At 43.2% G+C, this 122,433-nt stretch overlaps 12 protein-coding genes and 1 non-coding gene across 21 annotated transcripts; 5 read left to right on the forward strand and 8 right to left on the reverse strand.

Annotated features, from left to right (window-relative positions):
- Nucleotides 1–1,164: 1,164 nt before the first annotated feature.
- Nucleotides 1,165–14,726, reverse strand: gpr139 (G protein-coupled receptor 139). The gene is made up of 2 exons (XM_053851998.1): nucleotides 14,342–14,726; nucleotides 1,165–5,425 (listed from the first exon to the last, which is right to left on the reverse strand). Exons 1-2 carry the CDS (start codon nucleotides 14,481–14,483, stop codon nucleotides 4,446–4,448), a joined length of 1,122 nt encoding a protein of 373 aa, XP_053707973.1. The 5' UTR covers nucleotides 14,484–14,726; the 3' UTR covers nucleotides 1,165–4,445.
- Nucleotides 14,727–20,506: 5,780 nt separating this feature from the next.
- Nucleotides 20,507–20,580, forward strand: trnai-aau (transfer RNA isoleucine (anticodon AAU)). The gene has a single exon. It is a non-coding gene; the product is annotated as a tRNA-Ile (tRNA).
- Nucleotides 20,581–20,842: 262 nt separating this feature from the next.
- On the forward strand, nucleotides 20,843–24,057 carry proza (protein Z, vitamin K-dependent plasma glycoprotein a). Its single transcript, XM_053851911.1, has 9 exons — nucleotides 20,843–20,985; nucleotides 21,419–21,542; nucleotides 21,758–21,897; nucleotides 22,221–22,245; nucleotides 22,311–22,424; nucleotides 22,487–22,618; nucleotides 22,678–22,787; nucleotides 22,854–22,971; nucleotides 23,136–24,057. The coding sequence occupies exons 2-9, from the start codon at nucleotides 21,470–21,472 to the stop codon at nucleotides 23,645–23,647; spliced, it is 1,224 nt and encodes a 407-aa protein (XP_053707886.1). The 5' UTR covers nucleotides 20,843–20,985; nucleotides 21,419–21,469; the 3' UTR covers nucleotides 23,648–24,057.
- Nucleotides 24,058–30,734: 6,677 nt separating this feature from the next.
- Nucleotides 30,735–58,290, reverse strand: iqck (IQ motif containing K). Of its 5 annotated transcripts, XM_053851702.1 has the most exons (13): nucleotides 58,238–58,290; nucleotides 58,038–58,133; nucleotides 57,877–57,913; nucleotides 57,102–57,173; nucleotides 56,938–57,038; nucleotides 56,633–56,741; nucleotides 56,461–56,558; nucleotides 56,185–56,237; nucleotides 56,027–56,104; nucleotides 55,869–55,953; nucleotides 50,677–50,788; nucleotides 46,970–47,223; nucleotides 30,735–31,817 (listed from the first exon to the last, which is right to left on the reverse strand). In XM_053851702.1, exons 3-12 carry the CDS (start codon nucleotides 57,905–57,907, stop codon nucleotides 46,970–46,972), a joined length of 993 nt encoding a protein of 330 aa, XP_053707677.1. In that variant the 5' UTR covers nucleotides 57,908–57,913; nucleotides 58,038–58,133; nucleotides 58,238–58,290; the 3' UTR covers nucleotides 30,735–31,817. The 5 variants fall into 5 exon arrangements, with proteins under 5 accessions (XP_053707677.1, XP_053707681.1, XP_053707679.1 ...); XM_053851706.1 differs by having other exon boundaries at nucleotides 56,938–57,036; nucleotides 58,038–58,277; XM_053851704.1 differs by having other exon boundaries at nucleotides 57,863–57,913; nucleotides 58,038–58,277.
- gprc5ba (G protein-coupled receptor, class C, group 5, member Ba) lies at nucleotides 31,651–45,100 on the forward strand. Of its 2 annotated transcripts, none has more exons than XM_053851699.1 (4): nucleotides 31,651–32,017; nucleotides 39,393–40,427; nucleotides 40,606–40,751; nucleotides 41,712–45,100. In XM_053851699.1, exons 2-4 carry the CDS (start codon nucleotides 39,395–39,397, stop codon nucleotides 41,754–41,756), a joined length of 1,224 nt encoding a protein of 407 aa, XP_053707674.1. In that variant the 5' UTR covers nucleotides 31,651–32,017; nucleotides 39,393–39,394; the 3' UTR covers nucleotides 41,757–45,100. The 2 variants fall into 2 exon arrangements, with proteins under 2 accessions (XP_053707674.1, XP_053707676.1); XM_053851701.1 differs by having other exon boundaries at nucleotides 40,606–40,727.
- An 812-nt stretch (nucleotides 58,291–59,102) lies between the features above and the next one.
- sun1b (Sad1 and UNC84 domain containing 1b) lies at nucleotides 59,103–74,142 on the reverse strand. 3 transcript variants are annotated; one of them, XM_053851696.1, is made up of 23 exons: nucleotides 71,973–72,225; nucleotides 69,702–69,799; nucleotides 65,738–65,923; nucleotides 65,394–65,632; nucleotides 64,581–64,823; nucleotides 64,362–64,496; nucleotides 64,125–64,256; nucleotides 63,860–63,943; nucleotides 63,118–63,228; nucleotides 62,897–63,028; nucleotides 62,732–62,825; nucleotides 62,572–62,630; nucleotides 62,262–62,458; nucleotides 61,902–62,174; nucleotides 61,731–61,823; nucleotides 61,390–61,481; nucleotides 61,080–61,224; nucleotides 60,690–60,998; nucleotides 60,506–60,590; nucleotides 60,327–60,442; nucleotides 60,056–60,223; nucleotides 59,888–59,980; nucleotides 59,103–59,819 (listed from the first exon to the last, which is right to left on the reverse strand). In XM_053851696.1, the coding sequence occupies exons 2-23, from the start codon at nucleotides 69,776–69,778 to the stop codon at nucleotides 59,706–59,708; spliced, it is 3,177 nt and encodes a 1,058-aa protein (XP_053707671.1). In that variant the 5' UTR covers nucleotides 69,779–69,799; nucleotides 71,973–72,225; the 3' UTR covers nucleotides 59,103–59,705. The 3 variants fall into 3 exon arrangements, with proteins under 3 accessions (XP_053707671.1, XP_053707673.1, XP_053707672.1); XM_053851698.1 differs by lacking the exons at nucleotides 69,702–69,799; nucleotides 71,973–72,225 and adding an exon at nucleotides 73,975–74,142; XM_053851697.1 differs by lacking the exon at nucleotides 63,118–63,228.
- A 1,671-nt stretch (nucleotides 74,143–75,813) lies between these two features.
- On the reverse strand, nucleotides 75,814–80,614 carry slc5a11 (solute carrier family 5 member 11). Its single transcript, XM_053851707.1, has 15 exons — nucleotides 80,211–80,614; nucleotides 79,715–79,786; nucleotides 79,376–79,480; nucleotides 79,197–79,256; nucleotides 79,017–79,121; nucleotides 78,488–78,593; nucleotides 78,337–78,417; nucleotides 78,069–78,274; nucleotides 77,876–78,011; nucleotides 77,701–77,808; nucleotides 77,483–77,633; nucleotides 77,246–77,414; nucleotides 76,967–77,182; nucleotides 76,747–76,900; nucleotides 75,814–76,666 (listed from the first exon to the last, which is right to left on the reverse strand). The coding sequence occupies exons 1-15, from the start codon at nucleotides 80,355–80,357 to the stop codon at nucleotides 76,443–76,445; spliced, it is 2,040 nt and encodes a 679-aa protein (XP_053707682.1). The 5' UTR covers nucleotides 80,358–80,614; the 3' UTR covers nucleotides 75,814–76,442.
- Nucleotides 80,615–80,804: 190 nt separating this feature from the next.
- grid2ipa (glutamate receptor, ionotropic, delta 2 (Grid2) interacting protein, a) lies at nucleotides 80,805–100,650 on the reverse strand. 2 transcript variants are annotated; one of them, XM_053851694.1, is made up of 23 exons: nucleotides 100,325–100,650; nucleotides 98,177–98,430; nucleotides 97,776–98,108; nucleotides 97,542–97,696; nucleotides 91,367–91,642; nucleotides 91,221–91,306; nucleotides 91,066–91,135; nucleotides 89,981–90,274; nucleotides 89,455–89,606; nucleotides 89,204–89,374; nucleotides 89,009–89,115; nucleotides 88,796–88,943; nucleotides 87,982–88,307; nucleotides 84,553–86,811; nucleotides 84,376–84,463; nucleotides 83,785–83,874; nucleotides 83,500–83,696; nucleotides 83,256–83,411; nucleotides 82,854–82,940; nucleotides 82,653–82,782; nucleotides 82,466–82,584; nucleotides 82,237–82,401; nucleotides 80,805–81,865 (listed from the first exon to the last, which is right to left on the reverse strand). In XM_053851694.1, exons 1-23 carry the CDS (start codon nucleotides 100,404–100,406, stop codon nucleotides 81,785–81,787), a joined length of 5,826 nt encoding a protein of 1,941 aa, XP_053707669.1. In that variant the 5' UTR covers nucleotides 100,407–100,650; the 3' UTR covers nucleotides 80,805–81,784. The 2 variants fall into 2 exon arrangements, with proteins under 2 accessions (XP_053707669.1, XP_053707670.1); XM_053851695.1 differs by lacking the exons at nucleotides 97,542–97,696; nucleotides 97,776–98,108; nucleotides 98,177–98,430; nucleotides 100,325–100,650 and adding an exon at nucleotides 96,265–96,470 and having other exon boundaries at nucleotides 80,813–81,865.
- Nucleotides 100,651–101,121: 471 nt separating this feature from the next.
- On the reverse strand, nucleotides 101,122–105,110 carry e4f1 (E4F transcription factor 1). Its single transcript, XM_053852577.1, has 14 exons — nucleotides 104,990–105,110; nucleotides 104,481–104,617; nucleotides 104,313–104,400; nucleotides 104,025–104,176; nucleotides 103,771–103,891; nucleotides 103,548–103,700; nucleotides 103,205–103,380; nucleotides 102,925–103,137; nucleotides 102,757–102,862; nucleotides 102,345–102,559; nucleotides 102,072–102,270; nucleotides 101,838–102,007; nucleotides 101,730–101,768; nucleotides 101,122–101,665 (listed from the first exon to the last, which is right to left on the reverse strand). The coding sequence occupies exons 1-14, from the start codon at nucleotides 105,084–105,086 to the stop codon at nucleotides 101,318–101,320; spliced, it is 2,214 nt and encodes a 737-aa protein (XP_053708552.1). The 5' UTR covers nucleotides 105,087–105,110; the 3' UTR covers nucleotides 101,122–101,317.
- A 619-nt stretch (nucleotides 105,111–105,729) lies between these two features.
- Nucleotides 105,730–109,258, forward strand: narfl (nuclear prelamin A recognition factor-like). Its single transcript, XM_053852578.1, has 11 exons — nucleotides 105,730–105,815; nucleotides 106,193–106,288; nucleotides 106,368–106,511; nucleotides 106,573–106,702; nucleotides 106,792–106,926; nucleotides 107,001–107,119; nucleotides 107,713–107,842; nucleotides 108,140–108,212; nucleotides 108,297–108,434; nucleotides 108,544–108,701; nucleotides 108,765–109,258. Exons 1-11 carry the CDS (start codon nucleotides 105,750–105,752, stop codon nucleotides 109,004–109,006), a joined length of 1,431 nt encoding a protein of 476 aa, XP_053708553.1. The 5' UTR covers nucleotides 105,730–105,749; the 3' UTR covers nucleotides 109,007–109,258.
- A 7-nt stretch (nucleotides 109,259–109,265) lies between these two features.
- Nucleotides 109,266–112,295, reverse strand: LOC128751512 (hydroxyacylglutathione hydrolase-like protein). The gene is made up of 8 exons (XM_053852579.1): nucleotides 111,857–112,295; nucleotides 111,682–111,746; nucleotides 111,508–111,625; nucleotides 111,333–111,441; nucleotides 110,262–110,365; nucleotides 109,954–110,055; nucleotides 109,802–109,881; nucleotides 109,266–109,716 (listed from the first exon to the last, which is right to left on the reverse strand). The coding sequence occupies exons 1-8, from the start codon at nucleotides 111,959–111,961 to the stop codon at nucleotides 109,566–109,568; spliced, it is 834 nt and encodes a 277-aa protein (XP_053708554.1). The 5' UTR covers nucleotides 111,962–112,295; the 3' UTR covers nucleotides 109,266–109,565.
- Nucleotides 112,296–113,071: 776 nt separating this feature from the next.
- LOC128751150 (hydroxyacylglutathione hydrolase, mitochondrial-like) lies at nucleotides 113,072–115,985 on the reverse strand. Its single transcript, XM_053851991.1, has 9 exons — nucleotides 115,859–115,985; nucleotides 115,078–115,262; nucleotides 114,848–114,912; nucleotides 114,625–114,742; nucleotides 114,418–114,526; nucleotides 114,244–114,347; nucleotides 114,081–114,182; nucleotides 113,926–114,005; nucleotides 113,072–113,855 (listed from the first exon to the last, which is right to left on the reverse strand). Exons 1-9 carry the CDS (start codon nucleotides 115,923–115,925, stop codon nucleotides 113,756–113,758), a joined length of 930 nt encoding a protein of 309 aa, XP_053707966.1. The 5' UTR covers nucleotides 115,926–115,985; the 3' UTR covers nucleotides 113,072–113,755.
- Nucleotides 115,986–116,370: 385 nt separating this feature from the next.
- Nucleotides 116,371–117,238, forward strand: fahd1 (fumarylacetoacetate hydrolase domain containing 1). The gene has a single exon (XM_053852342.1). It carries the CDS (start codon nucleotides 116,429–116,431, stop codon nucleotides 117,086–117,088), a length of 660 nt encoding a protein of 219 aa, XP_053708317.1. The 5' UTR covers nucleotides 116,371–116,428; the 3' UTR covers nucleotides 117,089–117,238.
- Nucleotides 117,239–122,433: the final 5,195 nt, after the last annotated feature.

Raw genomic sequence — 122,433 nt, forward strand, 5'->3', positions numbered from 1 at the left:
TTTTGTGGTTTAAAAGTTGGCGAAGAACTAAATGCACAACAAAATAAATGTGCTCCATAATGCAAAGAGAGAAAGAGTAGTAGCAAAGAGAGAGAAGAGTGTTTTTCAGGGAAAGAATGCGAAGGATTTGTTTGGAAACTCAAAACTACAATAAAATAATGCAAAAGAGAAGTGATAAAATCGAAACAGTTATTTAAAGTAAGTAAATACATCAATAAATCATGATATATTTTGCCACTTTCTGGACACATTTGAAACAATTAGATTTTCTGCTGTTTGTTTCTGCAAATAGCCTGGAAAAATAACAAACGAGTGTCGGTAGCTACAGTTTTTCACAAATGAATAGGGGTTTTCTATAGGACTTTAAGCACAAGTGCGCTTTGGCCAAGGTTCCTTTGGTGGTGAGCCTCGGAATTTTTGGGTGCCATGGCAAAAAAAGGTTGAAAAACATTGTCTTAAAAAACGTCTTGCTCCGCCCACTTCCAGCAGCACTAGTGTCGCCGCAGATTCAAGAGGGTTCTCTTGCGTTGAGTGTGTAGTCTGAGGCCATGGTCTCTCCATGTGCCTCCTCTGAACCATGGATCTTGGGTGACTGAGGCCTTCTTCCGGCCTCGCCTTCATCATTTCCCTTTGCTCCAAATGGTGCTAACAATTTAAAGTCAATTCAATCTGTGGTTGTAGTTGCAGTAGCCAGAAGAAAAGTCAAGATGAAAAAGCAAAAATGCGGGACCACTTCCTGTCTCACACCCAAAGAAAACCTCCACTTTTTTAAAACCCAAAATAAGTATGTGAGATTCAACCAGGTTTTCTAAATCTTGGTACAAAAATTCCAAAAGAAAAATCACGGTTATGAAAATAACAGGAGGATTAAAAGCTAGTGTCCACGCTCATGAACATTTGAAGACATGTAATATGCACTATTGCTTGCCAGCTGGGAAAGAGCAAAACTGTGACAAAAAAATGGGAATTTCTCCTCACTGTCGAAGTTAAAGAAATTACTTTTTTTCTGAAGCACAAACAGAGGCTTCCGATGATGATCTCAGAAAGAAAAAGGAAAAAAAAGACAGCACTCGTCTCAGACCTGTGAGTTTTATTTGTTTCATCAAAAGCCAGCAGCGTTCTGCAGCACGACGATACACACTCTGCACAGAGTCAATACATTCAGTAGGACGAGGAAAGAAAGCTGCAAGCCTGGAGTCACCTCGGTACAGTCCAGAGTCACAGCTGTAAAACACTGCGACGCAGAGGTGCAAAAGACCGAGAGACGTTGTGATCCCCAAAATACCCAAACATTGATGCGAGAAGCGTGGGTTTGTACATTCATGGTAGTAATATAATACTGTGCTGTAATAATATCCATCATATATATATTTATATTCATCTGTAGATAGGCTTTGTACACAACTATTGCGAAACGCACTTTAAAGCTTTTTCTCAGCACACATGCACACACTCTGATTGACTCCCTTTAAATGTCTCAGTACAAAATATTGGCCTTTTCTTTTGCCTTCCTTTCGTCTGCTCTCACGTGGGAGATAAAGACCCACCTGCATGTGACAGTCGGCCCACCCACTCAATCATCCCTCCACTTGGTTTCCCAGCAGGTCTGCCTCAGTCTCCAGGGACTCGGTTGAGGAGGTCTGCTGGCCCAAATGTCACATTAACATGGCGGAAACACGTGAAATGAATGTCATGCGGTGATGGTTGCGCCGGTTCTCAGTTCATATTTGTAACCTGATCCACTCCAGTTGTCAATGCACGTCCACTGATGAGACTTGTTGACCTTTGACCTCCGTGCTCAAGGTGGACAACGTTATCAAAAGCGTGTATTATAGTCGGGAGATGCCTCGGGAAGCTTGAAGGTTATCAGCCGGAGGCTAAGAGGATCACTTGTGGAATTAACTCTCAGCAAGTGCAGTTGACATAAAGTGGGAAGAATGATGGATGAGAGAGCAACGCTGAGAGAGGCGAGGGGAAGCAGGTGGCCGTTTGAACTCCATCATCTGGTGGGGAACTTTGAAGAGAATCAATTCACAGAGAACAAAGGAAGCGGGGTTGAAATGGGAAATGGATTTTGAAAAAAAGGATAACAAGCCGAACCTGGGCGGCAATTTGGTGTTACCGTTGTTTCACATTCAAATCCTCAGTGCAGCTCAGATGAACGGAACACGCGGCTGCGTCTACAGGAATGTACCACGTGTGTCGAAACAAGGTTTCATGGCCCAACCCCAAACTTCTTGACCTTTTACTTTCAAAACATTTGTGATTCACCAAACGCGACTGCTGCTTTTGAACATGACGCGAGCTTTCAAGGCACGTTGTATGGAATGATTACACAAGATCAGGAGTCTCCTTCCATGTGGGCCACATGTTGCCCTTTGCCTGTCTTCATCTGGTCCCCATGAAGTCGTAGTGACACTATAAAATTCATGAATTTTCAAGAGCACTTTCCTAGCCACGGTTTATGAACATCTGTTCCAATTCCTTTTGTACCAATTCATTGAATACATCAATAGATCATGCTTTGTCAGAGCCCGAAATGCTACTGCCACCTGCTGTCTGAGTTGGTGTTCAATTCGTATGGATAAAAGAAATGTAGGGCAATAATAATAGGGATGGAAATGACGGTGTTGGTGGAAGTCTGTGCTCTCTTGAGTGTGTTTCTAGTTATGTTTATTCATGTATTTATACATCTTTTGGAAAAGTTCTCAAAATATTTCACCATCTTTTTTTGCGTTTTGTCTCTCTGTAGTTTAGAATGTGCCAGCTTGACCTAAAACAAAGCGGATGAAAGAAGAATGAATCGGCCTTGGCTGCAGAAACATGCCCCCAAATCATCTCAGTTCAACTCAGCGGAGTCAAGTCAAACTATTATACACGATACAGCATAAAGATGAGCACAATAGTCCAGACGGTCCGTCACACAACATCAAAGGCAAATACTCTCCCGTCGCACTGAAGGTCGCTTCCACCCAACTAATGTTTTACTGTGAATAAAACAGTTTCTTTTAAAGGAATAAAAGGTCAAGTCATCATGTGAAAACATATAATACACGAGCGGGTCTTCATAGAATCAATAGAGGGATGGAATAGTTTTAGGACGTGCGTCTACTGCGGCAATATTTTTGTTAATAAAAATGATTTTTTTTTTAAACTTAAAATGGCAACTGTGTTTTGATTTGCTGGAGAAGTGATTTAATATATCAGAGAAGCTATTTACCTGGGCGATATATGGAGCCATTCTGCCGGCTGACATTTTTGCCATGCCCCCCATAAATCAGCCGCGTGGAACCTCTGAACCCTTCGACCTGAATTTCAGCTGCAGATAGTTTTTGCTTTATTGTTTGCTGGTGTGAGATACAGGACTGACACTAAAGTATATGAAAGGTTTTAGTGGCCGACACGTGTTTGGAGGTCGTGACTTCTTCACGATGACAGACCGCACATCCATCAGATATAAAGCTCTCACTATGGCTCTTGATCAAACCCGGTTTTACTGTCCCAAATCCCCGGAAACGCACAGATGCCGCTGAAGTCTCAAGGTGTCCCCCAAGACACGCACATCGATGAACTCTCGGAAATTTGTGTTACTCAGCACCAACACAGTAGTGATGTGCGGGACTCTGCCACAAGACGTTGCTAGGTTACCATCAGGCGACTCTGTGGCCTTGAGTCCAAATTCAGAGGTTGGAAACAAAAGAAGACATTTACACTGAAGAATACTTTCATTATATTCATCAAGATAATGGCTACATCTCAAGGTCCATTAATAGCTAATGGAGGACTAACAAGGGACGGCAGAAATTTCCTCTGTCTAATACTGGAACGCGATTATGAGGTCGACGACACCTTGGCAGCCACACTGACTCAAAAGTATTTTTTGCAAAGCTACAGTAACAGTCAAGTCTAACGAAAACGTTTACAATATTTAACAATCAGCACGGATTCTGTCTTCGAGTGCCGACTTGTTTGTGACCTGCACTGTGCAGACCTGTTCTGAGTGTCTCTGCTAAAATCAATCAGTAGCGCTCGTGGGGCCGGCGAGCGGTGCGTACGTTGTAAAAAGGCCGTGCCTGAACGAATCACCCGTCATGGTGAGAGGTTTCACGCCGCAGGCTCGTACTCGACTCCTGCCAGAAACGACTCTCAGAGGATAAAGCGGTTCAGATTTCTCCACTCTCAGCGGCGTCACGAGGCCGAGGGCGACGATTGAAAAACCGACGTCACCAGATGGCGGATGCATGGATCCAGATCTACCTCGCTGCCTTGCTCATGAGCTGTCAGTCTTTACAATCTGAGTCTTACTGGTCGGTTAACTTTTTTTTTTTTTTTGCGTTGCTGTCATCTTGCTTCACGGCTAACTGCTTCAACCGAGCAAGTCGAGCCTCTTCAGGATGAACCTGGTTGGCAAGGAGACATACTCAAGGGGCGTCTGCTGGTGGTGCTCAGGACGATATGCATATAGGCTTTCCGTTTTTGTCGTACTGGTACACCAACATCTTGATGCAGTGAGAGTTGGCTGGTGAGATCCAAGGGCTGCTTGTGATGGAGAAATTGTGGCTGGCGTAGAATGGCGTCGGCTGCTTCCGGCAGTGGACCAGCGCGCGCAGGACGTTCGCCGCCATCCCCCTGAAACGCTTGCTGATGAAGCAGTAGAGAAAGAAATTGACCGCCGTGTTCAGCAAGGCCAACATGTTGGCCAGGTCGGTGAGCATGTGGAGGAGCCGGCCGGCACCTGGTGATGCCGGAGGCGAAGAGTAGAAGTGGTAGAGGATCATAAGGGTGCGTGGTGCCCACAGGACGGCGAATAAAGAGGTGATAGCAAGGAGGATAGCGGTGGTTTTGCCAGTGGAGTATCCTCGGAGTCGGAAGCAGTTACGGCGTCTGCGGAGCTTTCGGACGATGATGGCATTGAGGGAGAAGAAGACGGTGCAAGGGAGGAGGTAGACGGTTGCGCAATGAGCCCACACCAGGACGTGCTGGGCGACGGTTCTTTTGTTGCTCTCAGTCCCACCAGTTCTTCCAGCACCAGACAAACTGTGCCAAAGCTCAGGCCACCAATAATACGGAACCGCCGACAGCAAGCAACCAATATAAACGGCGAGTATCACCCGGCGCGTGCGTGCAGGGTAGGACACCGTGTGGTAACGCAGCGGGTGGCAAACCGCGATGTATCTGTCGATGGTGAGCGGAACGGTGATCCAGATCGACGTGTGGATGGAGGAGAACTCCAGGACCTGCACCGCGCTATTGATGGATGGAGGCAGAGGAGTGGCCAAGATGAAGTCTTCCAATATGAAGTCGACGAAAACGATGAGGAGCAGGACAAGAATGTCGGCAGCGGCTAAAGCCAGGAGATAGTTGTATGAAGACTTCTGACGGCGCAGCACCAGCTGGGACAGGATGACCACTGTCAGGATGTTGGCTGGGGGGTGGGGGGGTGTGAACAGATGAGAAGTGCGGGAAAGGAAAGAAAGCAAGGGAAGGAGACAGAGAAAAATTGTTAGTCGACTCAAAGTGGAAAAGTGTTTGTGAAACAGACGCAACAGACACGCATTCACCTTCCATCTGCTAATGTTAACCTTGAAATTGAAGGACATTCAGCGCTATGTGGAAATATTCTGCATCTATCCTTCAGCTGCAGCAGTAAATGAGTGTTTCATCGCATTGGATCAATTAATTTGAGACAGTAACATGCATATCATAAACAGCTTTGTTAAGACTTCCCTCCCCGGGCATCGGCACGCATTGTGTTATTCCGACAGCACCTGCCTCCCAAAACTGTTATCTCCAATAAATGGCGGAGCAACAAAGTGAGGAGCTCAACACGTGGCATCACCGCCAAGGCAATCTGCCGTGTTCATTACGGCCTGCCTCTCCAATACAAAGCACAAGGACGTGCCATTTTTGCTGGCCTTCCTTTTCTTTTTTCCTCCGCCGCCGATCAACGCGTTATCATTTACTGGCTGCTGCAGCGAGAGGCTGTCACCAGTCTGATTCCACTGACAAAGATGCCAGTAGGATTGATTTCCATAATACCTCGGAGACCTTGATGCACTTAGCAGCTATGTATATTCTTTTGAGTGTGTGCTTGTGTGTGTGTGTGCAGCACAAATGAGATCGCTGTTTGCCTCGTGTTGTTAATGTTTCTTCCAGTCAATGCTATTTATTGTCCTCGCAGTAATGAACAGGTAATAACAACAGAAAAAAACAATTTCATACCTCAAGTTTGAAAAGTCTAATATCTGTGTTCGCATGAGGCTCAAGGTTGTCTGCTCCTCCGGATCCATCAATATCCCATTAAGCCCAGAATTCCAACACAAATCTGCAACTGTAGTTGATCTACCGCCACATTAGGAGACAAACAATAGTTTCCAAAGCGTCAGGAGAGATTTCGGTCATAGGGAAACCTATCGATACCAATATATTCTCCTGCACATAGCAATTTCCAGAAAGTGTTGCATGCATACGCAGGATGAACCGCTGAAATGAGAGAAAAGCATCTGCAGTTCTGGAGTTGGAACCAATATAAACAACTGAATCAGCTCTTTAACTGTAGGATGACTTTAAGATGCACCTGAAGTATTGATGTATTAGCAAGCAGCCGAGGAAGAAGGTTTAAAATGGGCACCACCGACTTTCTTGTTTGTTTGCTACTACTGCGGCTCGCGTGTTGACCTGAATGTCACTTTCTATTTATTACCCCTTATGTGGCTCTCCTCCACGGTGACGGTACCGAGTCACTTTGACTAAAACGCAAAGGCTTTAAACAGCAATTGACACGTAGTTACACATAGAATGAATGGAGCGGCACCAAATGGCTTAGCTAACCCCATCCACCATCTTTTTTTTATGCGTTGCGCTGCCACGTAAGGTGGAACATGCTAACCTAATGCATCAACATGCAACGCTATCATCAGTATGAGACGGAAGTCAACTTTCCCATCATCAATATATCACACCATGGGAGTGAGGACATACAATTATATAGCTAAAATAAAGAATACTGTGGTGAAAGTCATTATGAAGAGGGTGTGTTGTTCTGTGGACACCACCCTGGCGTCAGTTCCAAGCATGTATGATGGGAGGAGACTGTGGAAGCACCTCCAATTCCACAAGAAGAACTGGAGGAAGCCTCTGAAAACCTCTTTGTTTCCAATGCTCAGACTAGACAACAACAGGTTATGCTGGATTTACAATTCGACTGAGCTTCGTCTGCATCTACTGAACCAACCAAGCCACTGAGAACCTCAGCTAAATTGAAGCCACTACTCAGACCAAAGTGGATCTCCTGCAGTAGTTACGTTAGAAATTGACATGCATCACATCAATATGCCGCGCTCGCCTTCCCCACACATGTCAATCCTGTACGGTGTGTGTGTGTGTGAAGCGTGCGCGCGGTAATAGATGAAGGATTGGATTAAGTTTGGCAGCTCAGAGTCTGGTAGACTGCACCTCACGGCTTGAGCGCGATTACAAATGACAAAGTCAGCTCAGGATAATGACTAAAGATGTCCTTGTCAAAGTGGAGCATGTTGAACACGCGCCATCCAGTACAGCCGAGTTTAATACACACTCACTTGCATGTGGTGAATCATTTTCGCCGGTATTAATGAGCGTAAATAACACGTCAAAAAGGTTTGCAAGACTTGACAAGAAAAGACACGGAAACTCCTGCCACAAGGCTTTCAGCTAATGAGGCCAAGTGGCCGGCACCTCTTTGACTTGCTCCCGCTACCTCCTGCCCCGTACGGACGCGGAATTCGGAGTGGAAACGGTGACTTGTTGGCTCACAGTGGCAGGCTATAATTTAGTTTGGGCATCCCGGCGAGACGCGGCCTTCTACCCACAACAAAAGAGATCCGTGGCGAGCGTGACATTTCCATTTAGCGGCGGTAGGCACGGCTAAAGCGCCCATTCAGCCCTGTTGACGCCTGCTTTTGATGTTGCCGGCGAGTCTTTCCCAGGTGTGGTCCAGCACACGCCGGGTGCCGAACAACACGCTGGGATGTTTACTGAGATGGGAAGACTCGTGCGGAGGAATAAAAAAAATGAAAAATAGAGAGCCAGGACTTTCAAATGTGGATATCTTGGGATTGTTTTTGGAGCTGCTGAGTCCAGAAGCGATTCTATTTTGAATTATCATCTAGATTTCTTTTGATACACTTTTACAGTTGTGTGTCTAACCAGCATCCTCCTTACAGCATTTTCCTTCTTCTTTAGGGCAAAAAGTACAGACCAGAACTAGTGATTTATGGCTTCACTACAACACAAACCATCTGTCCTCATGTTTTTGTGTACGCAACAGTGACTCTGTTTTCTAAAAAGACGCCGCTTGAGGTCAATAACGGGGCTGAGTCACCCCACCACAAAAGTGACACGCTCAGAAAGACGTCACTGTGTGGCTGCTTATCGAAGGTGACGAGGGCCCACCTTTAAAGTAGCTTCCTTGGGAGTCTCATATAACAGCGAAAAGAGAAATGATGATCCGCAGGAGGGGAAAAATGTCCCTCTTGTAAGGGAGGCGAAAATTGCAATTAGGGATTTTCTTGCGAGTCGCCGGAAATTGAGTTAGCGCTGTGATGGGTTATCAAGAGGTTAATAAGATCCGAGCTAGAACACGATATTGAAAAAGGAGGAATAAGGTGGTCTGAGGGAGGTCGGGGGGAGAGGGAAAAAAAAGAAAGAAAACACGGATGATTGAAAGGGAAAGGATGGAGGAGGGAATTAGACAAAATGAGGCATTAAAGAGCAGCGGTAGAGGGACGGAGTGAATATCAAAGCTGGCTTCAAAGGTCACACGCACTTTGTTCGTGATGACAACCGTTTGCCTTTTGTCTTCTCCAAGTGTCAGCACACACAAGAAAAGGCTGCACTTTATCTTCCTGGATGAAAAACCAGGAGCAGAAGCCTGATATACGACACATAAAGATGATCTTAAAATCATTTTCATTATTAGAGAACGTTGAGAAGGAATTGACTGTCTATATATATTCTTGTAGAGTTGGTGACTAAATATGGTTTACCTAGCTTTTTTCTTTCCACGTTTTGGTCCTTTTTTGTAGGTATGAAATCAATAACAAATAAAAACTGCACCCTTGGGAAAAGAGTAAGTCAAATAGGCACCAAATGGAAGGGTAATGACCCTTTTCGAGGGAGGCACCCTACTTCCAGCTGACAGTATCGATGCTGTTGCAGTGCTATGTTACCTTTGCTCACCTCTACTGCCACTTTTTATCACTGGCTCACAGGAGGAGGACTTTGGTGACTGTCCTTGCCGCCGTTTAATGTGTTAATGCTGTTAATGTTATACGGGTTAATAAACAATCATTATAAAATATGCCTGCCCTTGGACGTCCTCCAAACACTTTTTATGTGTAAAACCATGAAAGCTTATGTTGGATGCTAATGGGGGGAAATCTGTAGACTCAAGGCAACAGATTCTGGTTGTGATTTTTTTGTTAGTAGAGATGACAGATTTTTGTTTGTCAGTTGGTCAAAGAAAGTCATCTATTTCCGCAGCAGCACCACCGATTGATGAGCTCAAAGTTCCCCGGTTTTCTGGTTTATTCTTGCCTTCTGACTCCTCTGAACATTCAGGGAAGAGCACATTTTGTCTCCTTGCAGCACCTTATCTAACCGACCAGACTTAATATGATGGTATCAAGAACCCCCTCCCACGGCAACAGCACATTGATGTCACTCACTCGCCTGGATTGACAGATCAATCTTCCAAACTGAAAATCGATGAGTCCCATCTCTTTATTAGGTGGTGGTTGACACCTGGCCGACACGGTGACATGAACAGAGGGTTGTTAGAGCCGAACATCCCTGACCTTTCCCCTTCAATGAGCAAATACACAGGTGTGGAAGATGCCCTTCTGTGACGGCATCCATTGATTTTGTGGCAGTTCTTCCCGTAGGAAGTTGTTTGAAAAAAACATTTGATCTGGATTATTTCTGCAGCCATCTCCTTTGGTAGTCTGAACCCCACCAAACCCAGAGTGACTAGAGAATGATGTTGCTGGGAACCAAAACAGAGCTGCCCTGAAATATTCAAGTCCACTGTTCAATATGCGCCTTTCTGTACATGACCTGAATCCCATCCACCTTCCATCCCCACCCTCCACAGCCCTATGCCCTACCTGAAAGTACCACCCCATATTTCCTTACCCTCCCCAACATCACAACATCCCTCCCCATCTACTTCATGATCCTGATCACAACAATACCACATGGCAACTCATAGCACCCTCTTCTCCACTGGTATATCCTTTCCCCCATACCGATATCTTTTCCTTCTCTGCGCTACCTCAGCCCATTCCACACATACACACCTGTGATACCTTCTCATGCCATCACGACCCTATCCCATCATAACACCATCCTGACGACCTTGTCCTATCCAACTGTCGCAACCCTAAGCCATCATGAGGCCTACACTACCCCGTCGCCATACCTTATCCTATATCGCCCTATGTATCCCAAAACAGTAGGTACAAACTCTGCGTTAACTATAAGGCATAAAAGTTTTCCACAGCAGTTTGAAGTTCACCTGGTCCAGGATTATTACGAGAAAAGGTAAGGAGTGCTCTTGTTTGTCGGGAGTTCTGAGCTTGGACTGATTCTCCTGGTCCTTTGAAGATTTGAAGTGCCATGGCGATTTAAGTCATTTGCAAAGTCAGCAACTGCAAAATAACCAAGAAGTCAGCCTCTCATCCTCTACTCTATCCCACCCATCACCTCACAGCCCAACCTGTCTCATCCTCTCCCACCTGGCCTTCACCACAGCCTCTTCCTGCGGAGTGCAACTCCGGTTTGACTTCCCATTTCCTACCATCCTCATCATGCCTTGCCCTTTTCCACCGCCTTGTCTTGACCTTTCCTGTTTGACATGCCCTATTCTGTCCCACCCTGTCCTGCCCTGGGATCTGCTGTCTCATCGCTCTTGCTGTATGATCATGTTCTTTTTTCGACAGTCCTGTCCTCTCTCATTATATCCTCTCTTTTGTCCTCATCCCAGTGGACTGTCTCACATGAGCGCATCTATCTTCTCCTGCTCTAATCTTGCTGCACGATGAGCAGATAAGGAGTTAGATATTAATTAAGAAGGTAGTTATTTGTCTCGGCTGTCGACTCCAGCGTCTCAGACTTGCTACTTGACTGACTCGGTGGTTCATTATTGCTTGCTCTCCATTACCAATCTCTCTTCCAATGTCTCCTATAAATTCCTCCTGTTGATCCCCTTATTTGGGAGCACAGCCTTCAGTTGCTTATTTCCCCGGCTCAGACCGTGATCTTTCCCACCACTCGACTTCACAATTACCTTCCCACTCAACCTGCGATGCTCGTCTTTATTGGTGCTCTTTGCATGACCTGTATCTCTCTACACTGTAAAAAGGTCACGTCTGACACACACACACCCAGGGTTATGTTTGAGACCCTGTGGTTGCTGAAACAGAAGCCAGTCATCAAGGTAACAACCTTCGATCAATCGGGGTGTTAAATACGTGCGGGTCTGCAGGTCACACGCCGACTACTCACACACGCTCATGAAACATTCATGATTCAGCTCGAGTGGAGGGAGCTGTGTCATAATGAATGGATAAGTCTGAGCGGCTGCTGCAAACTATCACGGAGCTGCACTCAACTCCGACATTAATTCAGACAACTGGTGTACAATTGCCGAACAGGGTATTTATCCCATTTGAGCAGAAAGACGAGGCACAGAGGGAGCTGGGAACTCAAGTGAGTCAGCCCAAGATGAAACACCGGGCTCGACCCAAATGACTTTTAGAGGACGGAAAAAAACGCTCGCAGTGCTAGCTAGCAAAATGACGTTTCCACTTTACATTCCAGATCCGTGGCAATCAGGAACAGCTTACGTCCGTGATAACATCTCACTCCCAATCTTTATCCAAGAAACTGCTGCGGTGTAATAAGATTTTGCTCATCTCAGGTATTCAGGAGAACCAGCGGCGGTTTAATATATTCAAAGGGGAAATCTGCTCAGCCCTTAATCATGAAGTACTTTTACTTTGCGTTTCAATAAGAGGCTTTTTGTAGACTAGAAATCCTTGAAGCTCATTGCCAGAGTCGTTCAAATCCAAACTGTAATTCTTCAATAAGACCTCCAATTACAGCGGACCTTCACAGTCTGTGGCACAGGGGCCACAGCTGGCCCTAAAATAGGGGCCGTTTTTGGGGTGTGTTTTGACATTGAAACACTCCACCATTAATGAATGCTGTTTACAGACATACATGGGTCTATACTAAGTTTCAATTTTAAATTATTGATATGTATCTTTTATCGGGACTTTTTTTTTACATTGACCTTGTTTATGAATAAATCTGAACCTTCCTAATGACATCATAGTATGACTGAATAATATTTTTATTTTTAAAAGTTGATTTACACAATTCAAACACTCTTTATTTCAACTAACATTTTTAAAATATTACCTGTGTTTTTAAAAATCTTTGAATCTGAGATTTGATCTTATTTTTCCTCAACAAATAAACTATATTTTCCATGTCATTACTTTGCTTTTTTTTTAACTTTAACCTTTGACAACATTTTTTACCTTCTTTTCTTCCATCTTTCCATACACCACTCGAGCCGCAGCATGCAATATGCCACGTCTGGTTTCATCTTTATTCACAACAGCTGTTGCGTGGCAGTCGGTTAAATATAGACAAGGTGAAGTAACAAAGATCACAACACAACTGCAGCTTTTCAAAGCCCATTAACACAATATGCACATTATACATTAGAACAAAATATTTTTGGGGTAACATTTCCCAGTCCAAAAAGCTAATGGAGCTACAAAGCGAATCAATAAATAAAGGACAGCACAAAATTAAAGTCATTAAATTCATGTGTGTTTTTACCTGAGATATATGGAGGTCAGTCTTTTTTAATAACTACACTTCCATTATAGCTCCATGCTGAGTTTTGCATTATCCATTTACACGTTCCATCAGCGACAGACACATCAGCACAAACACTTTTATTGAACCATATAGCGGTCCAGCAGAGTACTTCATCAAAATAACTTGTCAACTGAAATCGCTGAAGACCGTGTTTGACCTGTCACAGTCAAGTACGACGCTGTTTCTAACTGCTCTTGTGTGTGGTTCTGAAAGTTGCTCGGGCGCAGAACTGCATCAGGAAACTTGTTAAACCTGACCCCTGGGACAGATGTGGATTTGTTGGCCTGAACACACCCAGACACATTTAGGAAGTAAAACCATGCACTGCTCCATCCCAGAATACAAATATAGCACTTCAAAATTCAGACTGCTGGTGCTGTGATGACAGATAGGAGCATCTGGAAACCAATTTCCTGGTGAACTATTTTAAGTGTCCTACATGTATTCAGTCATGGCAGGCACACACAGACACACACTGGTTTTCACCCAGCGTGAGATCGCAGCGCCTCTCATAGATCACGCAGCGGGACATGGGCAGTAAATGGCTCTGACAATGAGGGTGAATGGACTAATCAGTCAATGGTGCAACAAGGAAGCGCCATTTCTTCTCAGAGTCGAGTCATGTGACATCAACCTGTTCAAGGCTGAGGAGATTTCCTACTGAATACTTGAGCAATAAACATAATAATGATGTATTCTCATAACCCAAAATACTTTTTTTGATCGAGCATTCATGATGAGAAATTTATGAGATTTTTTCCCCAATTTTCAGCACATAAAGGAGCAGCCATGAGATGATTAAAAAAATTAAAATATGATATTTTTTCTTGCAAAGTTACGCTCTTAAAAATAAGATTATTGCTCATTAGAAATTCATATATTATTATAGATAAATTCCTAATTTTAAGATTTTTATTTATTTTTTTATGGCAAAATCCAAGGAAAATTATGAAAATATTGTATTCCAATTCAATAATTGTACTTTTTAATTAAAATAATGATTATTTATTTTCCAAATAGATCACAGTTAAACCTAAACATTGAATTCAGACCTCTAAAGTTCTATAATATCCTAGTCGCACCAACACTTTAAATTCATTTCATTCATTGAGTCAAGTTTTTGGTAAAATATATTGGTAACCAATACGTCAATACATATTCCATCGTTGTCATCAGTGTCATGCAACTGGACGCCATTTACTGCTATTTAGCGAAGTGCAAGACAGAAGTTATTGAAGCACATGCACATTATCATGCAGAGTGACAAGCACAAGGTCAGGATGACAAAGCAACAGTGTTTCTGCAAAGTGGCGTCTGCAGACACATGCACACGTTTTTCAATTGTGAAAATAGTGTTTGGACATGAGGGAGAGTTTTCTTTGCCGTAAAAAAAAAAAAAAAGTCGTACCTGGAAGGCCAAGACAGAGAAGGATGCTGTAGTAGATGACAGGCAGTGGTCCGAGGGGGCACCCTTGGGGTCCCCCGGGCTGCCCGGGACTCCAGCTGCTGTCGTTCGGAGAATAAACAGGAAAGATGTGACTGTGCTCCATGGCCTCGTCCTCTTCCTCAGCTGAGCTCAGTGTCAAAAAGCCTGGCCACAGGCGGTGGTAGCCTGTTTGAGAGAGAGGGTGCTCCGTCCTTGGGTGCCAATCACCATAAGTGTGTGTGTGTCTGCAAGAGTGAGTGAGAAGGACCCAGAAATGGAGATGAACGAGAGAGTGTGAGATGATATGTGTTAGTAGATGATGGAGAGGACGGAGCGGAGAGGTGAGAGTGAAGGTAGAAGTGGTGAGGGGAGGATGCTGCCTGAGTGTGTGAGCGAGTGCGAACAGCAGCGAGACAGGAGCGCAGTCGGAGGAGGAGGGGGGAGGAAGGTGGACGGGAGGAGGAGAGAGAGGAGGATGGCGAGGAGGAGAGTCCTCCATGGATGGCGAGAGAAGTCGGCTTTTGTCTAAGAACAGTGAAGACGCCGTTATAGTCGGAAAGGATTTATGAGAAATGAAAGGTCAGAGTTCGAATGAAGGGTCAGACGTCTGACCCTCTTTGGTGCCTCCTGCAGGTGCTCAAGTGCCTCTTGACCTGCAAGAGATTCACTCTGACCTTTGGCATGTTTGTGCAATGCTTAACTGGCAATGATCTGAACTCAAATCTGACAGTTCTAATCAGGTATTTCTTGACAAATATTCAGGTCGCCTAACTTAACTAGAAAGGACATGTCAAACTGAGGAGCTCTATGAAATCTATTTAAGCCTGTAAAGCCTTATGTTTGGGTGAAGACAATAGAACACACACCTATCGTTCTCATTTTGCAGCCTGGCTCTGTATGAGCTTCCTTTTCTTTGAATTTTTGATATTTATTTCCTCATTTTTCCACACTTTTTCCATCCAAAAGGGTCCTTTCCATCGACCCGCCCTGATTTGGTCAGGACTCGGGACTTGCGGAGTCTGAGCTGGAAACACAATCGATTAATTGCAACACCTTGAAGAGAGCAGACGCATTAAAGCAAGTGTGTAGGTGTGTGTGGGACTCACTCGTGTGGCAGCCTCCACTCATTTAGGATGCAGCGAGAAACCAGCGCACAAAGAAACTCTTAAAAACAAGGCTGGCGCATGTGTAAGGGGAAGTTGGAAACAAAATGGTTTGAGAGCAAACACGTCCCTTACAGTGAACTCTTCACTTGCTAGAGGGTGTCATTTCCTAAGAACTGTTCCACTGGAACACATTTCTGGAAGGTAGTTTTTGCTTCCTTTTATGCCTGAGCTGAAGTCTGTGTGGTGATAATGGGGCGCCTCTATGGGATTGAGGACTGAAGGTCAGGTAGCGACAAGTATTCTCCACGCAGAGCAGCAGGAGGGGTAATTCTGGTAATGTGATTCAGTGACTGTCCACCCAAGACCGGCATCCTTGGCACCGGACTCCCAAATCTCCGCGACAAATGGAATTTGATTCATGAGATGGACCTGCTGGATAATTGAACTGAAGCGTGCGGGACCCAAGAGATGGAGACACACGAGTGTGAAGGGCAAATGCTGGATTCTGGAGCGCAGAACAAGAGTGTGCCACCTGGAGGGCTGGGAAATGGTGGCGCACCCCTTCAGAATGCTAAGTATGGCGCCACTGAGCCAGCTCGTCTGTGTCGCGAGTTTCCCCCCGCGAAAAACACCAGGATATGAGGCAGGCACATGCGACGTGACGAATGGTTTCATAAGTGCAATGGTTATTATAAGGCCATTAGATGTGTACCTGGTGTACTTGAGGCATATGAAGGACTAATCGACCCCCAGCATTATGGACCCAAGAGACGGTGAAGAAGAACAGTGCTGCAGAAGAGAGGACTGGGATGCACAGGGTATCAAAGGTGGAATGACCAACTCAAGAGAGGGCGATGCATTTACATATTCAAGAGAAGAAAAAGCCTTTCAATCTGGCGGCAGTCAATAAAGAGTCATTCAGTTTTAGGGCACTACCCCCTGGAGACCCCTGCAGCACCTTTATTACTGGATCCATTTAGGCTCACTTGATTCCTGAGCTGATCTCTATCTGCATGCTCCATCAATAGTCTTGATTGATCCTTTAGCATTATATGTTTCTAAATAATTCAGGTCACATGACCACAAGGCTTTGAAATGATGTGGCTAACTGTAAGCAGCCATCTTTATGAAACTTTAAGCTGCTCACACAGGGAGCAGTCTCTATTCTCAAGGCTGTTGACAAGATGCTATCACTTACACGCTCGGCTTTATGAGAGCCGTGTAATTGCTTTATCTTTTGGGAAACATGGTGTAGGATCACGACCACAGAGATCGCAATTAACAGGAACATCGATTCACATGATGAACGTGTTGAAACTAATCCAGTTCGGGGCCATTTTTCGGTCTTCGATCCTCATTTGTCCGACTGAGATTGACACCGGAGACGTGGCTGTTTGAGGTGACAGTTGAGAGAGAGCTGTGTGTCTGCTCACTTCTGTGGCTCTTTAACCCAATCGGCTGGCTCTGTACCGGCCTGAGGAACCAGAGCCAAGGTGCCCTGCCGTCTGACTCAGCTAGTGATTCACAGGCAGGTGTATGTGACCGTGACAAGGACCCCGGGGGCTGGGGAGATAAGAGGTTCCGAGAGGCGGTTGGCGGGAGACAATAACTGGTGAGTCACCCAGCTGGTCCAAAGTGGGCTGGGAGATGAAGACGTCTTTAAATGAGCTCCTCAAACTGAGTGACCCATTTCTATTGAAAGGCAGAAAACAGACGGCGAAGAGCGAGCGGAGAAAGGAAGGTAAACCTTCCTCACATGCCTTTGATGTTTGGCTGCATGTGAGCAAATGAGCTGCGGGGGCCACACGAAGGGGGAGCACCGCGATTAAGCGTTAAATAAAATATGGCCCACTGACGTGAATTGATCGTGGAAAAATAGTGAGACTCGGAAAGGTGATTCTTCAAGAGAGGTGGCGCACCTCCCAAAGACCCCCACAGGGGTCGTGCTAGCCCGCACTCCACTCCTTATTACAACATCATCATTGGTCCTTGTCACACAAACTCATTTACACACTATCTTCTGGCACTGATAAGGGCCTGACTGTGTTGGATGTGGGTTGTTGTTCAGAGACTCAATATAGAACACACAAAGTGAGGCCACACTTTCAAGCCAAGCAGGGCAGCTGGTGTTTATGTGTTGCTGGTTATGTGTTGTTTTGTTACACTGCCACTTGACCTCATTACATCCTGTGGTGATGTATGCTATCAGGTCAGTCATTACCTGCGAGCTCAGGTCGGTGGTTAGAGACCAGTTTTGTCTCTTCGTGGATTTGGACCAATTAAAATTCCAAAGTGCTGAATCAGGATTCAGTTTTGGTCTGAACTATCATGCCTTCACGCAGGTTCATAATTTGTCGGGTAACAGGGTAAATGCACAAAGCAAACAATAGAAACGTTCTCTGTCATCACAACAAAAACATTGCAGAGCAATGGCGGGATGAACCTCCCTTTTTGCCTAGCGCTGTTTTGTCCCCACCACACACAAAACCTGTAAACCATTGCGATCCCCATTATCAGCAGTATAGAAAATTCTAACGCTCCTGAACGCAGCAGCCATACACAACCACGATACATAGATCAGTGCTTTGTTTTTCAGATTTATACTTCACCTTAATTCTCATAAAACTGCATCTCAATCTAAGGAGGGATGTAGTATTATTTTTTCTAAAAACTACAAAGATTAGCTTCAAATGTGTGATAAAAAAAACGTAGGTACACTTGTCCTAACTTATAAAATACCCTTTCAAATTGCTTCTTCAAAACGTACAAATATTTTGGAATATTTTGTTTAGTTTTGAATGAAATGTGTCCAAAAATAATCATAACAAGTTGTAGTCACTTATTTTCTGCCTGCTTTCTCTGTGGTACTTGCCAGTTTCCATGTGTCTGCTTCTGCTAATAAGCCCCAACAAGTCTGAGATGTTAACATCATTTTCCTTAATCTGTAAATCACATCCCTAATCCACCATGATGTAAAGGTGGTTGTAGCCCAAACGTACACATCACAAAGATCGCGTTTATCATTGCAGCAGAGGACAGGTTTGCGTCAAAACAGTTGACAAAGATCACCAATGCACACAACTCTCCAGCATGTAATGTTATGAAAGTGGCTTATAAAAAAATGTATATACAGTGGTACTTTGGTTTTTGAATGTCCCGGAATTCGAACAAATCGGAGTTCGAGCAAAAATTTCGCGATTTTTTTGCTTTGTATTTCGAATGAAAAACGCCCTCGAAAAAAGCCGGAAAAACCATAACGCGCGCAGACTCATTAGCGGACCTACGATGCGCTTTGTTATTGTGTATAACGCAGCCTCTGGATGCACAAGTGTCCCGTTAGCTACATTTGCTGACTGTTTTTTCTTCATACTGAGGTGTAAAACCTTTCCTGTCTCCGCACTGGACCGTGGTAGAGTGTCACAGGGGAGGTGCTCGCTCTCCACACCTCCGAGGCTGGAGCGCACACTCCAGGGTTTGATGTCCTGTTGTGGGCTGGAGCTGGGACAGGGATGAGGCGAGTCTGGGACAGAGCGTGACTTGGTTTATGACTTTGTCACAGCCAAACTGCACAGAAGCGCACATTCAGAGCTGGACACGCACCGGGCACCTCTTCACTTCTGGAGAGACGTCACTCACTCGGCAACCCCTCCCACATGCAGCGGCCACACACATAGAGGAACAGCACACCTGCGGCAGACACTCTACATTCACTCCTACAAAAGCTTATTTTAAGGCTTGGAATGCATCATTTCTTTTTCCATTCATTGTAATGGGAAAAATCGATTCAAATTTCGAACAAATCGCTTCTCAAACGGATTGTGGTCGAGAACCAAGGTACCACTATATATATATATATATATATATATATATATATATATATATATATATATATATATATATATATATAAAAGAATATTTGCCACAAGAAGCAATTAGAATTAACTTGGTATATTAGTGAAATGATGGACCCATACATACATTTCGACATCAAGGATGGCTGTTAGTTGAACCAAGGCGTGCTCATGCACACTCCTGTGTTTTGCTTGACAATTGATAGCAATAATTCCTGGGCTCTATCATCATAGCACCCTCATCAGCATCTTTATCCCTCTTAGCCGTGGCGTTGGTAAAACCACATGCTCACCAGGTGCCAAAACAAACGCAGCACAGAGATCCATCTACACAGCAGCCATGTTGGCGTTCTAATTACACAGAGACTAATCCTCGCAGGAGCCGTGAGAGACGCGTGATCACAGCACAAACAAGTGTGGCGGGGAAATCATTGGAACTACATCATGTAGAAGGTCCTGGGGATTCCAGGCCGTGTAATATCCATCAGACGGTTGTCAAGTATCAGGTGGCATTAATTATGGATGCCTTCTGTAGAGAGCGAGCTGTTTGTTTAGCGCGGCTGCAAAATTGGGCTCAGGATTGAAGAGGAATGGGTCAGCGAGGTGACACGTGAGCACCGCTCTCCAGGAATAATGAGAAGTGAGGGGAGAAACAGGAGCGAGATCGTGGAGGGAGAGACAATATGAGACTGACAGGTGCATTGAATAAAACATAACTCAGGGAAAGAGATGGATGGATGAGTGGGTGTCATTCCTGCTCCGTATTCAGCGACTCGCTCGCGTTATACCAACACAAGCGCGCAACAACTTTCAACACGGTCACTGGGGAAATTACCACAGTCATTTACACGTCCTCTCCGCAAGTACAGGCAGAAAACCCCTCAGCTGACTCTCCCTGGACCAGAAGCAGGGAGAGTCTTGTCCAGCCAGCGAGCCTGGACTGGACCCTCAGCGTTGTCTGCTCATACAGAACCACCGGAACATTGATGATGAGCTTCGGTGGATGAGAGATTGACTTGTGCAAACTTCCCTGTCAGACACTCACGAGTCTCTCACAGCAGACTTGCCCTTTAATTTGAGAATCATGGTCTCAGATATCCTCATATAATAATATCGATATGACACATGAATATTACACCCGTGAGCATCACGTAAGGTACATGAAGCATAACGCACTGTAGCGGTGCTGTGGCCGGTTAGCTCAGTTGGTTAGAGCGTGGTGCTAATAACGCCAAGGTCGCGGGTTCGACCCCCGTACTGGCCAGTTTCCTTTTCATTTTTCCGAATGCGATTTTCATGTATTTTCTCCGTACGTACAAAATGAACGTCATGTCCATAAAAAAAAACTAAATAAATCCAAACGTAATTGAGTTAATTAAACGTGTTGCCAAAGCTGACAAGTCTTTAAAACGTTTTTTTTTAAACCATTAAACTCACAAAAACAACAAGCAAAACCTTATTTGATTTTCCTCGGAAGAGTAATAGGACCAAATAAGCGCCATATGACGCTGCTCTGTTCTGATCTGCTGCCCCATATCGCCACCTCCTGGTTAGCACTCGCTATTGTCGGCAGACTGGGATGTGGTCATCAGCTGTTATTCGCCATCAGCGGCCCTAGTTGTGATCCAGAACCAGCAGTGACGCACGCGAGCTCGGTCGTCCGGTATTGGTAAGACCCAAGTAATAAACCGTCGTGTGAAACCGAGATTGAGAGAAACGGTGTTTCCTTTCTGCGTGGTGCGTTCATGAGCAGGCGTGTTTTGTTGTCCATCAGTGGAGAAGCTAATGCTACGCTACCAGTGGAACACATCTAGTTGCTCATATGTCTATATAAAGGATTCAAATGTGTTCACGTTGCGGGTACAGCTACAGGAGAGCTGCGTGTTTGCTGGGTGCTGACACACAAGATCGTTTAGCAGCCGCCCAGTACGAGCCTGCTACAATGACATCAGCACAACAATGGTTCAGTAATAACAGCATCATTACTACTCCTAGTTGAAGCAAAGTTAAATAAATGAATAGTAAATATCAACAAGAGGGGGGCTTAAAGAAAATGATCTTACAAAACGGTGAGATTTATTAATTTAAAAATCATATTTTAGGAGTGCGCATTGACATCTTGACCCAGACCCCGGCTACTCTCCGGAGTCACCATGACCTCCTCACCCTTGTATGCGGCTCTTCTGGGTCTCCTGCTGGTTGTGGACGCGCAGGAACCCCAGACAGGTGAGAGGTTTGGAATAAATGAAGCATGTCAAGATGGCTGCTTATTTTGATTCCTCAGACACTACCTGCATGGAAGCTCATAATGGAAGTGTCGTTTCTGTAACGGTTATTACTAACATGTTTGTCTGGTTATTTTTCTAACCTGTTGATTCTTAGTAAAGAGTGAGTTCAGCTTAACAGTGTGATGATGTTAGAGAATTTGTGTTTTCCTGCAGTGTTCTTGGATAAACAGCAAGCCAGTGCTGTGATTTCCCGCCATAAGAGGAGCGACTCCTCCAACCTGGAGAAAGTCTGCATGGAGAAGATATGCACCTATGAAGAGGCCAGAAAAGTCTTCCAGGACTCATATCGAACGGTTGGATCTGTCATTTCACTCTCTGCGAAAACACTTCTTTTAGCTACACATATTGACGTTCAATAGATTATCTTCCTAATATTCATATATATATATATGTAGATATATATAGATATATAAATAGATAGATATTCTATATTCTATCACAATTTAAATTGATGACTGTCCCTGAACATATTTTACTGCTTTTTAAAGTTTAAAATATTCGAAATCTAATATATATTTTTTAAAATTATTTAATTAAATGTCAACCAAGATTGTTAAAATATAAGTAAATGCATTGATAATTACAATAATTGACCTACTCGTTTATTGTCTTGCAGGACATCTTCTGGTCCGTCTATGTTGGTGAGTATCAATAACATATTTATTCATGTTTCCTGTTGGTCCGACTCATCATCTCGTCCTGTCAGATGGAGATCAGTGCTTAGACAAGCCGTGCAAAAACGGAGGCATGTGTTCTGACAGCGTGGGAGGCTACGACTGCATCTGCAAGTCAGGCTTCACCGGAATCCACTGTGAAAACGGTGAGACGCTTGTTCGGTTCAGGTGGATACTGTGGGAGCTGACGGCGTGATATCCTGCTCAGATACCACGTTGTGCACGCTGGAGAAGGACAAGGGCTGCACTCAGTTCTGTAAGCCGGGCTACACCAGCCCAGAGTGCTCGTGTGCGCACGGATGGAGGCTGACCAGCGACAGGATCACGTGTGCAGCGGCAGGTTGGTCATCTAAACATGATCCCGTCTTGAGGTGATTCTGATGACGGCGTTGTGTTCAGTGCCGTACCCTTGTGGGAAGGTGTACAGTCAATGGGACGAGAGAAAGACCACCAACGCAGCCAGTGGCTATCTGGGACTCCCCTGCAGGGGTACCGAGTGTCCCTGGCAGGTAACACGCCCTCTGATGTTTATCAAGGCTGCAGCGGTTCCTTACCTTCTGTGTTGTGCTCTGCAGGCCATGCTCAAAGATTACGGCTCAGAGGACTTCTGCAGCGGAGTCATCCTGAAGGAGAACCTGGTCTTGACTTCAGCTCAGTGCGCCAGCAAGTTCAAAACCTTCCAGGTGGTCGTCGGTGAGTAGAAGAGGCGCATAATACACAACAATAATATCTGAAAAAATATTGTTAAACTGTCAGTGTGACGGTCAAAAGGCACAGTATTCAGTATTAAAAGTAATGAAACTCTGGAAAAGTGTGCAGAACATATTGGAGTATTTAACTTTATTTTGTCTGAGCAGGTAAACGCAAGAGAACATTTGATGACGACGAGCAGACGATTAACGTGAAGAAGGTTACGCTCCACCCGCGATACGTGGAAGGACGTGCTGAGTACGACCTTGCTGTGGTGGAGCTCCAAGGTCGCATCACTTTCACGCGTGAGGTGGTCCCTGCTTGTCTGCCAGAGAAAGACTTCGCCGAGAACTTCCTGTTGAAGTCTGCCGCCTTGGTCACCGGCTGGAAAACTGGCGATGACTCGCCGCTGATGTTCAACCACCTGGAGTACGAGAGTCTGAGCCAGTGTTTGCAGACTCACCCTGAAATCATCACCAATAAAATGGGCTGCACCGGCGCTCGCGCGAACGCCGACTGCACCATGGGCAGCGGCAGCCCCCTGCTGGCCCTGCACAGGGGGGTGGTCTACCTCACCGGAGTGCTGAGCGAGCCGGCGGGACTCAGCTGCTCCAAAGGCTACGTGTTCCAGAAAGTGTCGCGAAATCTCGGCTGGATTCAGAAGTTCATGAAAAACTAGATGGAGTTGATTTTTTTTGGTCATTCAGTCAAGGATTCAAAATGTCAAAAACAATGACGTGTGTTCGGCGATATAAGTGATGCTTTCCAGGCAATAGGAACATCCTTGCATTGCTCCACAATACTCACATGTTATTAACATTTTAAAATCCTGAACTGAGTGTAGCCCCGACGCTTCCGGCTAGAGTATTGAACGTGTTACGCAATCCCTAATGCAATTCCCTTTTCGACCACCAGGTGTCTCTCTCGCGCCACTACACCGTCCTTATGTGACAGGCGCTGTGCAGTATTCCGCTCGTCTTTGTTTTAAGATGCTTAAGAACAACTTTATTGAACACTGTATGTATGTATGAATTTCTGTTTGTAACAGTAATCACCGTTTTTATGAATGTAATAAACCACCCAATGAACATGTGCATATGTGAGTGAATTTCACTTCCGCTTTTTAATTATAAAATTTAAAATCACACTTAAGATTAGATTAAAATCCAAAGGGGTTTTCTAAACAATCATACTAAAATATGAATTCGAGATTAACATTTTTAACTTCTACTTAAAGGAAATCAATGTTGGATGCTCATGAATAGAAACTGAAGGGGAAAAACGGCATGTGCCGCTGAAAACGACACAAAATAATGAAATAAAATAAGTAATCAGAAAACAAAAACTAAAAAAAAAAAAAAAAATCTGTATTTTGGAAACATGGAAAATTCTCTATTCTAGCTCTCTTTCTAGATGTGACCAGAAGTGAAAAGAGTCCAAAAATATTTGACTTCTTAGATTATAATTAAGACTCAAGAACTAGTAATATTTTAAAACCACTCAAAAAAGGTTGGCGAAAGCGTACAGCAGAGTGCCAAGAGAAGAGTTGTGGTATTGTATGAGGAAGTCTGGAGTGGCAGAGAAGTATGTTGGAGTGGTGCAGGACATGTATGCCAGGTGTAAGACAGTGGTGAGGTGTGCTGCAGGTGTGACAGAGGAGTTCAAGGCTCAGCTCTCACTTCCTCTTTGCGATGGTGATGGACAGGTTTACAGATGAGGTTAGACAAGAAGCCCCTTGAACGATGATGTTTGCTGATGACATTGTGATCTGTGGTGAGAGCAGGGAGCAAGTGGAAGATAAGCTAGAGAGGTGGAGATTTGCCTTAGAAAGGAGAGGAATGAAGGTTAGCCGCAGTAAGACGGAATACATGTGTGTGAATGAGAAGGAGCCAAGTGGACAGGTGAAGTTACAGAATGTAGAGATAAAGAAGGTGGGGGATTTTAAGTACTTAGGCTCAACTGTCCAGGGCCATGGAGAGTGTGAGAAAGAGGTGAAGAAGCGGGTGCAGGCAGAATGGAATCATTGGAGAAAAGTGTCAGGTGTGATGTGTGACTAAAGGGTGTCGGCAAGGATGAAAGGGAAGGTGTACAAAATGGTGTTCAGGCCAGCAATGTTGTATGGTTTGGAAACAGTGGCACTGAGGAAAAGAAAGGAGGCAGAGCTGGAGGTAGCAGAGATGAAGATGCTGTGCTTCTCTCTGGGAGTGAGCAGGATGGATTGGATCAGGAAGCAGTAGATCAGAGGGACAGCACATGTCAGGTGTTTAGGAGACAAAGTCAGAGAGGCTAGATGGAGATGGTTTGGACATGTACAGAGTAGGTAGGAAGATGTTGAGGTTGGAACTGCCAGACAGAAGGCGGAGAGGAAGGCCAAAGAGGAGATTGATGGAGGTGGTGAAGGAGGACATGAGGTTTGTAGGTTTGAGAGAAGAGGAAGCAGAGGACAGGGTGAGATGGAGGAAGATGATCCACTGTGGCCACTCCTGAAGGGAGAAGTCGAAAGAAAAAGAAGAAGAAGAAAGAAGACCAGAAGTGGGCGCCACCGCAAGGTGTAGAGGATTATGGGAGAGTGATGGTGAACATGGAGGCAAGTGAAGCAGTGTTTGGAGAATAAAGGAATTTTGAGAAACGAAGAAGATGTTGAGGTTGGAACTGCTAGGCAGAAGGTGGAGAGGAAGGCCAAAGAGGAGATTTATGGACGTGGTGAAGGAGAACATGGAGTTCTCTGGAGCCTCTGTTAATTTCATGACGTCATTTCACTTGTAAAACATTAAAAAGTTGCAGAAGCAGCTGCTCAGAATAACAATGTATTTAAATTAAACTTTGTGCCGTCTCATGCCTTTAAAGAGGCTCTTTGTCTGCTACAGAACATTTAGTCTGCCCCCACAGTCACATAGTCCCGACTCGTCTGGCAACTTTTTCCCACAGTAGCCCTCTCCCAGCCTCCCGGGAGGACCGGGCCAGGACCGTGACACGCAGCAGAGAAAAGGAGCGGCAGTATAATGGCCAAGAAAGTGCAGGAGGAGAGGAAAACACTGACCTGCCACTTTTGATCGGCGGCTTGAAAAGGACAGATCTGAAAGCCGGAGCCCACGTTGCCATGGCGCTCACCTAGGAGATGGCTCCTCGTCCACAAAAAATGGCTGCGCTCCTTTACTGAGGCCATCCAGCGGAGATTAGTGGAGCTCCTTCCTTTCTCAGATCCATTCGCATGCTCAGGCACACACACACTTGGCTTGATTATATCTCTTCAAATCAGAGCAAATAGAGGGAATCGATGAAACCAGCGAACAAGGAGATACAGAAGCTTAAAACGATGAAGAGGAGGACCAAGCTTCAGTGATGCGTATGGATTGATGCACCTCGAGTACATTAGCGAGGAACGAAAACAAAAATCGTTCAGCGAGAAGAGACGGGCGCTTAATGAAAATTACAAAATCCTTCTGGCATCGATCTCTGAAAGGATTAACCTTCTCAACCAGTACTTGCTTTGGCCTTCTCCTTTCATATAACAGTCTAAATCTTGGTCACAAACCCAGTCCTGACTCATTGGATCTTGATCAGGTCCTGTTTGGAAATGTCTTGTATCGAACCCTTTAACGTTTGTCTTGTGTTGGACCCACATAAGGGCTTTACCGAGGTCTCTGCAGAACCCTGATACACTAAAAGTCATACAGTCTTAAAGTCTTGGTCTGGAAACCCAATAAACTTCGTGCTTGCATTGATCTGATACCCATTAAATCTCATTCTCCACCGTAAATATGCTGATCAGTTTGAATTGTTTTGGTGGTTGGTGCCGCATCAAACCCGCGATTGGATAAATCAGCCCTGGAGAAAGTTTTACAACAATATGTGGACACATCTGGACCTCGTCCTATAAAATGACTAATCCTTTCCTCTCATCAAACCCAGAAACGAACCTCACGCTGTGACCTTTAATCCCCCCAACACTACGCCACTGTGTGAACACGTGCATCGACCGTACAGGCCTATGTGTGTCTTGTGAGTCTGGGGGCGACATCAAATGACAGACTTTGGGCAGGATTATCCGTCTGTGTGGTGTCTGAATCCAGGCAGGGGGTTAGCCCGGCGTCTGAGCAGCTAAAGTGCAGTGCGTAATGAGTGCGGGGCGATCTGTGCACGCTTGTGATAGTGCCTGATAATCCTCTTCAAAACCAAAACTCTACGTCCCCAATCTTCTCTTACGGCTGTCCTGGGGTCAGATTTAACTAAAGACACTCAAATGTGGCCCAAACAAAGCAGATCCTACTCGGCCGAGTTATTGTGCAAGACAGTGAGATTGGACCTCTGGAGGCCTGAACCAGGACCAAGTGACAGGGAAGGAGAATGACAAGCGCTGGAGTTTTACGTAACTTAGCTGCACAATGTTACCAAAATAGTTGTTTCAGACAGGCACGAGGGCAGAGAGGAGTACTGTCACAGGCACAGAGTTGAGTTTTTAAAGGCGCAGAGCATTAGCTAGCTGGAGTCTACAGTCTTCAGTATGGATTTTTGGACAATGAATGTCGAAGATGAAGGTACCAAGGGCAACCAATGACGCTCATGGATGAGATACATGAGTATATAAGGATCATCGAGCTAGGTTAAGGTGGGGGACTTTACTTATCAGCATCAGAATTTCAGCTCACATCGGCCATATATACTGATGGTGGTGGGTCTAACTTTGCCATCAAGCCTTTAGTTTGACACACGCCATTGAAAGATTCAGTCTAATTGTCACAGGCCGCCAATATATCCCTATTTTCCCAACGTGATTTGTCATAAAAGTCCACCAGTAAAGTGTTTGGTCTCTGGTAGTCACACTTTCTGAATCACGACATGACGTGAGCCAGACAAATGACAGCTATAACACACTTCCTGAATTAGACTTTCAAGTCTTCCGCTGATATCATCCTTATCACCCTTGACCAGAACCAGACCCCGTGGGCGGACTCGAAAAAGTCACTCTCGACAACAGAATCACGAGCGGAGATGAAGGAGGGAGGTAAATCCGGGCGCAGCCTTTATTCCACTGACCTCACTCTGACCTTTAAGGGTTAAATCCTGTTTAGAGCCATTGAGAAACAGGAGGAGCTGACAGAACAGCCACTGAATGAGAACAAGCCGGCCTCGGTCCATGTGGCCGGTTCTGAAGAGTTCAGATAAGAGTGTGCATGAGACACACACCCCTCTGGTCACCGGCGCACACTCTGACCTTCAGATACCATCCATCTTGGATGTATCATTAGATTTACCTGACGGGTTCACACTCTGCTGACCTTTTACATCCGTCTGCAGGGTCGTGGTCCAGAACTGAGCAGTCAAAGGTTCAGGACAGGTGACTCCTGGGTGATCCTGCTCATTGCTACCTCAGTGTGATCAGTAACTATGTGTTTATCATGGGACAGATGACTTATTACAAGACACCTCGCTCTTTCAGACTCCATCATTGTATATAAATATACCAACATGTCAGTTGTTTTAGCCATAAAGATTGAACAGGGCTGAAGACGTGTCGAGATTTATCAGCACAGATTAGCTTCTTTAATCTTGTTTGCCCTTCAGCGCTTGTAGCTGGCCTGGTTGGCCTAGCTAGAGGAAACATAGCACTTGTCTGTGTTATATTGGCAGAAGGTAATGGGACCCCAAGACGTATTGATCTTGGAACCATAAAAAAACTGTATAAAGGTGGTTGAGATACGCAATAAACTAGGCGAGGAATCTCCCAAAACATTTCCACTCTGAAAGACAGTATAGCTGACTGAAAAAAACACATACAAAGCAACATGCAAAACAAGTTCCCAACAGAAACAGATCAAGGTTTTTTTTCCCCAAAACCAAGGATACTAAGATGAGTTATGGCCACTGGTTTGATTTGTTCTACTGGCTTAACCCACTTTCTTCTTACTCCACTTTGAATGAGTGAACACGGATCAGCTGACCTGGAAACAGAACCTTTTTAACCCTGAGGGGATTCTTTACCACATAAATCTGTGACGTACAAAACACGAATGTTTTTTTCATGCTTTAATTGAGTACTTTTGAAACGCAGGCGCATATTTTTGTCACATTAAATATGACCAAATCAAACGCGCAAATTCCCACAAAGACTGAGCCCAACGTTGTGTAATCTGACTCGCATCGCCCAGTTATCAACATGAAAGCGTAGATTTAAAGGTGCAGTTTTTAAACTAGTTATTGCACTGCTTCTGTTTTACCTAAACTAGGCGTTAGCCATTATGATCTTGGGTCAGCCTGCTGTGGTGAAGAAGGAGCTGAGCCAAAAGACCTAACATCATCTTCTGTCAAAAGATTTAGCTGAAAATGAGTCTGCCCTACATGGTGCCAGGACTCTTTGAGATAGAGTCAAAAATTGCCAAGCTAGGATGTAACTTCTGACCCAAGACAAGAGTGTGGGCCTCTCTGATACTCCCCACAATCTTCCTTTAAGTATCATGTCACACAGAGAAACCTTCAACAAAGAATGACAATCGCAGCTATGATCAGGGGTAAATACGGAAACAGCTTCAATAACAGCTTCAAGAACCACCTCAAGACTCCATAAGATAACTGTGTCAGTACTGGGAGTCAAACCAGTAGTACATGCATAAAGAGTCTGTACTATCTTCAGTGTTGAAGGCCTCTTCAGGCTGCAGCTCTTTGTTCTGTCACTCAACAAGAAGGTTTAATGTTCACCATGACATCAATAAATCTTAAATTGCAGGTTTGATGGTCAACCAAGACGAAGTAAGGAACAACATCCTCCACCTGAATTGAAATGGGTGGTAGATTTGGAAAACTTAACTGTCTTCCTTCCACTTTTTGGACAGATGCATCCTGTCACAGTGAACACATCCTGTGATTTTGGAAGCTGAGCTGAGCAGAAACAGAGGCATCCTCCCTGCTGTGAGGTTTGTGATACTGGACAACAAGAAAGGAAACTGAGAGGAAGTGACAGAGAGACAATAGCAGGCTATAAAATTCAGACACCGGAGAACTAAAAATACTATAATCTCTGTTTTAAAAAATCCATAGGAGATGGTGAGTCAGAGCTTGTTGTTCCTGCAGAAGACACGTGTTGTTCTCATTAAAGCACAACAACTGTCCGGACAGGTCCAAAGTTAGCCTGCCGCCACACTGTAAGACTATATTAGTCAACAACTGAGTAGCACACATGATCACACTGATCCACAGAGTCACCCTCCATAAATATTCACTGGCAGCTCTGACCCGACACGTCGTCACAGATACGCCGAAGAAGAATGAGCAGTGGGCGTTAGCACAGCTTGAAAACAATCATAAACAAGAATCGTTTATTGTGTTGAATACAACGAAACTTCAAGAGGAGAAGACGTGGTGAAACATCAAAGGACGGGTATAGACGGGGTTAGCACACGGGGCTCACCGATGGTGTCAAGGTTGGGATGGATGGCTTCAGTTTTCAATCTGAATAATTTATAATCCAGAACCACAGAGGACATAAAATTTCCCACGCTGGCAGCCTTAATGCAAAATTAAGATTGGGAAATGTGGGCAGTGAAGGCAGCATGTGTAAGTAACTCTCCACAGTTAGATCGATGGGGATGCCATTTGCTGCTGGCAACCTTTCAACATCATAAACCAACACAGGAACAATCACGTTTAACGTCGACAAACTGAGCATGTATGCTAGTGAAATGAGCCAGGCATTAATCCCCCCTCGATCGCCCAGATTCTAACAGTGACCCCCGCCCCTCCCCCCTCCTCCCATGCTGTCACTCTCCCAGCCTGCACCTGTCAGATTAGCCTCACATCCTCAGCTGCCACTCCATATGATACGGCTGCTTACTGGGCCGACCCACTTGTCGTCTGACTTTGCCTTTATTTATGAGTCTGCCTGTGAAAGTAAAAGTTTGTTGTGTGTGGGAATACAAGAAGGAATTGAAAGTTACAGACCTTTCAAGAGTTGGCTTGTTTGGCTATAAAATTAATGTGGAAGCTGTGCTAGAACAGGAAGCAGAACAAATAAAAATGTCGAAAATGCTAAAATCTTATATAGAAAGAGGCTTATTTTAAACATGGAAATAATGTATTAATGCAGTCATTTACTTGTCCAACTTGTTTAAATTGACTGCTAGAGTTTTTAAGCAACTGGTGTATTAAAATAATGTATCAGGAAGGAGACGATTTAACCTTCAAAATAAGAAACTCCTGATGGCCATAATGTATTTAATTATTTAACTGTACATTTAATTCGTAGAAATCCGAAAATCCCTCAGACAACTAACATAGTAACAGAATAAATCGTTGTTATAAAACCAATGACATAAAAAGGAAGTAGTGTTTCAAAAACAAACTTAGTTTTAATGTTATGATTCGCGTCATGGTAACCGAATGCGTAAACATATGTATAAATCAGTAGTCAACGATGACAGTTTCAGATTAGATTATTATTTTGAAATCCTGAACAGGAAGTTAAAATTTTTAACTGTCACTTTCTTCACTTGAGAAGTCGCTTACAAACACAAAGCGACGAGTGTGACGTTTAATGACGGTGTGAATTACTGTTGCTCGGTGAATTGTCCTTAAAATAATTAATAGGGACGTTTTACTCCCGGGCACGATTAATTTGGGGGGCGATGGCGGGTGTGTGTGTGACGTAGAGGGAGAGGGGGGGATTATACACACGGTATGCGGAGCGCTCGTCTGTGATGCATTCAGGGACGAGCGGGCGTCAGACCTGGACCTCCGCTCCGCGCGGCAGCAGAACCAGCGGATCACATGATTTCGAGTCTTTTTGCGTTTGGTTTCTTTGACGACTCCACCGCGGCTGCTGCAGGGGGAAACGTTCAGCGATGCGGACCACAGACCTGAGGATTTAAGAGGAAATAAAAGCGCCATCAGCCCGCGGTTCATCTGTCAAGTGTGGACTGAACCAGCGGTGCGGATCCTGGACCCATCTGGGCTGACTCAGTCCATGTGGACAGCCCTCTCCTAAAATGTGACACTTCTCGAACCGCATCACCAGAAACAGCTCTGCATCGTCCTTGTTTTGTTTACATCGATTAAGGTAGGTGCTGAATCGCAGGTTTGATTTTAGGATGGGGGCAGGGAGAGGGGTGTCTTGTGTGTGTGTGTGTTTGCCCATTTCGATGATCAACCATTTTGGAATATCTGATCATGATTGATGGAGGTCGCTTACATCTCTGCTTTAGCTTTGAAAAGCAGTGGTCTGAGAAAAGGCTGGGGTGATGACACGTCTGCTCCATGTGGCCTTGACCGTTCATATCTCTTTAGGATGCTATAGATGTGTGTGTGTGTGTGTGTGTGTGTGTGTGTGTGTGTGTGTGTCCGTGAGTGTGTGTGCCACATTATTCTCACGGTGGCTGTGCCTCACCCCCACAATACATGGGGGGATAATTTTAGGGGGTGTCAATCACAGCTCCAGTCTGTAGCGTAGAGGTTAGATGTCATTCTTTATTTTTGGACACACACACACACAGCACCTTAGTAACAATGGTCTTACTGCAAACACACTCTTCTAGAACCCCCCGGGACCCTGCCGGCATTGTAAAAAAAGAGGGGGCGAAAAGAGGATTTTCTGAATGTGTGTGTTTGCATCGCTCCTTAGGTCAGCTAAAACCAGGGGCTCCCCCCCTTTTACTGGATCTGAACTGGACGTAGGTGACTTAAATACCCACTTGAGTCTAATTACAATGGAATGTATGGATCTGTCTTGGGTCGGTCAATACATGGAAGCAATGTGAGCCGCTGGACTGAGAGCGCAGTATTTGTGTTTCTCGCAGGACTATTTTGGTGTCCGGCCATTACACTATATTAAGCAGAGTGGAGCTGTTTATTGTCAGGATCCCCTTTCATGAGACGGTTAGTTTAGTTCCTCCTGGGAAAAAGAGGATGCCTCACTATCTCCTCGGGGCAGATGCCATATCGTTGTCTGGTTATTATGTGTGGCCGTTCTGCAAGGACAAGAAACAATTCAGAGTGTTTGTGCCAGAGCGTGATAAACGTGAGAGCCTGGTAGCAAGAACTGCACTGACACATGTTAAAGTTCACGATGACACCTACAGGTGATGCGCTGGAAGAGTTGCTAAAACATACTGTTTCTTCTTGTTGCTAAGTGTTGTGGATGTCATGCTGTTGAAAGCTAGTTATTAGCGAGTTAGCTTAATACGTGCATACACAACAACCTAAATCTAGTTTCCTGGAGGAAGAAAATGGAGAAATATTTCAGTTATTGTCTCGATTTAACCAATAGCGTCCGGCCACAACCACATTAGGGAGGGTCCGGTTTTCTCACAATTCTGTTACGCCCCAAATCCTGGTTTCACAATCCAGGGTTAGAGCTAAATGCTAGCTTACTTTATGTCTATTAACCAGCGTAAGCACTGACCGAATCAACACTTCGTTTTCGCTGGAAAACAGAAGAGGAAGAAGGGGCGGAGGAAATGACGTCGCACCCGTTTGCTAAACTATATGATTGGTCAATGACGGAACCGCTCATGCGATTTATCGGACTTCAACAAGTTGAGAGTAGAACGAAAATAGATTTCGCATCAACATGGGTGAAATCCCTGCCTACTGTTTATTAGCATTTTCACTGTCAAACTGTGTGAAAAGTTGAAATATTCATATATGAAACTGATGCTATGTCTTCACTCAAGTTTGGGAAGAGTCCTCAGAGTCTTTAAAATGGTAGTTTAGCTAGCAGAATTCACTCCTTAAGTTCTAACACAGCATGGCAGGGAGGTAAGTAATGGTTAAATACAGGCCCTCGGGGGAGTAAACACTACGGTCACGACACACACTTGATGATGTGACTCCACTGTGATCTTCAGGAACTGAAGTTTCAAGTACGAGACTTGTGCGTCATTGATCAATTGACGGTTGCTAGATGTCCTCCGTTTAAGTCAAGAAGCTCCATAGGAGCTCGGGGTGAATTCTAGTTAAGGTGTGTGGATATTTTGAAGCTTAAAGGAGATGCTCAATCATAAAATGAGGAGGAAGGTTGTATGGGGATAATAAACATTGGCACTGTTAATTGCCAAGTCAATTAGCATATGGTCGTGCTGTGAGCCCAGTCTTATGCTAATGAGGTCTAATGAGGATGGCCAGGGATGTCTGTAGACACAGCGTGGAATGCTTCCGCAGTGAGAGTCTAACTCATCTCAGGAGGGATTTTAGTCTGGCTTTCTCTTGTACAACAATCCAAATGGAAGTGCAGATGGCAGCATGGAACACTAGCTGTGGTATACATCAATGAGGGCAACTGTCACGCTAACCTGCGTATTGTACTGCGCCTTTAAAGTCATTGTGTTTATTCCAAAATAAGCAAGAAAGACAGCAAGGCTGACAAGAACCAGCTACATAACTCTTCAGAGCATGGAAGCCAATTATAGTCATCGCTGGAGGCAGGAGGTTCAGACAACAAAGATGATTCAAAGAAGGGAAACTAAGCTCGCAGACAGGCCGCAAGAGTTTTCGTACCAAATGATTGCGCGTGCACGGCCTGGCTGAAATGAACATAACTGTCATCAGCGGCCTTATGTAACTGATAGGAAAAAAAAGGTTGAGGAGTGTGGACTCACGCGGTGACCTGGGTCGCTGTTTTGACTCTGGATATTTACACCTATGCTCCAAGTTGTCTCAGAAAAAGACAGTCAGGAAACTAAAGCTGGTCGTTACACTGCAATAATCCTCGCAATTATCACCGTGGTAATTAGGCGGCATCTGGTTCTGTGCTGTTAATTACAAGAGCTTGTAATTGTACATTTGCCTATGCTGCCTGGAGCTGCTCCCAATGAGTGTTTTTTTGGGGGGGGACTAAGCTCAGTAGTCGCTGCACTACACAGGACGGTCTGCATGCTGCAAGTATGCAGCCTTTTTGTGAGTGAATGTTACATTCACATGCAAATTGAACGAGCATGCGGCTGCCAGCTTGTGTTTGTGAGAGTAACAGGAGCTATGTGCAGAATGCACAATAAGGCGAACCCCTTAATGCCAGAAGGCTGCTTGGCACCGAGGGAAGACGATGCCGGAGAAACAGCAGCCATGCAGCAGAACTGGCAGAGGCTAGATTCATCCCCCGTTACATAAGACACAATGAAGACATGGAGGTGGGGTGAGAAGAAGAAGGGGAATACAAGCTGAAATGAAGGAAGAAAGATCACGGTACGTTGGAGCGAGAGGTTGTAGCGAGGGTTGGCGCATCCTTAAAAAGTAGGAGAGAGGCACGACTGATATATGTGCTGACACTAGAATCCAAAAAACTATTTTGGATGAGGAAAGGATGCACTGAGCTGAAATGACAGTGAAAGTCCTGGATAGAGGGAGGCAGAAGAAAAGAGGAGATGCTCTGCTTGAGGCTGGGGTCTGTTAACCTCAAGCTTAAGACAATGTAGCGTTTTTCTAAGCAAAAACAAGTACTCTCCTGCCTGTCATGGCATAGACATTTTGAGCAACAAAGGGAACTCCTGAGAAGTTCCTCAAGATGTCATCATCTCTGCTGATGGTCAGAGGTTTGGAGCATCGTCTATTCTATGAATATGCAAACTACGATGCCAAGCTATACGCTAAAACAAAGTGATCCTTTGATGTCTCACCAAGTCTTTCTTCCCCAATGATTCTCACATCCTACTTACAAATGAAACTCTCAGCTGAAACCCCTTTGCTTGAGGCTAGGTCTTGTTGTGCAGATGAGGTTAGCATTCCATTGGTTTCCATGGTGTCAGGCATAGAAGCAATGATCCTCATTTATGCCACTTCACACTGATCTAGTGATGAGGGCAACAGAACCTCCACATCTGCCCTGGTTCCGTGAAGCCAAAGATCGACCCGCATCCTAAATAGGCTCTAAAATGTTAAATACTCATGAATGGTTTGGGAGTTTGCGCATCTAGTTAACATGCCTGAACCGCCACTAGCATTTCTCCTGCAGCTTTCAGTTCAGTGCTCAGCCAAGTCGCACTCGAAACGCCGCCGGAGCAACCATCTGTGCAAGACCCCGGGTGAGCAAGTGAAAGAGTGGTCACTAGTGTGCGCCAGTCTTCCTCCCTCTTGCTGTGTGCGTTTTGCGCATTCCGCGCTCGACTGTTTGCCTTTACAGTCTTGGTCATTAAAGAGCGACAAAGACGGCGGCGAAGACAAAAAAGACAAGAGCGACAGGGGAGGAGCTGTCCACTCAGCTTATTGTGGATGAGTGAGCTTGCTCTAGTGTCTCCCTGCGTGTGACGGTCTGTAACCATGGTTATCAGGGGAAGATAAGAAAACAACATCACATTGAGAGAAAATGTATCCATCCAGCGTGTCTCCCAAGTAAAAATGTCTTTTTGTCAGCAAGTGTGTTTTGGTGACTCATCCTTCTGTAAGCGCTACCACAGTCCTGTAATAACCAGCGGCTTTGAGCTGCTGCAACAAAAAGGGAAGGACATGCCGGAAACGACAGGAAGAAGGCTGGAATTATAGCAGGAAGCAGGGGAGCTAAGAGTTTGAGTAATGAGGAGGCATGGAGAGGAATTTTAGACGGTGCAGGTCTCCAAAGGATAGATGAAAGCGTTCTTAAGAAATGAATATGCACAAACCTCTCATCTATATGCATTAATTCAATTTTTGTCTTGCCTTTGGGGGCAACCAGGAATGTTAAAGTTGTAAACAACACATGGAGTCATGAAAAGTCTGAGATTAGCTATTATTAGTTGTGGCCATCAGATGAAGGTTGAATGTGACAGTTCTGTAATGTAATATAGGTAATGGCGTCTCTTAGAGCTGCTGACATGCTGGAAACGTTTGATAATGGATGCCCTTTCTTTTGGCCAGCGATGGTCTCACTCACAGAAAACTTTTGTGTCCCCTAAACAACACTACACCTTTAGCAACTGTGCTGCTGCTGCATCAACTGATAACAGGATGTGTCCAACTGAGTTAGCACCAGAATGACGCTGGATGATGAGGCACGGTGCCAAGACATAAACCCGACTGCAGGTGCTTATAAGCACCAAGTCCAAGCACCAAAAATGAGTAAAATGTTAAAATTTTTACTAAGCGTATGATCATAATCGAGGGAAGAAGAGGGCTGTGAGTTTCTCACGCTTCAGATAACCTCTTGAAATATCCACTCTCAATAAGATCAGAGAGTTAGCGCAAGGGAAGAATCTATGAATCTATAAGTGAATTTATTCTGATGGCAAGCATTTTTCTACTCCCAAAATATGAAAAAAAAGTTTTGCAAAAACTATGAGCACCATAATACAAAAGACTAAACGTATTGGTTCAAATATGAAGTACACAAGCCGTGCTGTTCACGGTTTAGACCCAGTTGATTTAGGGAGAGCATCTCTGGTGCAACTAAATGGTTTGAAAATCCAGTCAGCTCATTTCACTCGGGGGATATGCGGCTGTCTGGCCCACTTTACCAGTGCGCTGCAGGGACCGCGTCTGACCTGTGACTCTGGCCGATGTGTGCTTAAATCTAACCGACTTACTGGAAGAGACTGAACGCTGAGGACATCCAGCCTGCTTCCGATGGAATGTAAACATTGTGGCGGAGACTATTCGTAGTATTTTCTAAATCAGAACTACAGTGAAGTCCTGTGCGACAATTTTGGAGGACGAGGGGGGGAGGTTGTTTAAACGCATGAGCCAACTTGGAAAGACTTTACTGGAAGTAGAGTGTGGTTCAGAGACAGTTGACGGAAGACAGGCGTGAATTGTGCTCATTTCCGCAGAACCTTGGAGTATAAATTGATCATGTTTAAAAGTTTGTCAGGAAAAGCGACAGCACAGATCTTTCCTGCACGGACATCAATAACACAGAGGAATGTGTGCGTGTGTGTGTTAGTGTGCACCTGTCTGGTGTCGGAGATGAATAAAAGAAGAGCAGACACAGACAACATTGATTTTGCGCACTGAGTGCTGCTGTTCATTTATTCGGATGCTGTTGTTCGCAGGGACACTTCTCTGTGGGACTGTTTGTGCTGCAGGCTGTTGCGTGTTTGGCTTCTCTGTATAATTCATTGTCTGGCACTAAGATACCTCAAAGTAAGTCAAACTTTGGTCTCCAGGTTCCCGGTGGAAGGTGGTTAACTGCACAGATCATGGACATATGTTGACAGGTGTTCGTGGAAAAGTGGAAAGTCGCTATGACTTGGGTATAGACCCGACTGGAGTTTGTAAACAGGGATGATGTATGAATAGGTGTGCATACACTTTGCCAACGGAAGTGTGGCGGAGCTGTTTGTCAAGCTACGTGAGAGGACTACACATAAAGACTGCAAATTTTATGAGCAAAGACTCGGATGAAAAAACGGATCCAAACCCGGCAACATCTGTCAGGGTCATATCTGGATGCCGACCTATGGAGCTTTAGTCAGAAAGTGGGAATATAGTATGGGGAGGAATATAGAGGTGGGCAATTAAACGTCCTAAGGGGCCAGGTTATATACTGTGACCGTTGAGAGGTGGCGTCAAACCCAAAGAAAGCAGGGCACGAGAACATTGAAAATAAAAATCAAGTGATGACATTATGTGTGATTATGAAATTACACTTTAAAAATGCACATAAAATGTTGGTTTGTTGTTACGTTTCAAAATCTGCTTTTAATGCTGATGTATTTGAGGGGACAAGAAATACTCCTAAAATAGCCAACGGAAAAGACGGACAATAAAGAAAATTAATCAAAGTTATGTTTCATCATAATGAAAAAACACACAGAGTTTATATATATATATATATATATATATATACACACTACTATAAAACACAAGTTTTTACAGTCATATATATATACTCTGACTCCAGGGGGGCCACATAAATAGATTCAAAGGGCCACATTTGGCCTCCAGGCCGCACTTTGCCTGGGTCTGGTATAGGGTGTGGTCAGGTCTGGATTGTCAATAGCACTGATTTACACACATTTAGAAAAATGCTATCTACTGAGTAGATAAAGTCAAATCAACCGCTCTCACTTGGGCCACATCCATCATGTAAGCGCTTACACCACTTAAACCAGCCGTAACGCACTGCAACATTTTCAGAGACACCTCTGAGCGACACATACTTTGGGGATGTTCAGGAACACAGAGAAGACGGAGGTTCACTGTCACCCTTGGAGAGGTCCTGTTACAGTGTGAAAGGTTTTTTTTCCTTTTCTGAATGCTTAGTTTATTTTTATGGGGCTTTTTGTACGGGCTGCCATCATTCACCTTCAATGAACAGCCACCTTTGTTTCATCTGTGAAACTCAGCAGCAGCTGATTGTCTGCATTGTCTGCCTCTGGAGATTTAGGAGGTGGATGATTGACAGCCTGTCTTTGTTGCTTTGCAAACATTTATAATCTAATTACTGACTTAACTTATCCTTTCTCCCCCCACTTTTGTGTCTCTGTCTATCCCTCTCCGTCACCTCCCCCACCATCCTGGCGCCTGTACAGACATGGCACTTCTCCGGGTTCTTCTCCCACTGCTGCTGCTGAGTGTTTCCCACCTTGCTAGCAGTCAAGACCTTGACAGCTCAGAGGATCTCCCCAGAGGCTGCGGCTGGGGCATTGTGCGACCCTACACACTTCTCTGTGACCTGGACTCCATATGGGGGGTGGCTGTGGAGTCGGTGGCTGCTGGCGGAGCTCTGACCGCCATCTTACTGGCCTTAGTCCTCCTTTGCCGTTTACGCCACATAAGTGAGGGCGAAAAGCGCAGTGGAGTGGGACCCATCCTCCTGCTTCTCCTCGGGGTCCTGGGTCTCTTTGGTCTGAGCTTTGCATACCTGATTGAACAGGATGAGTCACTGTGTTTGATCCGCAGGGCCCTTTGGGGTCTGCTTTTTGCTGTCTGCTTCTCCTGTTTGCTGGTCCAGGGTGTTCGTTTGCGCAGAATCGGTCGGGAGCGCCGAAGCCCCGGGGGCTGCGCCCTGACGGGCCTGGCACTGGGTTTGAGCGCAGTGCAGGGCATTATTGCTGCTGAATGGCTTCTTCTCACTGTGCTCAGAGAGGGACGAGCTGCCTGTCAGTACCTTCCCCTGGACTTCTCACTAGCCTGCAGCTATGTGCTGGCCCTTCTACTAGCAGCCATGATTGCTGCCTCCCTGGCACTTTGTGGGAAGACAAGGCAATGGCGCTGCAATGCCATCTGGTTGCTGGTGGCCTGTGTCCTGTCACTGCTGCTTTGGGTGGCCTGGGTGGGCTTCTATCTCTATGGCAATGAATATTTGGGAAGGTCCCCTGACTGGAATGACCCAGCGTTGGCCATCGCTTTAGTCGCTCAGGGCTGGCTCTTGCTGATCTTCCACGCCATTCCAGAATCCCACATTTGCCTGAGACCCCCACCACAACCCACTGCCCCAGATTACTTTGACACTTCCCAGAACTCCACGCGGATGAGGGAGACAAGCTTTGATGAAGACATCCCACTGTCTCACAGGCAGTTTGTGGAGAACCAGGGTTATGGATACAACGACGAGAACACTGCAGGTGAGCGGCCATCCTTGACGAGACAACTTAATCTGAGGGTACTTTGCAGGGCAGAGTAATGGTAGAAATGTGCATGTCCAGAGAAAAACTGAGCAGGAAGTGTCCTTGTCTAGCGGAGAGAGAAATGGATGTGAGTCAGAGTGAGCAATTTCCAACTGCTCTACTTCTTCCTCGCCAGGCCTGAGGAGTGGTGGCGGTGCTGGGCAGCATAACAGCAGCGGGGGCGCCAGACCCAGCGCACCATTTCGCAGCAACGTCTACCAGCCCACTGAGATGACCATGATCCTGAACGGGGGAGCGGTGAGTACATCCTCCCAGTCACAGGTACACGCCGCTTACATGCCTCTCTCATCCGGCCGCCTCCACAAGACTGCATGCACATTTGTGCGTCCCACCTCTGCACATGAATGAGGAGGTGCGAGAGCACATGCGATAAAGCACATCTCTCAGTGGAATGTATTTTGTGAACATGCATGGAATGGTCTTTGGAAATTACAGTTTTTCATCTAACATATGTGAAGTCTACATGGACAGTAACATGCTTGTGAAACCAATCCAAAGAAAATGGTCATAATTGTTGGCTCGGGTAGTCCTGGTGTTACTACAATTCTACAAAATAGGAGATGGTACAACTAATAGATAAAGAACTAAGTAAAGGACAAGTGAGTCTTGAAAAAACAATGTCTAGCTTAAGTCTACCTTAAGAGGGGTAGGATTTTATCTTAAACTTGAGACGTCACATTATTGCTGTCCATGTAAACGTAGTCACTGATACGACGTCGCTATCTCTCACCGAGCGATGCGGCTAGCGACAGGACTTTCATTTTGCAAGATAAATGGGCACACTGGCTGGCACCGGTGATCCATTTCTATGCCATCATGTTGCAAATTGAGCCTCGCACACTGCTTGAAGAGAAAACGCTGAAGCTAACACTATGCGCTGGCACGCGTCGTGCACTACTCACATTTAGCTGACAAAGGGTGGTTCTGAATGTTTTTGTGTTCCTTTGCCTGCACACAGAAGGTGTTCGTATAATGGGCACAAGAAAGTGCTTTGCACAAAGTCATCAAATATGAAACAAAGAAATAAGGCCATTTAAAAACACCCGTTGAACAAAGTTTGGTAGCCGTCACCTCACAAAACAACACTAGTTATGTTTAACAACTGCAAATGTAAAGATAAAAAACATCCTATGGAGTGTTCACATTCATGAATATTGTGTTTAAACAGGCTATATTGGGTCAACACCAAACTAAACTATCCCCTTTTTACCTCCCCTGCAGGTTCCCTCAGCCCCGCCCACCTACACCGGGAGGCAGTTGTGGTGAGCAGAAAGTGGAGGAAATTCTATTGTACACAAGGATACAAAGGAGAAGGAAGCGAGGATGGGGAGGGAAGAGATCGGAATGAGGGTCCAGCCTGGTTGGAAAGAACTAAAACTCCGACACCAACGGGATCCTTCCCTTCTGTGTATAGACACTTATAACACTGACTACGTGCCAATCAACTACTGTACGAGTGTGTGTGTGTTTGAGAGAGAGAGAAGTGTTTGGAGGACAGAGCCAAAGTCTTCTTGGGAACAAAATTCTCCAGAAGGTCTTTAAAAACTTGAACCAGCAAGTAGCAAAATACACCACACGCTGACTTGGATCGGAACAAACATCTGCTTTGACTACAGCACTGTAAGCACCCTTGAAACTGTGAAATCTGTCAATCGCTCTCTTCCTTTCGATCAGGAAGTCTTTTCCACTGCTTCCTGAGTAGTTGGTGGAAACATTTTGGCTCTGTCCTCCATCCATCTGGAGTAAAGATAGCACATGGGGGCTTGTACAGCTAAAGCAGTGCCCGCTTAAAAATAATCCAGCAGGTGTGAGCAGGGTATGGGAGTGTGTGTGTGCTCGGATTGTGCGACCACATCCATGAACACTTCCTAATTTCTCTGCACTGTCTGAATATATGACTCACCTCTCATGCATGGACACATAAGAAACATGGGATGCAGTAGAGGAGGAAAGGATGCTCATTGGACGATGCAAACGCCACTCAAAAGCGGGACGCTGCAGGTTCATGAATCTAGGTCAAACATCTTCAGTGGACTGAACCGGCCGGAAGAAAACTGTCACTTTATCTCAGTGGGAAACAGAGCGAGGAAACGAGTCCAATTCTTACTTCCTTAGTCTGTGTTTGTGTACGTCGCAAATCTGGACTCAACATTTCTGTCACTCCTGTCTTTTGGTGCTAAATCTGTCTGTTATTACTCTTCCTCAGTGCGGAACAGAGATGCAGACGCTTAGTGACAAAGAACGTGAGGATCTATAATTAGACAGGATTCACACGGCAAGTTAGAAAGACAGAGATCAGGTATAAGCTTATGCTGAGGACTGAAGGATGAGGCGAGGTAAGGAGGGAGGGGGCTTCAGGAAAAGGATGCAGGAGATGTATCATTTGTTTGGCATCATTTTGACCGCCTTCCCCGGAACATCACTTTCCATTCGACCTCAAAAACGCTTTCATAAAATTTTCAAATACAAAAAACAGCAGACCGCTGTGGTGAATGCTGCTGACACATTTCTTGCTGTTTCATTCACAATATATAATTCATGGGCATAGATGGGAAGCTGCCAGGCTAAGCATCAGCCCCTCAAGGACCATGGCTCAAGTCCCTGCCCCGGGTTGAGTTTAAGTATCTAGGGGTTTTGCTCACAAGTGATCACACATCCTCAGTCATGTGCAGGGTGAAGAAAGAGCTAAGCTCTTGCCATAGAAACAGGGTGAGAAGTTGAACCATTAGGGATCTCCATCGAGAGAGTCAAGAGTTGAGGCATGTCTCCCTTGCGAGAGATCCAGGATTGGGAGGAGGCCTCGGGGCTTGCCCTGGACACACTGAAGAGACTAGTTCTCTCAGGTGGCCTTTGGCTCAGGAAGTCAGAAAGTGTTGAGACATGTGGAATCTTGAGCTGTGCAAAAGCATTTCCAAAAATGTACATGGAGTTTATATATAAAGAGGTGCTCTTAAGACAGAAAGTACAGTACACCTATCTAGAAATCCACTGCTACGCCATGGCACCTTTAAATAGTAGATGCAAAGCTACATAAACAAAGGAAATTGAGTCATTTATAGTGAATCTCAAATGGAAGTGCATCGTCTCATCCTGCCAATTTGTGTACATAGTCATTTTGTACAGCTCTGCTCCTTTTTGTTATCATTTTTTAAAAACATTTTTTATGAGACACCAGCAGTTATATTTTTTATCTGACTTTATTGGCTTCATGTAAGCTTTTATTTATCCCACACTGGTGTCTTCACCCATCTAGCAGTTGTTTCTTTGCCAACTAGTTCATTTTCACTTAATAAAGGTGAAGGTTGGTTCTTATTTAGACTGAAGTTCAGTTTTTGCTGTAACAGCCATGATGATGATTTAGTTTGTTGTTTTTTTTTTTCAGTTAAAGAAAATGGCTGCAAATTAATTCTGGAAATGTGCAGTACACAATACTCATTGTGTGGTACCTGACATTAATCGATGCGAAAATGTATTCAGAGCTGGGCGGCATGTACTGGTGTAACAACATGATAATAATGTAAAATTGCTTCTTGAATTGAACAAACATATTAACACAAAAGTGAACACAGTCAGAGGTGGGCAGTAAAACAAGACAGTTGACTCCGAAAAACATATGCAAAAACAACAACAACGAGATAGGAAGTAGCCAAATGAAGAACCAGAGATGAAACATTTAACTGCCGACAACAAGCATTGATGTTGATTTTTGCTCTAGTAGACCAGATGGATACTGTATGCACATAAGAGATTAATCTGGTGGAGTGCATTATGGGATTTGTAGGATAAGTAGTGCGGTGCTTTATGAAATTATGTAGCCGGCCCAGGTTGCACACACCTATCCTACCCTCTACATTCCGCTCAGCCCTGGTAAAACAGTAACAGGTTGCAACTGTCAAGTTCACGTCACGCCCACTGTGTATTCAAAAGGAAGAGAACCATCAGATCAGATTTAATGCTGCTACATCAGTCTCTGTGTTGGCTGCCGGTTCCACAACATGAAGTGTCCTCAGGGTTTTGGAGAGTTCGCATGACAGACCAAACTGTAGAGTTTCAAGTTATGTGACTTCATTCACTCCATGTGAAGAACAAAAAAAAGGAAAGATGACATGACTTTGTTGATTTTGCACTTGTCAACTACCTATCTGTGCATGCTTCTCACCATTTCTACATGTAAGACCTTTCTCAGATGTACTTATGAAGACTAACTATTTATGTAAGAAGTCATGTGACAGCAATCCTGATTTCAGTGTTTCTCAGATGACACATTCAATGTCTGTGCTTTCTTAAACACTTTAAAGAAAAAAAAAAAGAACCGGATTGTTCTACAGTGTGCATAAAAATGGACTACAAGTCGGACAGTATGGTGGAGTTTGCACATATGTTAGGTTTGTCACCCTCCCTGGTTTTGACTTGTCCTCTCTCCTGAGCTGTCCTGCCGTCAAGACTGTTCCACCCGGATGCATACGTTCTACTGGTTTTCTGAGCTGTGACTGTGCAGTGACGCAGCATGCATATGTATAAAACTTGACCCCCTCGTTAGAAAAAGAAACAAAACTGTTAACTCTTTCTGTAACCGGAAAAAAAAGTTCAATAAAGGTGTCATGTTTGTAGCAAGTGATCTGACTTTTTCCACCAACGGTAATTCTATGTCTCTTAATAGTAATAACAACACTAGCTATTGCCTTCACAGTCTCAGAATCACAACATTTTTAACTCCATATAACAAGTACGCTGCCTTGGCTACCTGCGACAACAACAGCTCGCAGATAATCAGCTAGGCGCTACTACAGAAGTATCTTGATCAAATGCAGCCAAGAGCAGAGCCAAACGACAAAGCTCGATTTATGTTCACGCTTTTCCCCCCCAAGGTCATTGCTCTACCTTAACCTTGTTCATCCTCCCTAGTCACACCTATCCTCTTCTTCTCCTCTTTACCACATCCTTAAGTCACCATTAGCTCTCACAGCAAATCACTATATCATGCCCAAACATCATCATTCATGGAGACTTCTTCCACTGACCTGTGTAGCTGGGATTGACCCCAGCGAATTAGTGTCAGGAGTAAGTTACATGTATACTGTATCTGTTGACTTTCTACTCTGCAACCACCCCTCCTCCTGGAAGCTGTTTGATCAGGTTTCAGGCCTGATGCTGCTAGACTCTCCAGAGCTGGCGGCGAGATTAAATTTCCCTAAAATGAAGTGTTATCGCATCATGCAGTAGCAGCTGTCCCACAGGGATCCACATACCTGCAAACAAAGATACGCAAACCTACTCATGTGAGAGGTGGTCAGGAAAGTTGGACGGCTCGAGAGAGAATCGATGCCTGTGGAGCCTGGAGGAAACCAGACGTGACCTCTCAGGCCTGTCAGTAATGGATGGAAAACCTTCAGCGGAGATTAGATGAATCAACTTTCAGTCCTAGGAATATACTTTCTGGTATTTATAGTGGTGAGGGAGGGGAATTAACTAGACAGTCAGGGCAGCCGCTTATTTGCAAGTCAGATTTCTTGACTGCTGATCCATGGCATTTGGAAATGTTTGATCAGTGTAAGCTACAATAACAGACAGGGCACAGGAGGAGCGCGAAAAAAAGGAAAACAAACAGAGAACTGAGATGAGGAGAGGAAGATGGAACATTATGACACATGGCTATTTCTTAGGGCCTGAAATGCGCAGTTCAGTATGTTGGGTGAGGAATTATGTTCTGGAAATTAGGTGATTCATTTAGCTGTCATGAGTTTTGTTTTGCGAGCTAAAGTTAGCATCAATGTTTTTTTCTTTAAACTCTCAGATGACCTTGTAAAAACTATTATAAATATTGTGTTTTAATTATGAATGTAAACACTGATTCATGCATAAAAACACCGATGTACACCAATGAACATGTGTAAAGAATGAATAATTTATTCTAAATATGGTAACAGCCGTGTCATTTCTAGGGAAAATGAGGTGGAGTGCATTGTATAGTCATTATTCATAATGACACCACATTGCTCACTTAGGCAAGTAACACAACTGAAGACACAACATAAACAGAATTTTAGACTTGGCAAAATGTTAGATGTCATAAAATAACAGAAAATTAAAATTTTTCTGAATTCCCTAGCAGGTAAAATCTCAAACTTTACGACCATTTATTTCACTTCCCCGCTGACCTTAATTCCCAACTTGGATGAAAACATGAGGGCATATATTGGAAATGACAGGTTGTGAAATGTGATTTAGCTACGTTCTGATGAGCTTTCATCTGGAGATATGGAATCAACCGTGCAGACATTTTTATTTCCAGATGTGGACTCTGCTGCGGAACATTGATTCTCAGGAGAGGAAGCGCTCCATCAAACGGGCAATTAATCTGATCGGATTACGGGAAACGAATGTGATAAATCCCACCACAGTAACTGATGACAAGAGATTTTATGAGTCATCAATGTCTGAGTGTCCAATGTCTAATAAACTGTTAAATTAGCACTAACCTAGTGATGGCTGCTGGGTCGTGGAGGGAGAGACGACGATGCAGATAGACCTTTGTCTTCAGAGTCAGACAGCGCTTTCAGGGTCGGCTCCTCTATGTTGTGGACGGTCGGCATCAGCCGATCGTAGACATCAGGGGTCATCTGCGTTGTGGGAGTGTGCACCACTGTGCTCTGAGGGGTTGGAGAGACTACTTGGATGCACACGCCTGAGTTGGACGGCTCAGGGTCTTGTAGCTCAGCCAAGGCTGCGAACACTGGAGAGATAGAGAGAGAAAATACATTTATGAGACAATCAGAGTGATTTTATTTTTACTGTATTTCATTGATGCACTTCCACAGTACATGCTTTTCACTCATAGCAACACCAAGTCTTGAACTCCCCTAAAACAGTTGGTTTCGTTCTTTCACAGTGTCAAAGGTTGTGATGTTGTTTTGTATGGTGTCACAAATGTCGAAAAAAGGAAGCAGCTCCAGACAGCATGACTCAGCAGTAGTGACACTGCTACAGCTGTCTGAGCTTTTTCTGTGCCAGTGCTGCTACTGAGATGTACCCATCGGTTTACACTAGTCACTTTATCCAACTGTGGATAAATTTCAATTGAGCCTGCTTGAACGGTACAGGAACAGGTTGTTACATAACCCAGACCAATATGAAGACCAGTGAAGGCTTGCTGGTGTCCCATGCTAGGTGGAGCATACAGCTGTCTCTTCCACTACTGTGTGACATCATCACACCTTAAATTAATTTAATGGCAACAAAAGTGCCTCATGAAATGTAGATTTTTTCATTTACATTTCACCAGTAGTCGAAAACTAGTCATTTTAGCCGCAGTTTTGATCAATGCCCTCTGTTTTGTTTTTGTTTTTATTTCTTATTGCCTGGCAGATGACATTTCTCAGTCTGAGCTGAGGGAAGTGAAGCCTGGATATCCGTGAAGAAACTAGTACGTCCATGAGTCTGTAACAGATAAACTGTTGACGACAATGTTAATCCTGGGTGTAGCTTTCCCTTGCTGCCTTCCTCCTTGATGTCCATTTGAAGTGAAGGAGATACTCAAAAACATTTCAGTACTTTCTAATATAACGTAGATAATTGACAAATGAGAAGAGATTAACAGCATTTCCCATTTTCTAGTCTCATTTCGATTTCCAAATCTGGAATTTGATCTCGATGAATCATATTAAGACAGTGTGACGGATTGTAAAGGGATTCTTTCCGCTTTCTGAAACTACACAACCTCATGATGGCCAAGAAATGCATGAATCTCATTTAATTACAAAAAGGAGGAGATTATGACAAAGTGCACAGATATAAAAATACACATACGTACGTCAGCTTGTCAGGTCTGGTCAGTTATGACAGACAAATAAGATGCGAAGTAACATCCTCCATTATTCAGAACATCAAGGTTGTATTATTAATTTGGTGAAAATAGGGCAAGAACCCATTGCACTGAGTATAATATGTAAAAACTGACTCATCTGTGACTGCCTTCTCCAAAACTTGTAAACTGAAAATTGCTAAATAAATTCCTGGCATGATATTTTTAATAATGCAAAAGTGGAGCTTCCTTTCTATAATAAATGAAGGTGTTAAAAATTCAGACTCAATATAAGGAGACAAGCACGCTTCTCTGACCGCTTCAGTGGGAGCTCGCAAATCATGGCAAACGTACGACGTCAAGCAGTGGTCAAGGACGGCCGAGAGATTGATGAGCTGCAGAGAGCCGCACCTGTCCAACAATGTCCAGTGAACTTTGACCTGCCTGTTTATCCTCTCTAGGTCACTTTGCTCCTCATTGTTTTGGTATCTCCATCTTCTTGTTACAGAGGAGGCAGCAGAGGTATCACATTTAGGTCCAGTGAGAGCGCAGCTGCTGGATCTACTCAGCGTGCAAACAGGAGGAGAGGGGGAGGTGTGCGTGCTGCTTTCCAAAATAAGATCTCCTTCCATACCTATCCCCAATTTCCCAATGGGGGCCCTTTCACTTCGTTGCATACTACACAATCAACCAACCAACCAACAACTCTTCTGGCATTCCTAACTCAGCTAAGGTTCTTGTAATGGTGGTCAATGAGGACAACTTTGGGAAGAGACACTCAGTCACCCTCCACCCCAGCTGAGGCGATGTAGTCAAGCAGTATTACTGTGAATTCTCAGAGGACATGTATCCACCACAGCTGCATTATGAAGAGTCAGCCAAAACTAACATGATTTACGCTCATGATGAAGATACTGCTCTTGCTTCATCTACTATCTCTGTCTGTTAACCAAGACATTGTACATGAAGTGGTTGCCTCTTAATGCTTTAAGACTCAGAAGTTGTTTAAATGAACATATACTATAATGTTAGCTAGTTTAACACACTGAAGTTAAGAGATGAAATATAGCACTAGCAAAAACCATTTTGTTTAAAATCACTGGGCAGACCCATAGAGACATCAACCCACTGGAAACTCCTAAAGTCTTGCCAGACTTGTCTTTTTTAGGTCACTGTTTCCATAGCTTGTCCACAGATCCAGTTATTTAGCACCAAAAGGGCAAGACCTACAGGAGAAATAACTTTGACCAGCATGTCAGGTTTGAATTAGTTTCAGTTTGCTGAATCTTGAATGTACTCAAAGAGTTAAAATCATTTAACAGGTGTGTGTTCGCAAGTCTCCTTGAGCAGTGATTTCATGTCAGTCATGTTGGACATGGTCCTGCATTCTCAGCTGCTGCTGCGTCTTTCCTCTGTGCAATAACATTTAGATCTGCACACACTCAGCAGGCACACAGTCAGAGGCCTGACAAACTGTTATCACTTAACTCCATCTTCATCTTAGCTCTGTATCCCATCCCCTTCGTCATATGACTCCCCAATTCCCTGCCTCGGCTTCTTCGCCTCCACACTCTCACAGCAGACATTTTCTCTCTCCTTCACTTGGTATTTGCATTCTCACACTGCTACGCTTCTGCACTGTCCTCATTCTCTGCATGGCACCAAGAACTTATCCCTTTGACTGCAAAGTGCGTGCGTATGATCTGAAATTGCAATATCCTTTTTCATTTTAAATGTGTCATGCGACAGAGAGAGAAGACTTCATTGATAAGTCTATGAATCTTTGTGCGACTGAGAGTGTGAGTTTGGTGTCGATGATGTTTGCTGTGTGTGTCTGTCCTCTGAAGTCATGTCCTCTATACAAATAAACACCACTTTTGTGTGTTGCAGTGTCGTGTGGCACTCACTAATTTGTGCGTCAACATGTCCTTGTGTGTTTGTGCTCAATCACCTCTGCACTGATATAACGACATGTGTGTGTACATCAGAGTGACAGGAGAATGAATGAATGCAGTGTGTGGATGCAAAACTGTGCACATTTGGGAGGCTAGTGATCATGTCCTTGTGCATGCACACACAGTGTGTGAAAATGGGGCCTATGTGTCACTGGATACATATTGTTGCACACATCCTCCTGTGTGCATCTGCTTGTTCAATTTCACCTCTGCCCTCTTGTTGTGTACTAGCTGAAATTAGTTTGTTTATATCCATCACAGTGGAGAGGGAGGGAAATCATTGAAAAGATGGGAATAGTGTGATCGACAATCTTGATAGCGCGTCCTTGCTCAAGCAAGTGTCTCAGCCTGATGACTTGTGTGTTGGAGTGTAGTTTTGCTTCCACACAAATGGATTTAAACGTACATGCATCCATGTGATAATGCTCACCTCGGCGCTCGTGTTTGGTCCAGAATTGCCTCACAGTCTTGCCGATATCTCGAGTCTCTCTCAGTTCTCTTTGCCACTTTCGGAGTTCCTGCACATCTGGACGAGACCGGACCTGTAAGACAAACATACACTGCTTTATCTCTCCTGCCAATACCATCATGTGGGGGCAGGTGGTAGAAGCTTAACCCAGCTACATAGGAGAAGAAGCAGGGCACATCACGGACATGCCATTTCAAATAACCACTTGAACAATTTAGCGCTATCACTGGCAGGAAATTGAAGTGCAAATCCATGTAGCAAGGATCACTCAAAAAACAATTTGAACCCACAACCACCTTGTGGCTAGTGGAGTTCAACAGCTAGATTTAAAAGAATAAATTCTCACAGGAACAAGCAAACAGGAGCTCCTCTAAAGCACAATCTTCCTGAGCGCATCAGCTTTGCAGCTTAAATGTCGTCATAATAACATGTTTATCTTTGGTTAATGCTTAGTAGCTAACTCCAAGAATAACTAAGCTGTTATTACTTCCCCTCAAGAACAGACTTCTTTAACTTTTTCAACAGAGTCTTGTTATAAACCAGCAGAACTGCAATAAACTGGAATCTTCCTCTAAATATTTCTCAAGTAATTTGTTTCCTAGACTTTCTCTGTAATTAGTTTACCTAAGAATTCAATTGCGCCACTTGACCAACTGTTTCTCCTAAACTGTTTCGGTGTGATGCAACAATAGTGTAGCTGTTAACAGTTTTTAAGTAGGTCTGTTACACAATCTGTGGCTTAGAACTGAGGAGGGCTCCAACAGTCAATTCAGCAAGTGTCACAGCCATAGATATTGAAATCAGGGTCGAGGGTCGAGAGGGGTGGGAACTTGTTTGCTTGCCACTGAACTGTTAAATTTGTGGCCAAAAATAAACTGCAGTTTCCATGTGGCGGTTTTACTCCCCAACTGAGTCATGAGAAGTACAGACAAAATATTTAGCAGGTATTTTTAGCACACCAGCTTTTCAAAGGACGCGGACAGCTTGTGTATTAGTGCGCAGAGAAAAAGCTGAGTTGAGCGAGTCTGTGTGTTTGAAGGTTGTCTGTGTGCATCAGCACTACTGATTAGTAGGGGGAGGGAATGTTGTGACTGCACTCGTGAAGCAAAATCAGGGTCCTGTGGTGTGTGTGTGTGTGTGTATGTGTGGACATGAACTCTCCGCAGGCAGATACGCATCTAATCGCAATTTTCTTCACCTCTTTTGGTTAAAAATAACAATCTTTTTGAAATCCCTGCACATCACAGAGCACCTGAGCGAGTCTTGCCATGGTGAGTTAGTGTGGCTCTAGATTGGTCTGATAATACAAGCACGGAATGAAATAAGTGAAAGTAAACATGAAAGACACTTCACTCAGTTTGTTTCAATTTGAGAAGTTGTTTGTTGATTATGATGGAGAAAAAAGTAAATTCACTTACAAATGTGATAAAAAAAAATTAATTATTATAAAATCAGGCTACATACTAGTAAATACTTTGTATCACCATTCATATTATTTTGCTAAAAAATGGACCATATGGAGCGCTGGAGCTAATTCTAGCTACATAGGTTGAGAGTCAGCTAACACCCTGCAATGTTGCCAGTCTGTCACAGGCCATGTTCAAGACAGACACACACAAAGACAATTTAGAGTCACAAATTGACCTTCCAATGGGTTTGACCAGTGGGAGGAAATCAGAGTCCTATGAGGCATCTCTCATGCTGGAATTGAACCCACAAACTTTTTGCTGTGTACCTGCAGCACTAACCAAGTGCTTCCATTGTTATTATTATAATGGCTGTACAGAGCAGATGACATTTTCACAACACGGTCCTTAAACATGAACACATGGTGGTTTTTGGTTATTCTCTCACCAGCCATTTAACCAACTGCCTCATTTACAGTTGAAATAATCGATAAAATGATTCTGTGTCCTCAATACCAGCCCCTGTTTACACTGTGACCCCTATTCCTCCACTAAAGGGACAATCCATGTAACACACAATAAAGGAACAACCGCCTTAAACTACAAGTTTCCCTGCCGTGTCTCAGACAGTCTGTCCTCTGTGGGCAGATGACAGGCGGTGAATCAGAGCCACTGGCTACTGGACGTCCTGAGTGCATGTGACATATTTTCTGCATGAGTGTTGCTGCACGCCGAGCGCTTTTCAAACTATTCATCTATCACATCCCCGATCATTCAGCTGGAATCACGGACCTACTTCTGCTGCCACAGCTATCTGTGCATGTGTGTGTGCGAGCGCATTTCTCACATCCAGTTTATAGTGTGTGTCAAAGGGAATACAGATCACTAGTGTCACCGCTCCACTTCCAGAGTAACTGGGATGCTGACCACAGAACAGGTCAGAGCTCTTAGCTGACTGAGACATTAAAACATAAATACAAGTAGGTTGTAAATTGAATATTTTCCCCCTGTAAACTTAAATATAGTGTGCTTATTTATGTTCCTGATTTCAATTCATCACATGAAAACAAATTTAAGAATCAAACTTCCCAACTTATACACATTTATCCCATCACATGCAAGAAAAAAACAGGAGTTATACACCCTCTGTTAGCGCATCCACTTCCTCTTTACAGTTTAAAGTGACGTTTATTTATTATGTGATGATAAGAGAAATGAAATGATGACAAGTGAGACAAAACATACAGGATAGAATGTCCCGAAACTGATCCTGTTTAACCAGGAAAACAAATCTGATAAAAACATTTGGCTCCTTCAATGCAACAGAGCAAGAGGACCATCAGCCATTTATTCGTGACATTATGTTATGATGTCGGAGGCCATAGTCAACATGGGGTAAATGCAAATTGAACACAGTTTAAGTGACTTTTTAAAAGCTTTTTTTAAATGATGCTAGCAATAATTTATGGCAGCCTTGTATTAGCAAGCTGACACGGTTTTAGTTGAGATTAATAGACGCTCTCATTATGTTTGGCATTCTTATGTTGCTTTCAGGCGTCAAATACATTATATAAATCAGTATAATTTATACATTTATGTCATTAAGTGAATGTACAACCATAGAATCACACTATAAACGCCTAAGTATAAGACTATAGTGTCAGTTAATCCCTAATTTATGGTGAACTAGATCAAAAGTGAGCATTCCAGAGGCACGCGCTGCATGTTTCATGTGCCAACATAGTTGTACATTCATGAATGGATTAGAGTCGGGATAAGGCGTTCAGTGTAAAGGAGATTATGTAATATGTTTGGACCTCCACGGTTCAGTGTGAGTGAAACCAGAGACAATTGCATTATCTGGGTCATATATGTTAGGAGTGCATGCCTCTTTAGGCTTCAGTCTTTCCATCCGCGATGTTCATCAGTCTTTAATAATTAAGAAACATGGGTGTGTTTTTCCCATCGACCTCATGAGGATGATCTGTTGTTGCGCTCATACACACTAAGGCGCACATTCGCACAAACACCATTTGCAGTCTGAGCTGCGTCAGGGGGGTTATATAACGGAGGAGAATGTGTGAGAGTGAGGGGGATCAGTGTACACAAGGGCAGGATATAAAATGAACTGATTCATTGAGAGTATTCTCCAAATAAGTACAGCAGTTTAAATATCATGTGACTCTTTCTCTTCTTTCTCTGCTCAAGCAGAGTGACACCAGTGACTACTCACATGCTATCTGTAAAAGCCATTTTTAGGCCAGCTGACGCACGGACATGTGACATGATGATATGAACGCTCTCTCTCTGTTGCAGCACGTCTGCCTCACAAGTGACTGTTTGTCCTCTGCATCTATAACTGCTGCTTCTCTCCAGTCAAGGTAACAGCAGCCGTGATGTCACAGTACACCGGCTCCCCAAAATATCTACATATCGTGAATAAATCATGACCGACTGTGTCTCCAAGAGGCCAACTGAACCCGGATTGTGCAGTTTAACAATAGTATTGTCCAAAGCCACAGTTAAAAAATATTTGTTTCACCCTCACAGCTTCTACTGTCTCGTTTCTTTCATCTTTTTTTAGGCTTGTGTCTGTCTCAAACCTCTGAAGGAGACAGTCTGCATTGCTGGCAGTGTCCTCTTTACCGTCTTAGTAGGATACGTCTCACTACTACCTCCTAGCGTCAGCAGAAGGCATATATATTACAATCCTGATATGGTGCTGCCCTCTGCTGGTACAAGCGAGTCAGCAAAACTGGCACGTAGACTTGGAATTCAAGAGGCGCCTACGAAAAATGTTCATAGTAAATTAAATCTATCATTAATAGGTCAAAAGAAATTATGAAATAATTATTATATACTGTTACATTTAGAATAATTTCCCAGAAGAGTGCAATCGTTTAATGTATAGTATTCTGAAATAAAATGTAGATATTTTTCAAATCCTCTAAACAGGGTTGATCATCACCTCAAATATTATAATTTCATTTTATTACTTGCAAATATCCTTAGCCAATTTAAAACTAATTCACAAAAATGCACAAAACTACACATCCAAACAATGGTCCTTCGTGGACAGCATCAGCGATCTCTCCTCAGACAGATAGCTCGGCTAATGAAACCATCTCCAAAACCACCAGAACTAAAGCCAGCCTGTGCATTGAGGATAAAAAAGAAGACATAAGTACAGCCCCTTGCTTCCTGTTGCTGGAATAGGCTCCGGATTGTCTGATGATTTTGGCATTTATCTCCGAGAAGTGTCTGTGTGCAGTAGTATATTTATATCCCAACACCCACAGAGGAGGGATTTAAGTGATGACATAATCATGTCGCTGAACGAAATTGCATTTCTTGCACAAGTGTTGGCTTACGCAACATGATCACGCTCATATTTTTAACAACTCTTCATTTAAATTTAAGTCGTTTCTTGGTGTGTGCAGGGAGGAAATTGAGAATGTTGGATTAAAGCTTAAATCAAGCTCCTGCCAAAACAACAGAGGCATTTCTCTTAGGTTGCATTCGATCCATTTTTTATAGTCTGGCGTTGGTACCGGATAAGTTATTTCCGTTAATGGGGAAAGAAGGGCATGGAGACTTGGGAAAGAGGTAGGGGACACTATGGAGGGGGGACAACAAAGGACAATCAAGAAGCCCCTATATAGTTTTGAACTCTTCAGTGGCCGAAAGAAGACAAAGTACATACACTCATACAGTCGAAACCCAACTCCTGTATTGTGTGCCATGTACCTTATATCCTCTCCAAAAAGATTGGACGATGAGAGCAGCTTCAGTCTCAGTCAGCAGAAGGAAAAGAGGGATGGGAGGTCGTGGACTGTTCGGATGAACGATGTGGTTTGTATTTGTTTTACAATACAATTAATGCAACCCTTTGAGGTGACACTCACTGCAGGATCAGCCACTGCTTCACAAACGGAATATCATGGAATTCCACGGGTTCCTGTCCCACCCGGACGGGGTTGTGACTAAAGAAAGAGGAAAGAACTCATGAAATATGTTATATTAAGAAATAAAACGTGTGCAAAGTGAATCAATAGAGGCTTACTTGTAGAGCCACTCGATTAGGAAGTCACATGGATTAAACGCTGTTACTTTCCTCTGTTGTGAATGAACAGACAAGGTTTATATGCAACAGGATGTAAATATAAAGTGTGTCTCTAACACTTAAAAACGTATTTCTTCGTCCAGTCAAAGATCATTAATTAATATTTTTATATTTTCTCATGACTGGAAATATCTAAGGGTGAGGGGACGGTGTGTTAATACTCAATACTTAAAATACCTGGGTACTACTTCACACTATGGATGAGAAAAAACAGACCTCAAAACATCCACGCTTCGGTGCCTCCTTGAGTAATGCCTCAATTCCAGGGAGCAGGACTGGAAACACCTTCTGCTCCAGGAACTGTGTTATTGGACCTGACGCCCAAATAAAAAGTTAAAAAAAGAAAGAAATATTGAACGAAGAAAGGACAATGGTGTGGTGTACCTACAGTGTAGTTTTAGTGGTGTGGTGGACTTCAATGTGGGGATGTTCTGTTTGGAAAGATCCTGAACAGCGTTGAAGAGAAGAGGATGGAATGGAGGGTCTGCCACAGATCCCTGAGAAATTCATACAAATATCAGAAAGCAAATATTCTGAACACATTGCATGACAAAAGAATTTAGGATCGTATCAAAATATGAATAAAAAATAAAGGCTCAGAAGCTTAATTGATGCACCATCCCAGAATTCTTCCCCTATAGTAGATCGCAAATGTGCCAGACATACGCCCCACATCTGGAATTTCAATCATACCTTTTGTGGAATGTTGAATAAAGAAAAGATGCTCTCGCTGCTCTGGGGCGCCTTCTTCGTCTGTCGAATGCTCGGAGGCTTCGGCTTCTGTGCTTCATACTCTTATAAAAACACAACGTTCAAACATACAAACATAGAAAAATGACATTACTGTATCCTCTTACCCTCACATACAGTCTCCCAAAGGCTCTTTGTGGTTTGAGTGGCATCAGCCATATTCACTTGTGTATCAGCTTCTGCAGTTAACACGAACAGGTTAATAATTATTACAAATCATAAGTTGAACAAGAAATCAATGAATAATATTTTTTGTGATACGACAGCTATGAATTATTATGTGGCAAAATTATCCAGACACACACTGACACATTTAAGTGTCGGCTCATTCTTTTCATCTTGTATTTTTATTTTAATGGGTATATTGAGAGCTATTCCTGTCACAGTGGCTCAGAGTTAAGAATGAGAAAAACAACAACAAGACTCCATCAAAAAAAAAAAGATCAATAGGCCTGGAATAAACAGTACATTTTAAGAAAAGGAAGCAGGTTAAAAGAAGGCCATGTGTCATCAAAGAAACAAGATAAAGGACAATCACAAATAAGAAACTGGGAACTGTGGAACTATAGTTGGCTCTCTGAAGTCCAATCATGTTTAAGTTGAAATAGTCACTCACTTTTTAGACACAATGCCAATTTCAGGCCTGACCTTACTTATTTATGGCAGCTGTTTATGTACGCCATGATACCGAGGCAGTGTCACGAGCTAATGTTGCTAATGTACTTAGCATAAAGGAAAATGCCTTACGTAAAAATAAATGTTTGACTACGTTGACAATACTTTTAGTCAACAGCACTTTAAGAGAGACCTTATAATGAATGTCATTAAGTGAATAGATACTTAATACAAGGCAAATAATGTTTGATACCTGTTGACAGTTACCTGAAGTGAACGCCGGGCGAATAGTGCTCATTCACGTCTGTAAAAATGTAAAATAAACGCTTAACAATATGGGGAAAATATTTATAGTTTAAGCAAAACATTTTTCATTAGCATAATTGAGCATTTAAGATGAAAAGTGATGAAAAGATTTTGGCGGTTACCAGGGACTCGCGGGGTTTCCAAGGAAGTAGTACATCTGCTTCCGGTGTCGACGTCGTGAAGTCGCGTGTAATATAGTATATAGTGCAATATAGCGTCTTAAAAAACAAATATTAAAGCCATTAGACAAAGAATATGTTAATGGTTAGAAACGTGGCAAAAAAGGCTATATCATACGATGCCAGTAGATGTCAGTATATACCTTTTTTGATCATCTATAAACACTAGCCAATTTCACGGAGTTTATTATTTGAGTTGGTGAAAGTGACACTCTTTCGCACTGAATACGCCATTTTAATGGGATGAACGATATTTAGGGCCTTATAATACGCTTTCACTTCAAAAACATGTCAAAAGATTGACAACACCACTTGTGACTTTTGTTCAAAATTAAAATCTTTATTGGAATATATTCCAAAGCCTTTAAGTCATCTTATGACTGAACAAAAATAGCTTTTATCTTAAAAAAAAAAAATCCCATGACAAGTCAAAACGAATTGAAAACCTTTAGAAAAAAAATTACATCGCAGCAACTTAAAATCTTCTGTCACCAATTGTCATGTCAATAAATAACGTGGGGGAAAAAAATGTACATACATTTGTAACTTAAATCGAAGATTACACATTCTACGTTTTCGCCTTTTTTTGTGAAGCCCTGTGCCACATTAGGATGCAGTGAATGGCCCCATCATGACATCCCCAAAACAAAAGTCAACAATACAAAGAGTAACAGTAGACAGAGGAACACAACAATAATAATCATAACAATAATATTGATGATGGTGGTGGTAATAGCATGGTTATTAAAAAAAAAAAAAGAAACACTGTACTTTTAAGGACTGACTATAAACAATTTCATGTACAGATACATTCCTTCAGGGCGTCAGAGTAAAATAGAAGGTGTACAACTGAGATGAAAGCGTGCAACCGCCGGATTGGCTTACACATGCTTGACAATGTAATTTCTTTGCAGCAACATTTGCTAGTGATCCAGGCACAGAACCATAGTTAGTCCACCACTCCAAGTGAATAAGATGCTGAAAGAAAAGACTTATTTAGTTTGCATATGGAGCAGTTATACAGCGCTGCTTTGTGGTTGAACTTACAACATTAATAAAAAATAAAACGACATTCAGGCCATGTTAGGCTCACTTTCAACATGAAGAGTTATGGCTGTCAGTCTTGAGTATCATGATCAACAGAAGAAATTCTAAACTGAGTCTGACAGGAATAAAGGTCATGGGGAATGGGTGGACTGCTTGTAGTCAAGTAAGCTTGATTCTGTCCATAGAACTTCTAAAAGATAGCAAACAAACCAAGTAAAATAATAAATGACAGGAAATGGTGGCAATGAGACAATGCCCACGTTCCCATCGCCCACGTCCCTTGAGAAGAGCAGGGTGCCAAGACCGGATGGACTTGTCTGCTCGAAAGTCTTTAGCCCGGAGGGGGCTTTTCAGTGCAAGAACCATCTTACAAAAGGAGACTGGCACTTAAGTTCTTCTGTTCCTTTCCTCTACTTCCTCGATTCCACATTAAATGTCCGTTCCACTCTTTGACCAGTCCATCAGCTTTTTCAAACATCCATTCGTCTGTTCCTCTTTACATTTATTGGTGAAAGCTATATACAGATAGTGTGATATGTCGGATCGGTGGTGGAGAAGTGTTCACTAGAACCGGGGTTCTCCATGGACTCTGAAGCGGTACAGGCAAGTGTACTCCGGGTGACCCCAGTTAGACAACACCCGCAACTCGATGATCTGGAAATCTTTGTCATTCTGCTCCTGTAGGAAGAGAAAGATGGCACTCAGCACTTGATGCAAGACTTCTTAAATCACCAGCATGGACCTACCAACACAGGGAACGTTTGCAGTGACTCCCCATCTTCCTGGTAAACATACTGCCCCAGCAGCTTCCCCTCCTCTTGGTACTCATCGTCGAGACCCTGAGGACAAATTGTTGATGTAAATGAAACACATACATGACTAATGTCAGTTAATATTCTATAAAAGTTTCTTACATAGACGGTGAAGTTGCGAGGAGCACTGGTGATGTTTCTATTCGGGGACAAGGTTTTGGGGATGTGCTCTACACAGAAGGACGTAGGCAAGATCCTCATCGAGAGCCGAATCACCAGGTAACCCTGGGAACCCTTGAATGCCCAGCAGTTTCCTGGATAGACATCAGGCTGGTGGAGAAGAAGGGTATATTTTAACAACAACGCAGATATGTTTCGGAAACAGACCTTACACATCTACAAATCAGTTTGTCTAATAAGCAATGTATCTCACCTGGATGACAGCACGAGGGGATTGAGAGAAGTACCAGAGTGGCAGACCAAAGAGACTCATCAGAGCGGTCTTGGTCTCATACGTCTCGGAGCAGCGGGTGCTAAGAATGCTGCCACCTAAAGGCATCAAGTCACAGTTAAAACCAGCCTATGAATTTTGAAAGCAAAGTGCCTGCTAACCTCCAGACTCCAATGCATAGTCTACTTGTCCAGTGCGATCCTGGGAGTAGATCCTCAGGGCATTCTGGACGATGAGCTCCACTTGCTGAGAGACAGATTTATTAAGTCAGAAACCAAATTCATAATTTGGATATAATGAAATGTAATATCAAATTATCCCATAATATCCTTATAATATCCTTACTTCTTCATTCATTCCTTTAGTAGAAGGACAACTCTGGACAGTCCCAGTTACTGTCTGAGCAACGGTCTTAACTCTGGACTCGGCTTCGATCAGTGTCTGAGCTCTGTTCAGCTCCAATTGTTGGGACACATTTCTTAAGATGCTCATTTCCAGGGATGCCAGGAGACCGTGGAGATCAGGTGTCCTCATGTAGTGCTGAGAAAGCCAGTGGACCAGTGACTCAGGCAGTTCCCCTTGTCCTGATTCACTGCTGCCAAAAAACAGAGCGTGCAACTCCTTGCGAACCTGAGCAGACACCTGAGCAGATATCTAGGAGAGGGGAAGGAAGACACGGTGATTTCAACACAGATACGTTTATTTCAAAAGATAATTATGTGCATAATAACGTACTGTTTCATGTAAGGAATCCAGCTGCCCACACTTGCCCTTGCATCCCATAACATCTTGTAAGTCGTGCCGGATTTTGCCCAATTCTAACTCAAGTCTCTGCACTTCTGCAAGCAGAGCATCGTGGTCCTCCTGACTCACACCCACACTAGAAGTAAAAAACAGTCAACGTGATCTCCACAGACTGATGACCATGCATTCAATCCATCATTTATAGTCATATTTACACTTTTGATTCAACTATATTTATCTAAAAATTGCATTGTACAACACAAAAAAGCACAATAAAATAACCAAGACTTTGTTTTGTTACCTCAGTGGAGCTGTGTCTGCTGACTCAGCGACAGTTTCTTTCTCTAGCTGTTCTTTCTTCAGATCATACTGCTGCTGTTTCAGTTGGACCTCCTGACAACACACAGGAATCATGTGACCAGAGAAAATATTTCACAATACAACATTGTTCCTTTGTCCAGATGCAAGCCCATGCTCGCTGGGATACTATCACCGAACATATCGCTCCAAACATAACTCCAAAACAAAAACAATCATGGAGTGAAGAAGGTAAATTAATAGCTCTAGTCAACGGTCAATCGAGTCAATCGAAGGTGTGTCAAAAAAAAAAAAAGATGGTTAATAACGCATAAGTATTCATACCTCTGTTTTTGCAGCCAAACTGGTGAGAAGTAATTCTAAATCAGCCAGTCTTGTCGCCTGCCCCTCTTGATGAAGTTTGAGACCTCCTTCGCTCTGTGGCAAACCAAAACAAGTTCCCAGCGCAAATTCTTTAACGTGAACATCTTAATTTGAAACCTCCTAATCCCTCACCTGAGCTCTCCGTGTGTCCTCCTGCTGGATCCGCTCCTGCAGCAGACCAATCCTCTGCTCCATCATGGATGACACCCACAGACTTAGCCGCTCCCTGTCTGTCTCGCTGATAAGCTTCTCTTGCAGTGAGCTGTAGAGACTCAACATGTCACTTCGACTCTGCTCATGTTTCTCGTCAGTCTTCCCGACCCGATCCCACAAGAGCGCCAGTTGCCGCTCCAGATTGTCAAGACGCTCCAAGTCCACACTCGAGACAACAACTGGCGGAATGGTCTGGAGATAAAACAGGGCATGGCAGTAAGCATCAGAGGACAGAAAAACACTTTTTAACAACAAACCGCCGTCAGGTTCAGATCATACCGGGGCCTGTGAGATTGGAGTAGCTGGTGTCTTTTCAAAGGGACGCTCTGTGAAGGTGACAGGCACAGACGCTGGATCCGAAACTGGTACCAAGTTAGACATGAAGGCGACTGGAGATGCTTGACGCCACTCAGTTAGATTAATGGCTGGAAGGTAGGCCAGCAAGGCAGCAGCGGAAAGACCCCACCACCATAAAGCTGTAAAGACAAAAAACAGTAACTAGAATATCAAGTGCGGTTTACGCAAAAAATAATATCCTGACTGAACCAAAAAACAAACACCTATGTTGGACAAGCCTGCAACACCTTACCTAAGAAGACCAAGAATGGCAACAGCAGAAGCAGGAGACCCCAGAGTTTGGGAAGACATCTATCAAAGGTAAACAAAAAATCTATTGTAAACTTGTTCTTCAGACAGCCAGCATAATCTTGCTTGCTGTAGTTTGTCCTGAAACTGAAAATGAGTCTTACCTTGTCAGGAAGAAGACATTCAGAAAGGCCATGAGATATGTAAGCTGGTACCACCCCATAGCAAGAAACCACAGGACACCCTTGGCTGCCTTTCCTGCATGGAAGAACAACCACTGTTAATACACGGAGGCTAGAAGAATTGGACGAGAAGCAAGTGTCACCAACCTGGAGCAGCTAACAGCATCCACAGCAAAGAGAGCAACCTCTGAGCTACAGACCCAACTCCTGACCCCACAGCTGATCCAACTGCTTTTCCAGCATTCAAAGCCCCATACGCTGGGAGCATGAGTGAATGGCCTGATGAAGGAAACAATTTCAATCAGTCCCAAATTATTCACCACAGATTCAACTCATTCCAGATCAACAGAAGAGAATTGCTAATGGACCTGCGTAAGAAAGGATGTTCCACAGCCCAGCTAGCCGAGGCTGAGACCTGTGGGACTGTGTGAGGAGGGTTGTGCGTGTCTGCGAGTATTGCTTTCCTTTACAGTCATCACCTGCATTAGGCAAAACCATATCATGCAAACAGAAAACAAAAAGCAGTTCAGAATGGGATCAAATGGATGGCATATAAAAGCGGAGCACAGAGACAACAAGCAAAACAATTAAAGAAAAACTCAGCTGGATTTAACATAAGATAGCAAAAGACATTCAAGACTTACAGCAAAATCTGCAAAGAAAGCATTAGCAATGAATATATTCAAACAAACTTGCTTATTTTGAATTACAGTGCAAACACTGTCTTTAACCAGTCAAAACAAAATATTGTTTACTCGTTCATGAGTGTATTTGACATTACATGTTGATTCTAAAATGCCTTCAGGCAGATAAAGCTGCTGTCTATAATGCTACAAATGTTTTTATTTCAGTGTAGCAAAAATTAAACGAAATTAAGAAAGTGCTACAGTTTCGGAAGGCCACTGTCAGTTTAGGTAAGCAGGTTTGTTGGCTGATTCCAAAAAGACACAAGCAATTGTGAACAGCTTCTTTAACAGTCCAACAACCTCTGTTCCCTCCTCCAAACTGAGGTCATGTGTATGTTTTTACTTTGTCAATAACAGCAATGACTATTCAGTTAATTCACAGAGGCCAGACAACTTTTCTCAGTTATTGTGCGATGATTCTTACAAAGGGAGCCATTGAGCTTCAGATGTGCTGCGTCTTCAGTCACCAGACCCTTCACGTTCAAGCTTCCACAGTAACTTGAGTGAGCTGCAAAACACACACACAAAAGTAATTGAAAAATTGATGACATAGCAGCTCACCAGGAGAAAACAGTGACAGGACCAATGTTGTTCAATATATAATATTAACTTAAATTTTAAAACCACGTTTTAGGGAACAAAAACAAGGTCACAAACTGTGACCCTTGTGTTTGCTAGGTTTTGCACACCATGTCCCTCGTAGCCATTAGCGTTGTAGCCCAACATTCTATGGAGAGTAGCTGCCTTGAATGACCATAGATGAGAGAACCCAGACGACAATGCTGATTTCAGAGAGTTGGAAAAAGAGGACAGGGCACCAGCTGAAAAAAAACAAATAAATATTATCATTGCATACAGGAAAATAAAAAACAAAATAACAAAATGAAATCTGCATCAATAAGACAGCGATTTCAATCTATTTGTACCTGTTCCTTGCGTGATCTGTTCCATGGAGCACAGTCGGACCATACTGCTGCAGAGCAGCGTAACGAAGGACACAACAGATGCGAAAGCTTTCTTGCTAGTGTGTACACAGGTGCTACAAAACGAAGCCAAGAAACCTGTGGAAAGGAAATGCTTAAATGACTCCATTAAACATGAAAGAAAAAAGTTAACAGTCTGAAGGTAACATAAAATGAGCATACCTTTTTTGTTTGTTCGACTTCGATCTCTGGAGTATATTCTTGTGATAGGAGGTGACGACGACAGTGAAGATGTGGAGGAATACAAAGCCTTTGAACAAGGCTCCACAGATGGCGATGAAGACTTCTCAGAGTTAAAAGAACAATCTTTACAGATGTAGCCATTGGCAACTGTGGTGTGAGACTTTGACGTGCTGGTATCTCCGTTGACGCCTGAAGAACAGTGAGAACTGGCAGAAGTCCTTCCTGAAGAAGACAACCGGATTTTGTCACGAGAGAAACGTGAAAACAAATATAATGACTGCCTGATTGCCATTTTTTTGTTTGCATTTCACAGTAAAATATTCAAAGTCTGATGATAAATGATTCGTGTTTGCACTGTGATGCTGCAATTGAATTTCATATGGAATTCCACAATTATTCCACTGTTCAGTTCAGTTCTACCAACAAAAATATTTGCACATTGATCTGGTCAAAAAGGTCCTGATATTTGGACGCTAAAATATGAGCAACCTGAAATGTGCAAATACCCAAATCATTCATTGCGTATGAGAATAAACACTGAGCTTTCAAACACTGAGTGTAACACAATAAAGGAAGTTGAAAAAGAGATGCTTGTTAAGTGACTATCAAACATTAATTAACTGTGTTTTTCAACAAGGAGTAGTGAGTGGTGTTGCAAGTGGATTAACTGCTGGTCATAAAGTCCTAAATTAGCAGTCCACAAAACCTAATAATGTGCTACTGAACCAAAAGACAGCATCTTGCATTAATACCATACCACCAAAAATCTTGCAGGAAAAGCACACAACTCACCCCAAGCTCCTTCAATCAACGAAGCGGTAGTGGTCGTGATGGTGCGCTGTCTTAAGTAGGGCTGGTCTTGGATGTGAGTGTGGATGGAAGCATCATATGCAGAGTTGCTGTCTTGGTTAGACCCGCCGTCATTAATTGGTGTGCTGACTGCAGAGAAGGAGAGGGCTTTCCTCGGTGTCAGAACTTCACTCAGCGATAGACTCAGAGTGTTTGACTGCTTCTTTCTGCTTCGTAAAGTGCTGGAGGCAAATGTAAAAACATCATGAGAAGAACATAAGGATTCTAAAACAAAACTGAGGCACGGTGTCAACACCAGTCACTTGTGACATGAAAGTCGGACTCACCGTGTCTCCTTGCTGCCGTTATAGCTGCTGCCATATTCCTTTGCAAAGTCAGCCATGGGGTCTTTGTTGTAGTGGCTGACACTAGATTGTAGACGTAGACTTCGTCGTGACATTCTGGGTGACTCATACACAGGAGCAATCTCGTGCTCCTTCTCAAACTCTAAAGCTGCAGTTGAGTAGCTTGAGCTAGTTCAAACAGGGGGAGGAGCAAGGGGAGTGGAACAGAAAGAGAGAGAAAGTTAGAGGGGAAACCACATGGAACATTTGGACTGCAGTATGCAGAACTGCTCATAAAACTCAGAGGAGACTGAAAATAACAGCCAACTATGATCGTCCTCAGCAAAACTTGATGTGAACTGAAATAAACAAAACAATACAGACAGACCATTAACTCGAACACATTCCTGTCACATTGCCTTTGCTCCTTGTGGCCACTGATCTCACTGTGATGCGACTCATTCACATGGGAGAAGAACAACTAGGCAAAAGACACCCTCCGTACTCAAAAAAAAAAAAAAAAAGGTTACAAAAAGACAACATGAACCAAAGCCAAAAGTTAGAGGGAACATGAATCTTGTAAATTTAACTGACAGCATTCTGCACCCATGACTCAGGCAGCCACACCCACCTGGCAAATTCACTCCACCACAAGATCAGCATTTACATCCAACAATTCAATGACTTTTTCCACAAACTCCAACACCTCACTAAAACATATATAAAGATAACCCAAACCAACAACATTGTCGTCTAGTAGCAGACCAAAATTTCTTAGCACACTGGGTGCACAGAAACTGTGGCTCAACTAGGTCATGCAGAACATGCCCACATGCCAGGAGAGCAAAAGCACGTTATCTAGGGCAGAATAAACTTAATTTGGGATGAAAGATAAGGAAGCACTGTAGAACATTGTCAGGGTGTTGATTCAACACAGCAACCTGGGCAATGCTAGTGTGCATGTGCAAAGGCACTATCCCTGCACCTCTCTTGCACCTAAAGCCTGAGGATTACAAACTCCTGACCAGAGCCAATTAAGTACTTTCATTTCCCTTTGCATCCCGTTTTAACCAGCAGTGGCCAGAACATGTGAGCAGACAGAAGACTACAACACATGTCCAGCAGGCATACCTGACTTCAAATCACCTCTATTGTTGATCAAGCATGCTGCTATAAAAGCTGCAAACAGTGCCTAATAGCATCAGAGAACACAGAAAGCCTGAGGAAGTGTTAACCAACAGGATAAAGATGATGCGCCCAGGCAACCAAAACACAGCATGGCACAATTCAACAGCAACCTGTACTGTGTCAACTTCTATTATAATCTCTCAAAACAGCTGCAGGCAGTGCAGTCCAGCTTGTCACTTTTTTAGCGGCTGCATTAATAAGGTAGTTCAACGACACAAACTCAAAGCAGATTAACATCCTTATATACATGCTTCTTTCCGCTTTACACAACTTAAAAGTTGTCTAATGCTGGAGTTTTGGGAGCACAGACTGGATCAGAAACATCACTGTTCTTAGTTAACCTGCTGGAAATCACAATCACAGAATTGAGAGAAATGAAAGTGATGATATTTTTAAATGACTACGGTAGGGGTGAGTCTATTGAGTTGCTCCTTTCTCTCCCCAAAAAGCTGGTAAGGTCAGCTCCCCAAAGCCTTTTTCAAACTGACTATCAGCGTTATAAATAGAAATGGACAAAGCTCTCAGAAGTGGGGCAAGATAAAGAATAGAGAAAGAAGATGATTCCATCCTGACATTCGACTTCCTGGAATCCCTTATTACATAAGACGAAGCTTTGAGAGACATCCCACACACAGTGGGCACAGCAAGCCTTCTTCTGACACAATACAACACGGACATTCACATCAGATTGGTTTGCAAAAATATTTATTTTAACCACTCTTTAAACCTATCCTATAGGTAGCTCTCCAGAAAGTCAAATGCAAAGGGAATATCAAAACAACGGGCAAAAATCAAAGACCTATTTAAACCACCTTTCTTATCATTTAAGTGTCAAAAATAACACAATATTGTGATATGGACTTGTCTATCTGACCAGCATAAAAAAAAACACCTGACATGCTGACTTAACCTTTAATGCGGCTGAATGCATTTCCCAGATAAAAACATTTCTGATTGGAATACAGACTCATTGCAGACCAATTTGACGCACATTTACTTGTACCCCAAGCTACTACCACTGGGGATGGAAAGAGCCAAGGCACCCTGACCCACTTACACTTCATAAAAAATGAAGGGTCCAAGAAGACCATCTCCACTCGTTCTTTGAAGTCATTGCAGGTTACCATCGAGTATGATCGCAGGTCAATAATTTTCATCATTGTCATTTTCAACATGGTAACTTAACAGTCTTTAGATAACATGTCTCTGTCAAACCAAAATTCTATTGCATTTCAGAACAACAAATTTTACTGGTAGTGTCAAACCCTAAACCCTAAAAGCAGAATTCCCTAAACAGTTCCAACATTTCATCTCCTTCTAGGTATCACATGACAGTTTACATTTCCTCCTCATCAGATATACTTTTTGCCTGCCTGTTATACAGAGAATAAGCAGCATGAAAGCTGGTCACAGGTTACCACCAATCCATCAATACATGGACAAGAGCACATCATGGAGAAACTTTTGTTTTAACAGAAAATGTCCACAAGAATAGGGCTTTTCAAAATGTCAACTGACCTCCCAAATCATATTCCAACACACAAACCTGTGTGTGTGTGTGTGTGTGTGTGTGTGTGTGTGTGTGTGTGTGTGTTGGGTGTATTCTTCCACTATCCCTCTCAATATGAAACAAAGTTGCTGCTGCTCAGTTGAGTGTCGAAAACAGATGGGGCAATGTCACGCGACACCATCGCTTGTGGTCACTGTAGACTATATACACACAAGCGAAACCTTAGAAAAGAATTCAAATATTTGGGATCAGCTTACATGGATGTGTTTTATGAAATGCCTAGATTCGAATACACACCAATGATTTAGGGCTTTTTCGGTTTTGGTGAAATTCACAAGACTCTAGCCATAGCTATAATCTGTAAACCTGCTGGTCCAGATATTAACTAATAGTCTAATCCTTGGATCAGTGCCATGGTTTTGACTGTGAAGTCCATTAATAGCTTCTCAGTTGACTGGTGTCTAGAGGGATATACATGGATTTTAATTCTAGTACAGGGCCCAGTTCTGCAAGTACATAAGTGATTGGAGATGAACAATAAAATAATAAAAGAATGTTAGTTGTAAAATTATTGTCACTCCTCCCCACACCCATTTAATTTAAAGGCGGTGCGCGCACACACACTAAAAGGTGGAATTACACTCTCATACGTGGCACAATTATTTATAAGAGTACAGGTACGAACAGGTTTAGATACATGAAAACATCACTATAGCTCACACAGCTGTAAAGATAATGATGGGTTTCAGGACGAAGCGCAGAGGAATGATAGAATGCCTCAAACGCCAAAAGTCGAGCAATAACTCTTCATTTTCAAAAAGCGCCAGGGGCTTTTGGTGCATGACCTCCCGATCTACACGCATCTCATTTCAGGAGTCAGTGACAGGGCTGAAGACAACAACATTCCATCACATGCAAAGGTCTGCCTGATGTTAACCACACCCACAGTCAATGGGGAAAATGTGTGAGGACACATAAAGAGATACTAACCATTCTTAGATGACAGCTCAGAAAACCAACTTATTGCCTTAGTACGGGCAAAGATCAGACTTGTAAAATGTTAAACAACTTAGTCCGACTATGGGAGAGAAATACAAAATTTCTCTTAGTCCACAACCTGGATAATGCTGTATTGCGGAGGAAACAATAAAGACAATGTATCCATGCAGAGTTCGTAGGTCCCACTGAGTCGAATTCACCTGCTGCTCCCACCACTTGGCTACCATTACCAATACAGTTTTACAGGAATTTTCACTATTGTCATCTCACCTGCGAGAGTAGGTATAGCCGGTGTTGTCTGGAGCACATTGAGGGGGCGTGTATGTGTGAAGTTGTGAAAAATCCATGGTGATTCTTCTTTGATTAGACTGCAAAATCCAGGAAGCAAGGGATAACACTATTTAAGTCAATGATGACTGGTCAAAGGACAGGCAAAGGCATCGAGCACACACTCATGCAACATTGTTCAATCCGTCTCATTTAGAAGCCATTTGCTAATATAAACACATCCACAAGAAAAGTCATTCAGAAACACCAACAGCATAGCACAAGCGACGACAGTTAAAAACCTACGTCAACTAAAACTGAAGCAGCCCATTCTGGCCTCTGACAAGAGCCGTAGAACACGTCCTTTCCTTGCAATACAACAATGATTCAGTGATTCAGCCTTTGGCCCAACCTCTTCCTGCATGTTGGCTCCCGGCTGGTTGTTGACAGAAGCTAGTGACGCCAGGAAAGCAGCTATGAATGACTTGTCTCTCTTCTCTGGAAGACAGCAGGCAGCAACTGACAGGCTGGTTACTCCAATGATTTGGGAGGACCCCTAATCTGATCGGCTACTACTGCAGCAACTGCTTGTGCAGGCTCTTCACACAGAACAGGCTCATTATGAAACTGAGTTCAGCTGACTGGGGTGGGGCTGGGTTTCAGGCAATGGGCGGGAAACAACTGGCCTGAGGGTTCCACTTCTCACAGTATCTTCAGCATCATATTTACACACTGTACCAATGCAAACCGACAGCTCATCCACCAAATGAAAAGAAGCTTGCACACAATAAGTAAAACTACGTGTAAATAAAGATGTCATTTGTATTTTAATATTACCAAAAAGGTTTGCTTTAATTAACCATGTGAAACAGAGAGGCCAATAGGGTAGCCAGTACTATGCTTTAAGCCAAAAATGCTGTGACAATACCTGCTGTTGTCTCAAGTTAAACAATTCACGTCGTTACCTGAAGGATTACTGTCTAAAGCAAAGCTTACTCATTTCACACAAACTGACATCATCACCTACATCTTAACTTTCAGTTGATTTCAGTAAAGCTTCCACATTAGCACAAAAATTTAATCAGAATCCACATCAAAATCTTAGAAGCCACAAAGATGGATAAGCAGGGACACAAATCCAAAATCCACAGGCAGGGGGCCAATTTAATTCAACTAGGATTACTATTTCCCTGTAAATCACTGAGTGGGAATAAACCGTGATGCCTGTGCTATACACTGCTCCAAGAGTTTGTACAAAACCTAAATTGGGTACTGCGCTTTTTAGAAGTGATCAACTTTACAAAATCAGTCCCTTGGACATTTTAACGTTGCTGTTAGCAAATAAGATCTTTTGTTCAAATACATTGATTCATTTATTATACTTTGCATACAATTATTGACCATAGTATACAGGTTTACATCTGAACTGCTGTTAGAATTTTACTTGAGCAAAATTCGATTTAGTTCAAAATTCCAGCAGCCTATTCAATATAGCACAGCAGCTGCTGTGTTACTGTTGCTCCAAATTTCTATGTTAATCAGAAAATTCAATTATTAATCCACTGTTGTGTCACTGATATATATTAGGTATATAATATAACAGTGTAATAATATATAATGTGTATATTATAATATATATAATAATATACAGTGTGATATATATTTTTAGAAATGTGTGTTGCATCCTCAAAGAAGAAGATGGTAAGAAATGGTGAGAAACTTCAACTTCAAAATTCATGGATGAAATCGAAGGCCATAACCACTCCAGCAAATTATGTCTCATTGCAATAAACCGAAACTCTCGAACACTTCACTTAAGAGAAACTTATTATCATGTCTATGACTGAAATGCCTTTAAATGAAGCAGATTGAACAATTCTCTCACAGTCACATTTGGTTCACCCATGCACAAACCACCTGCAAGAACATGTCAACACAACTGCACTAGTACCGCATTAGTTTCCCAATCATTCCCCCGTCAGAAAGCACCGCAGATCTCGGTAAAGATCCAGAGAAGCGAGAAGAAGGTGTCACATTCTCATGCGTCTTGAGCTAAATTTAGACGCCGTTTATAAGGCGACAGATAATTCGCAATCCCGTGTTACACAATAACACTGGTATTAAGTATTCGAAACATTTCTACAGATTTATAAAGATCAGCTCGATCATAAATTTGCTAGATTCAAATTGGAAAAGGCCAAATAACGCTTAACATTTAAAGCGTAGGATTGTACAGCGGAGAACATTTCACGGCTTGTTTGCAGGTCAACTTGCCCGTGTGTTTGGACTCCATGAAGGCTGTCATTCTATCCAGGACGATTTCTAAACAAGATGCGGTGACCGTCACAGTCGCTGCAGGCGGGCGGTCTTCCGCGCACACGCGAGCCAAGCGGCAGTAGATCGGTGAGGACCTCCTACCACGAAATCAAACGCGTATAGAAATACTCAAGTTCGAAGTTGCTAGTCACTGTTATGCTAGTGCACAACAATCCTGTATTCCAAAATGGCTTCCCGGGCGGAACAAAGCCAGAAGGATCACGGCTGAGCGGACCCTCCCACTTCCAGACCTCCATTGTGGGCCGGGACGCACTTCAAATCTATTGGAGCGTTCCACGCTGCTGACGGGGCCTCGCCGACTGACAGCTGTCGGGGACGCTCTTTTTGGTTCTCACAGAATACCAAAGCCTCGAAGGACCAGCGTGACATAGTTTCAATACAAAGTGCGTCACTCGCCGAAAAAGAAAAGTGAAGATGTAAACAAATCGCATCCATTTTTCCTGCACATTATTGATCAGAAGCAAAACTGAAAGCTCAAATATTTGTGTCTGCAATGAATGGAGTTTGTTACTGTGGAAAAAGCTTAAACACCAACTAAATGACAACTTTTGTAAACGTTTTAAACGTAATGTCAATAAACAACAAATATCTAACCACTTTACAAATAAAATAAAAATAAAAACAATACTCCACCATCTTGAGTTCAGTATATTTACATTGAGGTTATGTTCTTATAGCATATATAGCATTAATAGACTTCAACTTATTACTTTAACATCAATATCTTATTTACATGAAATTACTTTAAAATAAACCATTTCATGTTTGATACCGAAAAACATTTTTTTCCGGAAAACCAATCAAAATTATTTATTTATGGTGCCATTTGCTTAAAAAAAAAAAAAAAAAAAAAAAAAAAAAAAAAAAAAAAAAAAGAACCTAATTTCTAAATAAATAATTTTACAGAAGAATGCACCCAGGAAAGCACCGGAAACTCTGAGGTAGTTGGAGAATGCAAATAATATTCCAGAATGGAAATGTACCTTTATACCACAGAATTCTCTCCCCCTCTAACTAAATCATCAATCTCCTTTACAAATCAATCCGGATCAAGAATAATCACACAGCTCAGACCCTCATTAGGACTGAATTAAAAGCCTGGCAAAAGCTAATGCATCAGTTTGATCACAGAAAAGATGTAAACCGCTCATGAGTTGAGCAAATAAAAGTTAATACTCAACTCCTCAAACACTTTAATGCCACATCAAATGGCTGTCCTATGCTTAAAATTGGAAATATATCAGGTTAAACATATAACACAGCTCAATACTTAAGTTGTTCACATTGAGCCTTCAACACAGAATCATTCATCCAACCACAGCCAAGCTAGTTAAAGATGACAACAAAGGAAAGCCATTCCAAAAATGATGCATCACAAAATGTATATCATGACAGACATTGAAGGAAAAAGGCAATACTAGAAAAAGAAAACACAAGAGTGTGGACTTCAGAAAACTGGGAAAATGGTTAAGATTGAATCAGGGATATATTGGAGGATAATCCTGAAATGCAACTCGACAGGCAGTTCGGATATCGGTCAGATTTTGGCACAAACAAAGCATGTTAGAGACTGCCTTTATTCTTATTGAAGTGAGATGGATATTGGATACGGGAATAACGTAAAAGTATATACATATATATGGTAACATAAAAACAGTTTCAGAACCCGGCAGCGTGACAGAACGTCAAACTAAACTAAACAGGAAGTGCTTTTTGAAGTTAACCACTGAGATTTGTGTGGAGGCTTTGATAAAACTCAAGGACAATAAACGAGTATGCCAGAATGCAAAAATCATTGTATGTTACATCAATACACATTGGAGAAGGGTTGCTGTAACATCGCACACAACCAACAAACCACAAAAAGTTAGCATTAGCTGCTGTTCACCGTATCGGAAGTCAGAACTGTCAAGCTACATGCCAATTTTTTAACACTTACCCAACGAATGTGGCTCTCACCAGGCCGTGGACGGTTTACAACGCCCGTGTTTAATCAGCTGAATTGTATTAGTCCATTAAAATGACGGAATTAAGCACAAAGGTCAGAATTCAGCATGCAATAAAGACCAATGTCTAACGTTTGTCTTTCCCGCACGCGGTCATATTTTCCGTTTGCGTCACAAACGTCATGCCATATATGGGCAACACAAATCAAACGGAACCAAAGTTGGAGACGTGCGTTAGGTTGCGCCATCTTGTGTTCATTGCAAAACAAACTTAAATACAATAAACTAAATTCGCATTCAAAGTCGTATTTTAAACGAATTCACGTAGACGAAGCGCAGTACTGCTCCAATCGAAAAATAAAAGCATTAATTAATGTTATTAATATAATTAATATGAACAAAATCAACAATTAATAACTAAATTCGGAGTCTCAAGGAAAACAAAAATAGATGAGAAATGCTTTATGGAAGACCACAAAACTTATTTGGCAAGAATATCTATGACGTTTTCATGTCAGTTTTTCATCTTTCTCCGAAACTGATGCAACATGTCAGTGTTGATTCATTGGCCTGTTTAAAAATACATGTGGCTTCCTCTTTCAGTGCTTTCTGTCCCGAAATCAAGACGTTTCTTCAATGTTTTAGTTCAGAATTGGTCGCACACAAATACCAGTGACTTGCTCGGTATTTGTCTATCTAGTCAAACCAAACCTGAAAAACTGGATTTGTTTTGTGTGAGAATGACTGGATGACATTACAGCCAAGGAAGCACGTGACACCTTTTTGTTGAGAAGAAACTGATTCGACTTAGCTGTTAGTCACTCAGCAGTTCAGAACTGTGGACATTGACCATGAAGGCCACATTGTTTTTGCTTTCTAGCTTCTTTTGCCTTCATTTGGTGAAGGCAGACACGGATCATGGTAAGTACATAACTATACTGTACATCCTACATAGTTTCATCACCATCAAATTTAATCCAAATATATCATTCTTAAGGTGTCAGATGTAAGCTTAATCTGAATTTACTTTTGTTTACAGAGTCTGATTGTGAAGGATGCCTGGCAACAGTGAAAGGTATGATCACTTCTCATGTGAAGATTTAAGTGTCCGAGCAGTAGCGTGAATCAAACCTTGTTTCAGGTATAGAACGCTCCCTGAAGAATGTCCCAGAGGAGAAAAGAGATGGTGTCATTGACCATATCATGAAGGGACGTGTGTGTCGGACACTTGACTCTCCGCACATGCCTAAAGAGATATTAAGCTCATCCTGCCATCACTTGTTGGGTAAAGTCCGAGTTTATGTTGGTTGTTTTAATAGTTTGTGTGTCTTAACTGTCTGTGTGTATGACACAGGTTCCCATCATGACCACATACTGGAGGTGTTGATGGCTAAAGGTGAAAAATCTCTCACCATTAGCTTGTGCTATGAGATGTCCAAAGACTGCATTGGGGTTAAACGTCAAAGTTTTCAGGTAAGATCATTGTACTTGACATCATGACTCATCTTCCAGTCAAATTTGATTCTGCCTTTCATAAATTTTAATTCGTGAATTCCATCTTTTAGAAAGAGTATATCTGTGATTTGAATACTAATAGTATGTATTTGTGGCAGGCCTCAAAAGATTCCTTTGCGGACAGCCTTGTGGATGATCTCCTCCGTAAAAACAAGGAAAAGTTACGCGTCACCAATCCGATTCATCCGGATTCACTTCTGAAAACTAAAGATGAACTGTAACAAGAGCATTTTTGTGTTTTCAATTTTTTTTCTCTTCGAAAATATTAAGAGAATTTTATTAAAAACATTCAAGCATAACCGAGTCAGATGCCTCAACCTATTTTAGGAATAAAATTTATTTTGAATATGCCGAGTGTAATGAGTACAAACGGACAGCAGATGTCAAGGGGGCAACCCAGTTCCTTGAAGACAAATGAAAGACGTGAAGAAGAAAAAAAATTACGACAAAGGCCTGGTAAATTCGCATTTTGTCACTACTGTACAATCACATAAAATATAATTTATTCCATTGATTCGACTGCACATTCTGTTTTAAGGAACCACAGTATTCATTTTGTGCTAGTTTTATTTGGGGCTAGTCACATGACCGGATGTGCTCACTGGCCCACTAAAAATGAATGGTGAATCGTGACAATGATCAAAGCCAAAATAACCAACTGAAAGCACAAAAATCAAACAAGGTCACAAAGGGAACCAAGGCAATGTAAGGAACCAAGGTATGCGCTGTCCTATTACGCTCACGTTTTGAACAATGTTGTTTAAGCTTTACAGCTGTACTTACAATAAAGACAAAACTGAAAAAAGAAGAAAACCTTAATATTATTTCAACAACCAACAGTGACGCAATTTTGTTGTTTTACAATAACAGTTCTGTCTGATACAAGCGGAACTTGAAGAGTCACTAAAAAGTCTTTGCGGTCCATACATCAGTGATTCACTTCCTGTTAGGCCCAGTAGCCGATAATGAAGATGGTGACGCAGAGGCAGATGAGGAGGTTGATGTTCACGATCAGTCGGTGTCGAGGGTCCTCATCCAGAGTGCACACGACGGCTGGAGGCGGTGGAGCTTCACTCACTCCTTCTTTCTTCCGCTCCATCCCACACAGCCAGTAGAGAGCAGTCACCAGTCTGGAACGCTTCTTCTCGCTGGACAATGAGTCTGCAGAGTCTGACCGGATCAAAACTGTTGTCATTTTCTAGGTCAACTTTTGATACTGGTCAAGAAAAAGTATATGAACAGTGAGTCACCTGTCCAAGGATGTTTCTCTCTCTCACTGTTGCCCAGATAGTCCAAATCTGTCTGGCTGTGTTCCAGCTCCATGGCCTGACTGGTCTCCACACTGAAGACGTCACTTTTGGGCACCACCGCGTCATTTCTGGTGAACCAAGTCAGGCGGCTGATCTGTTCCAAAGACATGTTTGGGATCAGTACGTTGAATTGTTAGCAGTAATTCCAGTATAACTCCACCTGCTCTGGTCTGGGCTCCTCTGTGGCCAAACTCACTGTGACCACAATGATCAGTGTGATGACTGACAGTATGATGGAGAAGTAGAGGTAGTGGACATACTTCAGCACCGCGGGTCTGTCGTCCACCTCATAACATGGCGGCACAGGGTAGATAAAGTCCAACAACATGCGGATGCAGCCCACAAGCAGGCCGAGAGTCAGACCCCAGAAGGCCCCCTGGTGGTCGCAGACACAGACAAATCAGTATGAGGGAGAACGTTTATTTACTTCTCTTCTGACCTTTTCATTTGTCCGCTTCCAAAAGCAGCCCATGAGGAAGATGATGGAGACCGGGGGTTGCAGGAAGGTGCTGATGGACTGAATGTAGATGAACAGCTGACCCCCCTGGCTGGCCTGAACGATAGGAATCCATAGGACTGAGACGCAGACCAGAACCAGAACAAACACCCTGCAGGACAGAAAGTATAGAACCATTCATATCTGCATTTACATTTCACACAAACAGACTGTGTTTACCTTCCGACAATCATGAGCTCCCACTCCGAAGCTCTGCCTCTGAAAGTCATCCACAGGTCCATGGTGAAAATGGTGCTGGCACTGTTGAAGATGGAGGTCAGTGAAGACATTAGGGCGGCGATCATCACCGCCATCATCAGTCCGCGCAGTCCTGGAAGAGCAGGAAGCTACAGACTCAAGCAGGAAAGTCGTGACGTTCTCACCAGCAGCTGGCTCACCTGCCGGCAGCAGCTCCATGACTAGCCGGGCGTACGCCGTGTCTGAGCATCCCACCGGGTTTCCACAGATCTCCTTACACAGGTCAGGATCTGCACATGCTACATCATCTGAAGCGGGGCGGGTATATTAGCATTAGCATTGCGGTTTTAAAAAAAATCAACTGTCATTGCTTACCCGTGAAAAGAATCCTGCTGATCATTCCCGGCAACATGACGGCAAAGAAGGGTATAATCTTCAGGTAGGCTGCCAGCAGAGACCCACCTTTAGCATGAGTCAGCGTTTTGGCAGCCAGGGAACGCTGCACGATGACCTGGAAAAACACTTGCATCAGCAATATGTCCAGAGTCTTACTGCTATCTTGACTCACCTGGTCTGAGCACCAGTACCACATGGAGGGAACCGACATGCCGATGAGGACTCCTGGCCATGGCAGGTCAGAGTCCACCGGGTCCCTGAATATGTGGAAGGAGTCCTCTCTTGGGATGCCACAGGTTGAGTTGGGGTATCGGACAGCGGGTATGGCATCAAAGTACCCTGTGATCATCGCGTTCCAGCCGCCCACCTCCGCAAAGCCTTAAAAAAATGGACTGATAAATGAATTTAAGCTCAATTTAATTGACAGTGAAACAACATACTGAATCCCATGAGTGTGAGCGCCCCCACGAGCATGATAGCAGTTTGGGCGGCATCTGTATAGATGACTGCAGCCAGACCACCTGAGAGAGACCAAGCACTGATGAGACTGTGAAGAGGACGGTATCACGCTGGCTGGTTCTGAAGAGACACCTGCAACAGTGTAGAGGGCAGTGACAGCCAGCAGCAGAATCACAGCCAGGTAGATGTTCCACTGCAGTGCCAGCTGAATGAACAAGGCACCGGCGTACATGTCCACCTGAGGATGTAGGCACCGAGTTTTAAAGGTTTCTACTGGAAAGTAAAACCTTGAACACACTCATTTAGTTTGACTGTAGAATTTCAGAATGTTCGCTTGCCAGGTTAGATTATTCCATTTAGTTCTGGATCGCAAAATGTAATTTAAAAAAAATGCTTTTATTATTATTAAAGGTTAAATAATACAACAACAATACTACTACTACTACTACTAAGGGAAAAAAATCATTTACTCACTACCCCATAATGCACTACAGCAGTTAAAATCCCCAAATCACTTCAGGTTACTCATTTACACACAGAAATGTGTCAGCTCTGCTATGAGACCAAAATGGATGACCATGCTCCACCTTGAAAATAATACATTTCACGTTCATTTCAATCTTCATCTTCAAAAAGAGAGTATGTAGCTTGTTTTACGCACTGATATCTTTGTGAAGATGTAGATGAACAAGGACAGGACGGTGATGAAAAGCTGGGTTCTCCTGCCGCCAAAGCGCTTTTGCAAATACTCAGGCATTGTTGTCACCTGCAGGGGAGGAAATTGTGTAAATTATTATAAACAATATAGGCCTTTGTTTGAATGTGGTCAAAGTCATCTCACCCCCGATGCAATGTAGATAGGCAGAAAGAGCCAGCCGAGCAGCAGCACCATCAGCATGCCCTGCAGAGGGACAACACATCTGTAGTAACCCTCGATTCATCACTTCAAAGTCAATAAAAGAAACAGAATTTTATGAGAACATTTGGCAAGATAAAAGGAAAATCTGTTTTAAATCTTACATTCCATTCATAAGCAATGGCTCCAATACCTGCCGCGGCTCCCGACCCGGCCATTCCGATGAAGTGACCACTGCCAATGTTACTGGCGAACAGTGACGCCCCCACCTGGTCATGCAAAACAGTGACAAATTAAAAAAAAGAAATGCAGGATGAAAACATTAGTCATGTCATCATGTTGACAAAGTTGGTTCCTCATGTCACTAAGAGCAGGAGGTAAATTTTTTGAATAACATTATCAGTAAGTAAGTGGAAATAATACATATTATCTTGACAAAAACAGTCCAAACTCATGGTGGTCAATGATGGTTAATCTTTGGATTGCAGGAGCTTCAGACTCACCGGCCACCAAGTCATGCTCTTCCCGGCTAGGAAGTATCCATCCACTGTGCTGCGCTTGGTCCTCCACATGGACTGAAACACAATGTTGACGTCTGAAATCTTCAGCTTGTTTCCATTACAGTACACAGAGCCCAGCTACACAGAGCCAGAGGCAAGGGTCACCCTGGAGTCAATTTCTCAGAAACTATGGGTACCACAATTATATTACAATATTTCTGAAAATATATTTCAATTATTTACTTTTGAGGGACAAAAAATGCCATTAAAATTTGTATCATTATTTGGAAGAATCCAATTATAAGACCTAAAAATAGCTAATTTGCAATGAATGATGCTGCATAAATACAGGCAAAGGGCCACATGGGCCTCCCAGGCCACACTTGCCCACAGCTGGCCCAGATAATCCCAACATATTTGTTCAGAAAATGAGCTCCACAATTGGTACTAAAACTTAAAAACTGGTGCCACGACATATATCGCCGCAAATAAAACATACCCAAAAGCCAACCGCCAGCACCAGTAAGAAGTAGATCACCAGCACCACAATGTCCACCGCCGTCAAAGTTGTTTTCCCCTCCGTGGAAGGCGAAGGAGATGGAGTCACGCTGGCGCCCTGACGCGCCAAAACCTGTCTAAAATCCATCTAAAATAATGAGAATAGAGAGTGAATCTTAACAGCAGACGTCCCATGAATCATCTTGAAGATCTAAAGAACTGAAATCCTACTTACTTTTTTAATCGCCTGTCACTGTCTGATTCCAGTTGAACAGCTTTCTCCATGCAAGTAACACGGCATGTCATCAAAATCCTGAGGCAGAACCTGCAATGTTTGTCTAGAAGCTTCCGTCTGTCGCGCCAGGATCAAACTCCACTCACAGCTTCAGAAGTTAAAGGTTCACTTAGAATGTAGACATCAGAGCCGAGGATGTGTGAGGGTTCGCTTGGCCTGATAAATACTCATATGAAGCACTAAATATCCACCGTTACTGATCAAAAATACACGTTTCTCACTGGTAAATAAACTGACGAATGAGTGAAAATGATTAACAGGCTGACTCTGCACCTCAGGTTTATAACAGTGAGTGGAATGTCAACAACACACTGATAGAGAAAACTTTATTCAGCGAACGGTTCATGAGCCACCTTTTCACACTCCACTTTATCAAACAGTTCTTACATTTGATCATATTTTACAGACAGGTACAAACAGATCACAATGACTCCTCCCCAAGTTATTAGCTTTAAACATGTCGACCGATTCATAAAGTGCTTGTTCATGAAGAGGAGAGCTCGGTAATGTGTCACTGAACGTCTGTACGCAAACAGTTTTTGATTCCTCTCAGTGAAATATGAGAAAAGCCTCAGTAGTGATAGAAACTAGCATGAAAACACAAATTACCCCGCCATATTGAATGTAACTTTCAAAGCCTGCTTATCATTAAATGATATTAATAAGGTACTAACATAATACATAGCAGAATTAAATACATTAAATTATATTTTCTAATTATATGCTGCTGAAACAATATGAATGAGTAATTATAAACCAGCTGGAAACACAGTATATAAGTTCTTTTGTTTAGTCATTACTGCATGTATCTGTACACGGTGCTCGAGTGCCGCCAAAAAAGGCCTTTAAATAAAATGTATTATTAAAGTGAATCATTTACACTTCAGCTCACTATTTAGTTTAAAAAGTAACCTGCCAAATAGTGAGCTCAAAGTTGCACACTACCCCGATCTAACTTAGACTGCTAATAATCGCTTTAAAACCCAATTATTAAAGGATTCTTATCCTAGAAATATTCCAATAATATTCTATTGCTATGCTAATAATTCAACAAACTCAATTGCTTATTACATTCAGTGCGGTGGGCGCCTGTCAAGAGAATCTTAAAAGGCTTCAGATATTAGATTTATATTATATATGGACTTAATTATTCACTCTATCCCACATGTTTTACTCTCTAGTTGCTATATAATGAAAAAGAAATGTTGCATTGAAACAAGGTCAGTATAAAACTCCCTTTCATCTGCTGCAACGTCGCAGAAATAACACTTATATTTATGTTACCAGGCCAGCGGGGAGGCCATTCTTGGACTTCTGGGGCTCTTTGGGTTTTCTGCTGCCTGCTGATCGCTCAAAGCTCTCTGTAATACAAAATGAAAAATAAAAAATGGAGTCACATGGTTTAAACTCGTCCACTGAATCACTTGTATAACAGTTATGTTTCTTGAGATCAAGAGATCAACACTGGTTACATCGCTGGGGTTTGAGCCTATGACTTCCTAATCCACAGTTGCCTTTACCTGACTTGTTTTGATTATTTATTTTATATATTTCTTGTACAGTGAAAACCTACTCTTGTACAGTTAGCATTAGCCACTGGCTATATTTATTCCAAAAAATTGCAACAAATATAAGACTTTTCTCCAGTCGAGTGAAATAACAAAAAATGATTTTAAGACAAGGTAATAAAGATATTTTTAACATGGATGATCAAACACCAATTCTGTCTTACCTCAAACTTGTTGACAAATTCAGCGAAGATGCCAAAAAAGGCTTCAGGATTGGTGGCTTTACTGTCCTCTCCAAAGAAGGATGCGGTTTTCTCGAACTCTTCTATCGCTCGCTGCTGGAGGGATTCCAACGACTGCATCGCTGGGTGAGTGTTTTCCAAAAAGTTCTACACGTATTTCAAGTCAAGGTTAACATCCATGTTGTTTATGGACTATTGCAGGGAAGGATACACTCATAACTATGGAGTATCGGTCTTCAGCAGTCGCTGGGATCTTCTGGCAAGATGAGCGGACATCCTGGATGGTAGACTGGAGGTCGCTCAGATCAGACGTGACGGTCTTGTGGTTGACTGCAGAGGACATGGGCACTCTTCCAACAACAATCAGCTCATGTTCAATTGCACTGTTAGTCAATTACCTTTTGCTGCCACTGGAACCATGGTGAGATCTTTGGAGAAGTCCAGCACTTCTGGAAAATGGTGACAGAGGGACTTGACCAGGATGTGCAGAAATGTGGACTTCCCATCCACAGTTTTGGTCGTCCCCAACTACACTTATCAAAAAGACAATGAATCGCCATTAATAACAAAATACCTCCAAATACCCTCCAAAAGTATACCTCAGTGAGGAAGTTGATCTTGAAACCAGTTGTCTTGTTGTTCTTGGGTTGGCTGTTATTCAAGTAGTTTCCCATCGCTAAAACAAACTGTGGAGAGGAAACCATTGAAATACACTCATCTGTGAGGAACATGAGCATTTAAGAGGATTGTGGAGGAGAAAAATTGCAAAGGTTGGTCTGAAAATTGTTGATCCCCTTCTATTTCTATTTACTAATGGCTACAGAAAAGCATGGCTAGTCATAACCACCCATTCACAAACCAGAAGACACCACCTTCCTACACAGGGAGTGCACATGGAAGCTGTTTTCTTGTTGTGTGATGATGGTTTACAACAGCAACTAGTCTATTAGTCTATAGACAGTCCAGGTCCCAAGGACATTGTTCAGATTATTTTTTTGTACCTCCAGTATCTTAGCCAGCTTCTTGCTGGTCTTGAGCTCACAAGAAGCCCTGTAAATACAGTCGTAGGCTCCCCTTAGCTCCTCCGTCTTCTCATGCAGAGAGCACTTAAAGAGCAGGCTCTCCAAACGGACCTTGTACTCCGGTACTGATAACATCTGATGGAACAGAGATAAAGAAAATTGTTTTTAATGATCAACAAACATGAAGATAATTCCTGGTGGACCGCAGCGCACACGTCCGTACCTGGAGCACAAACTGGTCTGGCTCACTCAGTTTGCTCGGGTCATCTCGGTACTCCTCATACTTTTTCACCTCCTCTGTGTCCGGAGCGTATAGTAGCATCTGTTTGATGTGAGAAGGCTCCAGTCGATCTGAACTCATGCTCATGAGCACTTGACGCAGCTCTCCAGGGGACAGTTTTAGGTGGGCGATGAGGATCGCTGTGAAGAAGGGTCAGTACCGTTCTGATGAATACACCGGACCAAGTCATGGTTGAGTGAGAAAATCCTTATTTCTAAACGTACTTACAGGCATTATAAGCTTTTTTATGCGATAGAATTTCAATCACGTCTTTTTTCTTAAAGGATTCAGGCTGCAGAGAAGGTTCTGGAACAGTCACTGAGGAGTAAAATAGCAACATAAATAATAGAGTGGAGAGAGTGTATCAATACATATTAACCTGAAGGTCAACCAGAGTGATAGAGATAATAACCCTCACGTAAAGGCGGGCAGTTAAGTTTCCCAATGGGCCACACTGTGGGGCCGTCAAGTCAAAAGGAAGAAAAGAAATAGTCTTGAATTTTACATTATTTTTTTACTTTAATAATATTTAACTAGGAAAAATTGGAAAAAGGCATGACATTATATTAACAAAATGTGTTATTTGATAATTTATTATTTTATTTTGTACACTTTTTATTTAAAAATGTCCACCATAATCATGGATATTGGGTGTGGTGAATATATTGGTATATTGATGAACATTTTTCAGTGTCTATGTCTTTTATAGTTTTGCTTTGTCTTCATGAGGGCTGTGGTAATACAGGCAGAGGGCTGCATGTGGCCCCCTGCCCCACACCTATGGCATAGTTTGCTTCAGTTAATGCACAGTTTACTCACAGGAAGCCTTCTGTGTGCCAAAGTGCATCTCCAGATCCAGATACTTCACCATGTCATGCAGCTTCTCATAGTCAGAATTTGCTCCCAACTGCCAAAGACATCCAGAGAAAGGATTCATTTATCAAGTTTGGCTTTGAAAGAGATTGTTTGGATTGAAAATGAGATCTACAAGCTCACCTGTCCCCAGATCGTTCCCTCTGAATTTTCGACTAGCTCCCAACGCAGTTTCTTGACACTCAGGTGATGGGAGTCCATCCTGGAGAGCTTTGGTCGTGGCAAAGGTGGGGGCGAGCAGGGAGGTGGTAGGGGTGGTGGAGGAGGTGGGCCTCTGTGCTCTGTTGGGTCAGACAGAGAGTGCGGAAGGGACTGAGGCTGACTATGGCTGTGGGATTGTTTGTGGTGGGACTGGGTTGGGAGCTGGCTGTGCAGGAAGTGATGGGAGGGTTGCGACTGGGGTCGGGTAGCTTGGGTAGACGATTGGACCTGTTTTTGAGATTGATGGTGCTGTGGAACAGGCTGGAATGTGGAGAGAGTAGGCTGATGTGGTTGCAGTGGCTGGAAAGTGGACAGAAGCGTCTGGGGTCTCTGGGTCTGCTGGGGAGGGTGGATTACATGAATCTGGTGTTTAAAGTCCTGCGGTGGAGGCTGTGGTGTCATGTGCTGGATGTGATGGATCTGTGGGGTGCTTGGGTGTGTTTGTTGGATTGAGTGGGGTCTCTGGGGAGAGGGTTTGGTGGGCTTTGGGTGGTGAATTTGCGGATGCTCTTGGTTTTTTCCTTGCATTTGATGCAGACCCTTCAGACTCCTCCTGCTCTGATGCGAGTGACTCTCTCGGTTGGGCTGAGTCGGGATTGAGCCTTGTTCTTGTTGGGCTTGATGCAACAGTTCTGAAGAAGAGTGGTGGGGTTTTTGTTGGTGCAGCTGATGCACTTGATGGAGCATCTCGGTGGACGAATGGTGGGCTCGTCCTCGCTGCATCTGGGAAGCTTGATGGAGGAACTCTGTTGAGGAATGGTGAGGCTGGGTTTGTGGCATCTGGTGAGCCTGATGCAGAAGTTCCATTGAAGAGTGAAGAGCCTTGGACTGGTGCGTGTGGTGAAGCATTTCTGTTGAGGAGTATTGGCCATGGCCTTGCTGCATTTGCTGTAAAATTCCAGCAGCTGCCTGATTGACCTCTTGGAGCATTTCTGTGGAGGAATGGTGAAGTGGTACCTGGTGCAACAGGTTGAGCATCTCTGCTGAAGAATGGTGGGGCTTTTGTCTCAGACTCTGGCGGGTTTGGTAGATGCCTTCAGGATACTGGCTGGGTGGGATTGTTGGTTGGGGTGAAGGATGATGAGGGTACGGGGCTGACCGAGACTGTCTCCTTTGGAAAAGGCTCTGGGGAGTCTCCTGCTGTTGCATTTGATGCATCAGAAAGAGAGGATGGTTCATATTGTGATGCGTGGGCTCAGGTGATGGAAGTGGCGGTAAGGACTGGTGAAGATGTTGAAGCGGTAGAGGGGAGTGGGCTTTCTGTTGGGTGGGCTGTACGGGCATTGAGTGGTGGCTTTGGTAGAGCTGCTGCATTTGTTGCTCCTCAAAAGCTTGCTGTTCTTCGAAAGCATTTTGCTCTTGGTACATCTGCAGCTCGTGAAATGCCCTCTGCTCATTGTAGGCTTGTCGTTGCTCATAAGCCTTTTGTTCCATGAAAGCCTGATGCTGTTGATAGGCTTGTCTCTCTTGGTAGCTTTGCTGCTCTTTCTGCATACAGTGTTCCTCAAAAGCTTTCTGCTCTTCAAATGCCCGTTGCTCCTTGTAAGCTTGCCTCTCTTTAAACAGCTGCTCCTCATAGGCCTGTTGCTGCTTCTGTTGATACGCTTGCTCTTGAAGTAGCTGCTTTTCTTCGAAGGCATTGCGCTCCATGTACATGAGCCTTTCATTGTAGGCTTTTTGGTCACCATACAGGGGTCTTTCCTGGGAGGCGTGTTGCTGTTGCAGTGCTTTCAACTCTTGAATTGTGGCATGGGCTTGGAGTTCCTCTTTTGTTGGGAGCACTTTATGAAGCGACAGGCGCTTCGTTGGCTGATTACTCCGCGGGGGAGGTGGTGGTGGGGGGCCGGATTTACGGCGGATGGGCACATACGCCCTTGGTGATTGTTCCGGGGTGTAGCTCACTGTTTGCTTCTGGGGTTGTGAAGGTGCTGAGGGAGACTTGTCGTTGAATTGCACGGGTGGAGGAGGTGGAGGAGACATAGGAGGCGGAGGAATGTGGTCAGAGGAGGAGGAATAGGTAAGGGAGGAGGCGTTCTCTTCACCTAGACTGCTCTGGACATCACTGGGGCTGCTGAGATCTGGAGCCACGAGTCCGCCACTCTCTTCCTCTTCCACCCCAAAGTCTTCATCATTATCATCATCATCTTCTTCCTCATCCGGTAATCCCATCTGCACAACATCCTGGCATTAACACCAATATATTTCATTAGCTTCGTAGGCCAAGTGTCAAAACAACTGTGTTTATTAAAAAAAAAACTTCTGATTTCATCAGTGGATTTTTTTGTATTTACGGGACAGCAATAGAAACCCTCCAGTGATGTACATCAGTATTTTTCAACCTTTTTCAAGCTGGTTCATTGAAAAAATCCCAAGGCTCACCACCAAAAGAACCTTGGCCAAAGTGCACTTGTGCTTGAAGTCCTATAGAAAATCCCAATTAATTTGTGGAAAAACTGTAGCACCTGACAATTGGATGTTATTTTGTCATTATATTTGCAGAAACAAACAGCAGAAAATCTATTTGTTTCAAATATGTCCAGAGGGGTGGGCAATATGGCAAAATATATAATGATTTAGTTATTTATTTATTTACTTGAAATAACTTTCGATTTTATCACTTCACTTTTGCATGATTTTATTGTAGTTTTGAGTTTCCAGACAAATCCTTAGCATTCTTTCCCTGAACTTGTTTCATATAAACAATTGTTCTTTCTGTCGTCACATTTTGGAGCTCAGTTATTTTGTTGTGCATTTAGATTTTCGCCAACTTTTAAATCACAAAGCAAACTTTGACAGTCCATGATTATCAATTAAGTTTCGGAGTGAGACGTCACGTTAGCCGTTAGCTCTGTTAGCTCTGTTAGCTCAGCGGTGCAGACAGTCTGACAAGGATCCCTCCCTCCCTCCATGGTTCTGTGGTGAAAGTGTGTGGTCAAGTTAGAGGCGCATCAGGTTTAAAAACAGCAGGTTGCACATGTGAGCGGCTTCTTCGCTGTGAGTGTGTGGGAACAGAGGCGCCGCGCACCACAGCAGCGCTGCTTTGACTGACGACAGATCATCGCATCAACACACTGTAGCTCTACAGTACAGTGTATAGAAAGTCAGCGAATTCATGTGATCTCCTCACGTTCAATTAGAACGTCAACACGTTCTAACTGTCAGGATTTAATGTCATCATATCGCCAACCTCTATCTCCAGACACATGAGGTGAAACTGGATCATTTTCCCGCGGCACACCTGACACTCTGTCATGGCACACCAGTGTCCCACGGCAACCCGGTTGAAAAACGCTGATCTACATGGTAATGACAATGTCAAGTTGTTATTCCACAATAAAACTGTGATGTTACCTCCTCATAATCGTTCTCAGGGGTCAAGAAATCGTCAACCAAGGAGACTCTTTGCCCCAGCTGTTCACTCAGTGAATCCAGGAAGCGATCAGTGTCTTCAGACCTCGGCGGCTTCGAGAAAGTGTAGCGACGCTTGTTGTTTTGGTGCAGCGGAGGACTAGAAGGGAAGTCGTTGGGCTCCGGGGATGAATGTGGGGGGCTGTCCAGGCTAATGTAGGGGTTGGAATCTCCGCTTGCCTGACTTGTCAACCCCGACTGATAGTACTGAGATTGAGGGGGACTTGGAAGAGGCTCGGGCCAAGACGCTGGGGGACCTTTACGACTTCCTGCAACCAAGAAACTTGTAAATACTTTGGCAGTGTCCTGGAATGAATTCATATACCCTCCAGGTTTCATGAGACTTCACTGAGCTGACATACTGTGACTGACTTAATTAAATATTGGATTACTCAGCACATTTTCACTTCATAGATCTTCACACGTCCACAAAATGATATCAAACATATGTTTGAAAAATAACTCTCATTTTACTGAGCCTACAAAACACTCTCTGAAGTGCTGCCAAGACATCAAACAATACTCAACTAATGTGCATAAATTACAATAATGAACTTTAAGACATGAATTATACTCAACTGCTCCACTTTAAGATTTGGAACACACACTTTTTTCACAGAAATATTATAAATTATGAGGCTACTGATGGCCTCGCATGACCATCCCACTTCTTAACTGAGGTTGACTGATTCCTATATTACTTTTAAACCATGACACCACAATAACATCAATGTTAAACCGACTGACATTCAGTCACCTGCATTTGACTGTATCGTTGGGGAAGCTGTGCGAGAGTGAGGCTCCAGATCCAGCAAACTTTCATGACCAGGTGGTGGGCGGGTCTTCAGGGATTTGGATCTCTTGGACGTGTACATGTTCTCTAGCTCAGCATAGACTGCTGAGAGCTGAAATGATTTTAAAAAATACTTCAGAATAGTCCTTTTTTGTCAGAGGTCTAGTTGGTACGTACATTGGTAAGGTTATTTGGAGTTTCGGGAAGAGAAGTTCCATCTCCGGATTGTCTTTCTCCAGGAGTCAACCTCATCCCAGACTCTAGCACAGAGTCTGAACGCATGCCTGATGAACATATATTTTTTTGTATTATAATGGACATGTTCAGCAATATGATTTAACTAGTGAAGATGAGAGGAGAGAATTCCAGCACCCATTCCCAAATGTGTACCGATGACCAGATCGTCCGAGCTCCGTCCCCGGACACTGCTCCTGTACGTCGTTCCCGTCACCCTCATCGAGCTGCTGCGACGGTGAGGCTCTGGAGCGACCTCCGGCTCTGGCGGAGGTGGTGGAGGGGGCGGAGGTGGAGGAGGCGGCGGCACTGAAGCATACAGTACAGATGTTCACTCCAAATGGAGATCCAGATGGTTCGTCCTTGTTAATCTAAGAGCAGAAACCCACCCGGCGCTTTGTAGCCGAGGAATCTGGAGATCTTGCTCTGGCAGTGCTCCTGCTCTTCATACGTCAGCAGCTGGTAGACAAACTGCCAGATCACTTGTTTGGCGGGAGTGTCCAACACCGGGAACACATCCACGATCAGGGTGTCAACGTTCCTGTTTCCACATCGACCCAAACAAAAGCAGGGGATTTACTGACATAATATACATTCCCGACATAACTGATCATTCTGACCCCAAAATATTAATGTGCAGCAAAAACATAAATAATTCAGCTACTTGCTGTGCTGTGTATGTGCTACACCCCAAACTAGTTTGACAGAACTTCCAGTGCCTCTGAGGGACTCATGAATTATTAACAACTTTGCATGAAAACTTTAATCCTCCACGAGTTCCAGAGCTGATACCAAAGTTTAGAGACATAATTCTCTTTTTTATTGAGACCACAGCACCACACTGGTCTTCAGTCACCACTCTGGTCATTACACAGGGGCCTTTGCACACTACAGTTCTTTCACTGTTACACTCACCTGTGTTGGAAGAAGTTCTCCAGAGCTTTGCAGATGATATACCTCTCCTGGATGGTTAGCAGGTGCTCCAGCTGCTGCCCAAAAGTGCGGCCCTGAACCCTGATGCTGGCTGGAAGGATTTCTGCCACCCACTGAAGAGAGCTGATGACCGGGGACCGGGCACGTTCGGTGGGGACACCACCTGCCAGGTCTGGCTCTGACTGAGCAAAAGCAGCTGCGCCATCCTCCACCACCAAGGTGGGCATTGCTCCACTGCCCTGGAGCATAGAGACCACCTTTTCATGGGAGGACGTCCTACAGCAGGGGGGAGTCAGATGACCAGGTCATTAATACTCCTCAGAAGTTAAAATACTACTAATAATAATAAGTTAATTACGATTAATTCATTGCCACAAATTTAATTTAATTCAATTAAATTTCTTATAGAAATATTTTCAAGACATTAAAAGAGCTTTAGTTTAAATACGGTGACATAGAAACTAGTGGTGGGAGTTTAACAAGTTAATTGCGATTAATTAATTAATCGTAATTACACGTTAAAATATTTTAATTGCATTTGATGGTTTTAATTTAATGTAACAGTTTGCAGGAGTTCCTGGTCCACTGATCACACTGATGCACAAGACACGTGGCAGCTAGGATGATAACATCAACAACAAACATGGAGGAATCCCTGAACAAAAGCAAACAAAAGCATCTGTTTGCTTTTATTCAGGGAGGTTTTTCGCTACACAATGGCCAGGGTTTCCTCTACTCTGAATGTACTTGAAATTCTTATAAAATTGAAATTCTTATACAAATATTGTCAAGACATTAAAAGAGCTTTAGTTTAAATAATATATATGAATATAGCCACCATCGTGATTTATTGTGTTATGATTAAACTGATGCAAAATAAACAATGTATGTATGGGTCCATCATTTGATTCAGTAATATACCAAATTCATTCCAATAGAAAAATGTGGCTTCTTGTGGCAAACATTTTAATACCATTAAACTGCAATTCATTGAGATTAATTAATCACAAATTCTCTACTTTTTTTATCGAATCCCACCCCATAATGATAATGTTTCACTGCTTCACCTCATGTCCAGACCATTAAGAAACAGGATGCGGTCTCCTGGTTTGAGACCAGCCTTGTCTGCTGGACTTCCTGCAGAAGAAAATGAAGCAACTATAATGACAGTTAAGTTGCATAACTACCTCACTATTACTTAGTGACAAGTACCAAAACTCACCAGGGACCACAGAGTCGATCCAGACCGGAGCATGACCTCTGAGAGTAAACCCAAAACTCATGTTTCCCTTGCAAACTCTCACCGTCCTAGAAGTGGGACATGGACCCATCAAACACTGCAGCAACTGGACACAATACATGACTCACCTGCAGTTGACTGTGGAGCCGCTGGAGTGTCCAGCGATCAGAGAGGTCGTCTTACGCATGCCTCGTGCTGGTGGGGTCACACCTTCCTCTGCGTGGGTACGAGGGACAGAACTGGCCCGCGTGGAGACCAGGAGGCGTTCGGGATGATCCTCGCTGCGGCTGCGGCGGAGGTGAGCACGACTGGGGTCACTGAAGCTCCGCCCCTTCAGTCTGCTCATCAGACTCTGGGAAACCACCTCGTCAAAACGCTCCCGGTGCTTTTTGGGGATGAAGATTCTGGGAAACATCACAGACCCATCAATGATCTGAGTGCAAAACTAAACTCCAGGCCGATACGGCTGTGCAACTATTGAAATAAAGAGCTGCAGGTCTCTGCTGGTCTCTGAAAGAATCCATCTTGCAGACGACCGCAGGCTGAATCTGAATTCCTCCACCGACAAGATCCACATAATTGGAACAAAAATAGTTCAATCATCGTCTCAGGGGAGGACTGAGGCAGGTAGAAAAGATGGGTCCAACAATAGCGTCCGTGTGCGATAAGATGTGCACAGCATTCACAAAGAAGTGTTCAGCGGCTAATGAGAGGGAGAACTACAACCACAACTTCACACAAGGAAGCAGACGCACCAGCAACACACTTCTTTAGACCTTCACAAACTCATACTTTGGATTGTGCTCCATTTCCTTCACTATAATAAGTTGGGCCTGTCTCCAGTGAGGAAGGTTATTCATCATTTTTAGGACAGGATTTACAGAATCAGCCCCAGTCAGGATGGTTTTCTGTCTGGTGACCACAAGATGAGGATCTAGTATTGGGGGTCTTGTTCATAAATAAATTCTGTCTCCATTCCCGCCCTCGTCTATCATTAGCCCCTCTCCTCCTCGACAACACTGAAGAAGTCTCAAAGTTTCATCACTATCAAACACCGTTATTGATCAGAAGGTTCACAGCTTTTACTCTCCTGGCTCGCTTTGAAGAATTCATTGTTTCTACTCTTCCGCTCCTCTTGTGAATTGCATTCAAAGTTCGGGGTTGCTTTATTTGTGTTGTAGAAACAAAGTTACTAATAAATGATGATGTTTATTTATTTACTGTGATTCATTTCTCTTCTCATTTATGCACCTAAAATAAAGGAGCCACACAACAGCATCAACCTTGTGCTTCTCTGTTCTTCTTAGACCTTCCCTTGCTTGAATCCTTTGGTCTTTCCGATCATCTCAGTGAGATTCGATCCAATGTTCATCCTTAGATTCAACTTTCTTCCTACCATCCTTGGTTCTTCCTTGCACCTCCCCTTCGATTCATCCTTACAAGCCCTTCCACACACTTCCTCCTGACATCTTCTCACCTTGTTTTTCCCTACGTCCATCGATGGGACCATCCTTTCATTCTTCCTTGGCTTTCTGCCAGGCAACCTTGAGTTCTTCCTCGGGTTCTACTTACATCCATCCTTGTTTATCATTGTTAATGCCCTTCCATACATTCATCTTGCTCACAATATTCTATATTCCATCAGATCCAGTGCATTCATAGCACTTATCCTTGTCGAGTCCCGCATCCATCCATTCCTTCTGGTACTCATTTCATCTTTCCACGTCTCTACCTTTCCTTCTTCCATCTCGCCTTCACTTCTACTTGTATTCCCAGCATGTTATTGTCACACGGCAAATGAGATGATAAAGCAAGAAGAGCGTGATGAGATGAAAGTGTGGCATCTTTCTGGGCCAGGGTCAGGTGACACGTGACTGCTGGATCTGCCATGATGGAGCTATGTAGGCCAAAGAAGCGAAACACAAACACAGTGGCTCAGGACAAAAGACAAGTTACTGTTACTAGAGTCCTTAGAACGGAGACCAAATTTTACGACCATCAATGGATTACAAAAGAAAGTTTTCCTGCTCCTGCTGCTGAACTGCTAAACTTTCAGATGCCCTCGATTAGAAGGAGGACGAAAAAAGTCTATAATTGGGACCGGAGGAGGTGAATCGAGGACACTGCTCACAGAGGAATGATATCAGCTTCTCTGCATGAGCCACGCTTGTGATCAGCTGGAGCCAAACATGAATTGGCAGACACAAAGAGTGGCTCAACATCCAGCACCTCTGATACGCGGGAGAGACGGCAAGTTGCAGCGCTAACAGCTCAGATACTGTACAACTCAAACAAGATGACTCAGAGGTACCGTACCGAAAGGGTTTGGAGAGGGTCCGATCTCTTCCCATGACTTCTCAGGGGGTCTCCTGGAGCTCTTAGCTCAGCTCACCGACACAAAAAACTCTCCTGTTTTGCTCGGTCGCCATGTAGTCTCCGGTGACGGACGAAGATAAACAATAAGCAAGTGTTTCCGTCAAGATCAGGAAGCAGAAGAAAACACCAAAGATGTCCACACAGAATCCCAGTCGGTCACTAAGGTCAAAGGTAGCTCATGGTCCTCTTAGTCATAGACTCGTTCATCATTCGGCTGAGAAGTAATGAGTGATCTTCTCTCAGTGGAGGTGGAAAGACAGAGAGAGATGAAAAGAGGAGGGAGAGAAATGTGGAGACGCGAGGAGTCCCGGCGGAGATCCACAGGCAGGTCAGCCCAACCAGAGTGTTGGAGCCTACCGACATTTTTGCAAGTCATTATTGATGGTGAATTTTTCATTGTTTAACATGCCACTTTCTAAGCTATTGACCTTCGACTACAGCACCAAACCATTGCCCAATGCAAAACACCAACCAGGAAGAAGATCTCTGTGTGACCAGCCGCTCCTGATTCTGCAGGGCTTTCCTTAACTGTAAAAGCCATATCAGGACTATATTCAAAATCAGATGCAAGTTCAGACTTTACCTGGCTCTTGTCACAGCCATCATTTTTAAAGTGTACTCTGAAGTACAGTGGAGAAGCTGTGGGCCATTTTAGTACCTGCTATGCACAACAACAAAACAACATGTCCCACAACAGCACTTTCATGTTTTCCCTTTGCCAGGCGAAATAGAGCAGTTCAAGTCGTACTGACAAGCGCATCAGAAACCTAAAAGAGAATTTATTAAAAGAAGTAGGCTGCTTAAAAATAGAACGCCTCCTGTGGGAGGGCGCGGCAAATCGGCGAGGGGGACAGAAGCAGACGGAGCACAGCCACGGCCAGCTGGTCAACTCCGAGAGAAGAAAGACACCTGAACTCTGACGCCGTGCGAGGTGGGACGGCGACTTGTGTGGGCGTGTCGGTCTTATTGAAGAAGCGAAGGGTTGGCAGAATGAGGGGAAACAGAAATAGAGGGGGACCAACTGAAAACGGTCTTGCTGACAATGCAAAAATAAGGAGCCTACAATGCGGTATATGAACTCATGTTTACACAAATGTCATCAGAAAGTTATGAATTTAGCACTGTTTTGTTTCGCTGCAATAAAATTGGAAACTTTCCCACAGACACACTACTTTTATTTTACTTTACAGTCACTATTTTTGTTTGTAATTTACTTGTTTGCTACTTTATCTAAATTGAAATTCTCGATATTTATATATATATATATATTTTTTTACTGTAGATATTAATTTAATAATATAATTCTATACTAAATTTTCCTTCATATTCATTGTTTATTAGTTTTTAAGGTTACACTGCACCCATTTATGCACAATTACAAATGCATACAAGTGCATACATTTGAAACACATTAAAAGAGATGCAGTTTCAACCCATACAATTGTTCTCAGGTTTCATAACTAAGATTTGCTCTGATATTGAAAAAATGTAAATTAATTGCAGTTAATGTGCCAAGAATTTTGCACCTCCAAAGACTTGCGTAGTTGATGGTTTGTCCATCAATGCTCCTCAGTTAGCCAAGGTCTGGGCCCAGTGTTAAGAGGCCTACACTTCCCTTTCTGCAGCGAACCATTTCATGTCTTCTGGGCACAGGAATTCTGAGGTGTTCCAGGGTCAACATAGGCACTACCTCCTCAGTGTCCAGCTCTGGTCCTTCTCCAAGTTGATCATTCCAAGAACACCTCAGCAGGGAGGAGTCCAAGAGCCACTAGACCAGTGCTTCTCAAGTGGGCGCCTGTGACCTTGGGGAACATACTTTTTGCCATGCTAGAATAAAGTGTTATTGCACGTCCTTTTTTATTTTTATTTTTTATTTCAGGCAAATTGATGCACTTTAGGTCTTTTCTGTTACAATGTTAATAAAGTTATTCTTTATTGTAAGTTGATCTATATTACTTTGTTTCTTTTCTTTTCTTTAATGCTAGCAAGGATACAATGTTATGCAGAGATGTACTGAGAAGAACCACTGCCCTAGACTAAGTCCTCACGTGTCATGTGTTTCTAAAAAGGAGCCAACATTTGGAGAACACTCTCCGTAACTCTTCTTTCAGTCAACAGCCAAAGCACCTGACGTGAGGAATGTAGATCGACTGTAGTCTTCTAGCTCAGCTCAGCTTTATGAGAACCATGGTCTCAGACCAAGAGACTCTGATCCAAATTGGGCAGCACCACGCCATCTATACTGAAACCCTCTCTGCCCTGTCCATGAAGATTCCATATCACCAAAATATTGACTCTGGCAAGCACTTGTTTTTGCTTCTAACAAATCAACCGCCACAAATGGAGACCATTATATCCTCTTAATGATCTAAAACCTCTGCTGTAAAGCAGTAAACACCGTCAGGACGTTAAATGTGTTTGTGTGGAAGTGAGCAGCACAGACTGAGGAGTCATTATTTTAGTGCGGAACATTAGTCTCACCACCAAAGTCCCTCACAGTAGCTGCATAATTGATGATGCTCTGCTGCGAGATATAAACAATGTAGAGAGCGTGCTTCAAAAAAAAAAAAAAAAAAAGATTGACACCAATGATCATGCTGCACTTTGAGCACCATGTTGAAAATGAATAGGAATAGGATTTTTCACTCACCTGATGCAGCAGTTCATTATCCAGCTTTATACTTGGGTGTGTGAGTGAAGGAAACTGGTGAGTGCATGATTGTGTTCTGTGTTCCTGCGAGCTCAACAGCCAACAGCACACTGGCTGTGACGGCTCGCAGCTCGGGGAAGAGGCGGGAAGAAAGGGAATCCAGTGATGTGATGCACACATACGGAGAGTGTATCAAAAGGACGCTGACAGAGAGAATTGGGAAAAGCAGGAAGTCGTGAGGAAGAGACTGAGGGGATGATGGCAAAAAATGCTACTGAGAGAATTGCTGCAGCTGCACAGCATAGAGGCTCAAAGGAGTTTTGTGACCCTTATAATACATTTTTTACATCATAAATGCTCAATAAAACTATATATATATATATATATATATATATATATATATATATATATATATATATATATATATATATATATATATATATATATATATATAATATAAAGCTCTATATATATATATATATATATATATATAGTTATTAATGTTATATGAAATATAAATCATGATTCAGGGGGAGATGACACATCTGAGCAAAGCACTCAGAAGGTAGCTGAACACATGACTCACTTCTGATATGAACTTTGACATTCATGACATTTACTCTGCTGGAAATGTCAGATGGTTAATAATTGATGTAAAATGTATGTGTTCAAATGGCCATCAGGGACATTAATATATTCTTCCAGCTCGTCGGGTCAAACTCTAAAAAAATGTTCTTTTTCTAACTTCAAGACACTTCAGAATTTTACATGATAATTTTAGCATAGTTTAGTATTAGTATATCTTAATTGATTGCAATTCAACACAGTTAAACAAAAAATAAATCAGATGTTTGATAGAATTCACACGCATATAAATAGAAATATTCCACATATCTCCAAAAATATTCATTGATTTGTTTATACACACATATTTCTATTGAAGGTCTGTTTATAATACATGCCTCTTGTTTCAGAATATAAGTGCTGCTTCATTTATAATTCATTTTCCCTCCTGTTTTACTTTACATTTAAAAATAAGGTCATTCATGTCATGTTCTTTCTTTTGACTTTTTTTTTGTTTTTATTGATATTAAGAAACAAAATACAACTTTATTTCAATGGCACTGGGCCCCTAACAGTCCCAGTACATCATGTTCATAACAGTATATAGTGACCTAAAGAATCGTGTGTTGCTGAATGAGCATACAGAAGTACACACCTCACACAGCTATGGACTGAGTGTATGCTGAAACCAAAGTGCTCTCCAAGAGTGTCACCTGACGCTGTCTATGAGCTGCTGATGCTCCTCCGTGATCAAGATGTCGGGCAGCGCCTCGGCCAGACTCTCCACATCCCTCTCCGCGGCATACTGCTTCAACACCTTAAACAGATGCTCCTTTACATCTGGCTCCTCCCCCAACACCTCCTCCACCTGAGAGCACGAGACGTGGGCGTCAGACTGAAAACTGAATCTTAAGAAGTCGATTGCTCATGTCTACTCTCAATGTCACCTTCTTGTTGAACTCCATGGCCTTGTGAGCGCGGTTGTCCCGGACGCTGTCCCCGCTCTGGGACAGAACCCTCATGCTGCTGCTGAGCCGTTTGGGTCTGCGGGCCATGCTGAGGACGCCCAGGCGGAGGGGGCGACCCTGAGCCGCCTTGATCATGGCGGCCGCCGTTTCATGGTGCTTCACTGGGATGCCGTTGACCTCCATGACATAGTCCCCAGCTTTGAGGCCACTGCGACCAGCCGGACCGTTGGGGACACACTCCTCCACCATCAGAGGGCTGTCGCCGACGATCGTGAAGCCGAAACGACCATCGGGGCTGGGTGTGATGTCAATCTGACCATGGAGTATAAACACCATCATAAAAATGAATTTTACAATAGAAAAGGAAAGCGGAAACTGACCTGCTCTAGCCGGGAGACCACTCCGATGCTGGGCGGGACGGTCTTGAGGGTCTGAGCCAGAGCGACCAGGGCCGGCGTGCTGAGGTTGGTGACATCCTGGCCCTCGATGTCCACCACCTGGTCGCCAGGCTGGAGGCCGGCCAGAAAGGCACTGCTGCCCTCCACCACCGACAGGATGTAGCTGGGGCCAGTGCCGCCCAGTCGGAAACCAAACGCCTCCGGCCAGTTCTGGTTGGTGGCTGGAAGGCCGAGGTCTGCAGAAGATTGGAGAACGGTTTGGACTCTCAGCATCATCTTGTTCAGTGTTTTTCAACTGGGGTGTGACGGCAGATTACTGTGCCCTGAGAGACAGTCAGGTGTGCTGTGGGAGAATGATCCAGTATCACCTCATTTGTCTGGAGAATGAGATGGGCAATATGATGACATTAAATCATGACAATTAGAACGTCAAAGTCAATGCGCGGCGCTCCTCTTCCCACACACTCGCAGTGAAGAAGCCGCTCACATGCGCAACTTCCTGATGTTTTTAAGCCTGATGCGCCTGTAACTTGACCACACACTTTCACCACAGAACCATGGAGGGAGGGAGGGATCCTTGTTGGAGCCGCAACGCCAAAGACTGTCTGCACCGCCAAGCTAACTGAGCTAACGTGACGTCTCAGTTCAAAACATTGTTGATACTCGTGGACTGTCAAAGTTTGCTTTGTGTTTAAAGTGTTTTAAAGTTGCCGAAAAACTAAATGCACAGCAAAATAAATGTGCTCCAAAATGTAATGTGAGCAAGAGTAATTGTCTTTATGAAGCAAGTTCAGGCAAAGAATTCGAAGGATTTGTGTGGAAACAATATACAACAAAATCATGCAAAAGAGAAGTGATAAAATCAAAAGTTATTTCAAGTAAGTAAGTAAATAAATAAATCATGATTCTTCATATTGCTCGTCCCGTGGACACATTTGAAACAAATAAATTTTCTGCAATTTGTTTCTGCAAATAGCCCGGAAAAATAACAACTGTTTGTCTGTATCTACAGTTTTTAATAAATAAATAGGGATTTTCTATTGGACTTTAAGCACAAGTGCGCTTTGGCCGAGGCGGGTTGGTGGTGTGCCTCTGCATTTTTTTCAAAAAAGGTTAAAAAAACACTGATCTTCCAAGTTAAGTAAAGAAAACCTTGAGCACTGTGAGATAATAAACGGGCTGAGAAATGGAGGTCAGAATGTCCATTTGGTTTAAATAGGACACCTGAGTGAGATGCCGACTCTGGCAGCAGGCGGCTGCTCCACTTTACAAAGTCATTAAAAGAAGAAGTGTTTTGATGCTACTGTACGAACAAAGACAAAATTCCACATAAGCCATCCCTTTTCCCTGCAGGAGAAGAGTGGAGTAAAGAAGGTTACTTGCTGTTGTGCATCAATTTCACTGTAGCGTATGCACAACAACAGAAGCAACAACAATAATAACAATATGAACAATAATTCTTTCAGTTGGTGCCCTTTTTTTCCTGCACCCCACTCATAAGTCATGTCGTCTCCATGACAACGGCTCCTAGGTTTGTCCCAATGGGACTTGAACACGTCACCAGGTTGGTGTCTATGCGCCCAATATTTAATAGTTAATAGGGAGGTACAGCTGACACGTTGAAAGGAAAACAGGGATATTAAGTGAGGCCATGTTGTCGACTCTGCTAATTTTAGGGTTTTGTCTTTGTTGACGGTGGGTGGATCCATGTTATCCCCCAAAATTAGGATATACTGTGTATCCAAAAAAGTCAGCAAGAGAAGAGAGAGAGGAGAACAACAAAGGACGGGGGATCGGGAAGGAAATGCACCGACAGGAAGAGCGGGAAAATGTTTAAATATTCTGTGTGTGAACAGCAAAAGTAATTTAGCAGCCGATTTGTTATAAAGCCTTTGTCATGGATTATCACCTCTGGCAGTAGAGAGGAGACATGGGAGTCCTGAAAGAATCGCTAAGTGAACTTCACAGTGCGAGAGTGAGGCAGGAGGCTAAATATTTATGACATTTACATCAGATTGAGACAAGAGACCCGCTGATTTCTGCTCTGTTTTTCAGACATCCACTTCTCTGTGTGCCCCAAATAGACTCTGAGATATTGTTGAGGAAATATGAATAATAAGTCAGACTCACAGAAATCTTTGGCTGCACTCCGGGTTCCAGACTTGCTCTGGCGAAGGGAGAAGCGACCCTTCCTGCTCAGGAAACGCCTCATCCTTGCCCGGCTTGCGGCAGGACACGTCCCTGCCAGTGTCTCCTCACCCCCAGCTGGGGGGCCACCGCAGCCGAGGAGTGTCCTTCGACCCCCTCCAGCTGCTCCTCAGCTCGAAAATCTCTGCGAGCAAGGAAAGCAGCACCTCTTAAGTCACATATGTGGAGGATGTAGGCCACTGAAGCACCCCCAGAGCAAGAGGCGAAAAAAGACAGTCAGGTGTTCCATCCTGAGCCTGTGGTCCAGCCTCAGCCCAGGACCGAACCCAATGGCAGAGCGATGATCATGAAACTGGGACACACTGGTCTAGAAATGGTTCTTTGGTGGAAAAGGTACCGCAAAGCCCCATTTTTCTATAAATACATATCCCTCTCTCTCTTTCTGCGGCTGCTCGTGCGGATGGGGGCCTCTCGGAGGGCCGAGGAGTGACCCAAAAAACTGAGAGATGTAGCAGCAAGGGACGTCGCTCCGATTATAGACACCGTGATAACCTCAGCAGTGGAGCGCCAGGTGGAGATGTTGCCATGCTCAAGGTGACAAGTGCAGAGAATCGAAAAAGGATGGTGGAAGATGCTGAAAAATCCTGGAGAGTTCCAAGTCCCTGAAGCAACCACCGGCACATTTATATGAAGAAACAGGAGGTTATTTGTACACATTTGAAAGTAAAAAAATAAAATAATGGAGAACACATGATCGAAAATACTATTTATTTCACATAGTTCACTGATGGCATTTCTTTCAGTCTGTGGTGGAGCTTACTGCTGCTGTTGCATTTCATTACAACATATAACAAGCAGGGTTTTAAGAAACAGTATTTTTGTTAAATGAAAAAAGTCAAGAATTTAGTGAGAAAACCAATTTCAACTAATAAACAAACTATATTACAAGGTCAAGTCCATTTAAAATCTGTTTATTCACACGATGACAGTCTGTATTTCCACCTCTGGATTTGCAATGACATACTCTTCTTGCACCACCTGCACATCTTCCTGCATCCTGTCCTCCGCGGTCACCATGGCGATGGTCCCCTCTTCCGTCTCGGTGGTGGTGAGAAGAGTGCCGTCACCGATGGCAGTGACCAGAGTCATGGCCACCTGCTCGGTCAAGTTCTGCGGTGTGGCGATGGTGATGGTGTCGCCGCAGTCGGAGATGGATGCTCCCTCCTCGTTGAGGGAGGCGTTCCGGACGATGATCTGGTGGCTCCCTGCGCCGTGCGACTGGCTGACCAGCTGCTGCACCACTTTCACGATCTGACTGCTCATCTGTGGAGTCAGAGCAGCGTTGAATCTCAGGCTGCTACTGAACCCAGATTTCAGCACGACATACCTCACTCTGGCTTTCTACCTGAACTTCTTCACTCTGAGTCTACAGAGGGAACAGACAAGCCATACTTGTAAAATCAAACAAAAAACTTGAGAGAATTTCAGCTCTCACGTCGATGATATACTCCTGAGTATCTGCCACCACAGAAGAGAACTCCACCAGAACTGCATTTGGATCATCAGAGATGATGGCTGCTGTCGCTACAGAGTCCCCCGGCACCTCCTCCACCACCTCTTCTGTCGCTGCCGCGTGTTTGCTGGATTCTTCTTTTCGGCAGCCGCCTGGTGGAAATAGAAGCAGATTTAATCTCCATTTATATTCGAAGGCAGTTGGTTTCTGTCGAACCTTTGGCACGCATATGCCGATTCAGAGTCCCGTGCTCAGCAAAGCCCCGCCCACACTTGGGGCACTTAAAGGGCTTTTCTCCAGTGTGATGGCGAATATGTCGCACCAGAGAACCTTTCTCTCGAAAGCCTCTCGGGCAATACTGACATTGGTACGGCTTCTCCTCACCATGGATCCTCTGATGAACCTGAAGAGCATTCTGGGTAAAAACACAGACACAGTCAGCGACAAGCAAACAAGACACATCATTAGCGTAAAGGTGGCTTCACGTACCTTGGTTTTGTAGTCCTTATTGCATCTGGCGCAGTGATACGGTCTTACATCCGAGTGACACCTCATGTGTTCGCGAATGTGTCCGATGGTTTTATACAATTTGCCGCACTCGCCGCACTTGTAGCGGCGCTCAGCTCCGTGATTCTCCATGTGCTTTCTCAACAAATACCCGGTCTGGAAGTCCCGCTGGCAGATGTTACACTTGAAGGGCTTGCCTGCATAACAAGCACAAAAGTATATGGTGGGTCGCTTGCTTTTAAAGGACTAAAAAACCTCCCCCCCCCCCAAGATGTGGTGCACTATCAGAATCCTAGACGCTTATTACGCTGAGCACAGTAGCATCAGTGAATCTCCCATCTCAGCATCATTTGGAATGAAATAAATCTGTCTTCTATCTATGTCACAAACTCACCAGCATGACCACTGACATGAAACCGGAAGTAGTTCAGGCCCTTGAAAGAGCGACCACAGTGAGGACACACATAGGGCTTTGATGGCGATAAAGTATTCGTCACATCCTAGAAAAATAAAAAGTCCTGTTATTATCATAAAGCATTATGAGGCATAAACGTATTCCCACCTCAGTTTTTGACTCAACAAACTCTTCTTTAATTTGGATCTCTGTTTCCTCAGCATCAGGACAATCTTCAACCATCACACTGATCTCCTCCATCTGATGATCTGCCCCCTCCTCCTCCTTCAGTGCCAGTCCAGAGTTGATGATGGCTTGACAGATGAGGTTGTCGCCTACGGCTGCCGCGAGCGTCTCCGCCTGAGCCGACTCCACCACCACCTACACAGCAAGACTGTGTGACCCTCAGAACATTTGGAGTCTTTTCAATCTTCGCCCAGAAACATACTTGCTGCTCTTGACTTGTGCCGTCCACCTCCATCGTAAAGTGAACCTGGTGGATGACCTCTGGGGAGCCAGCTTCAACCAAATTGACTACCGCAGTTTGTGCTGCCGCTGTCTCGTCCTCTGACAATTCTTCCAAAACAATCACCTCTTGTTGTTCAGCTTGGTTGGAGTTGACCCCTGGACAGGTGGTGCAGTGTCGACAGAGAACTTCATAAGTCTTGAGAAAACCTACTTGCAATGCTTATCCATGAATTATATGTGTTTTAGGGAATTAAAAACAAGGGATAAGAACAGAAATGATTCCAGCAATGCATCCTAGCCACGCACTGAGCAGAGGAACACACCTTTCTGTTGTCCATCTTTGCTGACCAAGATCTCCTTGTACTGTACAAAGCGGATCTTTTCTGTGCATGGTGTTCGGGACTTCCGGTGCCTGGTGAGGGCGCCGGACTCTCTGAAGGAAATTCCGCACAGGTTACAGCGATACGGCCGCTCATCTGCAATTGAAAAAAATAACAAATAAAGATTGAGATGAATAGAGATTTGATGAAGTTCGGTGAGCTGTACCAGTGTGACGGCGATTGTGGCGAATCAGGGAGCCTTTCGTGCGAAAGGAGGTTTCACAGAGTTCACATGAGAAGTTCTTCTGGTCGGAGTGAGTTTTCAAATGAGTTCTTAAGATGTTGGACTGGAATAAAAGCAAGTGACATGTGGGTGTGACACAGAAAAGTATGGTCAATAACTATGTTGCACTTCCTTTTGCCTATTAAAACTAAATAGCAAAAACATGCAAAGCAGAGTGAGAAGAGAGTACGACTCACTGTTTTAAAAGTTTTTTGGCAAAGCTGACAAAGGTAACGTCCATCTTGATCCACTTTAAATACATATTTGTCAACCTTCCCAGATGTTGATTCTTTGGTTGTTTTCAGAGATTTCTGGCTGTGACCTTCATCAAGATGACTGCAGATATCACCTAGGAGAGGGAAACAAAACATTTATGCGTATATATATATATATATATATATGTATGTATATATATATATATATATATATATATATATATATATATATCTTATATTTTGCCGCAACAACCACGGATCTCATCTCACCGTTTGCGGTGGTGGTCACAGACTCTGAAGAAGACTCCGCTGGGACCACATCCTCCTCAGCGGACATGTTAACTCTGGACGCCTCGAGCTTAAATCACAAAACCAAAAGTGAATTCCCAAGTGTAAATATTTGTGTTAAATGAGGAAAACATCCAAATGAATCACCACCTCTTGGTCTTGGACATGCTGGCTGATGTCCGTCACATTGTCCACACGTTTGCAGCTTTGGTGCAGCTTGTGTTGTATAAATGCCTCCAATGTGGAGAACTCTAGCTGACAGCGTCCGCACTTGTGCACATCTTCATCTGAAAACAATCATATCAAGTAGAATCGTCAAAACAAATGCAATACTGAAGCTCGTCCAAGCAACTGGAGTGTAGTAGTTCTTAGTAGGCTGACATTAAAACATGGCTACAGAGATGCTTTAGCTCACTGATTGAAGTTCTACTGTTTCCACACAACTGGCCGAATATGTGACTTGCACATATATATCTGTAAATTGTCAGTTGGTTTTTGGCAGAGAATAAAAACAGCGCAGCATAGGACTCGCGTTTAATATTAAACTTAAGTGGCTTCGGTTGCTAACGAAAGCTAGCTGCTGTGAACACTACGCGCTAGTTAGGCCCGGGGATATAAATGTGGAGTGTATGGTGTAAATTTCAGCGAATCTGACTCACCTTCATCTCCAAGATAAGTCTGTACCGTGAAGGTTTCATTGCCGTCCTTCGTTCGCTCACACTCTGCTTCTGCCGTATGATTATTTTCAACATTCATGTCGTTAGAGCTCTCCGTCTCTGTCGCAACGCTGCCGCTGCTGCAGGCAAACATGGCGGATTTACGACCCCGTAGTCATAACAACAGCATTGAAGATTTCGAATAATATTGTCATTTTAAATGGTCTGTGTTAGTTGTTAAAACATTTCATCTTATTAAAAAGGTTATATGATATATGTATTTCTAGATTGATATGGGGTTGGTCGATGGGAAGGAATGCTTCCAATGCGTTTTAATCATTGTTGACTTAATAATGAAAATGTCATCACATTTATCTTAAAGGTTATTTTCCAGGCAAGCATAATGCAAAAACAAGGACTACTTCTAGAATACTGCAATATCGAGTTATTATTTCATTGTGTGGCAGACTGACAAAATTGGCCATTTAAGTGTCCTTTCTCACCGGAGTGAACTTTAAAAAAATATTTTGAGATATGAAAAAAACATTTAAAAATTCTTTACATTTAAAAGTACATTTAAAATAAACAATATAAAATATAATTAAGAAATAATAAAAAAAATTCATTGCTGAAGCGGAAATGGCTTTTAATGTGTTTTCACGTTTCACTTACATGAATTGTATAGGTTAAAAATGTAATTTAGCGTTTTGTCGGCGTGTTTACGACACTTAAGACAAACAACGCACACTTTACGGCAGTAGGAATGGCTTCTGTCTTCAGCGGTGTGTTGCAGTTGACTGACCTCGATGATTTCATCACCCCATCCCAGGTCGTGATACTTTCTAGTTTACACACGTTAGCTGTATTGTGAAGACACGCCAACTTTTACGTGTGGATTTAGAAGTAACTTTCTAAAGCATTCGAACAATGCTGACTGACTGCCTCACGTATCGAGTGTGATCGTATCACACGGCTTCTGTTTCTGTTTTTCGAGAACAGGCTATTTATATTTAGGTAGAACTGGGTGAAAATAAAGACTGAAAACGCTGTGTTTACGGCACTCCAACGTGATGTAAAACCTGGCGATGTAACTGCGCAACAAGCCTAACATCCTGTGATGTTTCGCAATGAATTCCTTTCGTAGTTCTTCTGAACGTATTTGCTGATGGCTCGATTGTGCGCGCATGTTTTATTGCTCTTTTCCAGGAATGTGTTAAACCCGTCAAAGTCGAGAAGAAACAGGGCAAAACTGTCGCTAGAATCCAGATAGAAAACGATGGCAGTTATTTCCAAGTCAACCAGGTTTGTTTTTTTCTAGTTAAATTATACTTCACACTTAACATTTGGTAATCTTCTTTATTGTATCCACCTCTATTTGCAGGATGGTGGGAAGCAGAAACTGGAAAAGGCCAAGATCACACTGAACGACTGCTTGGCCTGCAGTGGCTGCATCACCTCAGCTGAGAGCGTTCTCATCACGCAGCAGAGCCATGAGGAGCTTTTCAAAGTTCTGCGGAGCAACAAGGTTTGCAGTCAATTTTAATGGAAGATTCACTGCTCAGGATTAAAGTCTTGGTCTCTCGCAGTCTGGTGAGAGAGAGCAGAGGGTGGTGGTTGTGTCAGTGTCACCTCAGTCCAGAGCCTCCATCGCAGCTCATTATGACCTCAGCAGCAGTGAGACAGGAAGGAGGCTGACCTCATTTTTTAAAAGCCTTGGTGAGTTATAACAAAAAGCTTTCGCATCTCAAACCTACTTTAGTACAATGGGTTTTGTCTGATTTATTGTCCTGCCGACCAACTTTCAGGAGTCCACCATGTGTTTGACACAAGCTACAGTCGAACCTTCAGCCTGCTGGAGAGCCAGAGAGAATTTCTGGAGCGATATCGGAAGAAGGAGCAGGATAAAAAGGCGCTGCCGATGCTCACGTCCGCCTGCCCAGGTATTTAAACACCCCCCAAACAATGTTTACCACCCTCCTGGTATCATTTACAATGAGACACTCCCGACTCTTAGGCTGGATCTGCTACGCAGAGAAAACTCACGGAGAGTTCATCCTGCCCTATGTCAGCTCCACTCGCTCCCCTCAGCAGATGATGGGGTCTCTGGTCAAGGGGTATTTTGCAGAACAGCAGGTAAGAACACGGTGACACCTGAAGTGTTTTTCCATGGTACACAAGAGTAGGGGTGGGCAATAACTTATATACCGTCAAACACAATCTCCACGATAACAATTCTGCATCTCATGATAAATTTGATAAACACGCGGCACACTCGCTGCATTGGACTTGCACACGTGAACATGACGAGATCGCGATGGTGTGTCACGCTCTCCAGCTCCGCAGCGTTTGACAGCCGGCACGTGGCAGTTGTGGAGAGTGTCGTGGACTTTGGTTCACGATTGTAATCTTAAACTTATTTTTAATCCAGGGAACCTTTGATTGTGACACTAGTTGTGGTACTGGCAGAGCAGTCTGTCAGACGCGAGCATATTTAAACATAAACAAATACTGATGTTGGAGGCAAACTCCTCTAATATATTTCATCAAAACAGTTTTAAGAGAGACTGTAGTGTGTACAACACAGAACAGAATGAAAATGTATTTATTGTGATACAGACACTATGCGCTAGAATTAAAAAAAATACTTTTTTTTACCATTTATCGTGATAACTTTTTATGTCCATATCACCCAACCCTAAAAAAGAGTCTTCTACCACTCTCTTTAGGGTTTGAGTCCACAGCAGATCTACCACGTGGCAGTGATGCCCTGCTTTGACAAAAAACTTGAGGCTTCCAGATCGGACTTCTACATGAATGAAGCTGAGACCAGAGAAGTGGACTGTGTCATCACCTCGGGTACTGCAGCCTTTTACGGCTTCATATTTGAGAGCAGTAGTGCCACCACTATTTCCATTTGTTTCCATTCGTTTTGTTTCTTTTTTCTTTTCAAAAGTCTTCCTTAAAACTTTTAATAATTGTCAGCTTTTTGTTTGAACTGACCTTTTTCATTATTTTTTGGGGGGTACATACAGTACACCCCTGTTTTGCGACTCAATAAGACTGTATCAATGTGGCTGCACTGCTATACTGAAGCTTAGGATCCTCAAATTGCTCTCTGTGAATTATAGTCATTGCTTTTGTTTGGTCCCGCAGGTGAGGTACTGAAGATGCTGGAGGAGGAGAAGGTCTCCCTGAATGATCTACAGCCGTCTGCGTTGGATACCATGTAGGATATTTGCGGTTTTTAAAACTATTAGATGAGTTTAGTGCTTTAGCAGTTGGTGAATGCGGTTGTGAATGTTGTACTCAGGTTCAGCAGTGTGAGTGGGGATGACTTCCTGTCTCATGCTGGAGGAGGTTCTGGTGGTTACCTCCATCATGTCTTCACTCATGCAGCCAAGCAGCTGTTTGGAGAGGAGGTCAAGGAACTGACCTACAAAACCCTCAAGTGAGTTTTTATGGAGTGTCAAGTAGCTCCTCACCATGGTCTCTGTTTTCGCTGCTTTTGTTTAGGACTTGACTTCAAATATATGTGTGTCAATCTCTTGTTTTCCCAGGAATAAGGACTTCCAGGAGGTGACCCTGGAGAAAGATGGCACCACTGTTCTGTGCTTTGCGTTCACCTATGGTTTCCGGAATATCCAGAACCTGGTGCAGAAACTCAAACGTGGCAAATGTCCGTATCACTTTGTAGAGGTCATGGCCTGCCCTTCAGGTGAGTCAGGCTTCTACTTTTTTTTGAAGTTAGAAGCTCTTATTGAGCGTCTTCTCTCTCCAGGTTGTCTGAACGGTGGGGGGCAGGTGAAGCCTAAACCAGGTCAGAACCCCAAAGAGCTGCTGCAGAAGGTTGAGGAGCTCTACAAAGCGGAGCTCGTCCAGGAGCCCGAAGATGCCACCAGCGTGGCGGAGCTGTACCAGTCATGGCTGAAGCGTGTGGGTGAGGAAAAAGCCAGAGAGCTGCTGCACACCAAGTACCACATGGTTGAGAAGATGACCAACGGACTGACCATGAAGTGGTGACACTTTCTTAGCGCTGAATGTGACCAGCTCCTTTCAAAGGCATCAGCAACCGTACAATCAGAATACACAGAGTTAGTATGTATAATCATTTTTTAAACATAAATTAATATAAATATATGTTCACAAGTTACAGTATTGTTGCGTTTATTCATTTCCTTTCACTTCTTTGTGGAGCTTCAGTCGCATAAGACCATTCGGGGCTGATGTTTCGGCAAGAAAATGACCAATAAAAAAGCGCCATTTACTACTCAACTTGTAATATTTTATTTCATATTTTGTAATATACAGTTCAGCTTTCAACAGAAGTTAAAATTCTTCATCACTATAATTGCTCACAATTTAACCTTGCTTGACCTCTGCTGTGGGAGGAAACCAGAGTTTTTAAGCATGACTTTAGTGCGAGTCTGGTCCTTTACATTTCCTGGTACTGACCACTGCAGCCTGAGAAATCCACCATCATTAGTAAAGTGTATGAATATTTATCTGCTGCAGTTGTAGTGGGATATTATTCATCTTTTAATGGAACAACACGGAGCAAGAGCAGGATTGGGAGCAGATTTTAGGGTCTCAGCAGCCCCCACTCCAGAGCCAACATGGCATGAGCGGGAAGTCTTTCCTTGGGCTTTTTAAATTTATCCTTTTCCTTACGTAGAACCTTCAGAACCTCAACTGGATCTGTCTTCCCGGTGAACTTCTGTACGGCTTCTTCACTGCAGTGGAGGGAAAAGGTGGAGACACAGGAACAGTAATAGCTTGAATTTCAAAGTTTTCAAGAGCAATTTGTGTCAAACTTACGAGAGACGAAGAAAAGGGTTATAGTCGAACTCCTCGACCAGAGTCGAAGGCACGGTCGGTTTGTCGTCGTCATCTCGTGCCTATAGATGAGCACACACAGAGGGGAATTGGATGAGAGTGGACCTAGCCTGTCGTAGGTTGGGTTTTCTCACCTTCGCCCAGCTCAGCATCTCTTTCACCTTCTCGTTCTCTGGTTCCACCAGCAGGGCGAACTTGAGGTTCTTGATGGTGTATTCATGTCCACAGAAGACCTTCTAAATGAGAAACAAAGACTCAGTGACATCACTGTCTTCAGTCATCGCAGTGAAGTGTGGAGCTGTGAATTCTCTCTTTGTGTGTTTACATCAGTGTCACTCAGTCCAGGGACCTTCTTCACACTGCACTGAGCTCATCATTCCCGGTTTAAAAAAAAAAAAAATCTATCGACTCGTAATGCATTTATTTGTTCGCTTGCACGTACTGTTTCTTGAGGTAAGGAGCCGAGAACCTGGGTGAGGTTGTGGTACATCTGGTCTGCAGTTCCCTCAAGGAACTTTCCACAGCCTCCAATAAATAGCGTATCCCCTGTTGGGAGGAGACACAAAAGCATGTGAGAATCATGAAGTTTGCTTTGAATATTTGAGGCACAGAAGTCAAACTCATACTACATCAAGGCTAATCTTGAATGAGATGGTTAATATGAGCAACAAAAGAAACATTTTAGGCTCGATTTACTTCATTTTTGGAGGGTCCAATAGATCACTTTTTTGCTGTAAGAGCGCCTCGCAGTGGCCGAATTGTGTTACCGTTTTTATTTTACATCGCTGCAGATTTATGGCTTTAAATTATATTTTTTATGTTTAAATGTGACAGTTGAAAAGTGACAGTATTACCGAAGTGGGGAGAGTGAGTGAGCTAATGTTCTGTGGAGAATTTTACAATGAAATTTGCGATGATGAATGAAGGAGGAGTTTGGAAGAAGAAACGAAGTCAAATGAAGCTAAATATAATATTTTTTTATACTCCATTTACTACTCACCTTGTAATATTTTATTTCATATTTTGTAATATACAGTTCAGCTTTCAACAGAAGTTAAAATTCTTCATCATTATAATTGCTCACAATTTAACCTTTCTTGACCTCTGCTGTGGGAGGAAACCAGAGTTTTTAAGCATGACTGTAGTGAGAGTCAGGTCCTTCACATTTCCTGGTACTGACCACTGCAGCCTGAGAAATCCACCATCTTTAGTAAAGTGTATGAATATTTATCAGCTGCAGTTGTAGTGGGATATTATTTTTAAAAAAAAGGAGGAGTTTGGAAGAAGAAACGGTTTAGAAAAGTAAACTAAAATATGTCAAATAAAGCTAAATATAATATTTTAATAAAGCCATCCGTGTAAGATTTTTTAAAAAACATAATAAAAGGGATAAGAATCATAAAATAAGTAGGGGAAATAGTACATTATTAATTTATTATGCTCACCACTCAGATACCAAACAACATTGTTTCACTTTCATGAATCTTTCTTTTAATATAACAAGAAAAAACACCTGTGAATACAGCCGGGGCGTCGGCGCAATCGTCCTCCCAGACAAAGTAGCACATGTGACCTGAGGTGTGACAGGGCGTGAAGAGGCATCGCACGTTGATGGAGTTGAACTGCGAACACAAAGAGGACGATTGAACAAGGGCACAACTTGAAGGGCACAACGCTTCACTGGCTACCTTGAGTTCCTGACCGTCACTGACTTTATCTGTCAAGCCCTCGATTCGATCGTCTCCACCATACACCCTGAGGTCAGGCAGGTCCTTCAGCAGCGCCTCATTGCCTCTGGCGTGATCCCTGAGCAACAACCATCGCTACAGTATATGAAGTGAACTGGTAAGCTATTCACTTACCAGTGATGGTGTGTTGTAAGAACAGCCACCAGTCTCACATCTTCTCTCTTCACAATCTCCAGCAGCTATTATAATAAAAAAAAACACATGAAGTAAAAAAAAATCAGAGAATAAGTGCAAATATTAACACGACACACGTGTGAGTAAGAGCCGAGTGACCAGGAGAGCAACGTACCCGGTGAGGGACAGCGGGGTCCACAGCCACAGCCTGTCTGCTGTGTTCGTCGATCACCAGGTACATGTAGTTGTCTTCCAGGATGGAGATCACCTTTACCTTCATGATCCCGGAACACACGCATGCGCGATGGAGAAACGGACCACTCGGGGAAAAGGAACAATGCGGAGAAGTTAACTTCTCAAGCGCGCGCGAAATTTGCTCAACTCATAAGCACATCAACTGTTCAAATATACGTCTTTAAAGATCATACTTGCAGACGATAAACAAAAAAATATGCGCGCGAATAGCGTTACTTTAAATCCCAAACTATATTCGCGCAGCGACTATTATTCTAACATTGAAACAGACACGTATCTTCGAAGTTATTTTGATAGTGATTTTCTTGCCACAGTTCGGTGCTCGAGAACGTCAGCTAACAAATGAAGTTGTGGTGACGTAAGCGGCTCGGCCTGTCAACATCAAGGCATCATAATCGAGTCAGAGAGATCAAACGTTGTTTACGTCATGCTTGCTAAATTAAAAAAAAAAAAACATTACCGATGGATCACGTTCATTTTGAAGAGGATCTGCTGTTATGCAGAGGGAAGACAAGCCAACAATATAAGTGTACAATAATACGTGTTAGACGTGTTGTTCAAGAAGACTAAACGAAACTCCTGCTGTCATTTTAACGCGTTAATTCGATTAAATAATTTAACGCGTTAAAAAATGTAACGAATTAATTATGAGTATCAACGATTCCTCATTTTGCCTCATTTAGAGGCGTGATATACTTCTATTATTCATTTTTGAATTGCTATATTGAGCTTAAGTGCCTACTTGAGACAACCTTATTTTAATTCAGAATTTTATTTATTTAAATGAATCGCTGTATTTGTATTACATTTTTGAAAACAGCCTTATTTTATTTATTTAACTGTATTGGTGTTTGTTTTACATTTTTGAAGACAGCTTTATTTTATTTGTTTAACTGTATTGCTGTATTTGTTTTAAATTCTTGAATAATGCACCTGGCCTAACTGGTTTGCGGACGTGCTTGACCTTTACTTTTGGAGTTCATTTATGAAGCACAGTTCACCAATAATTTTTTTTTTCAAATCTTCTCTTCTTACTGTATTCAATTGATTAGTCATGCACTACATTTTATATCCTAGAACTCAAATTGTTTATCAGGAGACCTTTAGCAGATATGACATAAAAATTAATTCGATAAATTTTTTTAATCGACTGACAGCACTAAAGGAAACATTTGAACATTAAACATTGCAACAACAAAAAAAAGTACTCTGGTTGTGTAGATGGCCAAATACCTTCTCTTCTTTCTGATACAGAAATACACATCGAAACAGATATCAACGACTCTAAAAGAATAAATGTGTTGCTTGGGAAAAATATTTGAAGAGGAGAGTGTTTTATAGCTGGTTACAATCACAACATACTCTGTTTTTAAAAGCATGTGCGTTTCATATTTCGCAGGGGCACAAAACATTTCACCCAAAAAAAACCAAAAAACCAAACAATAAGCTTTAGAATATCAACACTCGAAATAAAAACATTCAAACGGTGTCAATGTGTAGATCATTTTTTTCTGTTCACGTACATCAAAGTGCACATCCATTAAAAATGTTAAATTATATAATAGGAACTGTAAAATCATTTACAGATCAACTTTTTTTTTAAACAAACAAGTCTTATACTCAAATACTCTTTTTGCATATAAAGCACAAAACACTAACAGCTAGTTTGCACCAAACCAAGGTGAATGATCAAACGGTCTACTTTTGCAAGTAGCTGATCTATTCCAAGTATTTACTGACTCTAGAATGATTTGTTTGGATATAAAGCATGAGCTGTTGGTTTAAAGCATCCAGTTTAAGCAACGCAAATGGTGGGAAATTATTCCTTGGGCACCCGAAACGAGTCCTTTTCTTTGCGGAGGCTTCTCATCGTTTCCACAGCAGTAGTCTGCTTCACGTGGTCCTGCACCGACTTCTCACTGAATGGAGGATAAAAACAAAATAAGCCAGGCCTAAAATAAAGACAGGATAGGTGAAATGGCTACATACTTGACCCTCATAAATGGGTTAAAGGTAAACTCCTCAGCCAAAGTAGATGGGATGGTAGGTTCTCCATTGCTGCATTGCTCCTTCAGAAACAAGATAAATTATTACCCAAATGATCAGTTGAGAGAGATAATTTCCTCAGCACAACGACTCCCCACCTTCGCCCACGCAAGCTTCTCCTTTATCACTCCATTATCTGGCTCCACATGCCGTGCAAATTTAAGGTTGCTGACAGTGTACTCATGACCACAGTAGACGCGCTAAAACACAAACAGTGATAAGTGTGTCTGAGGACAAAGCAGTTGCATAACTGAGGTCTACCGTTTCAGGGGGCAGGCGGCCCAGGATTTCTATCAAGGCTTTATGCATCTGCTCCGCAGTACCCTCGAAGAATTTGCCACACCCCGCCACGAAAAGCGTGTCCCCTGCCGCACAGAAGGACACAAGTGGTGTCACGCATCCTCGACAGCCTTTCAGCTAATCTGCATGTCATACCTGTGAACACAGCTGGAGGCTCCGAGCTGTTTTCTTTAGTTACATAGTAACAGATGTGGCCAGTGGTGTGACATGGTGTGAACAGACATTTGATGTTGAGCGAGCCCAGCTGGACAAAAGGGAGACAAATCAGCTGACAGTCATTTGAAAAAACAGCATTGCACAGCCTTAAGCTTGAGGAAAGCAAAACCTTAACCTGCTTCTAACCTTAAAGCTATTGGAGTGAGTAACTTTCTTTGTAATGGCGTCCACTCTGTCGTCTCCTCCGTAGACCTTGAGCGAAGGCATCATCTTCTTCAGCTTGTCGTTCCCACTCGCATGGTCCCTAAGAGGAGAGCAATGCTAAATAAATCTTTCAGATAAATCCTTCATAATAAGAGGATTGTCAGCGGTAACAATCCAGTTTGGTTACAGCTTGAATGGAACCTACCAGTGGTGATGTGTGGTGAGCACAGTTGTCAGCCTCACACCATGCTTCCTTACCGCCTCCACGACCTAGAGATGAGAATGGTTGGTTTAGCACCATCAATGACATTGTTATTCTCTTTAAAACTGTGCAGTTGATGGGAAACGTTTGCTTCAATAGTAATAATAATGGCAATAACACAGTATCTTTCAGTTTGAAGTAGAGCGGATAAGTGACTTTTCGTCATTGCAAACCTTGAGTGGCTCTACTGGGTCGACAACAGCAGCTTCTTTGGTATCCGAATCGATCAGCAGGTACATGTAGTTGTCGCTCAGCGCCGGCAGGAGTTCCACTCTCATGTTGGCTTGATCTACCAGAGCTGACTTTCTCACTGAGTTGCGAAGCAGTGCAGCTGTGTGGACCTTGACTTCAGTTGGAGCTTCACCAGAGCAAACAAGGTGATGTAATTTATTCATGAGCAGGAAGGATCCAGATTTGCCAGAAAAACAACTGATACACACAAAACCCTTTTCATGTGCAGTTGTGACACAGAATGTAAACAAGAGTAAAAGCTATATAATCGGGTTTTGTTTTTACTTAATAGCAGTAGTACAACAAAAGCAATATAATAATAAATCAGTAATTATTGGTAATACATTCGTAATAATCCAATGAGCTTTTTACGAACATGGCCTTCAAATTCTTGTGTCTAAAACGCAAACTCAAGAACCAGATTTCAGAATTTGACATTAGAAGTGGCATGGAATCGGACTAACAGGTTATATGAATGACCAAAAGACAGCAGGTCCGTTGACATCAATGTAAACAAACCGACATGAGATCTTCACCTCGCTACACTTAGCTTTTACATAACTAATATAAAGATTATGTAACGGGAAACTGGTGTTAAGTGACAGCTCAAACATCCACATACACGTCACAGAAGAACCATCACGAATTACGACGCAATTCACAAATGTGACTCCGATCAAAACATCAACGGTGTGTTTTAACATAAAGTTGGCGTCCACCTACCGAGTTTCAACGCAGTCGCAGCGCTGAGCAGAGTGCACGCGCTCCCTGCGAGGTACTTGAAGAACATAACATCAACAACTGAGGAGAAACCAGCAAAGTTTGCTGCAGAATCACTTCCGCACCCGCCCCTCTTTAATCGCTGACCTACCAGACTCAACCAATCAAGTCTAGAGGGCGAGCGATCGCTCACGGCATGTGCCAACTTGTGAAGTATTTTTTATTATCGTGACTACAGAAACGAAATGAACACATTAATAAAGAATGCGAAAGCTGTTTAAAGTTGAACCTACACCAATACACGATTACATGCTATACGTAATTCCAATGGGCAAAACGTAGAAATTGTATGCACTGAATTTAATGCAATTTAAAGTGATATATTTGAATAGGATATACGGTCCTCGCATGTGAATTTTTTAAACGTTCTGTGATTTGATATCAGCTTCTCGAGTTTTGAATCGCCTTCTGTCCGTCGATAGTCCCTTCGAGCTTCCCGTAGTAGAAGCCTTGACGTTGCTCAGCTGACCGCTACTTCTGACTTGTGACAGAACTTTTTTTCTCCTCTCAGTCATGGCAGCAAGAAACGTCTCCCGATTCTGGGAGTGGGGTCGGAAAATCATCTGTGTGGGTCGAAACTACGTCGACCACGCGAAAGAGCTGAAAAACGCTGTTCCGACGGAGCCCGTACTCTTTCTGAAGCCGCCGTCCGCTTACATAAGAGAGGGCTCGCCCATCCTGGTCCCGACCTACTGCCGCAACCTGCACCATGAGGTGGAGTTGGGGGTCGTCATCGGAAAAGGGGGTATGGGCATCTCTCAGGCCAACGCCATGGATCATGTCGCCGGCTACGCGTTGTGCTTGGACATGACCGCCCGGGACGTTCAGGACGAGTGCAAGTCCAAAGGTCTTCCCTGGACTCGGGCCAAAGCCTTCAACACCTCCTGCCCCATCAGCGACTTCATCCCCAAAGATCGCATCCCAGAACCGGGGAACGTCAACCTGTGGCTGAAGGTCAACGGTCAGCTGAGGCAGAGCGGCTGCACCGCGCAGATGATCTTCTCCATCCCGTATCTCATCAGCTACATCAGCGACTTCATCACCCTGGAGGAGGGAGACCTCATCCTCACCGGGACCCCGAAAGGAGTCTCCGCCGTCCAGGAGCACGACGAGCTCCAGGCTGGGATCGAGGATGTGGTCACCATGACATTTAAGGTGGACAGACATATATAAAACTTTGAAAAGTCGATGCAAGATTGGACCAGCAGAGGTCGGTGTCGAGCCATCAAAGGGACCACTACAGCAACAAACCAAGCCAAAGCACTTTTCTTTTTGTATAATCCTGAAAACAAAGAAAAATGATGAATAAATGAATAAAATGATTTTGACAACAAAAGTGGTTGGTGTTTGTGGTCATTCATTTGTAATGGAATTAACAAGTGTCAAGAGATGCCATCAACACAGAGATGTTGACAAAGCCGTGCAGCCCAATGAGAGGTCAGACGTGGGTCACCTGCCTCTGAGAGGCCTGTCCGAATCACACGGTCTGCAAACTGATTTAGAAAGGAGAGAAACTGAATTAAAATGACTCAAAAACTTTGAAGCCAAGCAGTGTGATTGATACCTTCTGAAGACTCATCTCATGCAGGAGATTTCTCACAGTGAAACAAAGCTGGATCCATGTCTCTCTTTCATGTGCAACTGAGGCCTCGCCGAGTTCAAGTCGAGAAAATAGTGGTGTTTGGAGGAGCGATGGTTTGGCACCAGCTACCTGTGGTTCCTCTTAAATCTGACCACATTCTGCTGCTGGTTGGACCGCTTCAGTAGTGTTTTCTTCTGAATGGACTCATTTCAGATTCCATGTTCCTGCGACAAACTGAGGGCGAAAAACGATTTATTACACGCAGAGCTCCCAGCGTCAAGTTGGCCTCAAACAATCCACGCTGACAAAATAGAATCCACATAAAAGTTGACACTTTGTCCTCTGAACTGTTCCCATATATCCTGTCTCTTTCAGGGCTGCTAACATCTGGTCCAGGTTCAGTTACAATTTTCCCACAGGCTTCTCAGGATCAATGGTCGTCCAGTCGCTTGTAACCCGATTCCACCCATGTTCATCATCTCCACTCACCTGCAGGCCATGTTGTGTTCAAGTCTCCCCCAGACAAGTCCGAACCCTGAGGGAACTAAGGAGCTACTTTTGTCCATCATCAGAACATTTCTGACATTTTCAATTAGTTGTGAGATCTGGAAAATATCGCAGAGGTCTACCTGTCCCGCCGGTGTTGGCTGCTTTTATGAGATATGAATCATCGCTTCATTCATTATCCCTGTGTGACTGCAGGTTCTTCACCCTTCACAATGGCTTCAAAGCTCAAAACACGTTCTTAGATGCAGAGAGGTGCTGTTACCCAGCTGGATCACCAAACATGAGAGGGGCGGATTAAGTCAGACAATACTGTTTTTACATCCAATATGATGTCACTTATGGAGGAAAGCCAAGTCAGGTAGCGTGTGAGCAACTTGCGTGTGCTGCCAACATACCTTGCCTCCGTCTATGTGACTATAAAGTCACACACAGCTGACGTTTTTCTCCAATATCTCCAAAACGGACAAATATATTCCAAGAAAATGTCGATTCTTAGTTTGAAACAGGCATTTTTTTTGGTGATTTCGAAGGTCTGTTTATATTTTACAATTTACATTCCTAAGATCGTCCCATGATTTTCCAGTCACGTGATCCCAGTGTGAGCTGATGGGTTTCTTAATGCTACTGCCCCCTGCTGTCCGATTGAGCACATTGTACTTCAAATATATTTAACACAAATTATATAGATAAAAAAATGTAGATAAATGTGGATACAAAATAACATCAAAATGACAGTTGATGTATGGTGTCCTAGTCCCTCTGTAGATAGTTATGGACTAATGCATTTATTATTATTGTTTTATTTTATTTATTTATTTTAAGAATACACATAAAATAATATTCAGAGCTTGGAAACATCACAGTTAGATTCACATTCACACTTAATTATTTGATTTATTTCCAGAAATATATGGTATTTTTTTATTGTATTGTTATTATTTTTAATTACATCAGTAGTTTTATTGAAGTCATAATTTTGAGCGTATTAGTGGTGTGACTCAACTAAGAAAATACACTGTCTGATGGTTAGAATACTGCAAGAAAACCACAAATAAGCAGTGAAATAAAGAATGATGCAATTGTGACACCAATGCTCTTCTTCAAGAGCAGAGGTCCACAATAAGGCGAGAAAAAAATAATGTAAACAGGTTCCAAACCAGACAAAACAAGCAGGTGTTGGTGAACAGTCAGCACCAGAATATGGATGAAGAGTCATATATGGTACAATTCAAACCACTTTCGCTGATGACATGCATGGGTTCAGTGTTACAACTCTCCATCCAGATTTTTATGACACTTGCCTTCAACATGTGGCTTAAATATGTTTGCATGTTCCCTTGATCATAAAGGAAAGATGGACTTTATGGCAGTTTTATACACGAACAGTGAACTTAAGTTAAAGCAGGTGCTGTAAAAACAACCAGCATCAGGAGGATTTATAGATAAAAAAATATGTAAGACATTGTGACCTTTTTTTTCCGACATGAAAACGTATGAAATCGCTTTAAAAGAACAAGGATTTCCCCCAAGACAATTGCAGTTTAACTTCTAAACAACCCCATTAAGGACTAAACAATTGAACCCAAGTCTGTTTCTGATCTTTAAAAAGTCTTGCATGACTGAGAGGCATTAAAAAAGGGTCCTCCCTGTGCGTGTCTTGAAGAAGTAATGACAATGTTGATGGCTGCCTTGCGTGTCAGCCTGTGTTGTGTGTCACCAGATGATGTTGCGGTTCAGTCAATCTTCACATTAACACACAGTATGAAAAGAATGACCACACTGCCTACACAACATTTCATCTCAGGCAAACGCACCCCAAATTATTTCTCAAAGTGAAAAATCAATGGTCTTCAAATATACTGAAGCTGCAAGCTGACAGTCCTTGAAAGACTACATTATATTTTATTCCGTTTTTTCCCCTTTCTTTTATTGCTTCTTTTTAATATATTGTTTCGAACAAAATAACAGGTGCTTTAATTTTTCTGCTTCTGTTTGTTATAGTCCCAACCATTAGGACCAACTTGTTTATCTGTGGCAGTGATTTTGGTTCTGTCAATAAACACTGAATGTTTGTTGTATTAATAGTAAAATAAAAACACAATAAGGACACGCTGACATGAATTATTTGGCATCAAATGTCCGTTGGTCTCGACTAGTAACTATCGTTTTATACGTGGTTCCGCTGGGACAGACAACTGCGTCAAATGGACCAGTAAAGGTTGACATCTGTCCAAGAAATAAGATTAGTTTTGTTAATTTTATAGACACTTTTACTGCTCTGACGGTGCTATTTTGGCGTTTCCATAGTGTAATGAAGATGTGATGAAGAAATAAAAGCTATCATTGTTCATATTAAGTTCTATTTTTTTCTATATTTCTACCTGTTTCACACAAACGGAGGATGAAACTTTTAAACTTAAATCATTTTTTTGTTCCCTTTTCAGTAATAACATGCTGACTGTTAGCGTAGAATAGAGAAGTTGGTACAGTCTTTATAAAAAAAAGCTGCTCTGTTAGACGCATCGACTGGGTGTTAACAAATATAATAGAGGTCTGTTCAATACATTCATTATTATTCGATGAAATATCCCATGGAAAAGCTCAGAGAAGCCGTGTGAGACCTCTGAAACAGTCCTGGGCGTGTTAAATGAATGAAAAGTTCAGTCACAACTTTGGGGTTTGTAAAACCATTCGACAACTCTAGAACCAATTAGTCATTTTTACGGCCCGTTCTGAAGCAGAAACTGGCGTTTGTGGAACGATGAAGGGACTCTTTGGCAAATGAAAAGAAACGGGGCATGAAGTCCAGGTGCAAATCTCTTTCATACACAGTAACGGACTGCACTTTGAGAGCGAAGGCTGTGTTTGAAGATGCAGGTGGCAGCGCAGTGGGCTGTGGACCGTGGAGCACTTTAGCAGCTCCACTTAACCTTCTCTTCTCGTAAATTTCTGCAGCCCAAATAAAAGTGAAAAAACACTCCCCAAAACAGTTTTATGTTTCCATTACGGCTGTATTTTCTGCTCTTGGAATGTATTTTTAACAGGTAATGTTGGAGTATTTCCACCCGTATAGCAGTGGGAAACAAATCTTATATGAGCTTGGGTCATTGCGCTTGGACAATTTAAGGACAAAAGGAGATTATGTTTTAAAGATTGGAAATTGAAGGCATGTTCACGACACACAAAATCATGTGACAGTGATACAAACAAGTGTATTTGTCATAGCTGTAATGCACCACATGAGAAAGTCATCGCATGTCACTGCAGAAACCAGTCGACATTTAGAGTTTCACAAGGACCTGCAGTCCGTTTTAAAGTTCTATCTTGACTTATGGATCAAAACACGGAAGCCTCTTGAACACTCGAATCCTACAATCTCCATCTGAAATGCTCGGCACATTTATTTTTTGGGGGGCCCTAAAGCAAGAGCGACCACAGAAAGTATCCATCCCTCATCACACCTAATCTCCGATAGCCACCGCGGCTGGAGCTCCACGTCCACGTCGGCTGATTCCCACTCATGCGAATAAATCCTCAAGAGCAGGAATTGATGGCACGCAGCAATTTGCGGGATCAAATCCTTGAGGACGAGGCTCAACAAATTGCAGTCACGGTGAAAACAAGAAGTTAGACTGCAATTTCCGTTTCTTTCAGACAAACATGTATATCTGAGGCCTAGTTTTTTCCCAAACATTTGGATGTGGTGTCGGTGGTAACGTTCTGAGTTTGGCCTCAATGGAATCTTTTGGCATCTTCGCTTGTCTCTCAGTAAAAGTTTTGTCCTGCAGTGTACGATTAGTTTCCCCCTGATAATGTCATTACTGTGTGGTGCAAGTGCTGCGGAGTTTTGTTATATTATTGCAGCCTGGCAACCACATTATGTATTTATTTTATATTTTATTTTTTTAAATATTCATGAATAATATTGAAATTTCAATCAGAATCATAGCCAGGTAAATTGACCGTTTAGTTTTAAAACGACTCCAAAATATGTTAAATAAATTAATATTTATAATAAAATAGGGCAATATATTTCACAATAATTTAATAAAATAATTCAATGATCAACAGTTAACTATTTAAAATAAAAATGTTTTCTTTTAATGCAAAATATTTCCAAATGGATGAGAGTAAAGAAACACATGGTAGTATTCTTAATAATGGTTTAGCGTGGATTATTATTGATAATTGTTGAAATAGTGAGTCTGTAATGGGAGTTGGCGCACAGAAATGCAGCCGACCGCAGTCATACTTAAGTGAGTGTCGCTAAAGGCTAGTGCCAGACACATAAAACGGGAGAAGAATGGGACAGACATATTTGGAGTTACAAATGTGGGAAAGCCCAGAAATGTTTGAAACACTTAAGATATGTGTGTTTTGGTTTTCATATACTGCAGGAGAGGGCGTTGCACTTGCGTGAGGCTCAGTG

This window comes from Synchiropus splendidus, chromosome 19, assembly GCF_027744825.2.
Source record: "Synchiropus splendidus isolate RoL2022-P1 chromosome 19, RoL_Sspl_1.0, whole genome shotgun sequence".
In the NCBI taxonomy this organism is placed as follows: domain Eukaryota; kingdom Metazoa; phylum Chordata; class Actinopteri; order Syngnathiformes; family Callionymidae; genus Synchiropus; species Synchiropus splendidus.

What these genes read in the sequence shown, in the direction of transcription:
- e4f1 (XM_053852577.1), bottom strand. Translation starts at nt 105,086, where the DNA reads ATGAATGTTGAAAATAATCATACGGCAGAAGCAGAGTGTGAGCGAACG. An exon ending in GACTTATCTTGGAGATGAAG is followed by an intron (nt 104,618 to 104,989) that starts GTGAGTCAGATT and finishes GATTGTTTTCAG; the next exon opens with ATGAAGATGTGCACAAGTGC. An exon ending in AGGTAGAAAGCCAGAGTGAG is followed by an intron (nt 101,666 to 101,729) that starts GTATGTCGTGCT and finishes CTGACTCCACAG; the next exon opens with ATGAGCAGTCAGATCGTGAA.
- sun1b (XM_053851696.1), bottom strand. Translation starts at nt 69,778, where the DNA reads ATGGATTTTTCACAACTTCACACATACACGCCCCCTCAATGTGCTCCA. An exon ending in AAGTCGAACAAACAAAAAAG is followed by an intron (nt 64,497 to 64,580) that starts GTATGCTCATTT and finishes TCCTTTCCACAG; the next exon opens with GTTTCTTGGCTTCGTTTTGT. An exon ending in GCAGACACAGCTCCACTGAG is followed by an intron (nt 61,225 to 61,389) that starts GTAACAAAACAA and finishes TTTTACTTCTAG; the next exon opens with TGTGGGTGTGAGTCAGGAGG.
- gpr139 (XM_053851998.1), bottom strand. Translation starts at nt 14,483, where the DNA reads ATGGAGCACAGTCACATCTTTCCTGTTTATTCTCCGAACGACAGCAGC. An exon ending in TCTCTGTCTTGGCCTTCCAG is followed by an intron (nt 5,426 to 14,341) that starts GTACGACTTTTT and finishes CCCACCCCCCAG; the next exon opens with CCAACATCCTGACAGTGGTC.
- gprc5ba (XM_053851699.1), top strand. Translation starts at nt 39,395, where the DNA reads ATGGCACTTCTCCGGGTTCTTCTCCCACTGCTGCTGCTGAGTGTTTCC. An exon ending in CAACGACGAGAACACTGCAG is followed by an intron (nt 40,428 to 40,605) that starts GTGAGCGGCCAT and finishes CTTCCTCGCCAG; the next exon opens with GCCTGAGGAGTGGTGGCGGT. An exon ending in GTACATCCTCCCAGTCACAG is followed by an intron (nt 40,752 to 41,711) that starts GTACACGCCGCT and finishes CCTCCCCTGCAG; the next exon opens with GTTCCCTCAGCCCCGCCCAC.
- fahd1 (XM_053852342.1), top strand. Translation starts at nt 116,429, where the DNA reads ATGGCAGCAAGAAACGTCTCCCGATTCTGGGAGTGGGGTCGGAAAATC.
- grid2ipa (XM_053851694.1), bottom strand. Translation starts at nt 100,406, where the DNA reads ATGAGGCGTTTCCTGAGCAGGAAGGGTCGCTTCTCCCTTCGCCAGAGC. An exon ending in GAGAACTTCTTCCAACACAG is followed by an intron (nt 89,607 to 89,980) that starts GTGAGTGTAACA and finishes ATGTGGAAACAG; the next exon opens with GAACGTTGACACCCTGATCG. An exon ending in AGATCAACTTCCTCACTGAG is followed by an intron (nt 82,783 to 82,853) that starts GTATACTTTTGG and finishes TGATAAGTGTAG; the next exon opens with TTGGGGACGACCAAAACTGT.
- proza (XM_053851911.1), top strand. Translation starts at nt 21,470, where the DNA reads ATGACCTCCTCACCCTTGTATGCGGCTCTTCTGGGTCTCCTGCTGGTT. An exon ending in TCCAGGACTCATATCGAACG is followed by an intron (nt 21,898 to 22,220) that starts GTTGGATCTGTC and finishes ATTGTCTTGCAG; the next exon opens with GACATCTTCTGGTCCGTCTA. An exon ending in AACCTTCCAGGTGGTCGTCG is followed by an intron (nt 22,972 to 23,135) that starts GTGAGTAGAAGA and finishes TTGTCTGAGCAG; the next exon opens with GTAAACGCAAGAGAACATTT.
- slc5a11 (XM_053851707.1), bottom strand. Translation starts at nt 80,357, where the DNA reads ATGGATTTTAGACAGGTTTTGGCGCGTCAGGGCGCCAGCGTGACTCCA. An exon ending in TGCTGGCGGTTGGCTTTTGG is followed by an intron (nt 79,787 to 80,210) that starts GTATGTTTTATT and finishes ATTGTGTTTCAG; the next exon opens with TCCATGTGGAGGACCAAGCG. An exon ending in CAGCAGGATTCTTTTCACGG is followed by an intron (nt 77,809 to 77,875) that starts GTAAGCAATGAC and finishes GCCCCGCTTCAG; the next exon opens with ATGATGTAGCATGTGCAGAT.
- narfl (XM_053852578.1), top strand. Translation starts at nt 105,750, where the DNA reads ATGGCTTCTGTCTTCAGCGGTGTGTTGCAGTTGACTGACCTCGATGAT. An exon ending in GGTATTTTGCAGAACAGCAG is followed by an intron (nt 107,120 to 107,712) that starts GTAAGAACACGG and finishes CACTCTCTTTAG; the next exon opens with GGTTTGAGTCCACAGCAGAT. An exon ending in GGACTGTGTCATCACCTCGG is followed by an intron (nt 107,843 to 108,139) that starts GTACTGCAGCCT and finishes TTGGTCCCGCAG; the next exon opens with GTGAGGTACTGAAGATGCTG.
- LOC128751150 (XM_053851991.1), bottom strand. Translation starts at nt 115,925, where the DNA reads ATGTTCTTCAAGTACCTCGCAGGGAGCGCGTGCACTCTGCTCAGCGCT. An exon ending in GCCTCCAGCTGTGTTCACAG is followed by an intron (nt 114,348 to 114,417) that starts GTATGACATGCA and finishes TCTGTGCGGCAG; the next exon opens with GGGACACGCTTTTCGTGGCG. An exon ending in AGAAGCTTGCGTGGGCGAAG is followed by an intron (nt 114,006 to 114,080) that starts GTGGGGAGTCGT and finishes TTGTTTCTGAAG; the next exon opens with GAGCAATGCAGCAATGGAGA.
- LOC128751512 (XM_053852579.1), bottom strand. Translation starts at nt 111,961, where the DNA reads ATGAAGGTAAAGGTGATCTCCATCCTGGAAGACAACTACATGTACCTG. An exon ending in ACCCCGCTGTCCCTCACCGG is followed by an intron (nt 111,747 to 111,856) that starts GTACGTTGCTCT and finishes TTATTATAATAG; the next exon opens with CTGCTGGAGATTGTGAAGAG. An exon ending in CGCCCCGGCTGTATTCACAG is followed by an intron (nt 110,366 to 111,332) that starts GTGTTTTTTCTT and finishes TCCTCCCAACAG; the next exon opens with GGGATACGCTATTTATTGGA.
- iqck (XM_053851702.1), bottom strand. Translation starts at nt 57,907, where the DNA reads ATGAGCACTATTCGCCCGGCGTTCACTTCAG. An exon ending in TTGGGAGACTGTATGTGAGG is followed by an intron (nt 57,039 to 57,101) that starts GTAAGAGGATAC and finishes TGTTTTTATAAG; the next exon opens with AGTATGAAGCACAGAAGCCG. An exon ending in AAGCAGTGGCTGATCCTGCA is followed by an intron (nt 55,954 to 56,026) that starts GTGAGTGTCACC and finishes TCATCCGAACAG; the next exon opens with TCCACGACCTCCCATCCCTC.